This window comes from Alosa pseudoharengus, unplaced genomic scaffold (assembly GCF_046254945.1).
Source record: "Alosa pseudoharengus isolate Yale_2024_CS ecotype anadromous, Long Island Sound unplaced genomic scaffold, YU_APseudo_1.1 YU_APseudo_1.1_scf_14, whole genome shotgun sequence".
NCBI classification, from domain to species: Eukaryota; Metazoa; Chordata; class Actinopteri; order Clupeiformes; family Clupeidae; genus Alosa; species Alosa pseudoharengus.
The window spans coordinates 26,611,808-26,754,797 of record NW_027468609.1 but is presented as its reverse complement, the minus strand read 5'-3'; the positions used below and the strand labels follow the sequence as shown (position 1 = coordinate 26,754,797).

General features: G+C 41.4%; 8 protein-coding genes and 2 long non-coding RNA genes across 29 annotated transcripts in view; 9 read left to right on the top strand and 1 right to left on the bottom strand.

Moving 5' to 3' along the window:
- Positions 1-17,435, top strand: part of pam (peptidylglycine alpha-amidating monooxygenase) — a 57,897-nt gene extending 40,462 nt beyond the window's left edge. For 2 of the 3 annotated variants that reach the window (XM_076284413.1, XM_076284412.1), the window contains exons 15-26: positions 1,439-1,738; positions 5,029-5,158; positions 7,255-7,371; positions 7,519-7,591; positions 7,700-7,910; positions 8,144-8,347; positions 9,226-9,344; positions 11,495-11,594; positions 12,704-12,757; positions 14,255-14,641; positions 15,178-15,237; positions 16,470-17,435. In XM_076284413.1, coding sequence (XP_076140528.1) covers positions 1,439-1,738; positions 5,029-5,158; positions 7,255-7,371; positions 7,519-7,591; positions 7,700-7,910; positions 8,144-8,347; positions 9,226-9,344; positions 11,495-11,594; positions 12,704-12,757; positions 14,255-14,641; positions 15,178-15,237; positions 16,470-16,651 — 1,937 coding nt within the window. In that variant the 3' untranslated portion in view covers positions 16,652-17,435. The remainder of the gene's footprint in view (positions 1-1,438; positions 1,739-5,028; positions 5,159-7,254; positions 7,372-7,518; positions 7,592-7,699; positions 7,911-8,143; positions 8,348-9,225; positions 9,345-11,494; positions 11,595-12,703; positions 12,758-14,254; positions 14,642-15,177; positions 15,238-16,469) is intronic. The other variant, XM_076284414.1, reaches the window with a different exon arrangement.
- A 10,596-nt stretch (positions 17,436-28,031) lies between these two features.
- Positions 28,032-69,055, top strand: ppip5k2 (diphosphoinositol pentakisphosphate kinase 2). Of its 17 annotated transcripts, none has more exons than XM_076284397.1 (33): positions 28,032-28,421; positions 30,692-31,241; positions 32,175-32,370; positions 38,797-38,868; positions 39,687-39,777; positions 40,509-40,594; positions 43,966-44,120; positions 44,538-44,639; positions 45,722-45,883; positions 47,002-47,123; positions 47,344-47,445; positions 47,545-47,631; positions 47,890-47,965; positions 48,064-48,173; positions 48,259-48,344; positions 48,582-48,707; positions 49,118-49,239; positions 50,990-51,172; positions 51,768-51,921; positions 52,220-52,446; positions 52,670-52,797; positions 53,027-53,141; positions 53,270-53,377; positions 53,501-53,617; positions 53,894-54,064; positions 55,811-55,852; positions 56,001-56,174; positions 59,425-59,497; positions 60,931-61,050; positions 63,159-63,221; positions 66,625-66,768; positions 67,445-67,552; positions 67,793-69,055. In XM_076284397.1, the coding sequence occupies exons 2-33, from the start codon at positions 31,080-31,082 to the stop codon at positions 68,221-68,223; spliced, it is 4,215 nt and encodes a 1,404-aa protein (XP_076140512.1). In that variant the 5' UTR covers positions 28,032-28,421; positions 30,692-31,079; the 3' UTR covers positions 68,224-69,055. The 17 variants fall into 17 exon arrangements, with proteins under 17 accessions (XP_076140512.1, XP_076140511.1, XP_076140510.1 ...); XM_076284396.1 differs by having other exon boundaries at positions 40,509-40,624; positions 51,768-51,909; XM_076284395.1 differs by having other exon boundaries at positions 40,509-40,624; positions 53,273-53,377.
- A 537-nt stretch (positions 69,056-69,592) lies between these two features.
- macir (macrophage immunometabolism regulator) lies at positions 69,593-73,012 on the top strand. The gene is made up of 2 exons (XM_076284391.1): positions 69,593-69,731; positions 72,276-73,012. The coding sequence occupies exon 2, from the start codon at positions 72,289-72,291 to the stop codon at positions 72,988-72,990; it is 702 nt and encodes a 233-aa protein (XP_076140506.1). The 5' UTR covers positions 69,593-69,731; positions 72,276-72,288; the 3' UTR covers positions 72,991-73,012.
- Positions 73,013-81,309: 8,297 nt separating this feature from the next.
- LOC143123200 (lysozyme C-like) lies at positions 81,310-83,211 on the top strand. Its single transcript, XM_076284392.1, has 4 exons — positions 81,310-82,153; positions 82,391-82,549; positions 82,699-82,777; positions 83,090-83,211. Exons 1-4 carry the CDS (start codon positions 82,027-82,029, stop codon positions 83,154-83,156), a joined length of 432 nt encoding a protein of 143 aa, XP_076140507.1. The 5' UTR covers positions 81,310-82,026; the 3' UTR covers positions 83,157-83,211.
- Positions 83,212-85,363: 2,152 nt separating this feature from the next.
- Positions 85,364-86,964, top strand: LOC143123194 (lysozyme C II-like). The gene is made up of 4 exons (XM_076284389.1): positions 85,364-85,521; positions 85,771-85,932; positions 86,343-86,421; positions 86,800-86,964. Exons 1-4 carry the CDS (start codon positions 85,395-85,397, stop codon positions 86,864-86,866), a joined length of 435 nt encoding a protein of 144 aa, XP_076140504.1. The 5' UTR covers positions 85,364-85,394; the 3' UTR covers positions 86,867-86,964.
- A 2,743-nt stretch (positions 86,965-89,707) lies between these two features.
- LOC143123198 (lysozyme C II-like) lies at positions 89,708-91,575 on the top strand. The gene is made up of 4 exons (XM_076284390.1): positions 89,708-89,851; positions 90,186-90,350; positions 90,531-90,606; positions 91,033-91,575. Exons 1-4 carry the CDS (start codon positions 89,737-89,739, stop codon positions 91,094-91,096), a joined length of 420 nt encoding a protein of 139 aa, XP_076140505.1. The 5' UTR covers positions 89,708-89,736; the 3' UTR covers positions 91,097-91,575.
- A 3,715-nt stretch (positions 91,576-95,290) lies between these two features.
- Positions 95,291-99,095, bottom strand: LOC143122504 (uncharacterized). Its single transcript, XR_012986707.1, has 4 exons — positions 98,095-99,095; positions 97,395-97,517; positions 96,515-96,781; positions 95,291-96,021 (listed from the first exon to the last, which is right to left on the bottom strand). It is a non-coding gene; the product is annotated as an uncharacterized LOC143122504 (long non-coding RNA).
- A 3,474-nt stretch (positions 99,096-102,569) lies between these two features.
- LOC143122503 (uncharacterized) lies at positions 102,570-103,559 on the top strand. The gene is made up of 2 exons (XM_076283287.1): positions 102,570-102,856; positions 103,000-103,559. The coding sequence occupies exons 1-2, from the start codon at positions 102,608-102,610 to the stop codon at positions 103,459-103,461; spliced, it is 711 nt and encodes a 236-aa protein (XP_076139402.1). The 5' UTR covers positions 102,570-102,607; the 3' UTR covers positions 103,462-103,559.
- Positions 103,560-104,946: 1,387 nt separating this feature from the next.
- Positions 104,947-106,434, top strand: LOC143122502 (lysozyme C-like). The gene is made up of 4 exons (XM_076283285.1): positions 104,947-105,086; positions 105,362-105,545; positions 105,833-105,905; positions 106,085-106,434. The coding sequence occupies exons 1-4, from the start codon at positions 104,961-104,963 to the stop codon at positions 106,143-106,145; spliced, it is 444 nt and encodes a 147-aa protein (XP_076139400.1). The 5' UTR covers positions 104,947-104,960; the 3' UTR covers positions 106,146-106,434.
- A 16,772-nt stretch (positions 106,435-123,206) lies between these two features.
- Positions 123,207-126,068, top strand: LOC143122501 (uncharacterized). 2 transcript variants are annotated; one of them, XR_012986706.1, is made up of 3 exons: positions 123,207-123,566; positions 124,196-124,737; positions 125,676-126,068. It is a non-coding gene; the product is annotated as an uncharacterized LOC143122501 (long non-coding RNA). The 2 variants fall into 2 exon arrangements; XR_012986705.1 differs by having other exon boundaries at positions 124,196-124,741.
- Positions 126,069-142,990: the final 16,922 nt, after the last annotated feature.

Sequence of the window (142,990 nt, the reverse complement as noted above, 5' to 3'; positions counted from 1 at the left end):
GTTTGCCCCCCGTGGTCGCTGACGGATGGGTGCAATAAATAAGAAGTGGCTCCGAGCTCGTACATCACTCCGGAGGCGGGTCCAATGCAACCCGGTTGTTCCCCCACCACCCACACACCCATACGCTCACACACACACACACACATACATATACCCCCCCTCCAAAACACCCACCACCCACCACTGACGCATTTATCCCAAATCATTTTGCCTCAGTGCGGTCCGGTTTCCCGGCTGTGACGCCACAAAGTGGATGAAACCCGAGCTTGTTGCTTTATCGGCAGCGGGCCACGGTGCTGCTGTGTCCGTGATGCCGCTTATTATACTCCCAGATGCTGTATTAGCCTAATGGGCCTTCAGCTTAATCCATTAAAGCTGACAACCACGTGCACGGAGGTCTGTCCACTTGAGATGCGGCGCGGGTCGCTGTCTGAGGCAGAGGAGGTCTCTGGGATTTTTTAATGAAATGTGTCGGAGGCGAGAGCTGTGTGTTCTAATGAGGAGCTGACCTTTTCCCTGGCAAAGGAGCCGTCTTGTACAATGACACTGTGGCTTACTGTGGCGTTGCGGGTATGGGTGGGCTAAGAAAAATGGCAGTCCTAGAGCAGCCTTCCAAAATCAAAGGTCTTAGCCCTGAGATATGTCAGCAAAGCGTTGCATTGCGTCATTTATCTGATTCCCGGAAAAAGTAGCATGCTCGCGAGTTGATTGAAACCAGTTCGCTCACGTCAAATTTAGTTTTAAACACACATTTTAAATATATCATAGTAAACTGCTGCAAAAAGGCTCAAAAAGATTTTTAGCTCCATGTCAATGAAAGTCCCTGAATGAACTCCTCTTGTAATTGAATTGACCCTAATCTTTTAACTTATTTACTGGTCACTGGATAGGGCCTCAGTGATTAAGCTATTGGAATTGGTATACTGTATATTGTGAGCCAAACACAAGAAATGCCTTCTCCAAGAAATGCCTTTCTCTATCTGTGTATGTCCTCATGTCTTACAGCTATTTCTTTCCTCCTCTGTCCTTCTGTAGTAAATGTTAACACGCCTGTTTTATCTGCGCTGCACTGTTTGTGCAGTTGTCATTCTTTGACGCATTTCTTGTCTGTTAACTTACAGTCTAAATCGACAAATCAGTTAGCCTGATATGCAAATCTCTTCAATCCATGGTCCAAGCTAGATGGATGCTACTTTTATGGCTCTTAATTTGTCTTAGAGGCCCCATCATGTAGATCTCCTCAAGAAATCTGTAAAAGAATGACATAACTGCAGATAGTCTTAGGCACTGTTTTTCTCACTTCTCAGCTTAATTCACACCGCCCACTCCTGTTCTTGTTCTTTTCCTCTCTTCCTCTCTCTCTCTCTCTCTCTCTCTCTCTCTTTCTCTCTTTTCCTGCTATTGTTGTTGTTTTTTTCTCCTTCTTCTGTCCGTGCAGGTGACATCTATTCCCTTCTCTCCAAACTCTTAAGGGAGAGGGAGGACGTAGTCCACGTGCATAAGTATAACCCCAGCGAGGTCGAGCGTGCCCAGGCCGACCTCCTCGACAGCTTAATGCAAAAGAAAGACCTGCCCTGGGCCAGTGCCAGGATAGGCTACAACCAGAGAGGCAATCCTATTCTGGTGAGGGACAGAGTACACAAGTTCCACCAGTTAGAGTCCACTGTCAGGCCGGCCTCGGGCAGGATTATGCCAGTCTTGCGGCCCGCTACTGTCGTGGCCAAGGCTGATAAAACAGGTGGGTTCATGTTTTTTTAAAACCGTGGGAGGAGGGGAATGGAAGGGGAGGGCTGTGTGGTTGCACAGCATATCAGCACCATGTCGAAAGCCAAATCGAATGCTTTCTTCATTGTGTCCCAATCCATACAAGCTTTTTTTTTGTTGTTAAAGTCATCGAGGCCACACGCCGTTCCATCCCACTGTTATCATGGCGCTTCTGATGTCACTTGCGTTGTCACACAGCCGGGGCCACCTCAATCCACTGCACACTGGCGGAACGATGTATGCATGACAGCAGAGTGGACAGAGTATGATATATATTCCGGCTGATACAATCTAGATGCAGAATGAATTAGCTACTGTTGGATTGGAATGATAAATGAATTTAAACAAGATTGCTGCTTAAATGATGGACAATTGCAAACATGGTTCTTGGACCAGTGCACTTCCACAGCTTGTTAGCAACATTCAATGCTTGACTGGAATTGTAAATGCTCGTCTGGCTGACATTGGGGGAAACAATCCACTGACATGTCAGTCTCAGCGTGCATTCGTTTAGCATTTCACCTGAATGGAAATGAGACCGTTTTGAGTGAGCGCACTCGCTCTGAATCCGTGTTGTTCCGCAACAGTCGGCCTGGTGCTTTTGTCCTGGTATACCTGGTGCCTGTGTTTAACTTCACAGGATGTGAATGGGAAGCATCCTGTGTTTGACATCACAGGATGCTTCCCATTGGCTTGCCATGTTGACATGATTCAGAGATTCAATTACCGAGCTGAACAGACGAAGATAAATTAGATTTCATGCATTTTTCCCCTCCCGACCCCCTCCCTTATTGTAGTGAAAGGCCAGAATGAGGATCTCTCTTCCAGGCCTAATAATTGTTATTCCCCAGGAGATGTTTTCTCAGGAATTATTCATGGAAGCTTCTCTTCCGACTTTGTGGGAGTCTGGAGTCTTGCCCTTGAGTCTGTTTATGTACCGTTGGCAAGTCAGGTGACAGGAAATGGAGTGCCAGGAGTTGATTGCTGTAAAAAAAACCTCCCCTTCCTGGTGTCAGCTGGTAGGAAGTGGTTTCATATCTTTTTACAAGAAGGCATTAGTAGCTGCTTTTGTTGACATCTATCAGAAACACAGCAGTGGTACAGGTTGTTATCAGTACGTAGAGATTTAGACTGCTGGATATTGGTTTACAGTCCATTTCAGTTGCAAGTGCAATTGGCATTTCACATGATCAAGTACCATTTCAATATTGTATAGTGTTTCCCTGTCTTTCCTGTTAGTCTTTGTTAATCCATTTAAAATACTGGCATTATTGCATTGAACATAACTCATTTCCCTCATTTGGGTTTTATGGATTGCTCCACAGTTTTCGTTCCCAGACAAACAGCCAGCGTCTCTGTTAAATCAGTAAATAACTGCATTTTGATAGTCACTCATCATAAACATAAACCATTTTATTCACACTGCAGTTTTCCAGACATTACAGCTGCCCCCTCTCTTAGCCATGTATTCACTGGACACCAATATGTGCATTCTTGGAATTTCTTGGCATTGTTGTAGTCAGTGAGATTGAATGGAGACGATCGTTCATTTGGCCATTTTGTTGTCTGGACTTGGCTGACCGCAGCCTGTCCCACAGACCTCTGCTAATTAGGAAGACCAATATTTTAGGACTCAATTGCTGACTGCAAACATCAACTGCGGTTGAAAAGTAAATACTTTTTTTTTGTGCAGAAAGTGTTTGTGTGTACTGCTTCATTTTGCATGCATGTGATTTTCTACTTTGCATGATTCTTGCTTTGGCAAAGATTCAATCTTTTCTGATAAATAGATGCTGCTTTGCCCAATCGAATGGCCTCAATTTCTTAACCAGCACTCTTGAATGAAAGAACAGTCCCTCGATATTGAATCAACCCTTATAAATATTGCTAGGCATCATGCATGTGGTACATCAAGGAATGTCCTTGAGACGTGATACTTTAATTTGAAATCAGACAGCGCTTTTGCATAGAATATATTTTAAAAATATTGATACATTTCAGTGTCAGCAGACATTACAGAACATTAGCATTAGAAAGTGGAAAACTTACCAAATGAAAAAATTTCCAAACCACACGTTACTGAGGAGCAGATGTACAAAGGAAGTGTAATCAGCATCTTTGTCAGTCTTCAGAAAGGCATGCTGTGCCTTTCTGTTTTGGATGGAATTTGCTAAGCACTCACTTAATCAGGTAAACAGCACTCGTTTCCATGCTCCAATTTGCGGTGCCCACAACTGAACAGTATGGTATCACACAGCTATGAACATTAAAAAGAATGAAAAGTTCAACAGGCATGAAATAATACAATACATGATAATAAAATGTCGACAAACAGCAAGATAATTCAGGGCAGTAATTCTGCTCCACTTAAAAAATACTCAAGCTATTTGTGCAGCTAGGCTATGGAAGATGTAATAGGCATAGGGCAGACATAGCAAAGGCTTAAGAAAGTTGAATTGGATTTTTTTACCCAAAAACAAATGTGTGCTGTTCCGAAATACCTAATAATTCATTCTCAACACTTCTTCCACTTATCCCACTTTTTCCTTGACCTTCCCATAAATGCATATGCATGAGTAAGAAAAGTGCAGCTTGCCTGATAGCTCTCCAGTGGCCAACAAAATGCTCTTTCATTTATCTGTAGTCAGTTTGTTCATAACGATGCCATGTCTTAAGGTGCAAATAAAGCGTGGAACGGGCACTAATGCAACACCAACACCACAGATGCCCTCGATTTCGTACCATCACTGTCAGCTTATCACTCCAAAAACTTTGCAAAGATTCACGTGGCAAAGAACATGGAGGCTTAGTGTTGGGTTAATTGAACAAATCAGATTGCTCACATCCCATTACGGCGAGAAATGAGGCAGACAGAGTATAGCATGATGCTCTCTCGATTAAACTCTCTGGGCCTTCTGCTCAATCAATCTCATTTAACTTGCTTTCAGATCTTCTCCCAGTCAGGACAAGGTTATCTAACACACAAGGTTATTAAGCAAGTTACTTAAAAAATGTGATGCTCAGGCCGGGAAGAAGAGACAGGGCAGTAAATCTTTCGAATGGAAGGTTTCGAATGGAAACTTTTGCACTCTTTCTTTGTGCTTTACCATGTGTCATTCTCTCATCACCTCCAGACGTCTAACCTGTGTGGAGCATTGACATTTGATTTTCTTGTTGTTGTTGTTGATGTTGTTGTTGTTGTTGTTGTTGTTGTGGAGGCCTGTGACACTGAAGTACCTCTGCTGTGTTGTGCTCGCTCACCAGGGGCTCATCTGGAGGAGACGGCCGACTGGCCCGAGGCGCCGCTGCAGCTGGGCCAGGTGTCAGGCCTGGCCCTGGACTCCGACGGCAACCTGGTCATCTTCCACCGCGGCGACCACCGATGGGGGATGAAGTAAGTTCCCGCCATCGCGACAAGCTCTTCCACAAGCACTTCCTCAAGCTGTTCCTTTAGGACACCCCACCCCACCCCACCCTAATAGTCGAGGATTCTCTTCACCGTCTGTCCATTAATGGCTTGTGGCTCTGCAGTGCACAGATGGCATTAGGAAACATTATTTGCTTTGGCCTGATTTGCCACTAAAACATATTCGTTTTTTCTTTTCTTTTTTGCATTTCCCTTAAGGCACTATGTCTGGATTCATTGCTAGCTGATGCGATTTCTTCCCTCTTTTCTCCATTTCTTTTCTTTAAAAGCGGATTGTTTTGGGCGGGAATGATGCCGTATTTGTACTGGAGTCATTAAATGTGTTGGATGGAGCCCCTGTAGAAAAGCGCTACAGTTTCACCGTGTCATTAGGCTAGCAGTATGCACGGCTCCCATGCAAATCTGCTGAGCTCCCAGGGTGCTAGCATTAGCATAAATTGAACTCTATCTAGGGCAAGTCATGAAAGAGACTTTGGCTTTGACGATGGCTTTTTATGAGGACCTCATTATTTGCCAGGATGCCTTCCAGATTGAACGCTCCAGACTTCCATAATGCCTAGTCCCCTTTAATGATGGCTCTGCAAAATATAACCCTCCCCTTGGCCATGAGTGGCAATCAGGCTGCGACGGTCAGCAATCACACCTCTTTTGCAGCTGCCCAAATGGATGTGTATTACAGGTTTGTGTTTGAAAAAAAAAGAAATTTCACAGAGGAAATCAAGCAAGCAAAGACCTCCCACAGGAGATGATGAAACAGAATTGTGTGTCCAAATCATAACGCTGTTATTTCCAAGGGGATCGGTTCATTCACCAAAACACTCCCTGATTCTCGGAAGACTGCAGAATCACCTCTCCTTCACCAATTAAGCTGCGGTGAGCCAGTGACACAGGGACAGGAAGGCTCGAATTGGAAGGCATTGAGTCTATTATAGCAACAGCTCTGATACGGCACTCCTCTCATCTGCTCAGCGTAAGTCAAGTAGAAGTGCCAAATGACCAGGCCCTAATGGGGTTGCTCTGGATAGTCGGCCGGCGCCACATGGGGCCGGGGATCCAGGTCTGGTACGGATCTGGCGCGGAGTTGGATGCTTTCTGGGATGGATGAGCCAAAGCCATCCATTCACACTCGTATGGCTGTGCCAGGCCAATGGCGATTCGAGGTGACCTTGCCTCTGTGATCTCCCAGGTGAGAGAGTGAGAGTGAGAGAGAGAGAGAGAGAGAGAGAGAGAGAGAATTAATGATGAGGAGTCAGAGGAGGGCTGTCACCCCTGTTAATCCATTAGCTCTGTTCAGTTCCTCCAGACTCCAAAGGGCTATTGTATTCCCCCCTCAAATCTTGTTTTAATTCATCATCTAAATGGTGTTGCAAAGCTCAGACAGGGAAAAAAGTGAGATTAAACACCAGGCCTGCAAAACATAATGTTGCTTGATTGAACTTGACTGAAGAATATAACTACTGAAAAACGAGGAGTTTTAGCCAGTGTTTCCGGAATATTCTAGCACCAGTGTTTGTGGAACTGATGTTGTACACCAGGGTATTGCCCAGTGAAGTTTCCAATACAGAAACAACCCAGGGGGTCTTGATTTCCTATCTATTCTCTTTTCAGTGTTTTTGCCTGTGAGGGTGCTTGTTATGCACAGCCTATTGCGAGGGAAGTTCATTTGGAGGCCACAGGCACAGGAAAGTGATGGATCAAGGACTCTGTGTTTATGCATGAGGATGCAAATATGCCTCGGCCCACAAGATAGCCTAACAGCCAGGCTTGGCTGATGGGTTTCTTGGCTCCCTTCAAGTTGTATGATTGAAGAAAGGGGGAGTAGTGGAAGGCTGTTGGCTGTTGGCTGTTTTATACGACAAAATGTTCAGTTAGGTTAAATTACTTTTTTCATTAGTTATCGTGTTTTTTGCGTACAGTATAAACAAGGAATCAGTGGGTTTGCCTCTTTATCCATTTCACTTTTTATGGACAAAAGAGCACATTTAGGTCAAAGAACCCATTATGTGTGATGTTAATGAGAACAACTTTTTTTCTGTCTTTTTGTGTTTTTCTTTGATTTGCAGTTCCTTTGACTACCAAGGCAGATACCTGGAAAGATCACTGGGGCCTATCCGGCAGCCCACTATCTTGGTCGTGGATCCAGCCAAAGGCAAAGTGCTCAGGGCTTCAGGCAGCAACATGTGAGTAGTGAAAGCAGCACTTATTTTAATCTAAAAGCCTAGAGAAAGTACAGTAAGCTTGATGTGAAACAAGCTTTTAAGCATCTATTTTGCCTTCTTTTAAATTTGTAAATAATAGAGAAAGTGTGTATTTCATTCCATTCGCAGGTTTTATATGCCACACGGAATCACAACGGATAAGGATAACAACTACTGGGTCACCGATGTAGCACTTCACCAGGTAAACACATGATGCGTCATTTTTGGGAGCTCAGACACACATATTGGATTAGTCATCACAACAGTGTTGTCACCCACCCCTTCATTATCACCCCCTCTGTCTGTGCAGGTCATGAAATTAAGTGGTGATGGTCAAGACAAGCCACTGGTAGTCCTGGGTGAGGCCTTTGTACCAGGAAGTGACGAGCACCATTTCTGCAAGCCCACGGATGTGGCCGTGGATCCCGAATCGGGCAACATCTATGTGTCCGACGGTTACTGCAACCGGAGAATCCTGACGTTCTCTCCCGACGGGAAATATCTCAAACAGTGGGGAGCAGGTGAGAACACACACACACACACACACACACACACACACACACACACACACACACACACACACACACACACATACATTCTTGGCCATGATGATGGCGATTCCATTACAGATTTTTACGAAGCCATAATGGCAGCCACAATGTTGCACACTTTTATTGCCATTTCATTGCCGTGGCTTTACTCCAGAAGTGTCTAACATGCCTCTGGCTTGTCCTCTCTGTGTCCTCCGTTCCAGGGTACACTGACCGCAGAAAACGACTACCCTTCCAGATTCCACACAGTCTGGTGTTCCTGCCAGACAGACGGGAGCTCTGCGTAGCGGACAGGGAGAACGGGCGCGTCCAGTGCTTCCTGGCCGAGACGGGGGAGTTCATCAAAGAGATCAAGAAGGACGAGTTCGGGGGAGAGGTTTTTGCCGTGTCCTACTCACCAGAGCAAGGTGGGTGCCTATGGTGACTGGTGATACTAGCACTGTACTAATATGAAGCTGCATTTCACAGTAAACAGTAATACCAGTATCATGCTCAGTTAGGCCTGCTGTTGTTGTTGTTGTTGTTATTGTTGTTCTCGAGTAGCATTTTTATTAGCTTTTTTTCCCATTTCAGGTTTTGATCCATGAGAGCCTGTGTATTTCAGTATCATTTTTCATAAACATGCAATTTCTTCAGCCTATTCTCTGTTCAAACCAAGCAATATTATAAACAGTGACTGCAGCCGCCCCAGAAATGAAATAAATAGGATTTAATGAGCCTTTGCATGTTACCATTCCCATAACAGCACTTTAATCTGAAGGCCGAAAAATCATAGTATGCATATACCAGGCTATAATAACCAAAGATTGCACGACTGTGTGAAAGGCCTAGCGTACATCATGTAATTGGTCATTAATGACAAAATTAGCCAGCGGTGTGTAAATGAATAATCCCTTATTCTGCAGTGTGGCCGATTCCTCAACCCTGATTAGCCAAAACTCATTAAGATTAAGCCAGCCGGCGTTTTTCTCCGCCGCTCATCCGTGAACACATCAAAGGCACACTCAAGTGCACATCGCAGGCAAAGGGAATGATAATGTTGCACCATTCAGAGCTCATCTGCATATATGAGTTCAGCCCAAACCCTCACCAGCCTCGCCTTGTCATGGCCGCCCTTTTGAATGGAGCCATCGTGGCCTACCACTGTCTTTGATGATGAATGCGATAAGGGGCTCCGATCAATATTAATGCCGGTCCTGCAGACCGCTGCTCTGTAATGCTAATCCATTTCTCTCTCTCTCTCTCTCTCTTTCTCTCTCTCTCTCTCTCTTTCTCTCTCTCTCAGGTGGTCTGATCTATGCCGTGAATGGGGAGTCTCCTACCGGCGTATCGGCGCCTCTCAGGGGCTTCGTGGTGAATTATTCAACCAAGGAGATCCTGGACACCTTCAGCCCCGACTCACAGGTTGGTAATCTCTGTGTGTTTTGCCCTTCTTTCTTTCTTACTTCCTTTCCTTTTCCCTTTCCCTTTCCCTTGCTTCCCCTCAGGTTCTTTGTTTTAAAATGCAATACTAAGCTGAGGCGCCAGGGCCTTCCACCCAGAGAAGACCAGAGCTGGGGGAAGTCAAGCGGACGTCTGGAATAGAATTCGAGCCAGCGAAGGGGTACAGGCATTTTCTTTTTCTGCTTTTCCGTTCCGAACCTGTCAGGGTTTCTGAATCATCCCCTGCATCGTTATACAGTGTCTCCAGAGTAGAGTATGAGCTAGGCTGGGAGAACGAATGAGCACGCTTGCACTGAATCTAACACCGTCTGAAAGGAAAGGAAATGGAAAACTTGTTCTCCTCCGTTCTCCAAGCAGAATCTCCAATCTCGTCGCCATGGAGTCAGTGTGGTGCTTTCAGCGTGGAGGACGGGACCGCTGAACAGTCACGAGGAAAAATTCACATTCACATCCTGCAGGTGTTCAGTGGCGGCCAACAAAACGCTAGAGGTTAAATTGGCTTGACCCCCTTTAGCCGATGGCTGTGTGCTCTTATCCAGAGCTGGTCCTTGATGGCCTGCCTTATACCGCGCTACCCTGGCTGTCCAGTGCAATGCTCTCAGCTTATATTTATGTGGAGGAATCGAGAGTGATGTTTCGCAGTCTGGCACACTGTGCTTTCACAGCCATTTGAAAATGAAAGCCGGGGAGCTGCAGATGTTATGCTGTGTCCATCACTGTAACGCCGCGGTGTGGACTGTGACTCAGCTTTGTAGCGCATTGCTCGGTGGAACTGGTCCCCGTTTGATGGCGTCGCGCTGTGACTCAGTGATGTTCACTGCAGTGAAGCGTGGTTGGCAAGGGCTGTGGCCTCCTCATCAAATGACTCAAATTCTTATGATTTTTTTTTTTCAACCAATGCTATCTCTCGAGGTAATTAACAGAAAAAACGGCTGGTCCTGGTATTTCTTTCATGTCTTATGTTTTATTCTCACAGAGTCATTTACATCTACAGCATTTAGATGAAATGATTGAATATCAATAGCCATATCAGAGCAAGTCGACATTTGGGACTAAATCTCTTAATCTACCTTCTTCACTGACTAATCTAAATTAAATTTAAGTATCGCCTAGCAAATCTATTTCCTCAAATCTCGTTTGTTTGGTAGACCATGATTAAAAGTTGTTTGAGTAATTTTCATTGGCTCATTACCACAGTAATAGCCAGAGAAACCCAAACAGAATAGATTTGCTGTAGTATGCTCATGAACACAGGACTCCAGGCTGAACAGGCATCAATAACATTTCTATGTTCTCCAAACCCTGCATCGAAGCATTGATCGTCTTGTGTACTGCGCCAGTATACATCCGATAGGCTTTTAGATACGGGGCAGGTAATCTTTGAGGTGGTGGCAAAGTAGCCTGTAGCTTTTGTCACTTCGACCCCCCCCCCTTTCCCTGCCTCCCCCTAAAGAAACTCACCCTAATCACACACACACACACACACACACAAAAACACATCAATGGGACATTTGTCCCCACAAACCCCCTTACACCAAGGTTATCACTGGGCAGCAGACTAGAGGCCAGCTCAGAGGCCTGAGATTGATTTTCCTTGCCCTGATGTTCTTGGCTCCCTTCACTGATGCCACTTAAAATATTGAGTCACTCCTACTGAAAGCCCCTTGTTGCTTCTTTAATTTTTTTTTCTTTTCACTAGTTTTTTTCCCTTATTCCCTTATTATTATTTCCTCTTCCTTCTTAGCTGCCTGACGCAGTTGTCCATGATTTAGTAGCTCTCTCTCTAATCAGATGCCCCCAGGGGCTATTTCATCAGTGTGGCAATAAATTCATTATGTGACAGAGCTATTTTGGGTTGTTACTGCTACAAGGGCACAGCTCTGTTAACCACACTGCCAAGGATTCATTTTAGAATCTAATTATAATATTATATGAAGCTAAGTATTAATAACTTATGTTTCAGTCAGGGAATGTATTGCATACATGCTAAAGGAACTGGTCTGTTTTTAGGTGTACAATTTAGAAAATGTCTTGAACAAAAGACAATTGCATTTTTGTACTCCAGTGTAAGGTCATAGATTTTGTTTTGTTTTTCTTGTGTTCCATTGTAGAAGTTCAAGATGCCTCACGACATTGTGGTCAGCAAGGATGGAAGTGTTTTTGTTGCAGATGCAGACACCAACTCTGTGATCAAGTTCGTCCCTGGAGGAAGTGAGTTCAAATCAGAAAAAAATCCTGATTTTTTTTTTTTGCTCAGCATGGCCAGAGTGTTCGGTGCAGAGATGTTTACAAAGTGTTACATCTTCAAAGGCAACACGTCAGGGGAAAAGTTTATATAGCCAATTCATATGAGGGAAAAGTTGCAGTCTGTAGAGGGGAAAGTTTAACAAACCTTGTCAATGGTGAAGTAAGGGTTTTTGGAGCACTTCCTAGATGTCCTAAAATGATCTCATGGAATAGTAATTGCACAGCAGTATATATATATATATATATATATATATGTATATATATATATATATATATATATATATATATATATATGTATATGTATGTGTGTGTGTGTGTGTGTGTGTGTGTGTGTGTGTTTTTGTCATAACATGGTCCTCACAGAATAAAATTGCTTTATGCAAATAGTGGTATGGATTGCAATATGTCTTATGATATACTTCAGGAAGTTTATCATATAGTGTGGATCAATACAGTTGTTATTTAACACGGTATGCCAACCAATGACAGTCATTTACAATCACTGACATATTTATACTCATTAATTACCCAACACGTCAGTACGTCATGGCTGACTGCCATTGTAAATAACATATGAATACTGAACAGTGCTGATGTTGAGTAAAATAATAGAATTGCTGGTGCATCCAACTTTGTGTAAGTCCTGCAGTGTCGAGAGACATTCTGGTTTGTCCTGTCCTACATTGGTTAGTAGAGGTGAGCTAACACAGTCTGGAATGTACAGCTCCCTTTACAGTACTGTATATACAGTACCATATCAGTTGAATTTGTGCTCAAGCAGTTTTGAGGTCAATGACGAAGGACGTTTCATAGTCAAGAGTGTTACAGTGTAGCGGTTTTCAATGATCCTTGTACAATGAAGTACCTCTGAATATAAAGGCAAGATTTCAGGTGTAGGATGTGAAAGTCTGGGAAAAGGACAAAGAGGCTCGCACTGACTGCTTTTGTCTGATATCGTGCCAAGGTCTGATGTCAGATCAAGGTGTGCTCTGTTGGATATAATTAACAATTAAACTGTGACAGTGTTGTGCCAAAAAAACAAAACAATGATTAACTCTCTGTTTCACTCCCAGAAGCTGACCACCGGTCTGTGAAAAAAGGTGGAATTGAAGTTCAGGAAATTGAAGGTACAAACCTCTGCGTTGTACATTGTACATTTGCCTTGTATTTTTTCTCAGTAACACCAAAGGAGTTTTTTCAGCATTCCATGCTATCCAGTGAAATCTTCACCCACTTACATTATTCCTTATGCAGTGATCTGTTTGATATATTTACATGGTGAGTTGTCAGGTACACTGGAAAATCAGTTTTCTCCCTGTGATTAGGACCTCCTAAGCTATAATTGACACACACACACACACACACACACACACAAACACACATTCAAACACAAAGGCAAAAATGGGGTGAATTTAAGCTCAGTAAAGGAAATATCTTTGACAACACCATCTGGCACTGAAAACAACATCTACTAGTGTATACACCGAATGTGCAAGTCTTTAAAAAAAAAAAAAAAAACACACAAAAAAACCATACTGATGTTAAATGGTACGCCTTGTTTTTTCGCCTTGCAGTCTTCTGTAAAGGATATTCCTCCCCACTATTCAAACAATTTAGTGTGAATGTGATACTGTATATATATATATATATAAGTTGGTGTGAAAGCAATTTAAGCAGTCTTCCAGTGCAGATTAAAATGGGTAAAGAAAGACAAGCATGCAGTAACATAGAATAATAACAACACCTCCAACACCACCAACTGTGAATACAAAATCCCCCCCTGTGTTCCGCAGCAAAGCCAGTGAGGCTTAGCAGCGTTAGTTGGGCCTCCAGTTTTGAAACCCCGCTCAAACATGGGCTCAGCCGTCAAAGCAGCCTGCCTTAGTCAACGGCGAGTGGGTAATTAGTTTCAGCCAAAATCCCAAACTGAGTGACATGTAGTTGTCAGAAAAATGACTATTATAAGGTCTGAAATGCTTGAATGAGGAAAAAAAATTATCTCTGTGCATAAACAATTTATTTTCAGTTATTATGTTCTGATGTTTTTTGATCTGATATCTTTGGTGCTGTCATTTTTATTGTTGTCCTCTGCTTCTTATCTTCTTTTGTTATCTCCTCACCACTCCCTTCACCTCCTGTCACTTTTTCTCTTTCCTCCCCTGCTCACTTCTCCTCTCTCCCCTCCCCTCCTCACTTCTTCTCTCTTCTTCCTCTCTTCTCCCTGCTCACTTCTCACCCTCTTCTCACTTCTCCTCTCTTCTGTCCTCTCTTCCTCTCTCCCCCTCTCCTCACTCCTCCCCTGCTCACTTCTCCTCTCTTCCTCTCTCCCCCTCTCCTCACTTCTCCTCTCTCCCCCTCTCCTCACTTCTCTCTCTTCCTCTCCTCTCTTCCTCTCTCCCCCTCTCCTCACTTCTCCTCTCTCTTCCTCTCTCCCCCTCTCCTCACTTCTCTCTCTTCCTCTCTCCCCCTCTCCTCACTTCTCCTCTCTCTTCCTCTCTCCCCCTCTCCTCACTCCTCCCCTGCTCACTTCTCCTCTCTTCTCCTCTCTCTTCCTCTCCTCTCCTCCTCTCTCCCCCTCTCCTCACATCCTGCCCTGCCCTGTTCTGCCCCTCACCATCACTCAGAGACAGAAACCATTGTCCAGGCCCACCTGACGCCTCTCCATAAGCTGCCTCAGCAGCACGCCATCGTGGTGGCAGCTGTTCAGAAGCAGCAGCAACAGCAGCAGCAGGCTCTACCGCCCCGGCAGCAGCAGCCACACCTGGAACAGCAGCAGCAGCAACAGCAACAGCAGCATCAGTCTGCTCTAGCCCCAGAGCCTCAAAAGCAGCAGCAGCAGCAGCAGCAACAGCAGCAGCCCGAGCAGGAGCACGAGAAGGAGAAGAGCACGGTCCGGCAGGCTGCCCAGGGTGTCTCCCCGGCCGTCATCACCACACTGCTGCTCATCCCGCTGGTGGTCGTGCTCGCCGTGGGCGTTTTCATCCGCTGGAAGAAGAGCCGCATGTATGGAGGTACTGACACATCCAAACAAACCATGTGCATTTTTACATATATGCTTTACAACACATTTAATGTATTGTAGATAGATAGATAGATAGATACTTTATTGATCCCCAAGGGGAAATTCAAGAATATATTGTATAGTATAGATATATTGTATTATATTGTATAGTATAGAATATATTGTATAGTATAGATATATTATGGCAAAATATATTAGATTACATTGTCTTTAAATGAGCCAAAGATCAGGATGTCTTTAAATTCCACAGAATTATTTCTGTTTGAAAGATAAAACTGTGGATATGAACTGTGCAATCCTCCACATTACAAGTTGCCCTTCCAACTTGAGATGTCTGATAAGAACAGCTTCAGTTCTATTATCAGTAAAGATTAAATAAAGGCTGTCAAAGCTTGTTATTTTATGGCAGATTTAATATAAAAAAATATTGAGCTGAGAAAATTGCGGTATTGTAATGCTGCTCTATCAAACTATCAAGCATGTAAGTGTTGGGTTTTTCATGGGTCTTCTTCCCCTCTGCCCTAGATGACTATGAAGTAAAACTGGAACCAAACTCCTCAGGTGGAATCCTGGGAAAACTGAGAGGTAAGTGTCCCTAATTACGAATGCTTCCCGCTTCACTGAAAAGGTACACTATACATAAAGTAAAATGGAGGTTTGCAGGTGTGCTCCTGACAAGGCTGAGGGTTAGGAGAAATTATAGTGTTGCCCGCCCTCTAGTGTCCAAAACACACTTCTGCAGCCGTATCCCTCTGCCTCCCTGTACGGTTCCACCCATCCTAGCTGGGGCTTCACAGAGCAAAGCGTTTAACCCATTAAGGCGCATCAGCCCAGTGCTTGAGGCCATCTTGTCTGGAACGAGGCCACTATGTCGAAGTGATCTTCACTCTCACCATCTGGCCACACCAAATTGCCTGTAGCCTGGAGGCAGAGGCTACACTGACGCACGTCCAGACTTGTAGGAGAGGTCGTGACTCTTCCCAGTGACAGTCAAGCCAAGCCCTTTGTGTCATCCTTGGAGTGTTGGTCACTAAACTTGAATCTTTTATGTGATATTTGTGTGATATGCTGAGTCCTGTCTATTCATCTAGCATACCATCTGTGCGTTTCCAATTGCCTATGAAGCAATTTCAGTATAGAGAGGTAGTTGGAAGCCCTTTGCTTTCTATAAGAGGATAATTACAAGGTACTAATTCATGTAGTTGATTGGCGATAATGGATTCACTTTATTAAATTATGTAAATACTCCATAAAGACATAAAGCGTCTCTGTTGCCAGGGGTTGTGGACTATATATGAAGCAAGATGTAATGCACTACACTAAGATTAAAGTCCTTGCATTATGAATATTTGATTTTCACTAACCTCTTTGTTAATTTTTCAGTAGTTGTACATAAAGGCCATGTTTAGCATGCCATGTGGGAGGAGGTTATTATAAACCCATCAGTCCCTTGCCATACACACTCACATTAAGATGCACACATTTGAACTGAATGCACAAAACTGCCTGACAATAACTCAACCCAGGTAATATAGAGGTGTTGATTTTGATAGGTTAGTGCACCCACTAAGAGATGGAGTGCTTTTACAGTTGTCAAAAAGTTTCTTAAGTTCATGTCTAGCTTTAGGCTTGAATGTGTTATGTTAGGACCATTAATTAATAATAAAAAAGACACCAGACCATAAAATTTTATTTAAAAAAAACGTCACAATGATTACAGCAACACAGCTCTTGTCTTCTGTGTGTAACACTGCACCCAGAGGGTGTTAACTACTGTTCATAGTCATCTCACCTCTACCTGCCCCTCCATCTCACAGGTAAAGCTGCGGGCACCTTGAACCTGGGCAACTTCTTCGCCTCTCACAAAGGCTACACCCGGCAAGGCTTCGACCGCCTGAGCACCGAGGGCAGTGACCAGGAGAAGGACGACGAAGACGCCACAGACTCTGAGAACGAGGAGTATGCTGCCCCCCCACTGCCCCCCATCTCCTCCTCTTAGGGGACCCATACCCCCCCCTCCAGAGATTCCTGCTGACCTGCCCAACAAACGCTGCCCACCAGAGCAATCCTTCTGTCCAACAAACACCGTCAGGATGTACTTTAATCATATATGTAAAACTGTTCATATCGGCTGCCAACACATTTCTTATTTATTTGTGCAAACATTTCCCCTCCGTAGGAGCGTTTTCTGACTGCCACTTTAATTTATTAGATACGGGGACCAGATGTAGGTGTGAAGCACTGGTAGAGCTATGGATGTAGCTCTAGATGATTATTTTTAAATAGGATATATGGGATAATGACTAAAGACAGAGAAACTATTTAGAGTTTTATTTTTACTTTTTTTTTGCCATGACTGAATTATTATTGTTCATATACTTCCAAGTGATTTATCAACCAGATAGCATTTTTATAAGTTATCAGGTAATTGCTCCAGATGTTTGGTTGATGACTTTATCTGTACATGTGTGCCTTTTTGATTGTGTATTTTTTGCCTTTCCGCAGCACCTGTTATTACAAATGTGCCACATAATGAAAGCGCTGCTATTGTCATCTGTATTTTGATTTATGTTGTACCGCATTCAATGAAAGGCTAAAAAAAATTGAAGATTACTATTATTATGTATCTAAAGCTGTATTTACGACATTTTCCAAGCGGATGTATAAGATGTGTCTGATGTTTGTTGTGACACTGAAGTTTTATCGCAAGAATACTATTTTCAGTAACAATGTTATTTGTGTAATAAAGTGTCTGCAAAGCATCATCCACTTGTGAAATTTGACCTCAGTTGTATGGTGATGTTACTGAAGTGTGATAGTATATTTTTACTACCATATTTCTCTTAAGACTCAATCAGGACGATGCAAGATCAGGATCCAGGCTTTATTCTTTTCAATGAGGGGCCAGTGGCCCTCAAGGGAGAGAAGTACATGTTTGTTTCACCCCATCATGGATTTCACCAGATTCTCAGTATTCTCTGACTTCTCTGAAACAGTGTACTAACTTTATGTTACAAACAAAAGAAGGAGTGACCTCTAGGTCCAACCCAGTTTGAATATGCAATAGAAAGGGAGGATGGGGATTAGGCCTTCATCAGGTCTGGTCAGCTTCTATTGTCTTTTAATTAAAATTACCCCCTTTCCTGGGAAGTTCCTCAGAGGCCTGGACACATGTTGTTCTACAAACATTAACATTTCACACCTGGTGATAGGCAAAAGGCCTCTCAGGCTTTCATTGACTTCAAGGATAAACAAAGGATGCTTGCATACAGACCAAAGACACACACAGGGTACACATGGGTACAAAAATCACAGATGCCCATAAGAAGTACGCAGTATGTACATTTACAGAAATGAGGCTGATTCACAACAATTTCAAGTGTGTGTGTGCGTGTGCACGCGCATGTGTGTGTGTGTGTACTTGCAAGTGTGTGTTTTCATGAATATAATCTGATCCTGTAAGAAATATATAAAACCACATACAATGGCTACATTTTAAACGGCTTGATCCATTTACTTAACTGTAACTTTTTTATTTTTAACATGGAAAGTCTGAAGTTACACAAGACGGGGATATCTGATGAAATGTTAGACTAAATACCCAGATAGCAAGGTGACATTGATATGATGTTGATTTTCCATCCAAATCATCATTTTGGTTGAGATTGAAATCTCAATGGTAAATAGACATTGAATCAGCATTACAATCCTGACAAAAACCCGACAGTGCATGAATATCGATAAGAGAGATATTGAAACAACATTGGTTTATAGTTTATGTTGCCATAATCGATAGAGCATCGATACATAGTTCACTAAAAGATATTGAAAAGTCATGGATTTGTGGTTGACTGGGAAATCTTAACGTTGTGATTGAAAAGTAGTGGATTTATAGTTGACCGCGCGACGACGTTTGAACTGTCCAGGAGATCATTTTCAGCAACAGTTCAGTCAGACCAACGGGGGTGTTCAGCTCTCTGTCAAGTTCACTCCTCCTTAATGGTAAGCAAGCATTTATTTATCAAACGATAATGTTTTATTGTAAAAGTGTACTACATTAAATTCGGTCATGTTTACAGTCTATGTAGTGCTACATCGTACTGTCTGACTTACAAACTCATTCAAATGCTAGGCTAGCTAAATTTACTTGCTGTTGTCAAATTAATGTTTAGGCTAACTTACGTTATGGCAGTTTGGTTAGGTTAACGTTACTCGGCAGTCTGATTTATAATTAGGTCCTACCTTTGTTGTCAGTAAGTTACAGTTTATTATTCTCATGATAATAAAATATGAAGTAGTGCTAGGCCTACCGGTAATGTTAGCTTCTAGGCTACTGTCAAAATTATAGGCTGAAGATGTGCTGCTGGTTAACGTGGAGATTTAGCTAACATTTATGTAACTCCTGGTGATCATATTTTTGTGAGTTTAATAGGCTAACTTTAGCAATACTGATATAAGTTAACTTGAAGTCATATCTGACTAGACTGCTATCATTAACCGTTCATTGGGCAGCAAAATTGTTAGGACGAACAGAGCTGCCCGAATGGCTCGTGCTGCTAGCAAACACGGCATGTTCAATGAGCTCACCCAGCTGAATTATTTTAACACTATCTTCAGCCTGGCATTTTGACAGCAAACTCAACAAACATATAGAATATATATTCTATGATTATAAGTAGCCTTCAGTTTCAGTTGAACATATTATCTAACACTGTCTATCTCTTTTTCTTCTGTTTCTGTTAGGTGCCACTTCACTCTGCTACTGAATGGATGGCAGGGAAGCACAACACACGTGAATTTCTAAATGAAGAAGAGTTAATAAATGCACTTGATTTTCAAACTGATAAGTTGTCAATGGTTATTTATGCACGATTGTGTAGCCTAAACCAGCCATACTAGGCCTAGTCAAATTTATCCTGGCTGTATATAAAGCAGGATGTGAATTTCCCAATATTTTTCCAGATTAAAAGTGGTTTACTGAGGTTTAATATCAATTGAAATACCATTGAAATCGCATTGATCTTTAGTTTGGTTGTAATTTCAACATTGTTTCAATATTCATTTGAATTGAAATACCATTGAAATCCCGTTGATCTGTAGTTGGAATTTCAACATTGCTTCAATATTAATAGAGTGCAAAATGTTATAGGATCAATGTTGAAGTGCGACGTTGACTCAATGATTTTAACGTTGACAAAATAATGTTGATTTAACATAGATTCAATGAGTAATTGCTATCTGGGAAGGGACACCTAATTAGCCTGGGAATAGGCCTACATTCAAACCTTCGGCAAATTGTGGATTTGCTCTGCAGGTCCGTCTGGCCAAGAAGCCATTGAAGCCCATTCACAATGTCTAAAACACAGGCACGCAAATACAATAGCTAATCCGGCATGAAAGTGTATTTCTTTGGACCTGAGTACAACAACTGCATGTAAAACATGTGTTTACAAGTTTGAAACGATTTGGGAAGAGTTTAATGAACCAATTTAAGTTTAAATTCACTGCTAGTTACGCCCCTGCTGGAAGTTGTAAGTCAATTAACCTTTTCCAGACCCACTCCCAATTGTAGTCTAGTTGACAGAAAGGTGAACCCGGAAATGTTGAGGACACCAAAGTTTTATGATAGAAATATATAGTAAAGGTCCCCAGCATGCAGAAACTGCCGGATGCCAATTTGCATTTGTTGGGCAATTTGTGTAATTACGCTAATTAGCATAAATTAGCATAATTGCCTATATTGATCATATTATATATAGCTGCTTGGCCAAAACGGACAATGTAGTATGTTCTTAAGGGTTACTGAGATGCTGAGTCCATATCTGACATTTTCAAGATTCAAAATCAATATTTAAAGCTACCTTGTGTAAGAACTTCTCCCATCTAGCGGTGAAATTCTATATGACAACCAACTGAATATTACTTTCTAGCCCCTCCCATTCCGAGCGCATTTTAACTCCTACGGTGGCCGTTTCATGCCAAAGTTAACATTGCTTCCAGTACTACGACTTCGTCCGGTGTTCCTTACAGTTATAAGGTTACTTTAGAAAACAATTACACATTGCATTTAGTTATATAGCCAGTAAACATGTTGGGTATGACCTCTATGTAAAGTGAATAGCCTAGTTTTACGTTTTCATTATTTTGGTAGGCTACTATTTCATTGCTAGCATCAGCTATCAGGTTCCCAAACGAATGCATGCTAATGTTATAGTACAGTAGATTCAGTGCTATCGTTATTCTGTATGTGCGAGATTAATAGTGTAAAGGCAATGTTTACAGCGTAGCCTACTATTTTTCTCAGTGAGCAGAGTCAGAGATCAGTCGATGCAACGGAGGTGCAAGGGAAAGGTAAAGGAAGAGGGAAAGGTAAAGAAAAGCCAAGAGCCGGTAGCAGAGGATCGATGAGACCTCCTAGGCAAAGAAAAAGTAAGACTCCAAAAGATGACGAGGAGAGACTGGAAGAACTTCAAAGACAAAGGAGAGAAGCAACGGAGGTTTGTGTTTTTAATATATTTCTCTGAACAGTATCAATGTCAATGACACCGAAATTAGCTCGGAAGCTGCACCAGGCACGTTCGTTTGCGTTGCGTCTGCTGCAGAAAAAAAATAGACCATTCATCTAAAATTGATTTTACGCGTTGTGAACGGAACGCTTCAGTCACGCGCTTGGTGTAGCTTCCCTGCCTGTTTGTATCTCAATTGTTTGTAGCAATTTCTAGCTGTTGCCAGTCAACTGCATGATGAGAGTTGTCTCCCAGTGAAATCACGACACATAATTACGTTATGGTCTATAGAAAATGTTACACAACATTTTCACCTTTTCATTGTCCATACACATACATAGTATTCATCATTTTGTGTGAACACTTGAAAAATGACACAGAGTAGGCTACTATTACTACTACTCTGCTAACAATCTAACTTTGCTACCTAAACAAGCCTATCTGATCTTATTTCTTGTGTCTTATTTCTTCAGACTTGTGGATGGAATGAGCCTGCAAGAGCACAGGAACCTCACCACACAGTTGCTATAGTGAGGCAGCCAGGTCTGGTGTTTGATGCATCAGTGCAGACATGTCGTCCCCCCACCTGTGCCAGGGATGCCTTGGTGTAGTTGTACACACTGCAGAGACATGCCAATCGATCAGAAGAGAAAATGCTGTGGACAAAACCCTGCCACCTGTGTGAGCCTTCTGCCTCACTACACACAGCACTGCCTAGATGAAGGTTTTCTCCAGATTCACAGGCAGTACATCACAGACATCACAGCATTAGGCCATGTAAGAGAGCCAGGTGATGACAATAGAGTTCAGATATGCTACCTACAGACATTTCATTTTCTGGCAGCATGGGTCTCTAGGACAGGGTAATAGAAGAGTGATCCCAAGCTGTGTGTGTAGGATAAGGGATAAATTCCCTGACCCTCAGGGACATCTCTGGAATTTATTTCACCTTCCTATAATGTTGTAATGTTGTGTTATTGTAAATAGTTTTGTATTAGTGTTCTTGTACTGCCTGTTCCTTTTAAAACTGTATTTAATTTATTTTACACCGGTACATCGCTATATTTTGCTTTCATGAAAATAAAAACTTTTAGAATTGATAAGAGACTGTTCATGCTGTACCTCATACATTACATCCACAAACTTATAATTAAAAAAGGAGTTGTGGTAATTTACCATTTTGAAACACCAAATGACAGTAACATGGTCAACAATGTTATTTGCAATATATTTATTTACAGAAATTAACAAATTATGGTATTTACACATGAACCCTTCCTTTTTGTATGGTGCCTTTGAAGCAACATGGGCCATCATTCTAAATTTGCAGTCTCCTGGAAAGCTGATCCTGTGGAAGACATGCAGTGTCGTTAGACATACACGCCATTTTATATAGTTCAACATATTGTTACTAATCTGTATAGTGCTATTTTGCCTAGACTGAGTTACAGGCAAGGTTACAATGAAGGCATGCACGTGCATCACATAACAAGACCATTGAATTTCGTCCACATCCTCCTCCACGATGCTCATGTCATGTAGGCTTTGTAAAAAATATATATAAATGCTTATATCATGAAAATATACAATAGAGAATGTCATCGGGTATAGACATTATGAGCATTGATGGGTTACCTCTGTTCAAGGTTCTCAATTTCAGGGGCTTCTGCAATTGCGCCAAGATGCTCATCTGAAATGAATAAGCAGAGCGTTTCACAACATATAACAGTACATAAAATGGTAAACACCAAGATATTAAAAATATACTTTCAGTTATTATCAAACAACAATCACATAGAATCAACAATTGTTTTCATGCAGTGAAAAACGTTCAGACAATTTAGTAGGCTACGTCTACAATTAATAAGACTACAGGACAGGCCTCAGGATGTGAACGTCACCCTTGGAATTGGCTACACTAGCATTATCAGATTAGGATATAATATTTAGGCTACAAAGCAAAAGCAATGAAAAATAACTACAATTTAGTGCCCTTTGCCTGTGATCCGTCATAGCAGATTTATGTTACAATCCTTTTTCATCGACGCGAGGAAAAGTATCCCAGACGTCATTCTAGCGTTATGGACAACCATGCTATACTAAGCCAAGCAACTATAAAACTTCGAATTTACACCATAGACTGTATGTTTACACGAATAGGCCAAATTACCTGTCGAGGAGAAAGCAGGCAATTTCGGCGTCCCTTTTAAAATCCTTGCTCCTCACGAGCTCTTTCCATCTTAGAAAAGCCACTCCAATATTGACTTTGGTCTGTTGTTTTTCCGGTCGCGTTGGCGTTTTAATTCTCTTTTTCGCTTCCTTGGCGACTCCTTTTCATGTCCTCGAGAATAGTTGTAATCCTCCATTTTCAACAGACTTTCAAATCTGCCGGCAGTCGCGAGTAGACTGATCATGCAATGAGTGTTGCCTACAAGCGCGAAAGGCGGAGCTGAATTTCCAGGAATGTCCCTAGTTGGCGAATGTATTTCAAAGATGGAGGCGCAACATGGATTCAGCCATTTGCGCGACTCGCGCGTATGTATTTGGAATAGCAGATTCTACACTTACGAGAATACTTTGATTAGTAAGTGGAAATAATTACACATGAATGAGCACATATTTTTGAAAGAACAAATGGGTTTTTGCTAAGAATTAACTCAAAAAAGTACACAATGTAGCTTTAAACATGGTTTGGTCACGTTTTTACTCTCACTAAGCTGATTTTGCTGAGTTTTCAGGGCGATTTAGACGGATTTTTGGAGGATAAAAATGTTCAGTGTTAATAAGGAATAATTTGGATCCTCAAGTTATTTCTGAATTCCACAATCATTTTGTAAATAGCTATTCACTGGCCCTCTGCTGTAACTCACAATTGAGTAACAAAGGGAAGAACTAGCCTCTTAAACCCAAGCCTCTTCTGAAGAGAGCCCTTGTAAGGGGTACTAAAAAGCTTACAGAGGTCTTCAGTAGAAGCCGCGGGAGAAGACCAGCCGTCGCCTGGGCCTGGCTACGGGAGTGCTTGCCTGAAGAGGGTGTTGATGCAGTGGCCACGGCGGAGAAGGACTTCACGTGAGCGGGAGAGCGGCCTGAGGAAGCGGCCTTGGAAGATGAGGTGATGACGCCGGCCTGGGCGCCTGCCCCCGCAGGGCGGCTTTAGGCTGGAGTTGGCGGTGGCCCTGGCTGTGGAGCAGAGCAGAGTTGGAACAGCAAGGAGGTGGTGCCTTGAGGACGGACAGTTGGCGGAGCCGTTTGAGGCACGACGGTTGGGCAGCTTCGGCGGAATTCGGGCCCTCTGAAATACTGAACTGAACTCTAAGCCTTTGGGTGCGTGTGGGAGGCACCATGCTGTGCGGGCGCCTGTTCAAGTTGGCCTGTTCGCCTGCACTCGTTAGAAAAATAAGGGGGGGAAAAGTTTGTTGTGTGAAATCCGATGGCACGAGCCAGAGACAAGGTCTAGGCCTTGGCGCAACCGTGGCGGAGTGGAGCGGCCGGGATGCGATGGAGCTGGAGTCAGTGGCGTAAGTAGGTGCAGCAAGTGCAGTCGCACCAGGGCCCGTGACCTCCCGGGGCCCGTCGCTACCCCCGCAATGCAATTGCTGGAAAATTCTATTTCTGACTATCGGCGTGCCTTTGACCAGGCCAAGGCTACAGCGCAGACGCTCGCAAATAAATGGGGGGTTCAGAGTACATTTGAAAATGTTAGAGCACGGAGAGTGAAGCGTCACTTTGACGAACTATCGGAAGATGAGCGCTTAACCGATGCAGAGAGATACTTCAAAGTGCAGGTATATATTTAACTCTGGACATCACAATCAGTCAGCTCTCCCAAAGATTTGCAAGTATGCGGGAAACTTGTCATGTGTTTGAGTCTTTACGTCCTATGACCCTTCAACTCGCAGGTGATGATGAACTGCTTGAAAAGGCAAGACGTTTGTCAGACCATAGCAGGGACATTGCACCGACATTCCCAACACAACTCCTCTCAGGTCTTGCTTTAAAGCAGAGATTTCACAGAAGTCATCTATTTTTCCACTTGCCAAAATGCTGGTGGTAGATTATGACAGTGTAACATCCACATTCGGGGAAGTGTGTACTGCTCTCATGTTGTTTCTGACATCGGCTGTGACTGTGGCAACAGCTGAGCGATCTTTTCCCAAACTCAAACTTATTAAGACCTACCTAAGGAGCAGCATGGGGCAGGATAGGCTCAGTGGGTTAGCTATCCTGTCCATTGAAAATACGAGAGCCAGAGCATTAAATATTGGGAACATCGTTAACGATTTTGCACAACGAAAGGCTCGTAAGATGGCCTTCTTCTAATGGCCTAGTTCACGCATATTGGGGATTGTATGCATATGAATGCTTTTATTTGGTTTCTGCGCGGTTAAATAAGTTAGGCTACATTAAGTTTTGTTTCTGCTCAGTGTGAGTTTATAAGCAAGCAACCTAAGCTTGCAGTTTCAGCAGAGGATTGAATAGGCGCATTGAGCGCATTGAGTGTTCCCATAATTCCATGCGAGTTGATGTTAATGCAGTAATATTAGATTACCCTGGCCTGCAGGCCGTTAATAAAATTATTTTTAATGTTTTCACATGTAATGGATCCTATGTAGTCGTGTGTTACTACTATGTAGTCGCGTGTTACTACTACTAAACTACTTCGGTGCCTCAGGCCCTTTGCATAAACAATTGAAGTCACCCTTAATGTGTATTGCATGTATCAGAGTTAATTCATCCTGGGTCAAAGATTGTTGGTATGGGGCACGCGTAGCGCTCTCGTACCTGGGCCCATCATTGACTTGTTCTGCCACTGGCTGGAGTTGCCCCGACTGGCGAGACGACGGAACGGTGCGTCGGAGGTGCGGTGCCTGTTTCGGTGCTCAGTGCCGAGGAGTCTGTGGCAGTGGACGCTAGGCCCCGCCAGGTGTTGGAGGAACGTTGTGGTGGTGCACACTGCGAAAGTGCGACCTGAGGGCTTTCGCTGAAGGGAGCTGGGGACGAGCAGCGACGGCCAGGTGACGGCCAGTACGCCCGCGTTGGGCCACTGGTGGTTGTGGGTCCCCGGAGTGAATAGGGCTCTTGCGGTGTGTGCACCCGCCTGCTGTGTGGCAGTGTCATATACTTTGCTGGACTGAATGTGGGAACGCCCGCGCCGAGGACGGCAATGGCTTGTTGGGGGAGCTGTGTAACGTCAGTGTGCTGGACTGTGCTTGAGATTCCCACGATGTTTCACTCTGGGGATTCTGGGAGAACTTTGGGGTTGTTATTGTGTGTTCTTGTGCCTGTATGGTGTGGCTGCGTCCAACCCTATGTGTGTTAGGTGCGAGTGTTCTTGACTTCCCTATGTATGTACTATGTCCCTGCTCCCGACCTTTAATAAAGCTTTTGATTAGACAACGCTGTCTCATCAATCGTTAGGCCTACACTATTAAGTAGACTATTAAGCTAGCCAACTATGCTACTTTGTTTATATTTCCAGGCTTCAACCAGACAGCTGAATGTTGTAATATAGAAATAGGCCTAATATATCAATCTGCATAAAGTGTGCTGTCAAATATCAGACATTCAGTATTCAGGATATAAAATAATACAGATAGGCCTATATTACATTGTAATCCTCTGGTGTTCTAAGGTAGGCAATTGAAATGTCTAGCCCCCCCCCGCCCCCCCAAAAAAAAAGAAAAAAGAAAAATCGAGGTTTGTGTGTACAGCCCTACTGTATATCGCTACAGCCCTATCCTCCAAAAATCTGTCTAAATTGGACCAAAAAACTCTGCAAAATCAGCTTAACATACTAATTGTCCATTTTGGCCAAGCAGCTCTTATAATAGGTGATTATGCTAATATGCTATTTAGCTCAATTACACAAATTGCCCAACATATGCAAATTAGCATCCGGCAGTTTCTGCATGCTGGGAACCCATACTATAGGCTATTTCCATCATAAAACTTTGGTGTACTCAACATTTCCGGGTCCACAATGGGGCTCTATGGGCTGTCAACCGGACTATTGTACCAGACTACATGGTAAAACATTGCTGAAGTTTATATCACAAATATATCTAGTAGGGCAATTCCATGGAAAATTATGTTTTTTGTAACATCCATAACGCCAATAAAATGTGATGGTATGGTATGATGTGAATGATTACATGGAATTTGAGCATTTGCTATTTTTGGCTGAAGAATGTACATGAGAAAAAATGCACAAAAAATGAATGTTATCATTCACATCATACAAATGCCAAGGCATTTCACTGGCGTTATGGATGTGACAAAAAGTCAATTTTCCGTGGAATTGCCCGGTAGCAGTAGGAGCACTGTACTGTACTGTTGTTGGTGGCACACCTGTCTCATGCCATTTGCCTACTGTCCTACACCACTGTCTTATCACTTGTCTTCTGTCCATGCCACTCGCCTGTCGCATGTCTCTGTCCCATGCCACTTGCCCACTGTCCTGTGCCACTTGCCAAACATCATAACCTCACTGATGTCAGATTATTCACTTCTGATAGAAGCTGTTTGCATTACTTGAGGCTATACGAGTGGGATTGGGCTTGAAGCAGGCATTTGTTTCACTGTAAATAAGTGTGTGGACTATTAGCCTATGTGTGGATAATTAAGAGGATAGCCTAGGCCTACCGTGTGTTTTTACAGTATTTAGAGTTAGTATTTTAAGCTAAATAAACTTTTTCGCCTACTTTTACATCTTCCAAAATGTAAACTTTACATTCATTATGTAGGACATTTTTCTCATAGCCACACATTTCAGGTGGGACGTTTGAAAGGCTTGCTGAGCGATCCCACCCCCTAGTGACGAAATTTGTCATCACCGATGTTTCATTTGGCTGTTGCTGGTGTTTGTGATTTTTTTTTTTTTAATGCTGGGGGAAGAAACTGTTAGTGTACCAGGTTGTGAGGAAGAAAATAAGTTGATTGCAAGAAGAGTCTAAAATAAAACCTTCATTTGAATGTATTCGCATTTTAAACCTTAGCTTAAACTAAGTTCCTCGTAAGGATTTAAAACTCGGCAGTTTATCCACCACGAGAAAAGAAGATGCACCCCTCTGCCTAGCTACACAGCACGCACCGCTAGCATGCTTGCTTTCTTGGTCGTTTTACAGGATATGTGGTGCGTGCTAGCCAGATAGCCGTGTCTCAAGTTGATGTTAGCTGGCTGCAGAAAGCGATGCAAATTATCCCTGGACCGAACTTCTTTTAAGTTGAAATAATTTCGAATGACTCTTTTGTAAAATATGAAAGGTAAGACAAATTACAGTTATTTAAATGCTTGTTTATTTGGTTAAAGTTTCTAAGCACGTGCTTTGAACCGATATGTTAACAGTGAAGATTGCCATAGAGACGTTTGTCATTTAACAGTTAGCAGCTAGCTAACGTTAGTTCGACTGACTGACATGTTAGCTTGCTAGCAGCTAGTCATCGATAGAAGGGTCACAGTGGCGTGGTGGTGCTTGATATGAGATTGTTTAAACCGAGCATCGTAAACCTCCTGTTTCCAGCTTTCGTCAGGTAGCTAACGTTAGCTTTAACTGGGCATGCTAGCAGATATCACTGTCTAACCATCGTACAAGCCTGATAGTCCACCAAAATTAAACCAAACGCCAGGTCATCCTTCAGATAGAACTTGGCAAAGGCTGCTAGACCGCTAGCTCGCTAGGTTAACTCCGAGCCATATAAAGGCTCTGGGTTAACTAATACGTTAGCTATTGATTTGCTGATCTGTCTGTTGTGTTTTGGCTGTGGCTCCTAAATGATTCAAGTCAATATCTGTAACGTTAGCCATTCATCTATACAACTCAATTGTCTGCAGTGTTAGTTTGCTAGTTGTGGAAATGAAAACCTGGCTAACGTTAGATGTAAAATGTCCTATGTTGCTAAAATGTCAGTTGCTAGGTAGTGTTAACGTCATGTTCACGTCATTAGTTAGTGACATTAACGTTACATCAGAGACGGCTGATAAAGGATCTTTGGTTACATCCTTTCCTATCAATATCTGCAACAGATTATAACATTAATACGCATCCACATGCATGGGGGCAATGCATGGGGCATCCTCTATGAATTTACATAATTATAGTGTTTTCAGTCAGTTCTCTATCTGATGCCACAACGAGAGGTGTATGTGACTTCTGGCAGGTCACATGACTTTCAGTACATGTAATGCAAAGCAGCTTGTATCAAAAAGGCTTCTTTGGTCGGCAGTGTACTTGTACAGTGTTGTGGTGTAGAGACCAGACAAGGTGCCAGTGACAGATGTCATGACTGCGGGTTAGGTCGACCGTGGGCGGCCGCCCCCTGATGAGAATAAGGACGTCACTGTTTTGGCAAAACAGGAAAAGAGCACTTGGGGAATCCAAAACAGTATTGCACAGTACAGTGCTGCCAATTACATTCATGCCAAAGTGCACAGACGTGCATGCGTTCTGTTTGGGTAGTCACATCTAGAGTTCATATTTTTACTTGTCACGAGTGTTTGTTCCAGCTAACCAAATGTCTTCTAGTGTGATAGACTATGGTACAGAGGTGTTGGTGTGGCACCTTTTACCAGAATTCAGACTTACTTGCAAATAGCTGATTTGTGCACAAATGTTCAGTGTTACATTTAAAGACCCAATGTGTTTGTGCGAGCAACGACACTAGTGGTGTGTTTCTCAAGGCCAAAAATAGCAGAATGTGGTTACATAGACATACATCATGTAATTTGGGGCTGCCTAGTAATGCATTATGCATCATTGCTGCCAACTCCTCATTTACAGTAGGTCTGTTCAGTATGAAGACATCTTAATAATTACACTGTATTCTCCTGTTTACAGGAATAAAGCTAGCGATGTGAGCTCTCTCAGTATTCAGAAATCTGTATTCCTTCCTTTGCTGCAGTTTCTATTACACCGCCTGCTATGAGCTATGGGGGATTATCATGTCAGGATGGCTATGCTTGCAAATCACAAAGACAGACAAAAACCACTGCCACATCCAACATTAAAATAGTGCCAGTGAAGAATTGGAGCAACAGTTTGTAGGGCCTGTGAGAATGACATTCTGTCATGTTTTTTTTTTTATGGAGTGGAAAAGCATGAGGTGTAGTGGAATCTTGTTGCATAATAGAATGGTGTTTAGCAAGTTTCTAGGGATTTATTTTCTTATTGAATCACCCTCTAAATATGTATTTATTCTGCAGGGTCTTTGATGTTGTTTGTGTTACTTTGTAGCATACTGTTTCTTATGCAGCATTTTGATAGGATGCATTGACAACCTGTCTGAGGAAATTGATGTGCCCACTTATGAAGTGGATATTGTGGAATTGCTCCATATTCATTTCATTGATTCACCATTTCCTTTGTTCTTTGTCACTGAACACAGAACAAACCCAGGATTTTCCCCAAAGACATTATCTGGAAGTCATTTCTATGAAGTGAATCGCATTCATGTAATCTGCATCAGTTGCATAATCAGTGAAATAGGACCCAGAGTTCTGTTGTCAAACCCCATGTGTGTGTTTGTGTGTTTTACAGAGAACACCATGCTGATATCCGAAGACCAAGATGAGGGGAGAGAGGCCCGGCCTCACCCAACCTTGTAAGGTTGCCTGTCCCATGGATGCATAGCCAAATCAGGCCATTTCCTCCTGTGTCGGCTTAATCTGCCTCTCGCAGTAGACTGACTAGACCGAACAGAGACGGAGAGGGGGGGGGGGGCAAAGAGGCGGAGAAGAGGGATAGGAAGTGACAGACAGAGACGAAAACACAGAAGGACAGGAGGGTGGAGATTTAGTGAAGGTCTGGAGGCACTGGTGGGAGCTCTCAGCATTGGTCCAGTGGTGCAGAGCGGCTCTGGGCAGACGGGGTGCCCCAGTCCCCCCGCCCCACCGCACGCGCCCCTCTGTGGTGCCCCGGGGCGACCATGTCCGGAGGGGAGGCGGATGCCGACCACCCCCGCTTCTTTGTCGGTGCCGATGAGGGGGAGGGTGACGAGCTCCTGGACCCGGGCCGGGTGCTTGGCTACGACTGTTTGTACGAGAACGTGGAGGAAGAGGAGGAGGAGGACGATGAAGAGTATGACTCGGTAAGTTCCTAAGAAAACTCGTAGACGTTGCAGTACTGTATGCTTTTCCCTGTGCAGATTTGATGTACTTTTCTATCATTGTTTGGTCAATCTTGCTCTGCTGCTCTGTGAATGTACTGTTGGCACCATTTAGTAATTCTGGGGTATGTTCGTGTGAAATGAGACCTTTGTCACACTCCCAGTTAATTATTAAAATTTGACACAAGAGCTAAGCTAGGTTTAAACAGTGAGACAGGCCTGGTTGATACTAAATTGCAAGCAGCCAACTCACTTCGGTCAGTCAGCTCTGCAACAGCTGTGACCCTGGTAGACCTAAGGGCCTTTTTCCAAAGGCACTCTGAAGATCAGCTTTTGTGACATGCTTTTTATGTGAACGCAGTAGTTTGTGGAGCATTGCGCCGTATGCATTCTTTGCTTCCATATAAGCCCAGCTATTGCCCAACGCAGTCTAGTCATGGTAATTCACTAAAACGAGAGGTTTAGCCCCTGATATTTTCCATTGTCTTCAATGACTTCTATTTGTGTTCATAGCTAGTTAACTCAAGCCTGTATCATAGCCACCTAGGACATATGCGGCTCCCTATTCTAGGTGAGTCATACCAGGAGGGTGACGATGTTGACCCTGAAACTGTTGAGGGGTAAAATAGCATACTAACTGACAACTGACTAACTGAATAGTGACAACAAAAATGTGTTCATGTAATGGCTAGTAGAACCATTGAATCAAAGCTTGCCAGGTATGTCCAGCAGAGAGAGTTTGGCAAACGGCTTCAAGTTGATTGATTCCGTAGATTCTGTGCTGGAGCCTAAAAAACTAAACTTGTCACTAAACACACAAAAAAAAAATTTGAGGAGAGAAGTCCAATGTTCAATGTTGAATAAACATCTGTGTTTATTTACCCTCACTCTACCCCCACAATTCCCCCCTCAAAGCCCCCAGAGAGGCAGATTGTGGTGGGCATCTGTGCCATGGCCAAGAAGTCCAAGTCCAAGCCCATGAAGGAGATCCTGGAGCGCTTGTGCCTCTTCAAGTACATCACAGTGGTGACCTTTGAGGAGGAGGTCATCCTCAACGAGCCCGTGGAGAACTGGCCTCAGTGTGACTGCCTCATCTCCTTCCACTCCAAAGGTGATTTATACTGATACTCATTGAGGTCAGGGGTATAGCCAGTGGATGGGCTTGATGGGCCTCGGCCCACCCAAAAGATGCATTAATTAAATTATTTCATTTAATGTAACCTAATACGTTATTGATATCCAAAGGTAACTGATTGCTAGATTATGATAGACTGAGGCTGTGATTTATAAGAGGATCCTGTCCCAGGATCGCACAGTGTCACGAAAGGACATGAACCCTTATTCTAAACGTTGAATGTAGACGCGTGCATATGCCTTGTGTTCTCATATGCAAACTTTTGTTTGCATACTCTTTCACACATACCTTACATCATACATGGGCAACATACGGCCCGCGGGCCACATCCGGCCCGTGGGCTTTCCCTGACCGGCCCGCGTAAGGTCCGTGAAAGAACAACAGTCAAGACCCTAGCATATAGATAATGCATGCAAATCAATATCGTTGTTTTTATTTTGAAAGCGACTGCTATTTGTACGCCCATATGTGCGTGGATGCATAGCCTACGACGTAAACACCCTCACTGATGTGCTGGTGAATAGAATTTATGCTTCTGCGTCGACACAATGCAGTTGCCTTTACGTCGGCGTAAACCTTTCAAAGTTGTGTGTCTCTTATGTCGCTCACCACCGCAAAGGTTGTTAGAACGCACTCCTACTGCTGCTCGTTGGCGATACGAAGTGTTAATTTCAAAACGTTACTGGCAGATAGACACTTTACAATCGGATAACCCCGTAATTGTAACCAAAATATGTCTGAGTTTATTTGCAAAGCTTATGTTAGCGAACTAGTATGATGCTACTACCCAAAGGTTGCTTGAAGCAGCCGGCTCAACACACAGAGCGAGTTGACCAATCACAGTTATGTGCATAAAGTTAAAGCAAAAACATAGCCTACATTTTTAAAATAGTTTTCTTTGTGCATGTTGATTAACTAATGACAGCCTACTATTTTCGTAGTCTAATTCTGCATAGAGTTAATTTAATGATTGTAATGATTTAATGATGAAATATTGCTGAGTGTTGATGAAATGGTGGCACAGGCCTATCGGTTGTAGGCTACTGACTTCTTCACATTTTCATGACCTAGCCTAATTATATAGATATTGTAGTACTTCTTTTATATCAGTCTTTGAAAACTGAAAAAAAATGTCAATGTCAAAAAATCTTTTTCGAGAATGAGGATTAAATACTGGACATAGATTAAATATTGCTGTTTTTCCTTTGTCTCCCTCACATTTTCATCTGTTGTTACGACTAGTAAACAAAACCATATGATTTACTTAATGTTATACAAGACCAGAATAGAATTGAACAGAATTGAGTTCAGACTTGAGTTGGGTATTTTGGGTCCGGCCCTCCTCAACAGTCCCAGTTTGTCATGTGGCCCCTTGGGGAAATTAGTTGCCCACCCCTGCCTTACATGAACTCTCGCTTGTGCAAAACACACTCCCACAGACATGTGTACATTGACGTGCATGTGTGTGAGCACACACGCACACACTTCCTCTCGCATGAAAAGCCTCACTATGCGCTTTCACATTGCATCTCTTTCACAGCCTTGTGGCCTGACAAAGTTGCCTGCTCGCCTGTAAACAGCAGGAAATACCTGTGGAGAGTTTTTGTTTAAGTAAGGCCAATGCATTCCTGCTCCCATGCGCGTTATGAAAGTGAGACCAAATAACATGTCCCAACACCTTTCGCTGTCCAAACATATCAGGACGGGCTGTGAAATTGATTTGTTTTGCTTTTGTAAACGAGCTCAAACAAGTTGCAGTGGAAGTGAGTGGAAAATTAACAAAGATTGCGCAATACTGCCCAAAAGTAAGAAATCAGCCAAGAGGGATGAGGCTAGACTGAAGTTTATTTATGTGGGACCTGAATGTAGAGTTGGCATAGAAAAATGACATACCAGTAAACAGTTCCAATATGTGAATACTCTGCTATCGTTTTGATGTTTCGCTGGAGCGTAAGAGTACAGTTGAGCTGTTGAAAGGCAAATTGAGCAATTAGATGCAGCAGGTATAAAACATGTTTTGCGCATTTGCACTTTGAGTTATTTATGGCCAGAGTTAGACTCCGCTTAATGTAAACACATTTGATTCTCTTGGGGGGCAGTGAGGACCTTATTTTGTGGTCCGCTGCCAGTGGCAATGCTGCCTGTACAGTCGTTTGGCGAGGGGAGGTTGTTTATGGCGTGGCACCCACCCACCCCTCTACTGCCAGCTGCCTCCTCGTAATTGTAACAATTTGTCAAGGTCCGGTTAGGAAAGGGCAGATCTGCTGAGGAGGACTGACCGCTCATTTCCTCTCCCGCTTGAGCCAGAGAATGAGCCAGAGCCAGCATTGGAAATTTGTACCAGCCAAGATACAAGAGTTGGTAGATTTCAGACACAAAATAATGACTTACTATTGAGTGGCTGGTGAGTTTGCCACTAGAAAGTGTGTCGTTTTTAAGGAAGTTGTGTAGTTGTTGTGAGAACATGTTTAGCCCAATTGGTAAAAGCAAAGTATGGTTAAACCTAGCCTCTGCACACCTTTGAAGTCCATTATTTTTGCTGTTGGCAGAAGGATAGCATAAGCAGTGTTTCAAAATTTCTTGTATGTAGGCCAATGTTGACAGGTATGTCCACTACAGTACACAGCCATGTAGTTAGGGGTGATGGAAAGAATGGAGAGGGAGGGACGGGGTATAAAATTAACTTTTTTGTTTGCCAATGGCGGCCACAGCCACAAAACGATGTAATATGTTTAGATCTAAATCCATGTTGCTTCCCTGTCCTTGATCTTTTTTGTTCTGGGTTCAGTTTGAGATGCATAGGTTAATTAAGTCCCTCTTCTCTGATTTAGTGTTGCGGTTTCTTCCTCCAAACGCTTTGACATGCCTGCTGACTGCAGATAATACAAATCATAACGTCTTAAAAAATTGTAATTCATTTAATATCTGGTTTCTCCTGATCTGAACACTCAGTTGATGCCATATTCAAAACCTGTAACTTGCTGAACTTGCATAACCCTAACCCTAGGTAACAATTTCCCTAAAATACCAGAGGCTATTTATTACTTCAGTGACATTAAAACCAAACGTTGAGCTCTCCTGGATAAATGCATTAACCAAACAGAATTACGGTAATCGGATGACTAACGTTACCGTTAACTAACATCCTTGCTTGCTCTGACTAATCTATCACAGCTGTTTGCCACAGCAAAAAACAAAACGTTTGCAGCATCAGGTTTTGCTTGAAGCTAGCGACAGTAGACCGCGAGGGTCATAATTGCAAAGCATTGTCTACCACGTATGTGATATAGACAAAGTCTGTATAAACTCTCTGTTGCGGAATTGAAGGATTTAAGGTTTTTTACTCGCATTTGGCGAGTGTCTGGTGCCAATTTGAAACCCTGAAGAGTAAGAGAATGAAAGATGTGGCATAAACATGCAAGCTGACTAGAGGTTTTGTGATGTGATCACACCTGTTGATTTGAAGGTGCTTGCACACTGGCCAGACAAATGCAGACCAACTCTAACCAAGACCCAAAAATTGAACGAGTACCGTAAAACTTCAAATAATCGCCGAGTCCCTAAGAGACGCCTGTCTCTTTTAAACGCCTGGCGTGGCTACAGGTTTGGGTTAAAGGCCGGTCTCCAGTAGAGGCCTGGTCTGTTTTTTAGTTTCGGGTTGTATTTAATCTTCTAAATATTCTTCCCGTCAGATCGTCTGTTTAAAGATTCGCAATGACACGAAACCGTTAGAGAAAGGAGGCAGCAGTGTGAATTAGATGTTGCACGTCGTTACAAGCCGTCGCAAAGCATTCACATGTCTGGTCACAGTTGCAAGGTTTTAGAATGTTGCATGTAGGGCTGGGCGATATGGACCAAAACTGATATCCCGATATTTTTGGGCTGATTGGCGATATACGATATCGATACGATATTGATATTTCAAACAGAAAGAGCAAAGTGCTTCATATATTCACTCAACACAACAATTATGACAACACAGCCAGTTTTAATTATATTAATTTCAGACTGCTCTAACAGAGCTGTGCAAAAAAGTGTAAACAATAACATAGGCCTACAAAAGGCATAGGCTACAGTTGCTCTGATAAAGCTGTGCAAATAACAAAAGACCAAAAGTTGACCCTGACTGACAACGCAGGCCTACATTGTACTGCACAATGCAATAAGCTATTTTGGGCACAACAATATTGAAAAAAACTGCAGTTTTGTCACACAATGCAGGTTTTTTACCTGTAAGGATTTGATAGGGCCTAGATGACAAGCAAATGTAGACTATGATGGTCTAGACATGTTGCTATCAACAACAAAAATAGTTTTAAACAATTAGGCTACTTAAACAACGTAACTGAGTCACTCATCAAGAGTGTGATAGACGCTACCGTCGTTTTGTATGCGTTCATTTTTGCATGTTCCGGTTCGTAAGAAAAATCCCTATGCAAGATTGAATGGGGTTTCAGGAATCATAAAAAATGATGCCCTAACTGCTCGCGAGTCGCGTACATATCCTCTTAATAAAATCAGCGTTTAGGTTGTCTCCCTGAGGACTTTAGATCTGTTACTGTCGCTAAACGCAAGCATTCATCAGTGTATTTAAATTAGCTAGGCTATGTACCAAAAATGACATTTTACCGTGAGTCGAAGAGCTGTAGCTGCTAAACAGTGTTGTAACTTAAATCTGCGTGTACAAAACCGCTTGGAGCTCCAGTGGAATTTTGATTTCACAACGAGAATTATCGGTCTAGCCGTTGATGTGCCGACGGAATAGGCATCAGCACTAACCTCTCTGATCAAGGTAAACAAAATCTGACTCAGTGTCCGTCATGTTTGAAAGTTTGTAGTGCTGCGAGGGAGAACGTGCACACGCAAGGGGCGCAGTTGAGCAGAGCTGCGGCTATCTGAATGGTCTGAACACAGAAGAGCAAGTGGCTTTGATAAAATGGCCCATTATTTGACATAATACCGGTATTACGATATTGTCTCAACTACATATCGTTTTCAAAAATATATCGGTCGTAGTCGTAATACCGATATATCGCCCAGCCCTAGTTGCATGAAGTTGCTGCTCATCTCGTTCCGAATCTTGGGTGTGATTTGGGCTTAAGTGTGGCGCAGACTGCGCACGTTATGATTAGATGGCATTAAAAGACTGCGGTGGGGAAAAACTAGAGTTCCAAATTGTATAACTTTTTTTCCAATATGAACTATGCCTATATGTCCGACTTCGTCATCGTTCAATTCATCCCTTGTGTTTAAAATTTGCGGATAGGCCGATGGTAAGCTTGTTTTTATGCTGGCAACAAAACCAGAACGGTTCGCGAACGTTATTCTTTATTCTAAATGCCATGGCGATAAAGAGAAAGAAGTCAGAAAAGGAATTTACCTTAGACTAGGCTATATCAGAGCCCGTCTACGGACATTCTCTGGCTATATAACCTACTGAAATAGGTTAATGATGTAAAGTCAAGTGCGCTTCTATGGGACTGCTGTGTGCGCGCAGTTTTTATTGATGAGTCGGAGTGGCAAGTGCTGCGCATTGCAGTGGAATGTGGCTGCCCAGGGCATTATAAAACTTCTCACTCTTAGACCTACTCATACACGGCGGTGAAATGGCGTATTTAGCTGTCTAAATTCGAATCATATGCTGGGGGAGAAATCCATGATTATTTTGTTATTCAGCACCCCTGGTCAAAAATATGTTCCTGCGAGCCTGGAAGTAGGCTATGATTTGAATGTAGACTGTTGTCAAATTTGGCAAATACAAAACGGGAGAAACAATATCGTTCATGCTCTCATACTGTTTCATTCGTGCCGAAAAGGAGGGAGAATGAAACATTAAGCACGTTCCACTTTTGCATAAATAATTCCTGAACAGTTTTGGTCAGGGCTGATAATGCAACTGTATTTGACAAAGGACCGATATAGGCTATTTGCTAGTGACAAAATATGAGCTTTCAGTGTGATACGATCTCTTTGTAGATTACGTTTAATTAAAACGTGTTTCATCTGTTCTGGCTATCCTATGGATCTTACTGTATCTCACAATGAACAAAATCTCAACACTAAATGAATGATGATCCGTAATTGTCATCAGATAGCCTAGTCATATAGGTAGACAGACATAAGATGAAATAATTAATTCGATAATATTTTCCATCTTTGCAGAGGAAAAGTTTTGTGTAAAGGGAATTAAAGGCCTGTCTCATATAGACGCCTGTCTCTAATACTAGCCTGTGCAGTTTGGCGATTTGGGAAAATAAAAGCCCGGGCTATTATTTGGAGTTTTACGGTATGTGGCGCCAGTCTCTGTTGGTGTTTGCAGAGTGGAGTTTTTCCAAGTGCGACATTCCCAGTAACAAACATCTGTGTTTGTGGAACTGGTTGTTTTTCTGATTATTCTTAAAGATTACAACCAACTGCAGCCAACCTTGGAATGTTGGGGTTTGGTGGGCAGTAAGCACAAAAGATTGCATAAAAGTAAGTTTGTCTAATATTTGTTCGTCTTCAACTGCTTTTGTGTTGCAATGTGTCCATATGCTTGAGTGATTTAAAAAAAAAAAATGTTGTGATATTGTTTTGAGATGTAAAAGTTCTTTGCTCCAGACAGCTTTAAATGGTGTTGTTTTCCAAACTTAAAATGTGCTTTGTGCCTTATTTCAGTGACAAGTGAGTTGAATCTAATTTTCATCAAGTTTGCTTGAGAATGATTAAAAATATTTCCTCTAACGCTACTCGTTCCTCCTAAGTCTTATCCTCCTAACTCTTATCACTTGTCTGCCAGAGCACACTCTAGAAAAAGTAGTGTGCTCAGTGACAAGGGGATCTCAGAGTTTCTCAGATTATGATACCATCACATCATAAAACGCTTCCTTTGAAATCTGATGGCCTCTAGGCTCAGGAGAGACAAGTCATCTGTGCTGCCTGATACATCTTAATGAACAGAACACAGATCTAATAAACACCAAATGGGATGCGTTTCAGAGAATAATGATGAACCAACATAGGGAAGAAATAAAAGTACTTGGTCTGATTCTCATATCAGTTTGATAAGTGTGCTGGGGTGGTGGAACACTACCAGGGCAAAATGATTGCAAGCTAAATACGGTGATAGATTTGATGCACTTTTGTGTTTCATAGAATTATGGAATACAGTATCATGGGGAGCCCCATTAGTGTGTGTGTGTGTGTGTAAGGTTGTCTTGGTTAGGATATCATGTACTTTGGGCAGGTGGAATTTCACACTGATGTCTGATTGATGTAATCTCACTTGAGTGGGGGGTCTCTCTTTCTTGCAGGTTTCCCGCTGGATAAAGCAGTAGCCTATGAGAAACTCAGAAACCCGTTTGTCATCAATGACCTGGACCTGCAGTACTGTATCCAGGACAGGTGAGGAACATGCCTCGTCCTTGCTCCCCCCCCCCCCCCCCATTTTATTGGTGGAAGTATTTCATTAGGAAGTCCACTGATAAACATTGACAACTAAACTATTGACAATCTGCTACTTGTGATGGACAGGAAGTCATTTTTTACAAGGATGTCCTGCTTATTCGACTGCACATTTCAGTCGTAAGCAATGGCCATCGCTCACATTGACATCATTAAACATCGGTCACGGTCCCTTTATTAGATATTTGGTCTTTGACACCCTCAGATGCCCATTAATCAGATGTAATTGATGCATTAAAATCAGACACACAGACCAGACAGCATTGCTAGCTCTTGGGTGTACCCAGTAGGGTTTGATGTCTGTTTTTGGTCCTTGTTCACAGCTTGCATGCTAATACACACATAGTTGATTGTTGTGAGCTCCCTGTCCTCATATGGGAATTACACAGGCTGACATGTATGTGACACCCTGCCAACAGGACAGACTGTGTGACTCCTGCCATAAGTACCTTGATTAAATTACCCGCTCACATGATAGGGCGGCCATATGCGTATGTGTTTGTGGTTGTGTGTGTTTATGGGGTGCCAGATGCCTCTCTATGCCCTGTGAAGTGTGCTTATGATGACATCACTGAAGAGAAAATATCTGTCTGTGGGAACTGAAGTATCTTGACAGGGTGTTTGTGTGTGTTCTTTAAAAGTTGTATTTATCACTGATAATTTCTTTGTAGGAGAGAAGTGTATCGGATCTTGAAGGCAGAAGGAATCCAACTTCCACGTTTTGCAGTTCTAAACAGGGACCCCGCTCTACCAGAAGGTGTGTGGTGTGTGCGCATGCATGAAAATGGTAATCCTTGAATTTCCTGAAATTTACCAATTAGAGAAACCACTGATGATTGACATGTATATGTATAGGAAATGTGCACTGATTTCAGAGCAGTATTCAGAGAGGATGCAGCCTGACCCTGGCTGTGTATGTCAGGAAGCAAACAGATGCTGAGAATCACTTTACTCTCTAGAGAGCATGGCAGTCTCTTCCTTCTCTAACTCCCGTATCCATGGCAGCCACATTCAGTGGCCATGGCAACATCTGTTCCATTCCAGGCCTTCTGTAGGGTTAAGGATAGGGCTCGGCTTGCCAGATCTTATCCAGACAGATTGAGCCAAGCCTTCATCATACGGGCACAGTGATGCAACCTCTCTTTTTCTTTCTCTCTCTCTCTCTCTCTCTCTCTCTCTCTCTCTCTCTCTCTTTCTCTTTCTCTCTCCCTCCCTCTCCCTATCCATCTCTTTCTCTTTCCCCACCCCTTCAGACTCTCTTCTCTTCTGGGTCAATCTCTCCATCAATCTCTCTTGTTCTCTCTGCTGGCTTCTTACAGTCAATCTTTTTTCATCTCTTTCTCTCTGTCTCTCTCTGTATCCCTTGCTCATCTCTTTCCCCCGATTTCTACTAATGAAATGCTCACTGTTGTTCAACAGGTCACCTCTTGTCCGTCCACCATCTGTCCACTGGTAGATTGAGTTTTTTGTTTTTTTTTGTTTGTTAACCTCCACATCACTTTGTTTTTAAAGCCTCCCCTAAGAAGCTATAAGACCTAAGAGACTTAAATTCCACCCTGTGCACAAGTGGAAATTATTACTGAACCGAATGTTTAATTTTAATATGATTTTTGGAGCATGAAGCATCTATGTAATGAAATGCCTGTTGTGTAAATGGATTGCGTAATGTAAACATTGGCTAGGTCAAACACTGCTTGTACATTTATTGCTTTGCCAGTGAAAAATGTGAAGATACGGTTTGTTTGAGTTTGAAATTGAGATTGAGTGGAGCTTTTTGTAGACCTGCCATACACTTGCATCATGGATTGTAATTAGTCATTGCAGATATTTTTAGGTAACGTTATTTGCCTAAAATTTGCCTATTACACTCTTGACTGATTGCTGAAATTGTACTTTTTTAAAAAAAAGACTGGGGAGGAAAAACAGAGAGTGAACTTTCCCACAGTGGCAGGAGCAGCAGCAGTAGTTGTTTGGGCAAACACAGACCACAGCGGTGTTTGAAGTTGTGCATGTGGGCCAACATAAAAGAGCCTGTCAGTGCCCCACAGACATCAGAGGAGCGACAGACGGGGAGAAGTAGAATTATGGGATGTCTGAGCCAGGCTGTCCACCGCAACACTGCAGCCTCTATCTCACTTAATGCTTCTCTATTAATAGTGTTTCAAGCAGACACTATTATAAACCCAAGCAGACATGTACAAGGCCATTTATGACTTCTTTGTGACTCTTTCGGTTACTGCTCAAGGTGGGCATGACAATAAAAGGGGGCTTCTATGGGCCTCTGTCCTGTTTAGAGATTCAGGAGGTCGGCTTTGTTATTGAGAGCGACTTGGCATAGACCGCAGGCGTTGTTGTTTGGATAGGATCAGCCGCAGCCATGGTTGTGTTGACAGGAGACAATCATGACCTCGTTGGCAACTTGTACAACTGCTGCCCACTCTTTGATAGCTCTGACACTGGACTGTGTCTGGAATTCCAGAATGAGAGTTTGCGGTGTCCTTCACTGCACACTGCACAACAAAGGCCAAACAACAGCATAGGCCATACTTACTTACTTACTTACTTACTCATTTGGCTGATGCTTTTTATCCAAAGCATCTTGCATTTGTCAATTATTATTATGGGTCAGTGCCCCCAGAGCACCATGTGCCTTGCTCAAGGGCACAGCAGTGGAAGCCGACAATTGAACAACTTTTATGGCTACAGCTCCTGAGCTGGGCTACCATCGTCTACCACCGTCCATCTATTCAGTACGGTGGGTCACACAGCAGCACAAGCCAAAAAAGACCATAGTACACAGTACAGTAGCATAGGCTATAGGCCTAGAAGATGATTTAAGGAAGCTAACCGGTTCTGTCCTGCCGTCCTTAAATGTGTTGCCTGCACATCATGCAAATGTTTGGGGAAGTGGACATAACCACACAAACGGTGGAGGCTCTGTTCTGTTTTCTGTGTTTTGTCACATTGCCCTTTTCAAGTGTTAGAAGAAGAGTCCCCTACAAGTGTTTCGCTAACCGTGTCATACATGTTGAAGCCTTTGATGAGGTTCGTTCCCCCAGAAGTTGCTCTGAATGTGTAGTTTTTATTGGTGTCTTTCATTCTGAACCCTTGCTGTGCATATACGTGTCGCTTGCTCCTGCTATCGCTGCTGAACAGCTTAGGTTGAATGCCAGGGATAATACGAGATTAGGGGGCAAAACGCCTGAATATGAATCTCGTTTGTCAGCGGAAGAGATTTGAGAAAATTGTCTCTGTGTGTGAGAGAGTATGTTGGTGTTTGTGGTGGTGTGTGCCAGCAGTAATTTCTCTTCCCTGTTCTCTCTGTGTGCATCTCTTAATTGTGTCTACAGTTTAATTCTTTATAATCTGCAGCATTCTACAGCTCTGGAAATAGAGGAACACTCAACAAGCCAGCACTTTAGCGGAGACCCTCCCTACATTTCCACAGCTGCTCAAAGCTTCGACTGCAGACATCCTATTTAATTAGCCAGCCGGCTGACAAACAGGCCCAATGGAGATGACAATTAAAGGCTCCATTTTTGGATTTTCAGCTTGGCCTCAAACAACCTCCAGACTGTCCCCCTCTGTCCCCTGATAGCGTTTTTTCCTGGCGGCGTCCAAACTGGAACTGTAACGGGTTTGACCATGTGTGGAGGTTTATGAGGCTTATGTAAGCTCCTCTGCTTACCGCTGGTGTCGCTGCCAGCCGGTTTGATAGTGTGCTTGTGATGAGCCTGGTGTCTCTCGTGTGGGGCTTGGCAGTGACGAGGAGACGGTCATGGATCGGTACCCAGCCTGGGCTTTATGGCAGCTGGCTCACCACGGGGGGGGGGGGGGGGGAGCCCTTCTGAGAATGATAGAAACGGTTGAGGAATGTGGAGATTTTTGTATTGTATTTTTTTTTTTATTTGCACATATTGGGAATAGACAACTACACCACAAAATTATGTGAAACAACCTTCATATAATGAAGCATGATTAGTGCTTCAGACTATTCAACTGCAATCTGAGGAATCACTAAATACTTTACAACGAAAGAGCTACTCATTGCGAAAGACTGCATTTCCCTAAATATTTAAATGCAGTTCTGATGTGTGTGTGTGTGTATATGTCTGTCTGTGTTTGTAGAGTGTAACTTGGTGGAGGGAGAGGACCATGTGGAAGTGAACGGAGAGGTGTTTCAAAAGCCGTTTGTGGAGAAGCCAGTTAGCGCCGAGGACCACAACGTCTATATCTATTACCCCACGTCAGCAGGGGGTGGCAGCCAAAGACTATTCCGGAAGGTCAGTGTGGTGTTTTGTTTACACCTCTCTTCAAAATCCGATATTTGAACGTAAGTGGAAAAATAAGACACCAAAATTAAAATGTCAGATTCAAATTTGTCATGATGTGCATAAATCTGTAGAGAACATCCTATATAATGGTTGCAGTGATCGCATGAAGGATATGAGTTCACTCATAAGGTTGCTATCATTACCAGCATGTGCATCAACCAAAGTGTGCCCAAATATGAATGAATTTAATAATTAGCAGTTTTTTTTCCACTTATAGGCAAGGATATTGGACATTATCCCACAAGGCGTATTTACATTAGGCTTTTCTAATGTATATCAGCTGCCACAAGTATATGTGTAGAAATCCCTCACTTTGAGGATCAATGAGGCCGATCTTCTTTAGTCTCTTTGTTGTTTTTGCTGTAGATTGGCAGCAGAAGCAGCGTTTACTCTCCTGAGAGCAACGTGAGGAAAACCGGGTCCTACATCTACGAGGAGTTCATGCCAACGGACGGCACTGATGTGAAGGTACTCCACCCATTTTCCTCTTTGTCTCTCCTTCCATCTCTGTGAGGGACAGAGGGTCAACGACCCAGCCTGGATTGCCAGCCAAGTAGATTGCTGTCTCTGTGACTTTGGAATCCAATTATAGAAGCTAGAACACTGCTGGGGCACGATCCCGACGCTGTGACTGTAGTCGGATGTCAAACCTCAGCAGGGTGCTTTATTTTCCTGAAGTCATTTGCATGCTCATTTACATTTTGTTTTGTTTATAGGGCAGATGCTGGTCTTTGTCTAGAACAACTTATGGTGAAGGAAAGACGTGTATTTTGTCTCTGAGTGTACAGTTGTTCAGCTATATACACAAAAGCGACACATACTATCGTAATTTTTGTTTTTTCATTGCTTACTGTGCATTGTTAGTTACATATCATACTCACCTCTCTTGCTACAAACCATGGAGGTATAACTGGAGAGAGTGAGGACATACCGATTCATTTTAATGTAATCTTTAAAAATGGTCCGGAGGGAGCTCAGGTGCAAGTGGCTGCAATGCCCATTCTACATTCGGCTGCAGAGCCCATTCTACATTCGGCTGCAGAGCCCATTCTACATTCGGCTGCAGAGCCCATACTACATTAGGCTGCAGAGCCCATTCTACATTAGGCTGCAGAGCCCATACTATATTCAGCTGCAGAGCCCATACTACATTAGGCTGCAGAGCCCATTCTACATTAGGCTGCAGAGCCCATACTATATTCAGCTGCAGAGCCCATACTACATTAGGCTGCAGAGCCCATACTACATCAGCCAATCCATATGGATGACATCATTAATGAATAGTTATGTGGATTAAGGCCCATGTGGATCTGCAGGAAATTGCATGACAACATGGGCGACATAATTGGTGGCCATCAGTAATGTGGCACCTGATTGGCTTGTTTGTGAAAATGTGAGAGGAAGTGAGCACATGTTGGACCCTGTTTGTAAAGATGGTGGCAACCAGCTGTTATGCTAAATGGCTGAAGCTAACCTTACAAATCCTGCCCCCCTGCAACAAACCCATGCTACCATGATACCAACATGCTACCCCTATTCACTGGCTCCAGGTGTACACGGTGGGGCCAGACTATGCCCATGCGGAGGCCCGCAAATCGCCAGCGCTGGACGGAAAGGTGGAGCGGGACAGCGAGGGCAAAGAGGTCCGGTACCCAGTCATCCTGAACGCCAGAGAGAAACTCATCGCCTGGAAAGTCTGTCTCGCCTTCAAGGTGGGTCCGTAAAAAGGGGACCAAACACTTTTATGTGTGTCCTTGTTGCATGGCTGTCACTTGACATACAGATACTGAACTGAACAGAAAGACAGAGTGGACGTTGTCTCCATGGGGAATATCTACATTTAGCCTTTGATATTTTGGACATGAATATAGAAAAACAGCTCAGACCTCAGACCAGTACCTTCATTTTATGTGGAAACAGACTAAATTAGTATCTGATTCCACATACATCAGAAAGCGCTTTCAGATATAACCTCCGGAGTATATGCGGAGGTTTGTCAAACGGAGGTCCTACCCTTCGGATGATTCAGATATGATGCTAACCTGTGGACCTATGTGTGAACGACATACACGCACATTACAGAATCGCCGTGTGTGGCTGTCGAGTGAGGGGTGGGTGCTTGTAGAGTTCACAAGAGGCGAGATATGACGCAGAATTTATGCGGCTGCTGTCACAGCGGCTGTTTGTTTACAAAGTGTGGGCCTATGCATTATGTAGGCTAAAGAAGAAAAATCTATTGTGCGTAGGCTAATACTTGAAGTAGTCACGTAAGTGCGCACTTGAAAGTGACCTACAGTATTTGTATGTGTGCGTCGAATAAACACATTTTCAAGGCCATCATATACAACGTTTTTAAGCAACAAACAAAATACTAACATAACAGTGAAGTGGGTTTTTTTTTCATGATTTCACTAGGTGTGAATCTTAACCGCTTCGTTCAGACACAGCACATTTACATAATGTCCGGAGGAAATACTAGGGGGGGGAGTAGTAGAACAGCCGGCTAAGTTTTGACTTCCATATGACCGTTTATGTCGTTCAGATATACGGCCCCACCGTTTAACATCCGCCGAACCTCCGGTCTTACACGTATGTCTGAAAGCGCTTAGAGAGTGTAAAAGACTCAAATCAAAATCACTCCATTCTGCTCTGGACCTCAGCTGATTCAGGACCTCATCACCATTTGTTGTTGGGTATGACCACAATAGTCAACATACCTGTCAGTAGGAAGCCCTAGAGGCCTTTATGACCAGAGCTGCCCCTTTCCCTGGACAGTGTGGAATATGTGACTTGACACGGCTCAACCTTTCCACCTCTCTGCACCTGACAGCAAACTGTGTGTGGCTTTGATCTGCTGCGTGCCAACGGACAGTCATACGTCTGTGACGTGAACGGCTTCAGCTTTGTGAAGAATTCCATGAAGTACTACGATGACTGTGCAAAAATTCTGGGGTCTGTATTTCCACTTGTACATTATGTATTATCAACCATGGATTATGTCCATAGATGCTAGGTTGCATGTATTTGCAGTGTCATAAATGTATTATGTAATGTAAATATGTAATAAAGAATGTGGAGCTGTGCGGATGATATGACTTTGAAATTGTGTTCAATTTTAAATGTTCAAACCAGTGTAGCTGGCAGGACCTGATGTCTTCTTTTCTTTCTTCAGGAACATCGTCATGCGAGAGCTGGCTCCCCAGTTTCAGATCCCCTGGTCCATACCGCTGGAAGCTGAAGATATACCTATCGTCCCCACAACCTCAGGAACTATGTGTGTATTATATACCCTCTGGATGTCCATGTGGATCACACCAGATTTTGTTTGAATGTATAATTTTTATGTGATGGCTTACATTTGTTTTTTTTTCAGGATGGAGCTTAGGTGTGTCATTGCCGTGATTCGCCATGGCGATAGAACTCCCAAACAAAAAATGAAAATGGAGGTCAGACATCAAAGGTACTCCATTTTTTTTTCTACTAAATGTTATTGTGGCTTAATGTAATGAATTTATAAGGAGGAAATACTGTATAGCAGGTGAAGCTAGGAGCATTGAAATGCAAATGTGTTCTCATCATCGTAATGAGATATGTTTCCAGCTCCAATTTTGACAGTCATCGCCAGAGATTTGTGTCTTAGTTAAAGTCTGAACAGTAGCAGCCCAGCCTCATTCATTTTGTTTTATTGTGCTCTGGTGTATGTTTGTGTGTCTTGCAGATTTTTTGACCTCTTTGAAAAATGTGAAGGATATAAAAGTGGCAAGCTAAAATTAAAAAAGCCAAAGCAGCTACAGGTAGGACAACAAACGGTAAAGCACAAGAGTTAATAAGACAACATCGGTTTATTGATGACATGTCTATTCACTTGTTGCTCTTTTCTGTGTAATGACAGGAAGTATTGGACATTGCCCGGCAGCTATTGGTTGAACTAGGACAAAACAATGACTCTGAGATTGAAGAGAGCAAAGCAAAACTGGAGCAACTCAAAACAGTCCTCGAAATGTATGTAGAATGCTATTTTCAGTTTCAGGTGTTGATCACTGATTTACATCTCAGAGTCAGTATTGTTCAATTTGCTGTCCTCCAGGTATGGACATTTCTCTGGAATCAACCGAAAAGTCCAGTTGACATATCTCCCGCATGGCCGTCCAAAAACTTCCAGTGAAGAAGAAGGTATGAAAAACATTTCATGCGTCAAAATATTTATTGTTCTCGTTGTTGTAGTTCTTTTTGTCTGTATCTTCAAATGTAAACACATGGATCACAAAGTCACAAACACAAACAAACAGCACAGTGTGTTGTGCTTGAAACCACACCGTAGCTCTGGCCTCTTTGTGTTTGCTTCATGTATGACATGATAACAGTCTAGAAACGCCAACTTCAGCTGTGTGTGTGTGTGTTTGTTTACAGATGTGAAGAGAGATGACCCCTCCCTGCTGCTGGTGCTGAAGTGGGGGGGTGAGCTAACCCCAGCCGGCAGGGTTCAGGCTGAGGAGCTGGGTAGGGCCTTCAGGTGCATGTACCCCGGAGGGCAAGGTGAGTCCTACACACACACATACACATATATATATATATATATATATATATATATACACACACACACACACACACACACCCATACCCATACCCATACCCACACCCACACAGTTTAAAGTGACTGAGCTAAAAGACATGTGATGCACAATGCATAGAGTTAGAAATACAGACTCATGGAGCGTTCACAGCAGAATGAAAAGTTCATAACTGTTTAACTAAAGATTAACTCAGACATTTCCCCTTCATTTAGACCCCTTTAGAAAAAAAAAAACCATGACCTCAAATGGGGGTACTGATTCAAAATGTAACTATAGATGAATTGACCTCAGTGTTGATTACATCGTCACACTGCCATATACGGGTTGTTCTGCTCTGGTGACTGAGGCGGGCTGTGTCCTGTTTTTGGCCAGGTGACTATGCGGGCTTCCCTGGCTGCGGGCTGTTGCGCCTACACAGCACCTACAGGCACGACCTGAAGATCTACGCCTCCGACGAGGGGCGGGTACAGATGACTGCTGCAGCCTTCGCTAAGGTCAGTATGCAGAGCGACAAATCAAACAGCAGTGCTTAGGACAGACAGGTTCTGTCAAAATTCCATTATGAAACAACAATGTATGTTAATTTAGGCAGCAGGCTTACCTAAGGCCAGATGTTGCTTACCTAAGGCTAGAGTATACTGTACACTACTCACACAAAGTTAGGGATATCTGGCTTTCGGGTGAACTTTAATGTTTCAGTTCAGAAAGTACTGAAACATTATACTGTTGGACATGCGCATTCAAAAGTTTAAAGGTGGTCACATTAAGTTCACCTGTAAAGGTTATAGTGGATTTTAGGTTCATCCTGAAATTTCACTCAAAAGCTGAATATCCCTGACTTTTTGTGAATAGTGTACTGTAGATAGATAGATAGATAGATAGTAGTGCTGGGCGGTATGACCAAAAATGTATATCACGGTATTTTTCTAAATTCTTACGGTTTCACGGTATATGACGGTATTTTTTTTCCATGCATAATCAGATGTTCACAGCATTTTCTACAGGTTGAGGGAGGAATTGCTGCAGTACATTGACTAAGGATGGTCTATTTTACTGTCATGATGTAGAATAACTCCACACTAGTGGTAATGCAGTTTTGCATGGCCCCAGAAAATGATGCTGTTTACAAAAAGCCACTCATGATTCTAATGAAGAATCTAATCAGAATGCAAAGACAATTGCAGTCAAAATACATAACTGTACTGTGCAAATTTCACAAACATCTTGTAGCCTATACTTTTTTGAAAATTATACAATTTAAAATGAAACCTCTCTGCTAATATGCTTACTCTGTCAAATAGGCCTATCAGAAACATGCCTTATTGTTATTGTGTGGTTTACATGACGTTAGTGGTAGGCTAACGTTAACTTCATGTGAATGTGGATGTCATGTTAGCCTGCCATGAGCTTCGGTTCGGTTCGCTAGGCAAAACATTAACAAAAAAGTTCGTTTTGGTGCACATATGACAGTCAGGATCATTTCTAACTAGCCAGCTTGTATTGCTCAGTGCATGTTTATAACATACTTTACTTGCTACCTGGATAATTTCAGCGAATATTCTTAAGGTGAGATGAATGATAAGCTCATTAAACTTCACTGTGTTTGGTGGGTTGCTAACTAACGACATCACCTACTAGCCAGCTAGTTGCTGTTGAACAATCTCAATAGAATTTTCGTGACGGTAAATCCCTTTCGCAGTATCTCTTAACGTTTTTCCTTAACTAAAGAAACAATTAAAGGTATTCTGTGCAACACCCTTAAATAAACCCCTTATCTAAGGATAAATTAAGCCTTAAGGGTCATACTTCAGGGGAAAAACTTCAGGTGTTTTGTGTTTACCCTCACTATGGCACCATGCGTGCGTGTGAAAAAAGTCCCGTCTGAAACACGCGCTGTGCAGCGTTCCAAACGTTGTGTAATAAAATACACCGGTATGGCGGTATATTAAAAATTCATATCATAACGAAAATATACACCGGTATACGGTGTGAACCGGTATACCGCCCAGCACTAATAGATAGATAGATAGATAGATAGATACTTTATTGATCCCTTGGGGAAATTGAAGTTGTATGTTGATTGGCTTCAGCCCTTTAGGTTTTTTTTTCTTTGTAGGTTCTATCCCCTTCTCTGCTTTTTAGAAATGGACACTATTCCTTGGTGAAACCACCTCTTTCTTTCTCTCTTTCTTTCTTTCTTTCTTTCTCTCTCTCTCTCTCACTCCCTCTCTCCTAATGCTGCAGGGTCTGTTGGCGTTGGAGGGCGAGCTGACGCCCATCCTGGTGCAGATGGTGAAGAGTGCCAACATGAACGGCCTGCTGGACAGCGACAGTGACTCTCTGAGCAGCTGCCAGCAGCGTGTCAAAGCCCGGCTCCACGAGATCCTGCAGAAGGACCGCGACTTCACCGCCGAGGACTACGAGAAGGTCTGCTGATAGAAGAGAATAGAATAGAAAGACACGAATTGTCATTGTAAGCAGAGCAAACACGGAAAATAGAGGTGCAACTCCAATTAGTGTATGAAAAGTCCGAATTTAAAATATCATCCAGGGAGGGCAGGGAGCAGCCAATGATTTTCTTTTGATGGCTCTTCATCTCTTAATGTGAATAAGTCTATTCTGTAGTGCTAAGGTCTCCCTCTTCACTATAGCAGGGGTATTTTGTTGCAGCAGTGGAGCACTTGTTCTTTATACAAAAGCAATTCCCACTTCTACAGTTTTTATTTATTGTATCATATGTCTGCACTGTCAGAAACTATATTTTTTGATGGTTTCATAGCAAATATAAAAGTATGCTTTGGAGAAAAGAGATCTCATTTTGTCCTGTGTTTCTACCCTGTGAGTGCCCTATAAAGATGATGGAATAAACCTTTTTTGTTAAAGTGCCCTTTAAAGATGTTCTAGCTCTTCTGTTGTGACAGCTCAGAAATCAACCATTACTAGGCCACCCTACCCCACCCCACATTTTCTTTGTGTACTGTCTGGCTTCAAAAGCGGTGTTTTGTTTGTTATTTCCTATAAGCTTGCACCAACCGGCAGTACATCCTTGGTGAAGTCCATGCAGCTGATCAAAAACCCAGTGAAGACCTGTGATAAAGTCTACTCCCTCATCCAGAGTCTCACCCAGCAAATCAGACAGAGAATGGAGGACCCAATAGCTACTGGTAACAGAAACCGTACGATACATTTGTAAATATTACAATATTACTACTTCTACTCAGTGCAATTATTATTGGATTCCATTTAAGGCACCCTTCAAACATTCCCTTCAGCCTGATAGTAGTAAAAATGTAGGTCTTATTATGTTAGTGAACAGGCTTTTCTCTGAATATAATATTCTAAAAGAAACTTGGAAGCTTTGCAAAGTGCATTGTAGAAAGCATAATCAAATAAAAAAACAGTTAACAATTAAGGCTGATATAATTAGTGTTGATTACTCCTCCTGTTCTCTTCTCCCTCGCCCTCGCTAACTAGGAGACATCCAGCTGTATCACAGCGAGACACTGGAGCTGATGCTGCGGCGCTGGTCCAAACTGGAGAAGGACTTCAAGATGAAGAACGGCCGCTACAACATCAGCAAGATCCCCGACATCTACGACTGCATCAAATATGACGTGCAGCACAACAGCTCTCTCAAACTGGACAACACCATGGAGATTTATCGCCTGTCGAAAGCGCTAGCAGACATAGTCATACCACAGGCATGGCCAATTTGTGTACTTTAGTTGTAGAATAAGTGAAATATATAAATTACCTAATGTTATTTTTCTCTTTGTATGTTCCTCAAGCTCTGTTCTGGGTAGAAGCGCATAGCAGTGAAGCAGTAATAATGGGATTGGTCTTCAACGGATGAGTGAACTAGAGAAAAGCGCACAACTCTATGCTATTGATTTATCAACAAACAACTTTGTTCTTTTCCATTAGGAGTATGGCATCGTCCAACCAGAAAAGCTTGACATTGCCAAAGGTTATTGCACCCCGCTCGTCCGCAAAATCCGTTCTGACCTCCAAAGGACTCAAGACGATGACACAGTCAACAAGCTTCACCCGGTGTAAGAGAGAGACATTGCTATCATCAGACTAACACACCTATTGTAGTTTTTATTACTTAAGCATTTAGCTCATACTCTTGTCCAGAGAAATGTATAGAGACCAGTTTCAGGGACAGCCCCACTTGATTCATTTTGTAACATGACTGGTTAAGCTCTTTCGCCAGATGTGAAAGCAGTCGGAGCTCGGGTCGGTGAGTTAATCTCGTTTGTGGCCTCTCTCACCTCGCAGGTATTCCAGGGGAGTGATGTCACCAGAGCGTCATGTGCGGACCCGACTGTACTTCACCAGCGAGAGCCACGTGCACTCCCTACTCTCCATCCTTCGCTACGGGGCACTCTGTGATGTATGACACTTAAGAGTATACATGTCAATGTGTATTTTATCATGGGTTGTTTAGCAGTTTGTTTATTTTCATTCGTTGCATTTGTTTATTCTGGGGGGTTTTGCTCACTGTATTTGGCCATTGTCCAGGAGGCCAAGGACGACCAGTGGAAACGGGCCATGGAGTACCTCAAGGTCGTCAGTGAGCTCAACTACATGACCCAGATAGTCATCATGCTGTATGAGGATCCTAACAAGGTATCTATGGCACACTGTGCTTTTACCAGAGCCAGTATCTTTGTTTTTTGTTTTTTGTTTTTTTTAACCGCAGGCTAATAGTTACCATCTTAATTAATTTATTTATTGTTGTGATTTCCCCAGGACCCTTCATCAGAGGAGCGGTTTCACGTGGAGCTGCACTTCAGCCCTGGAGCCAAGGGCTGCGAGGAGGACAAGAATCTGCCTGCAGGGTTTGGCTATAGACCGGCATCACGGGAGGTGAGAACCATGGCCTGTGTTGACACGTTACATTTACATAGTCTTTAGCTGACGCTTTTATCCAAAGCGACTTACAAAAAGGGAAACTGTCAAGGTACCGCAATGTACTGCAAGATAACGCTCCACAAACCAAGCCATTGGTTTTGGCTAAAATGTCATTCCCAGACTCATTTTTTCACTGAAAGGGGAGATCATGTTAATTTATTTTCCCTTTTTTTCTAGCTGATTGTTGTGTAGATGGTGCAATTATACAACCATTTTGACATATCTCACCAGAACGAGGGTTCCAAGAAGAAGTCCCAGAACGACAGTGATGAGGAGTCCGGCCCAGTCAAACGTGACGAACCGGACCGAGCCCTCATGATGTTCCGACCCATGGTCTCAGACCCCATCTACATCCACAGGAAGTCTCCTTTGCCCCGGTCCAAAAAGATTGGCTCGGTGGAAGTAAGTGCTCAGCACCAGACATTAGTCATTCTTTTACAAAGTAATGAACTTAGCATTACAGGCGGAAATTGCCTATACGATTGTCTGGTGCTTCTAGCGGAAAGAGTTGTTTTCCCTGAAACTCACAAGTGACTTATTGGTCCAAGTATGCAATGAAGACTACATCAAATGGTACAGGTTTACCAAAAGTTAGCAATAGTTAATGCTGGGTGTAGATTTTTAGTGTATGGGTTTTTAAAAAAAAAAAAAATCAAAAATCAAATTAAACCAAATCGGTCAAAAAAAAAGACTGAAATGACAATTTTGACATTGATTGAATGTCGGGTCCATTATTTATGAATTCCTTCATGGTGTGATAATGGTATGGTAATTTAGATCGATGTAGAGCTTTTTGCCTTCTGCTCTTGCTGGGTTTTATGGTGTTGACAAAGAGACACTGGGTGGAATATGCACTGAAGCTGGAAGAAGTTGAAATTTCTTTCCACATTTTTAGTAACTAGCGTTTGTCATCACAGACGTCTTTTTGTTTTGCTGTTTAGCCTAAAAGTCCTAGACTACATAAATTGTCTGTTTTCAGCACCATAAAACCTCCTCTTTCTGTGAATTCTATTGTCAGTGATACAGCCCTGCTATCATACTGTTTCTTTTTGTACTGTGCATTTTGTGCACTTTGTTTAAGGAAGTCACATGTTAAGTGTTAGCAGTTCTAACCTAGCATCAGCATGATGGCAGGTGCTGAATCTTCTTTTTAATTTTGAATCAAAGAGACAGAATTTCATGCATGATTTCTTATAAAATCGTAATATTTTGGGTTCTTCGTTGTAAGACCAGTTCCCCTCATACCATTACGACGATCTACCAAACCCACATTCTATCTCTAACTTTCACCTCATGTCAGTAATTCACTAAAATCAAAAATGTTCATGTCACATATGGTATGTCTGCGAACATTTTAATATTGCCTCTTCAGATTTACGAGAATTATCTACAGTAGCCTGTTGTGCTAGATGTGCTGTATTAAGGAAATCCTAAAATAGTTGATTAAAACTGGAACAGAAGTTATACTTTTTATTTTTGTCTGTAAAGAAGATCCATGTAGTCCAAATATGCTTTCAATTCAAAACCTAGTTTTATTTTTAGGCTATTGATCTTTATTATTGGAGTGTGCAGTGTCTAAGAGATTATCCACACCTCTTCATGATTGCGTCATTATGTGCATTAAAACATTGTAACACTAAAATTTGACTCCACTAGAGCACAAGAATTAGACATTCCAATGTAGAATGTTTGTTTTAAATTAATGATGAAGTTTCTGTACAAAATGTCCCCAAGATGTTAGGTAGGCAAGGGCTGCTTGCATTTAGAGAATTGAGAATTGTTTTAGCATTAGAGCATATTGAAAATCCAGTCTGTGGCCTCTGAGTCAGTTAGACCTGCATGTGTTCATCACCAAACAGAGCCACTTAGTCGTTAAGATGTTATGGTAAAGGAGAAAAAATTTTAAAAATCTGCTGTCAGGAGAAAATCGGTGCATGCTCCAATTAACATGATCTGAAAACAGTTGAACTTGTTATCCTGAATTATTTTTCTTAGCTGATGCAACATAATGGACTATCCAGGACAGGTGTGAATAGTCTCTGCACAACCTGCATTATGACACTTGTGAATTGAATTTTAACAATGAGCATACATTTTCTTTTTTCACTTTGTTTTTGTTTGTTGTTTTCTTCTATTTTTTTGTCTTAGTCCCCATTGCAGCCAGACTTTAACAAGACCACCACTGGCAAAGTATGACCCCTTTCTGCTGTTCCAAACCCCACCCACCGTAGGGCTGTAGTGACCTTGTGAATGTTTGGATAGACACGAGTAGTGTAGCCCGACTGTTGTTTTTAATGTTGCATGACTGTGCTGTTTTTGCCCCCTCTCTCACCTCCAGGAAGAGAGCCCCCTGAGTGTGTCTAGCCCTGACTCCTATGGTACCTGGACACATTACACCTGTGGTGTTGGTACTGGGCGTCGAAGACGCAGATCAGGGGACCAAATAACTTCCTCCCCTGTCTCCCCTAAATCACTGGCTTTCACATCCAGTATTTTTGGCTCATGGCAACAGGTTTCTACCAATTTTTTTAATTCATTATTCACACATAAACTCGCTAACGCTTACTTTTGTTCATGCGCACCCAAGAAATTGGCCGCAGTCGACAAGGACACCTAAAAAAAAAAATGTCAGCAGATCAATTTAAAGAGGTTATTTTTTACCCCAGTTTTCTCAGCTTTCCACTTACCTAATCGCGAGTAGAAGGATCGAGGAAGTTTAGAAGTATAGAGGTTTTTAGGTTAGGTTTTCTTACACCCATGTTTTGCTTTTTTGCATGCATGTTTACTACAAGACTGTTTATGGTGCATGTTTCTCAGAAACTTAGACCTCTTTTAGGTCCTAAACAACCTTGCATTGTATACACTCTTATCTTTTTTGGATCATAAAACATTTTTGGTTTTAATATTTTAAGTTTTATAAGGTAAATAAAAACTTAGCCTATGAGATTGACAGTTGTTTTCAACCAAGGGAACCTGATCAATATTTGTTTGTTTGACCTTATTCCATCTTTTGTAGTCTTTATAGTAGTATATTTTGTTATTCTGTGTAGTAGCTGAAGGTAGTCTTTCTTGCTGTTCTCAAGCCTGACCTTGGTACTTTTTGGAATGCCCCCCCCCCCCTTCATCAGAGTGCAGAACATAATTGGTATGCATAGATGCCTGTTGGTTAAATGCTGTTATTACATGTAATTGTGTGTTATTGAGTATTGAGTTGGGCAAGCTGGAGTCCATTGAAGCCATATATTATGTTTGGTGTAGATATGCCATGCTATGCTATTTTTGGCATCTAGGCAATCACTATTTTATGTTTTCAACAATTGTCATGGGATCGAGCTAGTACAGGGAATGGAAGTTCATATTAAATGTGCAATGTACTAGGAAATGAACATTCATGCCTATTACAGTGTGCAAATGTGCAAGTTAGTGCGAGGAATGCCATTAAGTATATCAATAGCTCTGGGGGATTACTTTAGTATATTATACTATACTATACTGTTACTATCAGTATCAGTAGCTCTGAAACGGTGACCTGAGGGCAATAGCCCACTCCCTCTGGTGATGATGGTACTGGTAATCCAACATATGACACCGTGGTACAGTTATACATCTTAACATTTTTCTAATTTAGGGTCTTTATTCCATTAACTACTTGATTCAATTGCTTTTGCATAACCCCCCCCCCCCCCCCCAACTACAGTTTTACAGTGTAACTCTTACAGCATGGATCAGTTTTAATAAAACAGCCTTTAAGAGCTCTTAAGCCTTCCCTGCTTTCTGTCACCGAAGACTGTCCAAACCAGTCTCGACTAAATCATTTTCAGATCCATTTTAGTTGTGGTCTATTTTACAAATAAAAACTCGTTTTTGCTTTCCGGCATTTTCAGAATAATGAATTAACTTGCATACCCAATCAGTAAAAATATATTAAGTCCTATGTTTTGAGCTTCAGTGGCTGCGAAGTACATTCTCAGCATCTAGACCGGATAAGATTGATTTCAAACATACTCTGGGTGAAGGTAACTCTTTACATTTATCTGCTGAAAACACGTTAGATGTCCTTTGCAACTTGCACAATTTCAAAGTGGGAAAACAATAACAATAACAATCTAAGGCTATAGACCACCAACCTCCTTGAGTTTCGGTCAGTCTGATGGTATTGATTTAACCCTTTGTACTGATCTTTGGAACGTGTGTCTTGGGTGGATGTCTCTTGTCCTTCCAAAATTGCCTGGCCCCTTTGCCTCCCCTCGGAACCTGAATCCATCTCTGCTTAAGCACGTTACGTTTTGAAACACCCTGTTATCCCATGGGTCATGGCTTTGACCGGGTGAAATGTAGGCTAATGGTAAACTACATTTCTGAACCACTCACCTCAGCAGATAAAGTTTGCACTTACTAGTTGGCTGTTTGAAGCACTATAATATTAATGTAAACCTCTTTTCTCAACCTTGTTGATCTGATTGGTTGATGACCGATGTTCTACGTATATATTATATATAGCGTCTGCAAAATACCATAACCATATATGCCGGGGTCTTTATCAGTGAACTATAATTACAGTGGTTTTAACTTGCTGTATAGAGAGGATGGTGCACATTTGCAAAATCTATACTCAAATTCATGTTTATTAGAGCTGCTTGTCCATGCTGAGTGATGAATTGGTTGACAGATGGTCATACTGTAGATGGCCTTAAAATTGGCTTGCTGTTGATTTGGCTTCATTAATGCCTTGTTTTATCTGCACACAGCACTTCTGCCAAGACTGGGCACAAGTACTGACAGTCCTTTGTCAACCATATTGTCCTTCAGTCGAAACTTTCACTTGCACAAGCAACTTATTCCAAAGGGGGTTAGATTTTTGTGCACCACAGTTTTCCAGACTATTCTATTGCCATGTGAAAGAGGAGTAAGGCTTCTTTACCTCACCCTCTTTGAAACAGCGGGAGGGGTTCGGGGGGGATCTGAGGCCCTGGTGGATAGGTGTCCCCCCTGGTCCGCAGGTAAGCTCCTTGTGTCAGACGTGAGAGTGGGGTCATGGTGTCCTCATAATGTCCTGTCTTCATCATGTGACTCATGACCTTTGAACCCCCCGCCCGTCCCGTTCGTCCGTCTGCATTAGGACCCCACCCGGAGGTCCTCTCAAGACCTATTTACTCAGTAGGGGGCGCTACTCATTTCAAGTTTGTCTGAGGTTTTGAAATTCTTTTTGTTTGTTTGTTTTTGCACGAAATACTCATCTGGAAAAAAAGAGAACAGGAATACCCTCGTTTGGTTTCCCTCTCCCCTCTTTTTATATTTTATTATGATTATTGTATTAATATTTCTATGGTTTGTTCTTGAGGTGCAATATGAATTTGGTTCCAAGTTGTGTGGTCTTGAGTTTTGGATTTTCTTCTTTTTTTGTGAACCTCATTAACCTGCAAACGGTTGCCATGTCTGTTGCCATCTGCCTCACCCTGCATCCCTCCCTCACTCGCTGTGGTTGTCTCCCGTCTCAAAGGTTTCCCATACCCTCACATGGAATGGACTTCCTGTAGCCATTGGGGATGTCTGCATGACCTGTCTTCTCTGTTCAGATCCTGTCCCTTCCGTGTGCTGTCCTGGCCACTGACATGTTTCCGTGCTGCTTACTAACACCCTGTGCATTTAGAGAGAAAAGTCTTTGTTTGCTCTTATCTGTGTTGTGTTGTTTTTGTTTTGTGATCGTTTCTAACTATTGGGAGCATTTGTAATGTTTGTGTTATTCGTCTCTACCTTGGCAGGTGTTGGCAGAGAACAACAGCCATGCTAGGCCAGGCAGGCTTCATTCCGAGCATAAACTGACCACGGGCATAGGTAAGCTATTCACTGTGTGGTTATCACAGCATCTATTTGTGTTTATCCTTACCGTTTGATAAATAGAATGTAGTACAATGCATCAAATGAGATGATGACTTCTTTAGGTAACATCTATGAATAGGTGATAATCACTTGATCAGTTGAACACATATCATGTTAAAGTTGCTACAAGCAGGATTTGTTTGGGAATTTTTAAAATATTCAGTGGCTTCATCTTCTTTGTTAAGGGCAATGACAGAGCAGTGTTGCTCTGTCTGCTCCACTCTAGTCTTATGCCTGTGATCTCGACTCTGCTTCTTGCACCGTCATTGATCTTTCTGCACACACACTGCTTTCTTGACTTTGATCTTGTGTGGCACCAAATCACTAGCTACTAAAGATATGAACCTTCTTAGCCTGATTTTTAAAAAGCACATTGTAGATGCAAGATTTTTGCCACATGACTAACAGTGTGCGGACTCCTTTGATGTTGGTGATTATTGATACAGGACTGTTTCAATGCAGTTTTGGAAACTGTCCACTCTATTGTGGTTTAAATAACTTATCTCAAGCATAATTAAAAAAAAAACAAATAAAAAGTTACATTTTTGTGTTGCTATACATTTAACATACAGGAAACAGGATGGTTCATTTTATTATCATCTGTTAATTTTGTCTTTGTTTTTAATCATAGATACAGTCTATTGCTATTGTGTTCTAGAGTTTTACTGCTACAGTAATACATTTCCAGTAATATAGCTTGTTATACTTGTTACATTGCCAGTGCCCTTACTGAACAAAAACTGCAAATGTAAAACAATCACTCAAACATAATATGCCACACATATTTGTTGGATCATATTAAGGTTGCAAGAGTGTTTCTAAAGTAGTGTAGTAGTGACCTACCCTCAGATGCATTGTTATATTTCTGAAGGTGGTAGGGTTGATGACCGTCTGAGGGTCTTGACCACCTCTGCATTCTTTGTACAGATTATATGGCCTGCCTGGAAAGAAAGTATTTACTTTCCACAAAATAGGCTATGTCTCCAAAGATGGTGATGGTGCTACAATTTTTCCACATATTCCTTTGGGAAAATGTAATGTTTTTGCAGCCTGACACAAGCTCAACTTGAATATGCATCTTAATAATGGTGGTAAACTGGTCACCGTCACCATGCAGTGTTGCTGCAATTGGCTACTCTTAGGGGATAGTGGCTAGCCTTATTATGGGATATTAATGTTAACGTCATGTTGGCAGAGGCTAGTTTTATTATCTGATAGTGACATTACTGTCATACACTCTGAGGCTGCACTACCAGCTATCCTTTTGTGGCAAGAATCTAGAAATGCATGATGCATGCATTCAGTGGTGTGTGTGTGTATGCGTGTTGCGTGTCTCCTTGGAAAAACACACTGTTTGCTGTGTGTATCTCTTCTAACTCCCTCATCAGGGTCGCATTGTGCAGGCCTGTTTAGCACTATGGTGCTCGGGGGCTCCTCCAGCGCTCCTAACCTGCAAGATTATGCGCGCGCGCACCGTAAAAAGCTGACCTCCTCTGGCTTCTTAGATGGTATGTGCAGACTCGCACACACATCTTGTGATGAGATGAACCCTTACCCCTTACTTTTTTTTCAAAATCCTTTCTTTTTCTTTTTCTTTTTTTTAAATAAAGGAATCCTGGAATTCCATTCCTATGGGGGGAAAAAAACAAACAAAAACAAATTGGGTGTTGTCTTTGGTGATGGGTCATCATGGGCATAATCATCATCACGATCACTGGGGTTGATCCATTTTGTGTTATTTTGGGGAGAGCCAGCACTTAACCCACAAGAGCCCATGGATGTATTTTCTAAAATGAAAATTATGGGAAATAGAGGGGGTGGGGGTGGGGGGGCTTCTAAAGAAAATGTTCAAGGTACTGAATTCGTTTGTGACACCCACATCTCCATGGGCCCTTATAGGTTAAATCTGTACTGTTACATCATTAACAACATACGGAGGGCCATGTCCAAAAACACACATCCAGTGGAATAACTTATTTCACCACCTTATTAAAAATATACCAAACAAATCAGATTCAACTCATCAAACATTTTCCCAATACAAATCATTCTGTCTGTCTCATCATTCACTTTTTTGTTTGTTTGTTCTTTTTATAGTTTTTAAGCCATTCTATTGACTGATTCTAAACATCAGGGCAAAGTCCAGGAACATCTTAAGAGACATTGGAAAATCTTGAACAAAAAAAGTTGAATAGATAGTGCTCAAAAAATGTGGTCATGCCATTTGGCTCCCTGGTAGTGGTTTGATGGTTTGACACAAAAAAAAAATAGATTTGATAACAGGGAAAAGAAGATGAAAGAATACATTTAGGCAAAGCCTTGTCAAAAGTATCTAGCAGCGGTGTCCACAAGACTATATCAGTCAATACATAACTTTTTTAAGGGTTTTACCAGAGATACTTTTAGGCATTTTGAACATTACAGGCGTCGTTGAGGAACCTAGTTTTACTCCCTACAATTTTGTGTTCAGATTTCAGTATTTAATCTGACAGGAAGATCCCTTTAGTACTGTAACCTTTTTTGATGTAACGTGGCTTTGGTTTTGGTGCAAACTATTAGCCAGTATCTCACAACAGTGAAAGGTACAGGCAGGTGACTAAACAGCTTTAAGGTGCCTGTCACAATTGTTGTGACATCTATAAATAAAGCATTCTCCCTATTCTTGATTAAAAATTAAAACAAAACAGGGGCATTTTGTCAAGAATTACACATTATACCATCATATTAGTGTTTATGAAACCTAGTGACATTGATTATTTTCCCTGGCTCTATGATGGGCATTACAAATCAATTTACAATCCTTTGATTTGCCAAATCAGTCACCATGCAGTTAGCTTTGATCAAAATAGAAAAATGACCTTGAAACATTAAACCTTTGTATGGTTCTTACTGTATAGTTGTGGTGGTAGTTCAAGATGTATTCAACAGAACACCACACACTCATATCATAGTCATTTTTCAAAACCAGTGGTTTGGCAAAATATTTCATCATACCTAATAAAAAATATTGCCATATAATTTTTAAAGCTCAAGACTCAAGGTCTTCGAGGATAATTAGAACAGTATATCTTTTGTCATATTCTGATCCAGGATTCCTTGAATATTCATCTTCAAGAAATAGATTTTATGTATGTTTTATATGTAAAGATTGTGAAGTTACATGTCATGCTAAAGTGCAGGACAGTTCTGTCACAATTTAGGACGGGTTATGGCATGCAACTGTTGAACCTTAGAGACATTAGCTTGAGGTTGGATGTGGTTTGGAGGGGAATCTTATTTTTTTGACAGTGTCCCTTTGAGACTTGTGGTAGCACTTAACGTGTGTCCACTCTCCTTTCTTTCTTTTTTGTCTCCAACTGGGATGGAGTACATCCTACTACATGGTGTCTGATACCATTGCCTTCGGGAAAAGGGTTTATCTGCCATCTACGTTGCTCTGGCTGGCCAGACCCCCCAGCTAACTTACTAAAACGACTCTCCTCTCCTTTCCTCACCCCTCCTACCTGCATGCTGTTCTAACGCTTTAGTTCTTACTTTCTGCCCTCCCTTTTTATCTAACTCCCTTCTTTCTTTTAGATGTTGTACATTTTCAGGACCCTGTTTTTCTCTTTCTCAGAGGCCACGCGTGGTTCTGCCGTAAAAAGATTTTCTATCTCATTTGCGCGACACCCAACCAATGGTATGTTTGCTTTTGTTTAATTCTGTTGTGTTTTTTTCTCCTCCCCGTACCCCCTCTCATTTTCTTTTGTTTTGGTTCTGAGTAAGCAAAAGACCCCCCCCCCCCCTCCCCCTTTTTTCAGTTACTACCCTCTAACTCCCTGTCACCAGTCCAGAGCATTCTGTGATGGTGCCTGTGTTTTTAACAAACTCACTCATTGGCCGGCCTCTCAGTTCTTTGTGCCGCCCTCTTGAGTGTTCCTCTTACTCAGCTTAGCCAAGCTTCAACCCCACACGGATCACAGGAGGTTAGGATGTCCAAACAGCTGTCTGGTAAATCTGTGCCTCAGTGCTGAGTATACGTTCAGATGGGGTCCATCCAAATGTGAATGATTATTGAACCAGCCAAGTTTAGCAACCTTGCATTCAGTTTGTTCAAATATGGAATCTGTCTTGAAAGAAATAACAGATTACTGCCTAGGTGAGCTGAGTAATTCTATGTTGTTTTAATATAAATTGTTATTTCATATATATTATACTGCCATGGGTTTTATTTTTGTTTGTAAGAATTGAAAAAAAAATCATATCAACTTCACAACTTCTGGTGAAATGCTGAAAATACTGTCTTTAGCTCAGCCATTTGTTAAAAATATCCTATTTTTATTTTGTTTTGTTTTTTGCTTTTGTTTTTTTATCTGCTTTTCTAAATGGGTCTTCTAAAAGTGTTTCCCAGTATGTTCTGTGGTAAGTGTTAATTATGTTGAATTTACCCATTTGATCTCTCGTCTGAATGTTGTTTGGTGTTTTCTTTTCGGCTCAGGCTCCTTCTCTTCTGTTGTGTAGAGTTTGGCTTCCTTTATCTCTCACAGTTTTCAGCCCTAGACCTACTCACAGTACCCCTCTTTCCTCTTTTGTTCCTCTTTGTGTACCGTGTAGCTTTGTAACACCGTAGGTCATTGGCCCACCTACATGTAGGGATGTAACGATTACCGATATAATGGTAAACCGTGATAAAAATGTTGACGATAATAATTAAAATTAAAATAAAGTTTTCATCTAATTATATAATAATACCGTTAATAATAATAATTACCGTTTTCATTACCGTTTTCCCAGCTTCACCCGAGCCTGCTTTTGACATACAGTAGGCCTGGTACAATGGAACAAAACTGGTACCCTACTGATTCTGTTGTCTAATTGATGGTTTTAACTACGATTCGGATTAGGCTACACCTGATTTTAAAAGGCGGAACATTTTCACCACAAAATGTGCACTGTATCATGTAGCCACTCTGCTTCTTTTTATGTTCACGTCCACATTTAATCCATTCCACTCACGTTATCAGGAGAATACAGTAGCCTAAAGTTTTATTTTGAACGCTTACTTTGGTCTCACTCATTGCATCCAAATAACAGAAATAGCAAACTCCAAGTTATGGTAGGGTAAGTTAAGCTATAAGCACATAGCCAATTAAACATTAAGAAAAAAGTGAACGGGACACTTTTTGAAACTATTTCAGCTTGTGTAGGCCTATCAGTGCTTTCTGAACATATTGAACACACTTTTAGAAATACCGTGATAATACCGAAAACCGTGATCATTTTGGTCACTATAACCGTGAGGTTAAATTTTCTTACCGTTACATCCCTACCTACATGTAATGTATATTACACCTCCACACAACTTAGTAAGTAGCACTGGGAAATATCCCTTGTAGTCAGGTATTGGAACTTTGGAAGTATTGGAACTTTAATTGAAGTGACATTTGAGATGCATAGACATTATACATTCATTTGTGACTACCTACTGAAAATAAGAAACAGCAAGATTAAATATTGGAATCACATTTTGATTTTCTAAGGTTAATTCAATTAGTATTTACTTTTTAAGATTGGAAGTTTTTGTCCATTCTTTCATACTTGATAGGCTATGGGCACCAAACTATTCCTTAAAATTATGGTAAGGTGCATTGCTTACTGTAAGTGACTCCCATCGGCATAATTAGCCAGCCAGTATCCCTAGCCCTGTCCTAGTGTCCTCTGCCTTTTAGCATTGTGTAAGTTTAGACTTGAAAAGGAGTGTTGTTGTCAGTCTTTATGTTTAGTGTTTCCCACCTTCTGCCAATAGTCCTGTTACTACCTGGTGCACGTGAAGTTATTGGTACCTGGCAGGTCCAAGCCTTAGAATATGATTCCTTCAAAAAGTAGATTTACCAAAATATCATACTTATTTTTACAAGCTTTTTGAAGCAGAGATCCCTACAGCGCTATTGTACAATGCTAGAGTGGGCTCTTTAAGTCTAGACACTTAAAAACTAGCCTAACTGTACACATTTTTTCCACATTTATTTTTTACATCACCACTGTAATAATTGCATGTTACTTTTGGTTCTCTTGCCTAAGCCTCTAGTTATGAGGCTTACTAGCATTAGTACATCATAGTACATACTATACTAAAGTTACTGCACTATGCATAGAACAGTCATTGCTGAGATCAAGTGGGGTTAGTTGCAAGTATGAGACATTTTAATTTAGTACAGCTATTCGATGATGGACAGAGGGTTAAATACTGCTGAAAATATTGCTGACTCATAAGTCTTATCTTGATCAATTGGTTCTTTAAGCATTGATTTATTTGCTTGAAATAGTCTGCAACAGTGTTTAGCACAGACTCTAAGTCTACATTGAGGTTTTGTGGACTGAATCTATTCCATAATACAAATACAAGAATAGAATTCTCTGAATGTACAGTATAACGGTCACAGGAGGCATGTTAATTTTTTTTAGATATTTTTTGTTACCGCCGAAATTTGGTGCTTTTTACCGCCGTTTCGTTTGGTGCTAACTCCTTTGGTAAGGAGTTTCCAAACAGGATGTAGGACAGTGATCACACATCTCCACTGTAGCTGTACAATGCTGTTTTTCAACAATTGCAATCGTATCTAAAAACGTTTTTTAAACATGCCTTGTCAAAACGTCCTCTACGAGCTATTTCGGTGTTGCTCTTTTCAAATCAGTCCTCATAAGTTGATCTCACTCTTGATTTGGTGCAATCCCTATCATACCGCTTGGACCCTGTTCATCCAATAACAATGATATCCAAAGTAACAATTCTACTCAGGTAGGTAGAAATCCAGTTCTACTCCTCCTCTCCTCTTGGCTGAAACAGTGGCAGTAGATAAAGCTTCCAGTGAGGTGTAATTTCTGTGTAACTCACCCGTCACCATTGCCCCACCTCAAACCCGGGTTTGATGGTGATTTAGTGTTTCTCTGTCCATCCTCACAGATAATGGAGTATCATGTTTCTATGTCGCCCAACTTCATTTAAAACACACTACTCATTTGTATAGACTGTTATACTCATAGATGGATTATAGTCTCATGGCAGTTCATACGAACCTAACCTGGGTTTTTCTCTCCCTTAGGGTTTGAGCTGTATTCCATGGTTCCCTCGATCTGCCCACTGGAGACCCTTCATAACTCACTCTCCTGGAAGCAAGTGGACGACTTCCTGGCGTCAATTGCAAATGCTCAAGATTCCTTTTTGGACATCTCGGCCTCCTCCCCAGGTACAGACCTAGCACACTTGAGCTTCTACATCCCTGTAACGGAGGTGGGCATGAGATGGCTTCCAGAGTTATTGCTGTTTGTTGGGTAAAATCCCAACCTAGCATGTGACAGTCTGTTCTCCAACATTGTCAGAAAAGGCCTATCTTATACAGTATACAACACACAATACTAATATACTTTATTATACAACAATTAGGTCAATTAGGTTAGGAACTATTTATTAATATCTGATTGGACAAGAGGCATTACAGAGTGGGGATATCCCAGGACATCCCCACTCGGATTCTCGAGTAATATGCTGCGTTTCTTGGCAACAGGAGATGCCAAGACTAAATTTGGAACTATTTTTTAGGGTGTGAGATGAATGAACAAAAAAAAAAAAAAATTGGTGTGTTTAAACTCAATTAGTTGGTAGTAGAACTGTTGTATAAAAGTTCTCGTTGGCACTTGTGATTGTGGGGTTGGTAATGGCTATAGGACCCACAGCTGTGATTACCAGCTGCACATGGCCTCTGAACCACAGCCATGGGTATATCCTTACCAACCCCACTCTCACTTGTGCCATGTTGCTTAAATATACAGTTGAAGTAGTTTTGTCATACAGATATAGAAATATCATTTGCTTTTGCAAATGCTGAAAATTTGTCCTTGTCTGGTCTTGTCATGCTCCTTTAGCTGTTCCAGCAAAGAAGGCTCCGCTGAATACTTACACTCCAGCCAAGATTTTACCATGTCCATTCACCCAGTCATTAGCAAAGCAGGCCTCTGAAAGGGCAGCTTCAGGTACATTATACAATTCTATAGAATCATTCTCAGTATGGTATATTATTTTTCAAAATGAAATTCCAACAGAACCATTTCGAATGTTGTAAAACATTGCAAATAGAGTTACAAAAGTAAGACATATAGCAGCAATGTGACAGGTGTGTGTGTGTGTGTGTGTGTGTGTGTGTGTGTGTGTGTGTGTGTGTGTGTGTGTGTGTGTGTGTGTGTGTGTGTGTGTGTGTGTGTGTGTGCTCACAGTGACCGAGGGCACTCCAAGCCGACGGGCTACGTCTAGCCTGGCTGACCCTAGGGGGACAAGCAAGGCATCAAAGGAGAGCTCTCCCCTTTGCACATCAACGCCCAGCAAAACGGAGCCTGCGAGAGTTAGCCATAACCAGCAAGGCCCCAGTGCCATCCAAGCCCTAGCACAGTCTGCAGCCTGTCCAAAAGCAGCCACTGCAACACCGGCAAAACCACAGGAGGATGGAGAACTGAAGGCAGCTACGTCTACCTTGGAAAGCAGTGGTGGGACCATACAAGAGACTTTATCTCACGAGGGCTCAGGAGACAAGACCAAGAGAAAAGTTACCGATGGCAGGGTCTCTGATGTTGAGGTGCACACTGAGCCAGTGGTACCCAGCACCCCAAACGATCACAGTCCATCTCAGACTTTAAGCAAGGGTCAATAAGCAAATCAACTAGTCTTGGTTTGGGACTTGAATTTACGAGTTACACAAACTGAATGTGCCATAAAGGTGCAAATCGTCCTATGAGTTCTTTCCCTGTAAGAATCCTAATGTCCGATTTAGTGTAGAAAAGATTACACCTATCACTTGAACTTTTAAGATTAGCACATTTTAAGAGGTTACAAATCCACAGTACAAGGATGCCATATTGAGGTTCACAGAACGTAGCTGTGTTGTGTATTGTGGAACAGACACAGAAAGCCATCATTTTCTTGTCAGGCTGTTCATATCCTTGTGTTGCTGTTGTTACTGTCTAGCTTTTTTGTATATTTGAATGTAAAAGCAGTTGTTGATAAAAAAAAAAAAAAAAAGTGTAAGAAGAGTCCTTTGTCAGGAATGGTTACTGTCTTTGAATATGCTGCAGCCAATGTTTCCTTGTGGAAAATTCCAGAATGGAGCTAAATAAAATGGATGAGGTTTCTCATTCAGAGATCACATTATTATTTTGGTCCAAAGTGTAAAAGGGCCGTGTAAAGGGTCAGTTAAAATGTACTCACAAACTGACACACACACACACACACCTTTTCACCAAAACACAATCACCCAAACACCTAAATGTTTTTTGATATATGTTTTAGCCATACTGATGAACTTGCACTTTGATATCTGAACCATTGAACTGGAAGTGAGAGTCTGCCTTACAGAATGTGATGATTGTCCTTTAACATCATGCTTTATTCCATTGCAACCAAACATAATGTTGTGTATATAATGGAAATAAATTTTGTTGGAAGTCCCTTGCAGGGGTATTCAGTCAACCAATCTATTGCTTTCATCATTAAGGTTGAACGTTTTATTTCTTGGCAATTTTGTTTAATTTTTCATATTCTATTAAAAATAAAATAACCATAACAAAAGCCTAGAGCCATGAAATCCGAAGGATCCAAGACAAAAGGTATTGAGGTTTGAATTATAATCTAAAATTGATGTTAGGAGTCTGTATGGATCATAAGGAGTTTATGAAAGTCCCTCCAACACAAATACAATACAATTAAATGCAATATTTAGAAACCTGGAATAATTATTGTAGTTCTTTGAAGCCATTGACTGTCACCAGAAGTGTCACACACACAAATTCAAGTTTCTTTAAAGTAGCCAACTGAGTAGAGCAGGTTACATGTAAGTAACAAGGTAAATTTCACCCTAAGAATCAATATGTAGGCTATTGTGTGGTTTCAGTATAAACAATAGGGCGGGGTCAGTATGGTTCAGACCTTAAATTAGCTTAGACTAAAATTAGATTAAAAACGATTGTTTGTGAGTAAATTAACCCTTATCTAACATCGATACTCACTACAGCTGAGGTCATGCCCAGATTACTGTATCACGTGACTCCTATCGGAAGCGTCGGCTGGCTGCTGCTGGTTACTACTATAGCTGTATTACATTGACAGATAATTTGGATCAGACAAGCAGAGGCGTGAGCGCAGTGTGGCGTTGCCGTCGAACAGGTCTGTTTTCTCTCTTATTAATTTATTAATGTAATGATGTTGTGTTCATGTGTTGTTTATATGTTATTAAGCTGTTATCCTTCATATCTGTCGGCAGGTTGTTAAGAGTAACGTTAACCTAGCTGAAGCATAACGTTATTCTGGGGATTCGTTGTAATGGTGGGCAAGTGAATATTTCACACCTTAGTGATGGTTTAACTTGGAAACCAAATTATGTACGCCTAAAAGGAACAGACTGGCACTATTAAAAGAGTTAGTCTACCACTAACCATTTTGCAAAGCATATTTTGAAAGGCCCAGTCCGTTTTCAGCGTTTTTCCATCAGCTAGCTAGGTCTACATGGACGAAGCCTGCAAGCACCAGGGAAAAAAACAGGATAGAACTGGCTTCTCATCACAATGGAGATGAGATGTTGGCTAGCCATTAGCATGCTAATGTTGTGACATATTAGATATTTTCCTAACTCTCTGATAACGTCTGTACGTTGGTCATATTATCAATGGAGTTGTATTCCCATTGTAGTATTTCAGTCGGATTAGCGTTAGGCTAACTGCCCGATGCGCTGTGCTCCCTGTGCTGATGACAGGAGACGATGACAGGTGTTTTCGGCAGAGCGCAGAACATGTATCAGGAAATGAAATTACATTTTCATTCCGTCTGCTCAGTTCAGCAAATTCGTTCAGCCATTTGTTTTGAGTCCAAGGATAGCTAACTCTTTGCTTGCAGGTGATTTAGCTTCACCTACAAGCTCTTGGAATTTAATAACGGTTTATGTTGGTAATTGTATCAAAGACTAAACATCAAGGCAGTCTGTGTGAGTAATTTTAAATGGTTTGATTTTGGGTTGTCATGCTGTAGGCCTCAGACTCCGACAAATGCATGTCCATGTCCATACAACCTTTCCTATACAACCTTAACCTTTCCAACCTTTTACTATGAAAGAAATATCTGAGGTGCGAAGGCAAATAAAGTGATGAGAAGAAAAATGCCAGGCCCCGGCCTATTCAAAGCTAGCCTGTATCACTGGGTGGAAATCATTTCAGAAATCTCTGCCATTATAATGTTACAGTTGGCTAGGTATGACTTCAGACACCAGTGACACACTGCTTAGTTTACATGCAGATTGTCACATGGGTGGGGATAGTCTTATCAGAAGCTTCCGTAAACAAGCAGGCTATTGGACCATTACAAAGGCAATGAACCTTAATATAGCTTGTGTAGTCTGAAGCCTGAGCTATTCCTGAGCTACACTAGATTGCATGGAAATAATTCTGTCCTTTAGTTAGAATTAGGCCTTATTTCCTTCAAATGTTAGGGTAATTGATCTTAGATGAGTCACAGACATATCTCTGGTTAGGATGCCAGAAGTGTCTTACTCCATTTATGTCTTTTAGCTTGTCAGAAATGGCCAAATGGGAAGCTTCATGAAGCAAGCATGCATGTTCATTTGAACTTTGTTGTTTGATCCTTTCTGCGTTTGCCTTTTTTAATCTTTTCTATTTTGCGTCTTGGCTCTTGCCCTGTACTACATGGGTCAGATCCACAGAATCTGACCCATATCTCTATAGCCCTTCTGGTGTTTTTATCATGATCTCATGTGTGTGTTGCCCCAACTGCTGTTTTTTTCCCCCAGTGTCTTGCTTTTGGCCGTCCTGCACCCGACCATATGGCCATGTTATTGTGGAGATGGCATGTGTTGTGGTGGGGACCAGGGTTTATCTCTAGTTATGGCCGAGATGAGATGAGTGCACAGAGATAGAAGGGATGAGATTGAGGCCTCGGCCATTAGAAAATGAACAGTGTGTGTTGAGTTGGCGTTAATGTGGTCTTATCTGGAAAAGTGTGTGTGTGTGTGTGTGTGTGTGTGTGTGTGTGTGTGTGTGTGTGTGTGTGTGTGTGTGTGTGTGTGTGTGTGTGTGTGTGTGTGTGTGTGTGTGTGTGTGTGTGTGTGTGTGTGTGTGTGTGTGTGTGTGTGTGTGTGTGCGTGCGTGCGTGCGTGCGTGCGTGCGTGCGTGCGTGCGTGCGTGCGTCTGTGTGTCGCTGTGTTGGTATTTGCATAGAAGATACAGCTGAGGCCTGTGGAGGTAAAAAGGTGGATTTATCTAGGCTGTTAATCTCACAGTGCTGGACTGGGAGGATGGGTGATGTAATGAGGTGATGGTCTCACTTAACCCTTGTATGATGCTTTCCATATGTGTCTGTCAAACCATCTGAGTATCTGTGAAACCTACAGTAGGCCTAGATCTCAAATGGTTTAACTAACTGCTTGTGGTAACTGATGTTGTCTGCTTTGCTCTCCCTCCTCTCCACCTTTCTGTCTTTTTCTCCTCTACCTTATTCTCTCACTTCTACTCTAAACTCTAACTATTCTCTCATCTGTTTTTCTGTTTCGTATACTTGAGTACTCTCCATCTCTCTTTTTCTTCACCCACCTCTCTTTCTTTCTTTCTTTCTTTCTTTCTTTCTTTCTTTCTTTCTTTCTTTCTTTCTTTCTTTCTTTCTTTCTTTCTGTCTCTCTCTGGGTCCCTGTCTGTGTCTTTCCAGCACCAGCCAGGTCATGTCTTTAAAGATGGAGATGGATGTCAGTGGCGTGTCCAGGGCACCCATATCTGTTCTACCTGCTGCTGCGGCGGAGGTGAAGGCCACACTGAAGCCCGAGGCGGAGCGTCCGCGCTGCTCCAGCACCCCCTGCTCACCCATCAAAAGTACTGTCTCAGGATACCAGATCCTGCAAATGAACTCCAACTACCTGGTGGGCTTTACCACCGGCGAGGAGCTACTCAAGCTGGCCCACAAGTGGTCAGGCGGTGCCGATGCCGGACCGGACAGGCCCGCTGCCTTAGGCTCCACCTCTCCAGAGGCCTTGCCGGCGAGCCCTCTGAGGCGGCCCCTGGATGTGGGCCTGCACCGGGCCTCGCGCATCTACAAAGCCAAGAGCCGCTACTACCAGCCGTACGACATCCCCGCCGTCAACGGCCGCCGGCGGAGACGCATGCCCAGCTCAGGGGACAGCTACCTCAGGCCGGCCTGCGGCTCCGGGGTCGGGTCGGGCGCGGCGGGCAAGCCCAGCAGGGCCCTGCACGGGCCCCTGCCTCTGTGCCTGCTGAAGGGGAAGAGGGCGCAGTCCAAGTCCCTGGACTACCTCAACCTGGACAAGATGAACCTGAGGGAGCCGGCCGCGGACACCGAGGTGCTGCAGTATCAGCTCCAGCACCTCACCCTGCGCGGAGAGCGCGTCTTCACCCGCAACAAGACATGAAGGAGCTGGAACGGTGGACAAGGAGAGGATGGTGGAGGGGGGGGGGGGGGGGGTTTGGGGGGCGAGTGGGGAACGCCCATGGAGACGGCCTGAACAAAACAGTTCCTTGGAGGGAGCTGGTCGCCCCTTTCACAGCTCTTTGTGTTGCTTCTCTCCTGTCCCAGGCGATTTGAGACTCCTTGGTCCCTGCCATTACATTATGCACTGTTTCCAACTGGAGGGGTCGACCACTGCGGAACTCACTCGACCCACTCTGTCAGTACGTCGGTCTGTGAAACGATTCAAACAGGAATCTCAACTATCAAATCTTAAATTATAAAAAAGAGGGTTATTTATCCAGATGGGTGGGGTAAATAGAAACAAACAAACAAAAATGTGGAGGTTAGCAATAAATGGTATGCTTCAAAACTGCTACTGTTGTATGTGTGCGTATGCGTGCTCCAGTCTACTATAGCCAATCTTTTTCGAAGTTGTCATTTGGTTTTGGTTGCATTAAGATAGCCACTGTTGCAGAGCTGTGTGTGTATGTGTGTGTGCGTACTCTGTCACACTGCACACACTTGCTTAGACACTGAGAAGTCCTCAACTCCTCAGCCACCATCTTTGAGGGGGACCCCATATAGCGCGCCTGTTCTGTTAAGTATTAGCCCTCTTTTAGCATTTTTAGCGTTAGCACCGTCGTAACAATCTCAGTGTGTGAGCTTACCTCTTCTGTAAACTTATCTGGCACGTTGTGTGTGACGTGGCGCTGTTTTTATATACTTACTACACACGACTGTTACACAATCGTTGGGAAGATGGGAGGGGGGGGGTTATTTAAAATGTTGAAGCGGATTTGTGCAGGGGAGGCTTATCTTTAGAAAACCCTGAGGTGAGATTAGCTCCTCCCTCACTCACACACAGCATTAATCTCCCTCTCAGCATTCCTTCAAGAAGAGCCATCCAGCTGGATGATGTTGGGATTATTTATTCCAATGTCTCTATAAGAGTCTGTGATCGTCCTCATCACTTTGCGTTTCGTCTGTTTAATATGTTCCGTTCCTCGTCATAGGATTACAAAAAATGCAAACCTTTGAACGTTTTAAACTCTGTATTTCTCTCATGATCTCTCTCTCTCTTGCTATATGTTGAGACACTGTATGTTTGTGCGTTGCCACGGAAACCAAAGGATGAGCTAAGGGTGCCCTGGGAAAAACTTGATGTAATTTTGTTATTGTTTTGTTTATTTCAACTGCTTAGGACACTAGACAATCATTAAGCAGGGTTTCTACCCTACTTGAAGTATGGAGACAGTTTTCCTGGTAGTACATTAGTTCAGGTAATAATCCAAATTTACTGAGCCAATAATAAAAAAAAAATACTACTTTTCTCAGCAAACCTTCTTTCCATTGACCTGCCTTTGTTTGAAATTCATTTTCATGTTTAGTTGGAAATGCCATGTCCTTATTTGGTTCGAAAGAAAAACTGTTTTTGGTACACAATGTTTTAAAACAGTCCAGCATTGTGTTTTACCTTTTTAATAATGGTTTTGTGGTTCAGATAAGAATTTGCTAAGCTAAGGATAACATTTGATATCCATCACTGGTTATACAGTGTTTCAGACCATTTTAAATGAAAGACACTGTTATGTGAAATAGATGCTGATAGCACCTAAGCCCCTTTCAGTTGGTTGATATTGTACATCTTGGTAGGCCCTCAAAGGGACCTTTTGGGTGTCTTTTGGTATTAGTAGTGCAGCTGAATGTCTACTTTAATGTAAGTTTTGTGTACTTTAACTGGAAATGCTCTCTGGGGGAAAATAAGACTGTTGTCATTGGATAGCTTTGCAGTAATTTACTTTGCAGGTTATCAGTTAAAAAAATGGTGTGCATTATATTGCAGTGGATTTGTCAATATTATACTCTACAGCAATTACCCGGTAGTAATAGCATCATTTTGAAATATCATGTTGAATATTGCCACTCAGGACAAAGTCTGATTTAGTAGTATGTAAGTTATATCACTTTGTGATTTGATCAATGACCTTCATCAAATATAAGTAATCACACAACTGACCAATGAGTTTGCCAATAAGAGACAAGTATACAATATTCAGAATTAGGGAAAGTAGGTATATCAATATAAGGTTTTCTGTTACTTGTAACAAACATTAAGTTCTACAGACATGGGTGAAACTGACTTCTGCATGATGAGTTCAAAGGCATTAGAAACTTGTATTACAGGTTGTAGTGCCTTCTATGAGGAACTAACTTTGACCTGATCTTGATAGGTTAATGTGATATTTTTTTTTTTTTTTTTTGACTGTTTAGTTGTAATTTATTTAGAACATAGGTTGTATGGTACACATTAGGCCTCATAAATCCAGTGTAGCATAGTTTGACTGCTTTTTTGAGCCTTCAGTTTTTTCCCCCACTCTGTCTCTATGCCCTGCAACGCATTTCTGTGTCTGACGTTTACTGACCTTACACTTGACATCATTAATAAAACACAAACTTCAAACTGACTGGTTGATTGTTTTATAAGATCTTTTAAGAAATGGTAGAAATTGTGATTAGAGCTGCAACTAACAATTATTTTCGTTATAGATTAATTATTTGTTCAAATGCATTTTCTCCACACGCCAAAAAAGATTTAGTTTACAGTCAGAGGTAAAGCAGAAGTAAAGTAAAGCAGAAAATCTAATAGAAGGTGGTGTGGTGGCTACATCGATGATCTGAGATTAGTTACTGTAGGGAGGGGCCCTCTTCCATGACCCTGGAGGCCTCTGATCTGTTTGGTAAGTGAGATTGAGAGTGTTTTGACGTTTATGTTAACAAATTTCTGTTCACTAGAAGTATTTTTCGGTAGACACATAGCTCAGATACTTCTCAGGCATTGGGACTGTGGGATGATACACTGAGTCAAATAATGAAATAAGTTTTGAGATGATATAAATCTATCCTACATATACAGTGATGGCCAAAAGTGTTGGCACCCATGCTAAAGTTGACTGAAAAGAGGAATATAAAATCATCTTTTGGAAATTGATCTTAATAAGTATTGACACCTATAGAGACAGGCAGATTTTTCATGGATCCAGAATACTGTGCATCCTGATAAAGTTACCTTGGCCTTTGGAATTAAAATAGCCCCACATCATCACATACCCTTCACCATACCTACAGATGGGCATGGGTGTTATTTCAGTTAGCCTATTAGCTGGTTTGATGCTCATTGAGCTCAATGCAAATCAAACCAGCTGTAATTATGAGATAGGCTAATTATCTCGTAAGAGATAATTATTTCATAATTAGGCTACGAGATATAGTTATCTCATATGGTGATATTTTTTGACTCAAGCAGAGAATGTCTAATAAAGGGAGAACCGCCACTCTCGGGAAACATCCGGTTTCTGAACTGGTTGCAGTTCCTTTTCTGGTTCCACATGAGGGCGCTCACGAATAAGAGCAGAATGAATGGAGGTCTATGGAGCTGTACCCCTCAAATCCACTTTTCTCAGGATATAATTTTTTGCCCAGAAATTTGAATGTTGCATGCGAAAGAGGGGACAGAGAAAATACACACCGCTGAGTAGGCTATTATATTTTTTGAGTCACTTATTTGTTCTAAAAAGCCTTTCAAATGCGTCAATGACGTCATTCATTAGCAGAAAGCTAATGCCAACCTTTAAGAAATCGAAAGGACGTAAGTAGGCTACTCGTTCATTCAACTTTTGACCTATAATCCATAGTGAGCTTGCAGAAACCACAATCAAATCTTCGATTTTTCAATGACAAACAAAGAGACAAATTTAGCCGTCTAGCTCCATATACCCCTGTTGTTTTTGCACTTATTCATGATCGCCCCTAGCGGAACTGCAACAGATTGCAGGTACAATGGCGTTAATAGGGAGTGATCCGGCACGTAAACGGGCTCTGACTCAAGTGAATGGAATGAGCTTCCGTATAAAAGATACCCTGGAAATCCAGAGTTCTCCCGAGAGCATAATCGGAATTGTCTCTGCGATACACTCCGGCCAAGAGCAATGATGCACGTTACTTAAGTTTTACCCCAACATTCCTGGAAACCAGCTAAACTGATGAAGACAGCGCTGCAACGCTGGAGGACAGTAAACATGGTCTTATCCAATTGCGTGCAGTGAGATTTTTAAATGCATGCTTGTTGCCGCCCCTAGAGTTGGGCCATTACATTGTTCTTTGCCAGAATCTTAATCTTTCTAGATGATCAGGGTCTGGATTTTCCAGGCTATATAAAAGATAGGCCTATGTTAAAAATATTGGTAGGCTACTACTGTAGCCACTCCCCCACAGCAAAGCGCAGGATCAGAGACAGAGGGTATGGGCACAGCACGGGTCAAGATTAGGCTTGGGTATCGAATATCGAGTATTGGTTGGAACCGGGACTATCTTTGCGATTTTCCCGGAATCGTTCAAAAGTTTAAATTTCGATTCCTAGTTTCGATTCCCAGTCCACCGACCTGAAGAAGAAACGGCTGAACACCAACGAAGAAGTCCATAGTTCATAGAATTAAAATTCATGGAGAAGGTCAGACTATTTCATTCAGAAAGCAGGGTTCCCGTGTATCCTTAAATAGTCTTAAATACAACTGAATTTTCGAGAAGTATTAAATGTGCATATGGGACAGCCAGCGAGTGCAAGAGAGCGAGTGATGTCTCAATCCAGTTTCGTGTATTTAAGTGTAGTGGTTGCAGTGTAGTGGTTGCAGAGTGAAGATGTTTTTCACGGGTGTGGTTAAAGGTGTGAAAACGGTAATAATACAGTAGGCCTATGTACAAAATAATATGCCTGACGTTTTCGTGGTGTAGCTGAGGCCAGAGAGATATACAGGTAGCCTACGTGGAATGAGGAAGCCTACGGTAGAATGAGCGGGAGAAAGAGCGATAGGCTGGCCATACGTTCGAATTTAGACCAGACATATGGATTTTAAAAGCCCTGTCCGGCGTTCGGCGCAGCCTCAAGCCGGACGCTCATTTGTTCTCCTTTTTGGAGTTGCGCTTGGCATCTAAAATCGTTGCTCGGACGCAGCATCGTTTAACAAACTATGGACGCGAAGACTGCTGGTCAAATGATGTGCAGTGCTTCGCAATCAGGAGGAAATACTGTATATGTTAAGTTGATCTGTTTGCATCTTTCCAGCGTGTGTTGCTGGCCTAGCCTAGGGAAGAAAATATCTGTCTACGTTATAATAGCCTACCTGTAATATCTGTCAGCAGCTTGCTTGCCAGCGTTTCCCAGTAGGCTAGGCCTACTTCGCAAAAGTTGTGAACTATAACCGCATATTTTTTGAATGTCGGCGACTGGCTACATAAAAAAAAAACGTGCGTTCATAATACGTGCGTGCTTGAGATGAAACCAGCAGTTTTCAGCAGGATCATGCGAGGAGGACCTGTCTCTTAATTCATTTAAAACAAGTCAATGGTTTTACAATGTTTCAGTCAAGCTTTGGTTGGTTTAGATACAACTGGTATGCAAAATGTAAAGCAGTGGATTAACTTTAATTTGCTGTGCTGCATATTGGACAATAGATGCAAATAGTAAATTGTATAGGCTTATTAAAATATGTAAATAGCTTAGTCTAACTTTGAAAAAAATATTGAAGGGAATCCAGTCCAGTGCACATGCCTTTGGCAAGTAGCCTAGGCTACTTCAGACACAGGTGAAGAACAGTCAGCCTCAGCAGTAAGCAAAACCAAATATGTAGGCTACAGCCAGCTTCAAAAGCAAGCAGCCCAGACCCTAAAATTGGGCATTTATACTGTAGCTTTGAAGGTAATTCACACACAATTATTTTTCTTTCGGCCAAAATATATTTGGTAACTTCTGTAGACATCCAAAATGGGGTGGGGGTTAAAATTAGTAGGAAAAAAAAACGATTGCATAAACAGTCATATATATCTTTTTGCCGTGGTATAGTCTTAAGTTTCATTTAGATGTCTTGAAAAGGTCTTAAAAGTCTTTAAATTTGCACTTGGAAAATGTGCAGATACCCTGAGAAAGACCGTTGGTTAGCTAGCTCATTTAAAATATCTTAAACTTTTTTTTTACCCTGCCTCTTAAAAAAATCGGAATCGAGAATCGTTAGGAACCGGAATCGAAATAAGAAATCGGAATTGGAATCGGAATCGTTCAAATTCAAACGATACCCAACCCTAGTCAAGATGCAAGATGTTTGGATGATTATGTCTGACATCAACAATAAAGATTCCCTGTAGCCTATGCAGTGTGCTTGTATAAAATGATTCCGTGGATTTTTCAATAACACGCCAACAAACACGGGTAGCCTATGCAGTGGCTATTCAAAATTACGTAAAAACGATGTGTAATAAACTGACACTTCGAATAGCCCAGGCTACTTTGGACTGTCTTTATGACAATTCCGACTGTAAGGTCCAAAATTGAAACTAGCGAATTTCAGGATGTTTCAGAATGTCACACATGCAAGCATGATTAGCTAGCCTGAGGAGCCAGACCCACATCAAGATGTAGGGTCTGGGAATTTACCATAGGCACTGCTCAATCCAAGGGGCGGGATAAACGGTTGTCTTTCAAATTTCGTCTGCACGCAATAGACCTCTCCAGAATATATCCCGCCTCCTAGCTTCCGTATCCATCCAACTTCCGGGCGTGGATTGTCTATGGGAAATAACATGGCGTTTTGAAAGATTGTACCTGTCAAACTCTGTAGGTGACAAAGTAGAAAAAGCTGCTGGGCAGATTGGCCTACACTCTTCTGCCATCTAGTTTCCACTGGATTTTTTGATTTTCGGTGCCGTTTAAGTAGTATAGTCTATAGTATACTACTTAAACGGCACCGACAATCAAAAAATCCAGTGGAAACTATATGGCAGAAGTGTGTAGGCCAATCTGCCCACCAGCTTTTTCAACTTCGCTACCTACAGATGTTTTACCGGTATGATATTTCGAAACGCCATGTTATTTCTCATAGACAATCCACGCCCGGAAGTTGGATGGATACGGAAGTTACGGAGGCGGGACTTATTCTGGAGAGGTCAATAGGATAGAGACTATTTCACATATGCAAATTTCATATGATGATGCCACAAAATGGTTTGTCCTTCTGTCATCAAGTTATTCAATAGGCCAGACATATAGTCTTCACGGAAAACTTAATGGCTTATGTAATTTTGATGAGCTACAGACAAGGAGTGCAGACAGAGCGTGATGTCACCAGCTACCAGATACTGTTTTCACATTGTTGCAAATTTCATATGATCATTCCAAAAAAGTGTTTTCTACTCATCAAGTTATTCAATAGGCTAAACATAGGCTACTGTATAGCCTTGACTCAAAACAGCTGTTATTTTGATCTGTAAAAAATGTCACATGCAGCCATGTGCTCACTGCACTCTGCTCACTGCACATGGCCCCTCAATATAATATCAGTATTCATTATTGAATGCCTAGCTGGAATTATGTGTTTCCCTATTATCCTATTTTTGAAGCAGGCCTACCAGTGGGCATGTAATTGGGCTACAGTTTTTTTTACAGGAATAGCATGCTTGAACGGGCACTGCACTAGTGTGTAAAATGGCAAGGTATAGCAATAGTGTCTGACCCATCCGACTATGATCATCTCTGGACATCTAAGTCCTTCACTGCCTTTTTTGCCATCTAGTGGGCACATGTGGAAGAGGACCTTGTTGCATCTGCCCTTATGTTTGGGTAACATTACATTATACTACCACAGAGGGGCGCTAAGGTAACATTTGTAATTAATACCCTACCACAAAGCCCTATGCATGTCATGCAGTTTGTACACCAGGGCCCTGTCCTACCTGCCATAATTTTACCCTTTTGTCCAAAGGAAAATGTATCTATTTGATCAGTAGATAGCTTGATCGACTTTTGGGGAAGAGGCTTTGCACTTTTTCCCAAAGAAATAAATGATCGGCACTAATTAATGATTGTAGCAACACCATATCTGGCTAATTCCACAGGAATTTTTTATTGCATTTTTAGCTGACTAGGCTTTATTATTGCATTATAGTATATTTAAAAGTAATTTACTTTTTTACATTTATATATTTTTTGTTTCAAATGCTTTGATACATTTAAGCAAAATGGTGTACTGTATGTAAGGTCAAGTGGCAGAGGATTGCATATCAAAACCTAGTTTTGTGCAGACGGATCCAACTACCTCTTTTGAGTTTCAGTTCCTTGTCAGACTTTCCCTGATTTCACTAACGTACACAAACACTGTCTTCAAAACAGTGTTGTCAACAAAGAGCACTTTCATCACATCAGTTATGAAAGAGTATTACTTCTGTAGTGTAGAAATGCTTCTGCTATGATCAGGTGTTGTTTTGACTTTGTTTCATTAGAGTTGATAACTTTCATACTGGTGTTGCAGTTAGCCACATTTGTTTTGTGTGGGGAATGGGGATAGTTATTAGGTTTTTGTTTGAAGGTTTGAAGTAATTTATAATTCACATCAGCATTTTGCAATTTATTATCATTAACCCTTATCGGTTAGTTGTGATCGGAAGTCTAGGATAATTTATCACCAGAAACAGTTTTGTACATTGGATTGTGCAAGACCTTGGACTTGCCCTTGGACTGTAAACATACATCCCTCTCAAACTCCTGTTTACAGAGCATGAAGCTCTTGAAGGACTCGGTAATACTTGGCAACAACTGGCTGGATTGTTGAACAATGGCCACAGGAGATTGTTAAGTGACCAAGTTATTTTCCTTCCCGCTTTTTTAAGTGTGGCATGGGCATGCTCTCTGCCCCTCAACTCCAGTAAATGCTCCCTTATCAAAATATTCCAGAGCTAGCACAAAAAACGCTGAGTATCTCTAAATATAAACTTATCATGTTGACTCTGATTGTGTTCAACAGAAGTATAAGCCTGACTGGACTAACTTCTTATCTAAAGATCTAAAGACACACATACAACATTCAGTCAGTATTATACTGACATATATAAAAGGGGTAGCCTACCTCAGATCACGGTCAAGTGTTTCTTCTTCAAAAAAGACACCCAGAGCATCATGCGAGCTGTTGTGCTTCTCCTCTTGGTGGCCTCGGCCTGCGCTGAGGTGTATGACCGTTGTGAGCTGGCCAGGATACTCAAGGCTAATGGAATGGATGGCTACTGGGGAATTAGTCTTGCCAACTGTAAATAGTTGTTTTTGGACACTGGGATACTGGTGTTGTTCTGAAAACGGGCTTTCCATTCTTGCTCAAGTGACCTTAAATCTCAATATGATGTAAATGTTTAACCCTTGATCGTCAAGCTTTCATTCATCTTATAGATTGTTCAGAAGCTTTAATGTCTTTTTAGCTCTATTCAATGCAGAAAGCTGCATTTTGGTGTAAGATATCTGCAGTTTAAGTGTCAAGAGGTTTTCCCAGGGATGTGCCTTGCCGAATGGGAGTCTCACTACAATACTGATGCCATTCACCACGACTCGGACGGATCAACTGACTACGGAATCTTCCAGATCAACAGCCGCTGGTGGTGCAACGATGGTCACTCAGTAACCTCAAATGCCTGTGGAATCAGCTGCTCAGGTTAGTGAGGACTCAAAGAGAGATTATGATATTGTGGAACTGATGTTTGCATTCTTTCTGCTCAGATTAATGCTCAGGGTTAAAATAAATTTCTTTCATTGATAATTAATAAATATGTTGTTCATTCAGTCATTTGTTTATTTGTACAGAGCTGCTGAACCCCAATCTGAGTGTGGCCATTGAGTGTGCCAAGCGTGTCGTGAGAGACCCCAATGGCATCAGTGCCTGGTAAGAGCCAAACCTGGGGGGGGGGGGAACAACCTACAATTTACAAATCGAGGGAATAACAAGCATTTGTTGCTTGATCCAATGGCTTTTGATTCCTAATGGATCATGTTAGTTTGTACTGTACATGTATAGCCTAATTTCATCATATCATGGATAGTTTGAAATATTCTGAATATTTGGTTTAAAAATATAGCAAAGCTTATATAATTATCTTTTTTCCCCATTTCCTAAAATCTGTCTACATTTTAATCATTAGTTTATTATAATTTGTGTGGAGTTTATTTTGATGTGTTGTTTTCCCTTCTCTTGCAGGGTGGCCTGGCGTACTCACTGTCAGGGACAGGACTTGAGCTCCTATGTTGCTGGCTGTGGGGTCTGATCAGCACCTTGTTATTGGAAAATGTTCACATGTTCATTAGAGCCAATAAAAGATTCTGCGTGTGAACCACACTGCATTGTTGTACTTTGTAATACTACACTTTGGTGAAAGAGGAACTGACATTGAAGCAACACTATCCAAAGTCCTATTCTTAAAGGTTCTGCATTGTCACATCCCATAATTAAGCCACATGATCATCATTGCTTTTGGCCAGAATTTCCCCATCTTCGCCATAGCATACAAGTGACCGTGTCCCTTTTCTAAGTTTGACATAAAGTTCATGCATATGAAAACTAATCCTGTTGTCATGCGACTAGATGTTGGCAGAGTGGTAGTGAGATGGAAACTGTGAGTGAAATTAATAAAGTTTACAAGAGCTTTTCATTCACTGTTACCAGTGTTCTAAGAACAAAAGCCCAGATGTGAACACTCTTCACAGATTCTACCCCCCCAAAAAAACTATAAAACAATTGTTTAGAATCCTTTCGACTTTCATATTAAGTGCCCTGACCTGATGCTAAAGTGCTAAAGTCAAAAGGATTCATATTAATGGTTTAAGGCATTGCCAAAATAGTTCTAGAGCGTGATGAACAGTCCTTTAAGTCTTTCATTGTAGTTTAAGATGCAGATATTTTCTTCTCATATAGGAGGTTCATTTCTGTTTTTTAGACAAACTCATGTTGAGTTTTTGGTTACATTCACAACACATGCTTCTCTGCTTCTCACTCTTTGTCTCTCTCTCTCTCTCTCTCTCTCATTATAGGGTGACTTGGTGTAAGCGCTGCAAGGATAAAGATCTCAGATCTTACCTCAAAGACTGTTAAATGTACAAAGTTCACATCATAACCCATGCAAAACTCCATGCAAAACATGTTTGTCTATTGCTTTATATACTCACTAGATTTCTTCTTTCTGGAGGTAATTAAAGGTCTTGTTATCCTGATGTTTACTATACAAGGATGATACTTGTGATGTCTGTGTGATGAGTAGGCTACTTCACAAGTAGTTCAACTGAGAAGAATGGGTGAATTTGGATGCACTCTCTTTCTTGCCGTGCGCTGTCACTTTCTCCACTGCGTGGATGAAGACTAAATTAATTTGCGTTGTGAATACTAAGCTTATTTTGACAGGCCATAGACTAAATACAAATCACTATTAGTCAGACGCAAAGCAGAATATTGAAAGAAGGGGGCACCAATGCCACCGTGGCCTGTAAACCTCTGATTTTCAAAGGGGCATCACGGCCAACGCAAGGGGCAACGACAGCCGTGGCCGTGAAATTCCTACCCTGTTCACACATAAATTCAGCTCAACAGGAGTCCACCATATGAACTCGACCAGACACTGGTCCATCATGACTAAGCACTGAAGTCAGTCTCAGCTCAGTTTAAATACTTAATGAATCAAGTGACCATCAGGTGCATCCACTCATTGAATCACAGGTAGGCCTAAATTGAGAAGCTCAGGCAAAAGGTGTTTGAGAATAATGTCTCCATCTAGTGGTGACTATCAGGAACTGTGCAAAGTTCGGACAGTTTATCTCTTCTCCATCCTTGATGTTCCACATATTCTGACACAAGCATACATATGATATGAAGCGGAAATATAGATTATTCATGCAACTTACATTGTTACACTGTGGGGTCTGAGCAGCACCTTGTTGAATGTTCTCATGTTCATTAGAGCCAATAAAAGATTCTGCGTGTGAACAACACTCCATAATTGTACTCTGTACTACCCTTTAGTGAAAGAGGAACTGACATTGAAGCAACACTATCCAAAGTCCTATTCTTAATAAATATAATATAAAGGTTCTGCATTGTGACATCCCATAATTAAGCTTTTTTTTAAAGCCATAACTGCGCTTATCCAGAATTTACCAACTTCACCATTTTTTAAGTTTGATGTGAAGTTCATGTACAGGAAGACTACTCATGTTGTCATGTGAGTAAAAGTTGGCAGAGTGGTAGTGAAATGCAAACTGTGTATGAAATGAATAAAGTTTACAAGAGCTTTTCATTTACTGTAATCAGTGCTCTATTCTGTCATTTTCACAAGTATTTGAATATGTATGTATGTTTATTTGCCCACAGTTAAATTGGTGGAGGAGCATTGCATAACATCAAAAGAGGAAATGAAAATCACATTGCTTTACCCAAGTCCAATATCCTCTTTTTGCTGTACAAATAGCAGCCTCAGTTTGCCACTCCAGCACAGACCGACCCCTCTGACTGCAACATGCGAGCTGTTGTGCTTCTCCTGCTGGTGGCTGTAGCCAGCGCCAAAGTGTATGACCACTGTGAGCTGGCCAGGACTCTTAAGGCTGCTGGAATGGATGGCTACCGTGGAGTTAGCTTAGCTGACTGTGAGTAGTTGTTCCTGAGTCATCTGTATTGGGTTGCTAAGATTACTATAGACATCAATGGATGAATTACTTTAAATGTTACATATACTGTATATTAAATGTTGTCATGGAAAGTAAGTTAAGACATTTTTGTAAAAAAAATTTGTAAAATTTCACAGAAAGTCACAAACAGGAGCATTTTTGCCTTAGAAATTTCTAATGCATCACATTGAACTTCTGGAACATTCTAAAATCTCCATCTGCACCCAGGGGTCTGTCTGTCCAAATGGGAATCAAGCTACAACACCCAGGCAACCAACCCCAACACAGACGGCTCCACCGACTACGGCATCTTTCAGATCAACAGCAAGTGGTGGTGCAATGACAGGAAAACCCCCAGGGCAAAGAATGCCTGCAACATCAACTGTGGTGGTCAGCTACTCTTGAATAATAGACATCACCTCAAACCAGTTCCTCAGTAGATTGTGTGATTTACAATCAGTAAAAACATGCACGGAATATCCGCACACTAGCTCCCCCTTTTTCTTGTTTGTTAGAATTAAATCAGTTCATCAAAGTAGCTTACTGTGCATCATGTGTGCTGTCCATGCGAGGAGCTCTGCCTGTGAAAATGTTTGAGGGGAGAACCCTTGGTGTGGGGTTCTGCAGTGGCTGTGCAGAAAACGGAGAGATTCTTCTACACCCTTTTGTTAAAAAGTCAATATTTCATAATATTTATACTTTTGTGGAGTAAGAGAGTCTACTGTGTTGTATCTATTTTATTACTCTATATTAGTCTATGCTTTGTGATCGCTTCCTGAAGTTCCTGATCTTGTTTCCAGCTCTGCTGACTGATGACATCCAGACAGCCATCACATGTGCCAAGCGTGTGGTCAGAGACCCTAATGGAATCCGTGCCTGGTAAGAACGAGTGTCCAGACAAGAACACTCTTTACAAGTTCTTCTCACTATGACTATAACTGCATAGAACCCTTTCGATTTTTATTTTTTAACTTTAGCATCAGGTCAAGGTTAGCCCTATCCCTAACCTAAAGTTTTATAACAGTTATCATTGGCCAAAATAGTTCCAGAGTGTGATGAACAGTCCTCTAAGTCCTTTGTTGTGGTTTAAAGCTTTGTGGATAAGTTATAACATTTGTTTTTATAGGAGACTTTGAATGGCTCATCGTCATCTATTAGGAATTATTGGGTTTTTTTTAGACAAAGGGGACTGCGTCATGTTGAGTTTTTGGTTACATTCACAACACACGCTTCTTGTTTTTGTCTCTCTCTTTACAGGGTGGCTTGGCGAAATCACTGCCAGGGTCAAGATCTCACCCCCTACCTTGCAGGCTGTAAATTATAGTGCAAAGTTCACATCACATTACATCACATTACAGTACATTCCAATAATGTTTGCCTATTGCTTTATATACTGAAAGAAATTAAAGGTTTTGAATTCTCCTTGCTGTCCTGATGTTTATATGAAAAGATCCCTCTTCAGTAACCATGGGATGTTTCCATGATCTAAGTTCATCTTGCTGCTGGTATAGTTGCTGTAAAGTTAGCCTGGCTGATTGAAAGTAGTTAGGCTACTACTAGCTAGGCCAAATTACACAACAATATGCTCTACACAGAAATGGAGAGTAGAAAGATTTACAAATGTTTGTGGTAAATGTGGTCAAATAGATTTAATGAATCTGCTGTGGTCATGATTGCTCATTAAACCCAGTAAAAGATGCATTGTACTGTTGCACATATATTTATCTAATAGAGTTAATCTATCTATATAGCTCACTATCTTAAAAAAAAAAAACAACTCTGGCACAACATTTTCAATTTCAAGATCATCCCCACATCATAGGCCTATGATATTAGGCAATGTATCTCTTCTCCATGCTTGATGTTCTACATATTCTGACACAAGCAAAAAAATAAAGTGGAAATATAATGATTATTCACATTACATTGTTTATCAAAGTATTTGCTCAGTTTTAGCACTTTGCTCCATTTTATGACTAAGAAGTCGGATGATCTATTAGTGATTACATAACATATATTGACAACTGATTGACTGAGTCAAACCAGTAATCTGACTTTTCAGTTTCCAAATGTCTTTCGAGTTCCTTCCAGAACACTAAAAATGAAACAGAAAATTATATTGAGCTTATGTAGGCCTATGGAATGTATACATGCATGAGTTCAAAACACCTACTGCAGGCTATAGCCTCTATAATAATGAGTACAAATGTGAGACAGAAATAATGTCCATATCATTCATTTGCTGACAGCTCAAGGATGCAGTCATGTGAATTTAGAGAACAACTACAACATTCTGAATCCTTTTTGCTTTCAGTAGGTTAAAAGAAAACACAGATGAAACATATTGAGTGATTCTCAGATGAAAAGTTATCAGAGTCAGGTTTCAGGAAAACAGCTATTTCTGTTAACTGGTACAACAAGCAAATTCATTTGTTATATATAGTAGGCTGAAATAGTTGTTTTCTGAAAGCTAGTTCTAGTGAAAGCTATAGGACAACACGTGGGTTTATTTTAGCCTACACGAGTGAACTAGCTTTCAGCAACTATTTCGTAGCCTATTATATCACAAATACGTTTGCTTATTGTACCAGTTAACAGAAATAGCTGTTTTCCTGAAACCTGACTCTGATAACTTTTTATCTGAGACCTTTTAGTCTGACTCGGCTTGTCCTGAGACCTGACTCCTTTTCATCTGATGTCAGAGACATGACTGTGTAATTCCGTAAACTTGACAGCAGTTTTCCTGAGACCTGATGCCTTTTCACCTGATGTCTGACAGCTGAGGATGTCCTAATATGTACACCGACAGAGTTCTCTTGAGACTGTTGATCCTCACCCGGTGGCCAGAACGAGGCTAGAGGGTACATTTGCCATCACACCTCCAGTCTAGCAGATGGTGGTAATGCACTCTGTATGCAAACTGGCAAAAAATCACAGAAGAAGAAGGTTACTTCACTCTGGCAGGCCAGTGAACCCATGGATATTAGAAAGCTAGATACCGCATTGACTGTCGAGTTCTATTAGGTGGCATCGTAAACGTACCCTAATATTGTTCAAATGACTGAATAAAACAACATTTATCCTGCAGAGGAGTTGCTTATATCTCGTGACAGTGTGTCGCTGTGCTCCATACGTGTCTCTCGCCTCTCCCCTAATCTTTTTTAACCGTCATTACCAATTTGCACATGATGGTGAATAACTACTCATCATGAGAGTATTTCGTAATATCTTTATTCTAATTATGTTTCCCATTGTAATCGTGCAATTTGTAATGCTTTGCATGGACGTGCGCTGGTGTGCGTTCATAAATGATAGAAGGATGGTGTGTGCACCTGCCAATATGACTGTTGACATGCGCTCTTAAAATAGCATATGAACAACTCGCCATTGGCTTCTGACCAGGTTTAAGTGGTGTATGACAGCGATTTTTAGACAACGTGCCAGGCCCCTCCCTAGGTTGTTAATTGCCACATCCCTGGGCGCAATGTTTAAAAAATAAACGTGCAAAATACCAAATTAAACTTTCCGTGGGTGAAAAATGAGTTTTACGCCATGCGCTGGTGCCCAAAATACAGCCCTTAGTCTCTAAATCCACAGCATGTGCATTTTGCCGTGTCAGGTTATTGTCAAAACTCATACAACAGATGTTCCACTAACCTGTTTCTGTCAACTATTACAAGAGGAGGGAGTGAAAGTACCTAGTCTAATATACGTTTACTTTTACAGGTCTTATAGGATGCATTAGGCACTGTCTGTTCGTCAGACTACCATGATATGAAACCACTTAAAATCAGTACAACCCCAGCTTCAGCAGAAAACCAGATTTTGTCCGACGTGGCTCACAAAATAAGGTGGATATACTGTGTAAAGGCACAACAAGGGCGCAGATAATTTGACAGACAATAATCCGGGGGATCTTTCTGAGGGCCCCCTGTCAGTGCTGGGCCCTTAGAATCGTCCTAAACCCCCCCCCCCCCCCCCCAACAACTCATTATCATTGGTGTGCAACTTCATCAACTATCTTTCAGTTTCAAAATGAAACTGGATCATTTGACAGAAACAAAATACTGTATGACACACCAGGTCAAAAGTTCAGCCATGAAGAACTCAAAATGAAAGTTACCCTTGAGTATAAATATCCTCTTCTGCTCTCTCTCAGATATAGACCAAACCAACTCCTCCTCTGACATCAACATGCGAGCTGTTGTGCTTCTCCTGCTGGTGACTGTAGCCAGCGCCAAGGTGTTTGAAAGATGTGAGCTGGCTAGGAAACTGAAGTCTGCCGGAATGGGTGGCAGCCTCTCTGACTGTGAGTAGCTATACTTTAATTATGGGGCTTATCGATTTGGGGGTTATGTAAACATGCTACTTTTTTCAGCTTACATCCCTGCTAGTCCAGTCTGTGTTTTTGTAGATATGTTTTTATAGACTGATCAAAGAGGAGTTTTTGTCTTTGCTTTCCCATAGCATTTGTGTGTGTGCCCTGACACCTCTGGTAGAATGTACAGTATGTCAGCATCTTGTTGACTAGCAGGAAATGAGAGAAACGAAACCTGTGTATGTGGCTTGCCCATGCCCCTGTCTCAGGACAAATCCCATGTTCTGAGCTACTACAACATGTTCCAATCTTATGTTGTATCCAGGGGTTTGCTTAGCCAAATGGGAGTCTGACTACAACACGCAGGCAATCAACCGTCACAATACAGACGGCTCCACTGACTATGGCATCTTCCAGATCAACAACAACTATTGGTGCAAAGACCCCAACTTTAAATCGAAGGCAAATGGCTGTGGAATCTCCTGCTCAGGTAAGTTGCACTACTGAATATTAAGCATTACATACAACTTTAAACACAAACTAATACCTTACAGAATGAAATATTATTATTGTCATATTTTTTGTTTCTATATTGCGTTTTTTCAGTCAGTTACTGTATGTTGTATGTAATGGTGCTCTATGATTTAAATTTAGTCTTCTTCTTGTTTAGCCCTACTGTCTGATAATATCCAGCCATCTATCAATTGTGCCAAGCGCATTGCTAGCGAGCAAGGAATGTCGGCCTGGTAAGAATGAATTAAAGCACTCTTCTAAGTACAGTATAAAAACTGTTTATAGACAAAGACTGAGCACTGTACAAATAAACGAACATGCCCTGTGTGTGCATTTTAGCAATAGGATGTATACAAACAATGTTTTACGTTTTTCCACACACAATATTGGTTTAGAAAAGTACGCACTAGCCTATAATAGATAGGTAAGTTAAGAAAAAGTTGATAATATAGATGGCTTCATTTCTGTTCAGTGGCAAATATTTTTACATCTTAATTGGGGCAAATTGTTCTAACAATACATAAAAATAAATATGTATGCAAATATGTAAAACTGTGTAGCGGGGAATCCCTTTTCACAAAGTCTGCAGAAGTCTGCAGAAAAGTTGCTCAAGTCCCCTCATTACTTTTTTCTGTTTATTTGTATTTTCTCTCTTTCAGGGTGGCCTGGGTTAAACACTGCCAGGGAGACACACGTAGCTACATTGCTGGCTGTGGGGTTTAATGAGTGCCAGTTAACATTACTTAGATGAGCTCAGGTCCATTAAACTCAATAAAGTATATGTGGAATCACCTCACTTTTGCTTAGCACTGTTTTTTTTCGCTTATCTTTAAGAAAAATGTTTATTCATCATTCCATTATAAGCATCATAGCTGCTTTAGGTGAAATTTTCCCTAAAATGGACAGGAAAGTTTGTATGTCTTGAGTGTTTTCGTAAGAGACATAACATAAGCAATCCGTGCATGAAGATTTCCGTTGTCATAATGATTGATTGATTAATTGATGGACTAAATGACCAACAAACAACTAATTGCAGTATTTCAATCCAGTCATACCTTCATATTTTCTATTTTTCTTTCTATCTCTATGCTGCTATGCCTATGCATTTTATTCATTCTAACCAGGCATGCATTCCACTTTAAGCTGCAGTGTGGTGCTCTGTAACAATGTGTTTGTGCTATAAAAACTGCATCATTGAAGTATATTGCTGCATTGTCATTTTTTACTGGGGGGTGCAAATCACAAATGAGTGGTTATGGGCTAGGTTGATGCGGGCCCTTAAGACCAACACAAAAATGGTCATTATGGGTGCTATGTGGTCATAATAATAAGAACAAATAGATGTGAGACAACAGAAATAATGTCCATCATTCATTTGCTGACAGCTCAAGGATGCAGTCATGTGAATTTAGAGAACAATTAGAACATTCTGAATCCTTTTTGGTCTTTTAGGTTAAAAGAAAACACAGATGAAACATACAACACTGAACAAAAGCTTTTCAGTTTAAATTTTCATCTTCCGTTCATTCTGTTTACAGTACATATAACTAAGTGCAGTCTCAATAGGCCAACTTGAATATTCTTCAACTGATGTTACTTTCAAAATGTTGTCAATCCTTCACTCAATAGTAATATTTGATATATGTTTACTTGTACATGGCTAGGATGCATCAGGCATATATGCAGATATAACCATTTAAAATCAATACAACCTAACTTCAGCCGGAAATAGAAAAACAGATTTTGGAATACCGAAGTGTTGTGCTGTTGGCTCACGAATAAGGTGGATAGGCTGCGTAAAGGCCATGACGTAGCCTACTTCATTGGTATTTTTATTTTCTTTCAGAGCTGTCTTGCAGCAGGTGGTGGGGTAATGATTGTTGGTTTGCATGAACTCATCTAAGTGATTGTTGGTTTGCATGAACTCATCTAACTGATTTATTCTATTTTTGCATATTTGTCACACTTAAATGTTTCAGATCATCCAAATAATTTTAATATAAGACAAAGGCAATGCAAGGAAACTGAAAAAAATGCAGCTTTTAAATAATCATTTCATTTATTGAAGGTAATGAGTTACTGTATTCAAAAGCTATATCACCCATGTGAAAAAGTAATTGCCCCCCTAAACCTATAATAACTTCTTGAGCCACCCTTGGCGGCAACAACAGCAATCAAACGTTTCAAACAAGTTGCTGCAGAGAACTTTCGGTCCTCTCTTCATTGCAGAAATAGTTTTAATTCTGTCACATTGGAGGGGTTTTGAGCATGAACTGCCTGTTTAAGGTCATGCCACCAAGGCATCTCAATCGGATTTAAGTCAGGACTTTGATTTGCATGTCAGGTTACCGTTACACACTTGGAAAAACTATGTTTCACAAGTTACTTGTACTCATTCCAAATTAATTGTGACTGTCTTTTTTCATGATTTAGGCTATGTCAGCCATTTTCCAACCATGAACAATTCATTGGGCGGTGATAGCGTAGTAGAGCGGACGGTGGTGGCTAAAGGAGAAATCCGGCCGATCTTTACATGGATCTTGATTGTGAGTAGGCTACTGTCCATAGGAAAAATAACGACCAAAATCGGTGCTACCAGACTGGAGTAGCTGCAGCTAATGGCCAGTACTCCCATTGACCTACAAAAACATGCCTTTTTTCCTCTTAAAAAATAGCCTAGAAATCTAGACGCACCCTAGAATTACATTTGCTGCCAGGGCTAGTCTAGCAACTCTCCGTTGGCTTGTGAGCTCGAAAAATTAAACTTCTATCAGGCCAATCAAATCGTGTAGAGTCGTTAGGCGGGCTTAACATAATGATTGATGGCAGAGTTGCAACGGTTTGGCTTGAATTCCCTGCTACTTGAAAACAAATAAGATGGATGTTGCTGCTGGCGAACAGTGTGACACGAGTTAAGCTTTTATTAAGTTGGCAAAAGTTTGAACTAGCCAACTAGCTCCGCTGGTGGGAAACGCATGGGACTCAGCGCTGTCCTATTGCGTGCAGAGGGAATTTGAAAGACAACCGATTATCCCGCCCCTCCGACTGAGCACTGCGAACGGTAAGTGCCCAGACCCTATTTTAATGTGGGTCTGGCTCGTCAGGCTAAAAGACTCAACATGTCATTAAAAAGTCTGTAGGCTACAATATATATGAACAGAGTCCTTACATAACAAAACAAGACATTTTCTAGTCATTGGCTGTGAAGAAACCGTTTGAATTCAATGTTCTAGGGGAACACAGTCAGAAAAGTTGTGGGTTAAATATCTGGCTTCCACTGTTGTGCGCTTGAGCAGGGCACTTAACCCCGAGTTGCTCCAGAGACAATGGCCCTTGTAATATAATTGATATATGTAAGTCGCTTTGGATAAAATCATCTGCTAAGTGAATAAATGTCATGATCTTAAAAGATTTGCACTTTGTTCCCTTTTTAGGACTTGGAAAGTAAAACATAGCTGATTGTTGATTAAACTGACAGCTGACTGTGGTGTACAATTTATGTAATTAATTACCTTATCTTTTAGTTTCAAAATGTCTATTGATGTATGGCACACTGCTTAGCAAGAAAGAAACTAACAACGTACATAACAAGCAATAAAATAGATTGACCAAAGAAGTGACCATAAACAGTTCAAACCAAAAGTGTCATGTGTTTCCGTTATAGCCAGCAACAGGCATACATGTCAACCACTTTATCAAGAAAAGCTGTTGAAATATATTTTACATTTTATGCAAACTTTGAGAAAGCTGAAATGTGTCTCACCCAGCAAGCCACACAATTGCTGTGTTGAAATTGACACAAAATGTATTGTCCCTGAGCACACTCAGTAGTGTCATTTTTAACACACCACTTTTGCCCTTCTACATAATACCACATGTAGAAGAGGAGAAATACAGTTTAAGGAGAATAACAATTTAGCTAACTTTACTGCAATGTTTTGCAAATCTTCACAATACTGTTTCATTCCCATAAATAAATGTTAAATAAGTATCAAGTGTCAGGTAATGCAATACTTTAATACAATACTTGCAATACTTTTTTTGCACCCTGGCAATACTTTGCAAGGAAACACAAGGGAAATGTCAAACACAAAAAATGTAAAATAGGACCAAGGAAGAAAACATAATACCTGATACTGTCATACCTGACACTTGATACATTAACATTTGTTTATGTTTCCTTCATTTATTTATCAGATTATACGGTAGCACTTTATAATAACCATCCGTTATAAATGGTTAATTGATGCTTTATTTTGCAACTATAATAAAATATTTAATCACTTAATAATCATAACTTAATCATTTGTAGATAACAATTAATGATTACTAAATACATAACTTACAAATACTTTATTATCAGCTTATGAAAAAATAAACAATTTATTTATATATAACATACTAAAAAATATCCGTTTAGTGATAGCTTGATTTCAATTTATTTTATATTAATAAGCTACATTATTATTGCAAATATCGTATTATTAATAATGATATATTGAGTTATTGTTAATGATTATAATGTTGATTGTAGGCCTTTACATAGCCATATACACAACGCCTATGCATATTACATAGGTTGATTAACTATTGAACTATAAATGATGTTCTATTGATTAACAGTTAGTTAGAAAACAATTACAATATTTGTTTTTCAGATGGCTATGATAAAGTTGGGTCGTAGTCTTTTATTTGGTAGTAAATCATTTGTAAACTATCTAAAAATGTACTTTTTATAATTAATTGATGGGAAATGATTGCATCAAACCTTTTTTTTTAATGGCTATTATGAAGTTGCATCTTAGTCTTTTATATGTTAATAAACAATTTGTAAATTATCTAAAAATGCTGTATTACAAACTGATGGGATATACCTGGAGCAAACAATGTATAAACACATTGAAGTTGTAACTGGTGTTCATAGTTCTGTACTTAACTTATGACTTTGCCGATTAAAGTCAAATATTGTTAAATGACAATAGTGATAATGAAAACAATAACACTTTACATACACTGCAATTACAGATGCTTAACACATTGTAAAGCATTGTCACACATCACAATTGGCTTTAATATCAAGAAATATTTATTGAAATCAAAACTTCTGATCCATCAGAGCAGGGCAATAAGCAAATAAAAATCAAACAAAAAACATAATAACTTAAAAGGCTATCAATCCTCCATTGCAACACCACAGCATAAACAAAACAGGGTGGTGGGGCGAGGGGCACTTACTTCTGCTGCCTCTTCAGACAATCAGACAGTAAACATGAACACAACATGAATGAACACTGCTTAAACATAAGAGGGTTGTTGGCGGGGGGCTTACTTCGGCTCCCTCTTAATGTAGGGTATGAGATTGCCCTCATTTTTGAGTTTTGCTATCTCAGCTCTGACCTGTGTATCATTCTCAATAAGGTCTTCACATTTACTTAGAAAATCAGAAATTTTTCCTCTTTTGTTGTAGCCTGCCAAAAGCTCCTCAATTTTTTCTGGTGAAGCTATAGCCAACTCTGGGATAGCTGCTTTTGATCGAACGGTCAGCTCTGTAACACCAGCAATGGTACACGCTTCCCCAAGTTTTTTTCCACGGTTGTAAGCCCGCAGAACCTTCTTGTACCTCGCAACGATGTCTTTTGGACTGGAAGCTGCATCAGTAAGAAATAAAACAAATAGAGATTAACTGGACTGTGAGATGAGACAAAATATTGTTGACATTAACATGCATCACCCATAACTTGACCATGCCTAAGCTGGTTAAGAGTATTTTGGGTATTGGATATTTCAAAGTGGTAATATGGTGGCAGCATGGAGGAGAGTGTCTCCAGGACGCTGGTTTCACTGTTAAGCCTTCATGAGGTGTCGTGGGCCTAACTTAACGAAACATCGGTGAATGAGGGTGCCCACTTGATAACCCCAATGACATGCCACATACTATATACTGCTGTTGGATGGGCCATTTGTCTTGTGTTTGTGACCATTTGTTGGTGGATTTGTGGGTAGCGTGCTTTTTAAAGTTAATTTTGAGTAGGGGCTTCTGAATGTGTTTTTACCTTGGATTTTGGCACAAGGGATTTTAACTTTAATCCTGTGTATTAATGTAATTGTTTTTGTAAACAGGAGCCCTCCCTTATGACTCACCTCTTTGTCCACATTCAGGTTTTGCGGACTTCTGTTCCTTCTTGTGCTTTTTGCGATGCCTTGCTTTTGCCGACTTCTTTTCCTTCCGATGCCTTTTGTCTTTCCTTGTATGCTTTTTTTTGTAACGCCTTTTCTTATGACTTTCATCGTCTGATGACAATGAAGAATTGGAGGAGGAAGAGGAAGATGAATTACTGGTGGAAGAGGACTCAGATGATGACTCAGATGAAGTGGTGTGGTCAGAAGTTGTGGTATGGCATATCTTGTCTGAAAAGAAACAATAAGGAAAGGGGACGGGAAAGTTTAATCAAGTGAAGTTTAAGTGAGAAGCTTCAGTACTCACATACATTTTGTCAGGTACAAAGGTGTATGTGTGTCCATCCTCAAGACCAACATGGTGACAACATGAAAAAAAAGTTATACTTGATATTTGATATTATCGAGTCTTCAAAGGGCTCTACTGTGTAAGGGTTAATGTATAGAATGCCAGCCATTATCGAAAAAATAAGCCCCGACAGAGCGACCCGGACCCCACTTATTATACGGCTACCTACCAACATAAGAGAAGACACTTCACCTGATGGGTCTTTAAATGTATTTTTTACTGTTTTCATTGGCAAATGACGAGAAACAAACTTCACCAAACTCACTGAACTTGAATACAACATTCTTTAGAACGCAGCTGAACAACTGTCTGTAGTGAATCAGTGGCAAAAAGGCCACTATCCTTGACAGCGGTCAATTATGCTTAGCATAAAGAATTGACAGCCGAACGTGAATGGAGCGTTCTACTTACACTGTGAAGAGCCCTATATTAAAATGTTTTAATCCAAGTGGTGTGTGTTGTTAAGTGTCATATTGAGATAAAGTATTGACTTACCAGCCCCTTGTTTGCGAAGAGAGTCCAATTCCTTTTTCAGCTTCTTGTTCTTCCTTATCAGGACACCCTCTCTCTCCTTAGCTTTAAGGAGGAGCTCTGATACTGTTGGAGACATAGAGTTTTCTGAAAGACAAAGCAAGGAAGAAAAAAAAAAAATAGGTAGAGCATGCTATGTTTCTGTTTTAAAAGCACATCAATACTACATTCATGGTTTGCTCTACATTTGTTCACCATGCAGTATGCTGTTTTTCACCAAAATACAGGCAGTATAACCACAATTAATGACAATAATAAACATAATAGGCTATTTCAATATTTTGACACACTACACATAATACAATTAGTAGTCAGTTCTGCCCTTTGATGGCCTATAGGCTTCAACAACTGTGAATGTTTACAGTGTAGGCTACATATGCTAAAAAGCATTTCTTAAATGTTTGCCTCTCGAAAACTATCTGCATCCCTCGGAGTGCTGCTCTAAAAATGTGTGTTAACAACCTGTGTGTAGCTGCTAAGCTGCTCCAAGACATCCTACAAGCTTTCACTCGCTAGCTACACCAGATGTGATAAGATAGCCATGCACATTTGACAAGTTGTTATAAACTTTAGGGGGGGAAAGCTAACGCTAGAAACTATTGTTAAGACAGTAAGTTGGATGCATTAATAACAGGCTAATAAGAATGAAAGTTAAGAAACTTACCGGCGGTTTGAGTTGAGTTTAGCACTATCTGGCTGGAACTCCCTTCGTGTCCATCAACCCCATCGTCATCGTCGATTAGGGGTTACAGGCGATTTCTTTTCACCATCTAGTTTCCTGATCTTCCCTGACCTTGTAAAATGTCTACTTTTTCTTTTTGCCATTTCGTGTCTAAGATAAATGGCAATGAAATGTAATGCTATGCTTATTTTCTTCTTTTAATTCCACGTTACTTCGAGATCTTGTCACTAGCCACTTGGTAACATAACGAAAAAAGAAAGATTAGCTACCCTCAGCCGGAGTTTCCTGAATTCATTGACTTCAGAATAAGAGTTTAAAATCCCTCTCTTTGGGCTTGAAACTTGCCATGTTGATTTATAATTTGTAAATTGTATACTTTATAGCATGTTATTGAAAACCAACAATGGTAAATGGAGGCTGATAACATTGTGGCAAAACAGTATCATCAGTCAATGCTTATATTTGTATAATGACGTTTCCCCCCACCCTATTGCTGCTGGCTTCACAGCTACCAATGCACTTCTGGCGCGTATTTTTTGGCGCAAACTGGAACACAGTAGTATTTCCTTATGGAATCAAGATGCCTGGTTTAGCAAGGGAGCTGCGGCAACTAATTGAAGGAAGAAGTAAAAATAATTTAAAGAAGCTTATAAAATGGTTGCAGAGGAGAAGACTGATAAAAAAAAAAGATGAAATGCAACTTTTGCCACCATACAATGAAAATTGAACAGAAGGGTGTGGATAAATGTGAATGGTAAGTTGTCTTTTTATCCATAGGCTATATTTATCACAGATAGATAGCTACATCTTGAATGAAAACCACTTATATTTTCTATATACTTAGGCTACTGGCATTTTTTTTCTCATTTTATATTTTGTAGGCTACCAGGCTATGTAGGCATATCGGCCTAGGCTAGAAGACTCATTTCTAATTATCTGAAAAGCCTATACGATTTATATTTATGGGGGAAACATGTATAAGCCTAGGATACTATGAATTGAGATAAAACGAATAACTAACTCTAAGAGAATTTTTTAAGCCTTAGGGGAAGGCCCAGGAGAAATTTTTTGGCCTGGGGGGAGGGCCGAGGAAAATTATTTTTTCCTGATCCATGATATTTTTTTCCCCTGATCAATGATCCGTTTTCGATATTTTAAAAGGTTTGTAGGCCAAAACATGATTCACGTCTCTTTGACAGAGTGGGCGAGTCCAAAAAGTCGCAACCCTACCTGAATCTCCCACAACTCGTAAGCTTGCAGGGCCCACTTCCCCGAAAGCATCTTAAGCCTAAGAGCGTCGTAAAGTCCCTCTTACGAACGTCTTAAGATTTGCCGACTGTTTCCCGAAACCATCGTAGCTTAAGAGCGTCGTGAAAACACTCGTAGATCTACGAGTGCTCCAGAGTACTCGTTACCGGCTAAGAGCGTCTTAACAGTACTTCTCACTGAGGTCACCAACAGGACATACAGAGGAATTACAACTTAGAATACATAATCCAACTTACGTTCCCATTCTTTATTGTGTTTACCTGTGATGAATCAGATTTTAGCGTGCAAAATAGCCTACATTTAATGGTCATACTAATGTGATGAAAAGCGGACAAAAATGCAATCAAGTTATGAAACGAGACGTTGCCAGAATAGTTTGACATTATCTTTGCTAAGTGAATATTTTATTAGGCCTATGAGGTAAAAAGCAGAGAAAGCAACATGTGGTTTAGTCTGCCTACTGCATCAAAATCTAAGCCTACACATTTCCTCTCTTTCTTACTCGACTTCTTTCTTATCTTCAAACGTGTTCTTAAGTGATATCGCGAAAAATTATTGCATGGTGCAACAATCTAATCTTAAATTAATTACAATTATTTATGTCTCTGTGTGGTACACAACCTAATTGGGATGCTTACATGCAGATGTCAAAGTGTTTCTATTGGTGTGAATTAATGTGTAGATCCGAAGTTTAAATGGTAGGCCTATAGCTGTGACGTGCAGTCACCTGACATCACCGTCAAATCAGAGGATATTTCAGAACTATTAACGTGGACAGCTCCCCTTAAGAGCATCTTAAGAGCAGTGCACGCGCGTTCACGCTACGAGCATGTTCGGGAAACAGTCGGAAAAACCAAACGAACGATCGTAAGATGAATCGTAGAAAACCCTCTTAAGAGCGTGTCTCCGTCGTTATCGGGGAAGTGGTCGGTCACCCGCGGTTGAGTCATAAACCAAATGATATTCGGGTCGTTTGCGGGCGGGTCAGTTAAAATTAATTAAATATATATTTTCTACAAATAGGCCTACTTAAAATATCACGAGAAGGCTAGCATCAATACAGTAAAGCATCAATACAGTAAGTCAACAGTAAAGAAGCTGAAGACGCGAGTTAAAATAATAAAGACACCCCTTCAGGAAAAGCGATATAGGCTATGGTCAGGACTTTTACAGGCTTTTCCCAAATCACGGAAGAAACGTCGATGCAGCGGTATAGTAGCAGATAATCAGGCAAGTCTTATTTAAATAAACTCCTGGTGCACTTACAAACTTTCTAATGCCTCGTTATTGGACTAAAGGTCGTAGTTGTACTACTGCAGAAGTTTCGTACCATTCAGGGCATTATTAGTGGGGTAATTTACGAGATAAAAGTTGGTTCCATCACGACTGCAGAACGTCATTAGTTTTTGATAGCGCTACTCGACCAGGGTTCGACCAAGGGAAAAAAGGTTCTGGGAGGGTGTTTGGCTCGGGGTCATGGTGCAAAGGACCCTAGGGTGAAATTACTCCGAACCATCGCTTTAAAGAAGATGACAGTAGTAGGCCTACAAGTTATGGTGGGCAGCCTGCAGGAATAAATCTTATGACACAGACTACACAGCCATATCTACCGGTATAGGTTCGCGCATGCATACAAGTTACCTTAGTTCGTCGTGTTTGTGACTTTAAACAGTGGATGTGCTTTAGTAAAGCGTTGTGCTTCATTCAGCATTTTAAACCAGTTCTTACGCTAACGTTTTGACCAGCAATATCTCTCTTGCCTACCTTGCCTCCCCATTTCTATTTTCGAAAGAAGTATGTCCATGGCCAAATCTTATCCTAGTGTTCTAATCCTTGGTGGTTGCGTGCGTGCTTGCGCTCTTATTCTCATTCTCTCTCCTGCGCAAACATTATGTCCTGCATGCCTGCGTGTAGTTCTACTGCATAAAGTTTCGCAAATAAATTAGTTTGTTTTACAGAAATGGACTACTGCATGCAGGCTATAACCAAAAGCACACATTCTGTAAATAAGCGGGTCGGATCGCGGGTCGGGTATAATTTTGTCCTAATTAATATTCGCGGCCCGAGTTGCGGTCGGGTTGATTAAAATATCGGGCGACCGCGGGCCGCTTGTGACCAAACCCGCGCAACACTGTTTTGTAGCCCCGTGTGTGTGTATGTGTGCTTATGACATTTGCTGGCCGTTTTAACCTTGTAAACTTCATTTTTCGACCAGTTTTATTTGATTCACGTAGGGGGGAGGGCCTAGGAGAATTTTTGTGAGCCGGGGGGAGGCCCCTGGAAAAAAAAATTTGACCAGGGGAGAGGGCCAGGCAGAACATTTTTAACCCGATCTTCTGGCGACCGGCCCTCCCCCCCCGCTAAATATCGTACAGTCCCTTACACATGTTGAATAGGCACAAAAGCTATCGCCGTCGGCACCTGGCAGCCAACGTTGGGTTGGTGTGTAGCGCCCTTAAACATTGGAAGCTCGAGTACACTGCTCTGAAGACTTTTTGGGCCATCGGTCGTTTTGTGAAAAAGGCCTAGACAAGTAGGCTAAATTATAAATTCAGGTGTAAAAAGTTACCATGAATCATTATGTTTAATCATTCAGAGCGTACCATTTGCCAAGGTGAAGTGAAATGTGATCACATATCTAAAAAAAAAATAAAGTAGGCTATTCTTAGATTTTTCCTGTGGGAAAATAACATGGGGATTTTGAATTATCGCATCTTTTAAACTCTCGCGGGGATGAAAAAGTCTGAAATGCAGACGTTTTCCTGAACACACTTTTGTCCTCTGCCTTCGAGTGGATACTGTGATCTCCGGTACGTGAAGGCGGCACACTTAGATTATTGCTACCCCAGAGCTAACTTGCAATGCAACTTGCCATAGGTAGTTAGCTTCAATTAACACCCTGATCTATTTATATGGGCAAAGATGGCCGTTTTGGTTCTTTTTTGTAGGCAAACTTCAGAGGTCTATTGAGTCTGCCTGTCTGTCTATCAATAATCTATCTGTACTAGATATTTCCATCTAGTTACCTGCACTCTCTTCCATATCTACCCGACTATCATCTATCCATGTACCTATGTCTATTCATCCACCCACATCTGTCTATGTCTTCACTTTCTCCCCTTTTCACTCTTTCTGTTTGTCTTACTTCTCTCTCATTCTACCTTCCTCTTTCTCTCCTTGATGCATATTTCATGTGTCCTAATTAGGTGTCTGCTCACTGTTTATTATGCAATTTTTCACCATTACTATAATATTGTGTATTATCAGGTTTGCACAAGGCCTACGGTTAAGACAAGTTGACATGATAACCGATGACATTGCCGCAAGTTCAGCAACACTGACAAGAATGGCCAAACTTTTGAGAAATGTTTGTGTTGAGGCTGTGGAACGAATGCTAAGGAAGAGAGGACAGAGGCTGGGAGGTCGAAGAGAGTTTGTGGCGATAGATGAAAGCCACTTCAGGCACAAAAGAAAAGTAAATGCAAACACAATACACATAATGTATTTTTCTTCTTTTTGTTATTCCTCATCATCTTCCTCTTTCTCCTATTTTTATTACCAAAGAGTAAAATAATGCTTAAACATAATTTGTAATATCCATGTGTGCTTTTTTGACAGTATGGACGTGGCCGGATAACAGGTGGCTGGAAAAGAAAAAAGTGGGTGTTTGGGATGCTCGGTGTGAAGCACTCAAGACGTCGACCTATTCTACGTTTAGTGCCAAAAAGGACAAGACAAGAGCTGGTACCTCTCATCGTCCACCATATTAGAAGAGGGACTTCAGTTTTAAGTGACGAATGGCGAGCCTACCGCCAGGTACTGCCTGCACTGGGGTATGATCATTACACAGTGAACCACAGTCAAGCATTCGTCAATGCAGATACAGGTTGCCACACTCAGCACATCGAGAGGGCTTGGCGGAGTTATAAGGAGATCATCTCAAGATGCAGGGGGAATCGGACAGAGGACTTGTTAACAGATCACCTTACACTAATTGAGTGGAATGAATGGCTAGCCAAAAAACATTGCAATGGCCCACTGGGTCGCCTACTCCATGACATTGCCAAGAAATATAAATAGAAGTTGTTTTGATGTGATGTTTTCCATTATCAAATTTGTTTTGTCAACTTTCATAACTTACCATTTTGGTGAAACTTCAAATAAACATTATGTTCATAGATGGTTTGCACTCCAGTTATTGATTATGAGATTGACATTTTTAGATAATTTACAAATTGTTTATTAACATATAAAAGATTAAGATGCAACTTCATAATAGCCATTAAAAAAAAGGTTTGATGCAATAATTTCCCATCAATTAATTATAAAATGTACATTTTTAGATAGTTTACAAATGATTTACTACCAAATAAAAGACTACGACCCAACTTTATCATAGCCATCTGAAAAACAAATTTGTAATTGTTTTTCTAACTAACTGTTAATCAATAGAACATCATTTATAGTTCAATAGTTAATCAACCTATGTAATATCCATAGGCGTTGTGTATATGGCTATGTGAAGGCCTACGATCAACATTATAATCATTAACAATAACTCAATATATCATTATTAATAATATGATATTTGCAATAATAATGTAGCTTATTAATATAAAATAAATTGAAATCAAGCTATCACTAAACTGATATTTTTTAGTATGTTATATATAAATAAATTGTTTATTTTTTCATAAGCTGATAATAAAGTATTTGTAAGTTATGTATTTAGTAATCATTGATTGTTATCTACAAATGATTAAGTTATGATTATTAAGTGATTAAATATTTTATTATAGTTGCAAAATAAAGCATCAATTAACCATTTATAACGGATGGTTATTATAAAGTGCTACCGATTATACCATATTTACTGTATGAATATGTGCAGTGCACTATACTTCATAAGGCTACTCTACTATTAAAGGGAAACTTGGCAGGATTTTTCCCCTCTGCTGGAGAAATTGTGCATTATGCTATTTCAAACTGTGGAAAAAGGTAAAGATAAAGCACATGGATTTGTTTACAAGCTAGCAAAACGGTTAGCATAAGTTCGGCAGACAATGTGGATGTTACAAGGTAAGGAACACGATTTAAAACGAGTTTCTTGTTTCTCAGTTCTCTTTCCGGGATGGTAGTCTCAATGTTCCAAGGTTGGTTTTCTGCCTGGGGACGCTAGGGGCAGCGGGAAAAGTCACCATTTTCACCGGAACAGGTCATTTAACCATCCAAATGATTTCTAAACGGGTTTATTACGTTGAAATAGTTGCGAAGTTCCCCTTTAACATTGACCTGTTAACTTTAGCACTTTCTCATTTGCACTTGGTTGGATGTGACTGCATTTAGTTTGAAGTAGCCTACAGTAGGCTACTTGTAATACATCTAGTCTTATCTTATTGTTTACTGCAATCAGCATCTTTCAGTTTTCAAATGTATGTTGGTCATGTGGCCACCACACAAAAATAGAAGCGAAACAGAAAATGGGGTGACCATAAAGAATTCAGAGTGAAAGTTATACCAAGAGTATATATGTATACCCTCTTCTGCTCTCTTAGACATAGATGAACTCCTACTGCAACATGAGAGCTGTTGTGCTTCTTCTGCTGGTGGCTTTTGCCAGCGCTAGAAAGTATGAGAAAAGAGAGATAGCTGGAATTCTGAGGAGGGCTGAAATGGATGGCTACCAGGGAGTTAGTCTCGCTGCTGTGAGTATTCTATTGAGTTATCCATGGGTGGTAAAAGTGAATGTAATTATTTCAAGTTGACTTCTGCTCTCATACACAGTGTTATTTTTCTTACATAATTAGTATCTTGTGTAGTTTTCATCTTTTTTTGTTTGTACATGGTTTTGCATGAAATTTGAATAGAAACATTTTCTTTTTAATAAAGTCAGGTGTTCTTGTTGTGAACAGCAGGAAGAAACAGTTTGGCTGATCTAGAAGTGCTTTACAGACAAAAAAAATACTTAAACATTCAACAGTCTTCACATTTTTTTCCAGGGATGTGCCTGATTGAACATGAGTCCCAGTACGAATCTGAGGCAAAAGGTCCTAAAAACGACGACGGCTCCACTGACTATGGCATCTTCCAGATCAACAACAACTTTTGGTGCAAAGACCCCAACTTTGATGGGAGGGCAAATGGCTGTGGGGTCTCCTGCTCAGGTGAGTTGTGCTGTTGAAGGCTAAGCGTTAAATAAAACTACCGAAATCAGAACATTGTTATGCTGAACATTTTGATATGTTCAGCGTAATAATGCATATTTTCATGCTTTTGTGCGAAGGTGAAGGCTTTCCATGGAACAATTAAACTGTTATTGGATTCAATAATATTGTATGTAATGTACTTACTTTGATGTGGGTGGTAGAAGAAACAATAGGTGCAACTATGTCATTGCAAAATCGAATCTGTTATATCACTTTGTTCTTTTAATTCATCCTCTTATTTTTAGAGCTGGTGAGAGACATCAACAAATCTATCAACTGTGCCAAGAAAGTTGTTAAACAGCAAGGAATCGGTGCCTGGTAAGACTTAGTTGAAGCAGTATTAATACGATTTAAAGAGGTGTTGGTAATAAATAAGAATAAAAAACTCAACAGCTTTACTTAACAGTTTATTTGAAATGTATTTTATTACTCATCCATGTCACCCATTGCTCCTTTGAACCACATTGATTATTTTTCTTTTTCTTTTTGACATACAGGATGGCCTGGGTTAGCCACTGCAAGGGTAAAGACCTGAGCCCCTATGTTCTGGGAATTTAATCAGTGGCACATTGTTTTGCTTGATGCTATATGATTTAATGTCTATTAAACTGATTAAAGATGTGACATGATAGACACTAAAGCGTCTTTTCATGGCCGTTAGAACAAATATTTACAGTAATTACCTTGTGCAATGTCAACGTGAGTTGTTTGTGAACTAAACTGACAAAGACCACCACCAAAGTATTCATTTTCACTAAACTCTTGAGTAATTCTTTATTAGAAGATTTTGTTTATGCTTTTTATTATGATCATTATTTGTGAAAATAAATGTTTCTTTGAAACTTTATCTCTGTGTTCCCATTGCCTTACTGCTTGGTCACTCACAGTGTGACTACTGTCACTAACATGGACAGTAATAGCACATGCTCATTACTGCTTCAGGCATTGTTTTGGGGGTTTTGAAGAAGTCTAGGGTTTCCATCTCTTCTCTGTGTTTGATGTTGATGATGTCTTGCTTATAACAAATTACTCACAGCATGTCACATTGTAGGTCTCAGTTTTAGCATGTCCCCTGAAACAAATGTTACTGTCAGTAACTTTGAAAGTAACAGACAGAATAAAACTCAGTAGTGTTATTCTGTCTGTTATTCTGTCTGTTATTCAGTCTGTTACTGTTATTGTTATTCTGTGTGTTATTCTGTCTGTTACTTTCAAAATTAAATTGAAGTATTCAAAAAAAGGAAAATATATATATTGAGCAGATTAAAACAGATTGTCAGTGGTCTTTACAGGGGACCATAAACAGTCACAGCAATGATTTGATATAGACTGAGGAATTTGTTGGTTTTTATTCATAGAGAACATGTCATGAATGTGGACGGGGTGGGTATGGGACACCACTGTTGAGCAGGGATGGATTACTGCACGGGCCTACCGGGCCCAGGCCCAGGGGCCCAAGGGGTCAGGGGGCCCTGTAGCCCAAGCCTTTGCATGGAATCATTGCCTCAATATCAACAAATCAGGATGTAGGCTATGAATCTGATTGAATTTAGTATTGGCCATCCCCAAAATGCACCAGAATACAGGAAATCACATCAAACAAATAAAAAATGTTCTGGGGGAGGACCCCCAAACCCCCCTTCCACATATACGACAATAAGTGGGGGGCCCTTAATACATCAGGGCCCAGGGGCCCGAAAGTTCATAATCCACCCATGCTGTTGAGCCCTCTGCAGATATCTTGGGCCTAATTCAACGAAACACATGAAGGAAGGTGCCTGCTTAATGACCCCAGTGAAATGCTCACAAAGGCACTGTCGTTGATGCTTTTTGCCCACAAAGATTGTTTTGTTGGTGATTTTTTTTAATTTTTTATTTTTATTTTAAACAGGCATGGTTGTTGATTAACCACTGTGGGAAATCCCCTACCTAGCACATGGAATATAACACCTCTCCTGTGTATATCTGAAATAGAGGACAGATTATTCACAGCAGGGAACTACAGTATGCTCACTATCACATGATACCAATATACAAATATGTATGATATCCTTATTACATAGTATCAACAGGGTAAGTAGCCTAAAGATGATTATCTTATGTGAAGTTCACATCTCTATTCTTTGTTTAATGTTGCACATGTTCTGATATAAACAATTATATTTTGACCAAGTCCTTGATACATACATGCATACATACTGTACAGTACATACACGTACATTTCACAGTCTTGGTGTAGTCTCTCTTTTTGCTCCTTTTTAGGACTAAGGCAGTGTTTTCAATGCTGGTGATTATCAATGGCGGTCAGTTGAATTAGTCTTTCAGTTTCAAAATGAAACTGGAACATTCACAAACTCTTTGCTCTTTGTCAGTTTTAGAAATGCACCTTTTAGTTTCAAAATGAAACTGGAACATTGATTTAACATACACAGGTAGCCTACCCGTTCCCCTCTTTGTTCTGAAGTAAATAAACTAGCTTATTCTGACAATTTCATAAATGTATCTTTCAGTTTCAAAATTAAACTGGAACATGTGACAGAAACAAATGGATAAAGGTCAATCAAAGGTCCATGAAGACTGCAAAATGAAAGTTGCCCCCTCTTTCCCCCTGAAGAGTAGTAGCCTATAAATAGTTTCTTCTGCTCACTCACTTATAGGCCAACTCCTCTGACAGTAACATGCAAGCTGTTGTATGTCTTCTCTGTTGCTGGCTGTAGCTTGCATTAAAGACTTTAGCCATAAGAAGCCAGAGCCAGGGTTATGAGGAATGCTGGCATTGATGGCTGTGGGGGTGTGACCCTTGTGTGCTCTCACAAAGAGCCCAACCTCTTACATATTAAATCTATGTGTTTTAGTAGTCTTCAGGTTTTTCTTCATATTGATGGTGTTTGACATGCTATATGTTTTGCGTGAAATTTATTTATTTATTGAATACAAATTTGTGATGTTTTTATCCAATCACTGGCATGTTCACATCTGGTTAGGAAAAGCAAGGAATTAGACAATTTGGCTGATCTAGAAGTGCTTTATTGGCCTCATTTCCCTCCGTCTGTCCGTTCGTCCATCAAGACAAAATGCCTTGCTCTAGTATTTGAGCAGTATTTCCCATTTTTTCAGGAATGTGCTTAATCGAACATGAGTCCAGCAACAAAGCAAACGTGAAACACAAGAACAAAGATGACAACTCGCTATGGTATTCAACAGTCTTCACATTTTTTTTCAGAGAAGTGTTTGATGAGTCCAACTAAGACTGGGGCGATCAACAGCAAAAACTCAGATCAGTCCACTCACAGTCCACTGGGATATTCAGTCCACTCACTATGGCCTCTTTCAGATAAAAAAAAAACTGGTGGTGCAACGTTGGAGAATTTAGAAGGAGGGGAAATGGCTGTGGCATCTCCTGCTTACAGTAGTTGAGTTGGGCTACTGAAGGTTGAGCTCTACCAACATTATAATTTAATGTCCAACACTGGGATATTCAGGAAAATAATGTCCATAAGGACACCCTTAGTAAATTGAGGATATTTAAATACTTTTTTTGTGTAGGTGAGACATGTGGATGTGCATTTTAAACAGTCTTCTGAAAAAATATTTTAAATAATTTGTCTCTGGATTCATCATTACAGTAATACAGGAGGGTATGTTGTCAATATTTTTGTTGTGGGTAGTTAAAGAAAGAGGCACAGCTATCCAATTGGGGGAAAACATATTGGGTCTGATCTGTTATATTACTCTGTGTTAGTTCATGCTTTAAGATATGTTCTTAGTTACCAGTGAGGTTTGTCCGTCTGTCTGTCCATCTGTTTGTGTGCAAAATTACATAGAATCTACTGGCCCGATATCTATTTAGCATAATAGAAAGGTGTAGCACTGCAAAAACAGACTCATAACACTTTGGAGCAAATCTGACTTAAATCATACCCACAACATTTTAAAACACATATTTATATATATTTTTAATATAAACTAAATTACATACTGGTATGAAAATCATTAAGAGATGTTGATCATGAATCGACCCACTGCTCTTTTGAACCAGATTTTTTTTTTTTTACAGAAAGGCCTGGCTTAGGCATTCTGACATGAGGCACTGTGTTAACCATGTTGCTTGATGCTACAATGACGTCATGTCTATCAAACTCAATAAAACATGTGACATATTAAACACTGTAAAGTGTCTTTTCCTGTGCTATGTCAACTTGAGAGTTCTGACAAACACCACTTATTATGTAACAACCATAGTGTAAGAAACACACTAGTTTAGAACAGTGTTTCTCAAACTTTTTCAGACCAAGGACCACTTAACCAATAAAAAAAACCTCACGGACCACAGCTAAAAAAAAAGAAGAGTAGACGTACTTCAACAGTATATTATAATAGGCCTACTCACCTTGCTTATTGTGTCAGAGGATTCATATGATTTAAACTGGCGTAGCTTACATAGGCATGTTGCAGAACTGTTTGAATTTACATACAAGTTGGTTCAATATTGCAAACAACTCATGTATATTATATTTTGCCACGTCTGCTAGCGGACCACTTGGGATAGCTTGCGGACCACTAGTGGTCCCCGGACCACACTTTGAGAAACACTGGTTTAGAAGAATTCCCAGGGGGTCCATCTCTTCTCTGTGTTTGATGTGCACATATTCCAACATAAACATGTCCATGCTTATAATGAATTACTCATAACATGGCAGGTCTAGTTCAGTTTTAACACTTTGTCCCCTGTTGAAATAACATACCTTAGTGTTGGTGAGATATGGTTATTATGGTTATGGTCTTTTGCCTATGCAACTCCTAAAATGAGATATAAGATAGCTAATTGTCAGATTCAAATCAACCTTGTTGTTTGTTCCGGCTTTGCCTTGTCGTGAGGCGTCACACCTTTTCCTCCCTCTACTCTGCCTTTACGGTGTCTCTGTCCACTATTGTTGCTGTTTGTCATGTCTGTTGTATTTCGACCTGCAGGAGGAGCTGGAGGGTTCAGTGGTCTGTTGTTAATGAGGGGCGTGGCTCCGTGTCATTGGACTCCGGAATAAAGCATGTGTCCTGTGGCCTCATTCGCTCTCTCTGTCCTGCTCTGGCTTGACGTTGCTATAAGAGCTGGCTGCGGCTATTCCAGTTGCCTTTGCATTATGTACTACACATACACATTGCTGACACGCATGACACTTTATTTGATCTTTTGTTGCTTCGCACTTACTGACTTATGTAAATATTTGTAAATAAATGTAAGCTTATTATTTAAACGTTACCCGACGGTGTCAGTCTCCCTATGTCCTTACCCTTTGAGCCAAGGTGTTTGTGATTTTCAAAATGAACAAATGCAACAAAAGATGCCCCCCCCCCCCTTGGTAAATCTCAGCAAAAAAGAGAATAGGTGACTGTTGAAACCATATTATGTGACAAGGAAAAGGATCTCTCATCTGCACTGGAGATGTGCACACATTTAGATTGATAGGCCTACAGTTAAGTGATAAGGAAAAGGAAACTTGGGTAACTTCACAAAAACAGGCCAAGGCCAAAAAATAGCAAAGTAGCATTTATCAAATAGTTTGTGGATGATTGTTAATGATTGCCCATTATTACTAAATAGTCTTGTTAAAGTAACATCATTCAAAAACAAAGAACTCCTCTTACTTTAGTTGCATTACTTCAGCTACAGTATACTACAACATGTTGATGATGACAAATCTGTTGTTTTAATGTGAATCATTTTTCTTCAATGCTCATTTTAAAGATAAAGCTATTTGTAATTTTTTTGATTCTTGATCTATCCTTAAGGTGTCTTACAGTGTATATAATTGCTTTATAAGCACTTCATTTTTGAATCATGAATAGTATCAATACTTAGTATCAATTATTATTAACAATCATTAACAAACTATTAGCCAGGTGATGGCAACTTTGCTATTTATTGTGGCTTGTCATTATCAAGTGTTACTCACACATGGATACATTCCTGATGCCAATACAAGGATACAAGGATACAAGGAAGTTTATTGTCACATGCATATAGTTACTGGAAGTAAGAAATGCAGTGAAATTAAGTATGGTGTCAGCCTATTTGTGCATTTATGGGGGGGTAAAAAGTGCAGTAGAAGAGGGGTTTAGTAGATTAAGTGGCAAGGGCTGCATAAGAAAGGTGGGGGAGGATTGCGATTGGGGGGGGGGGGGGGCACCAACAAGGAGCACCCAAGAGCAACAGGGGCAAGGAAAAACTCCCTTACCAAGGAAGAAACCTTGGGCATATCCACGGCTCAAGGGGCTAACCCAACTGCCAAGGGTCTTGGTGTGTGTGTTGGGGGGATGACAAGGGAGATGGGATAGTGTGCTGTGTATGTGGGGAGAGGGCAGTGTGCAATATGTGTGTTGGAGAAGCTTCCTCATGAGACAATGTGCTGTGTATTGGGGGGCGGGGGCAGTGTGCTGTAAGTATGTTGGGGATGTGTGTTGGAGAAGCTTCCTGATGAAATAATGTGCTGTGTATGTAGGGGAGAGGGGGGGGGGGCAGTGTACTGCAAGTATGATGTATGTGAGTGATGACAGTGAAGATGTGTGTGTGGGCGGGAGGGGAGTGAAGCAGTGACTGTGTGTGTGTGTGTGTAGTGTGTGTGTGGGTAGGTGGGGGTAGTATGCTGTAAGTATGTAGAGGATGTGTGTTGGAGAAGATCCTGAAGACAATGTGCTGTGTATGTGGGGGGGCGGGGGCAGTGTGCTGTAAGTATGTTGGGGATGTGTGTTGGAGAAGCTTCCTGATGAAATAATGTGCTGTGTATGTAGGGGAGATAGGGCAATATAGTGAATGCACAGAGAAAAGCAAGTTGATGAAGGTCTTTACTACATAGCAGTCACAAGCTATGCACAATAATAAAAAATCATTTAATACAAACAGTAAATATTGTACTGTATATTGTTATTACACATGAAAGAGCATCGCAAAACTTACAAAAATTTGGTGCAAATTAGGTCATTATTGCAATGTCGGAAGAACACTTAAAAACAATACAAATAATGCATCTTTACATTGAGCATGCCTGCCATTATTTTGAGCTGTAGCAACTAAATTACATCTACAGTACCAAAAAGTCAAGAACGAGCAATAGTATAGAGTTTTTCACATTTCTTTAAAACTGGGGAAATACTTGTAGCCTTTTCAAACTTACCTAACAGAAAAAGTTAATTTAATTAAAAGAAAATATATGTACATTTAGTGCAAACAAACAGATCCTAGATCATACTGGCAGACATGTTTTAGATAACCAGTGTCTGTGTTTTTCTAGGAACTTACTGACTGATTAAGTCACAGTCTGGAGACTACTGTAAACATAGACGAGACTTATGTAGGAAACAAATACTAAAACGAGAAATCCCCCTTCCCTTCACTTGTCTGTGTACTCTGTGCCAAACAACAATCAGTGCTCTTTTCAGACCCATATTCTGGGGTCGTTTGGGATGATGTACTGTAAATGAAACTAAAAGGAATTCTAAATGGCATTACTTCTGTGATGACACCCCATCCACATTGAGTCCATGTATCAACAGGGTGGTCACTAGACAGATATACTATTACAGTACATCTGGCTCTATCCAAGACACTAGTGTTTTCAAAATGTTTCTGAATGGAAACATACAATGAAATCAGCATTAAAAAAAGAGTTCATAGTAAAATGATGTTGATGAAGTTGGTTAGAAATGGCCTCCAGGGGTGCTCACATGGGGTGCACACATGGGTTGCTCACATGCGGGTCTCCTCCGGGGGTTTGCTCATGTAGTCCTGAATGGCCCGGTGCAGGGGTACCCATTTGCTGATGGTGGCTCTGAGGGCCAAGATCCATCTGTGGCAAATGAAGCAAAATTATCATATTTCAGTGAATGGGAGTAGGCTTTGCATGTGTGTGTGTGTGTGTTTTGTGTGTGTGTGTGTGTGTGTGGGTGTGTGTGTTTGTGTGTGTGTGTGTGAGAAAGTGTATGTGTGTGTGTGTGTGTGTGTGTGTGCGTGTGTGTGTGTGTGTGCAGTCTTTGCTGTATTTGATTTGTACACATGCTTTGTCCAGTTTGTATTCAGAGTATATGTTCAAGTCAGGGATTTGAAAAAAGAACATGTACATGTCCAATTAACAACTAATATCAAGAGCTGTTTGGGGGACACAGTTTGGGGGAAACTCGTACACAGTTTTGTTCTGACAAGTAAACAAACAGTAAACATAAAAAAGTGCAATATGCAAGACCCACATGAAATCTCTGAAAGAGAATGGGTCCTTCAACCTATGTTTATTATTTTATTTGTTTATTTTACAGAAAGGGACTAGATTATTCTTTTATTCTGATAGTTTACATCAATGGTGTGACAAATCTTAAGGTTAAAGTACACATACTCCATGTCTAATATTATTAGCACAACACAATTATGGCACAACAGAAATGACACAAATAACTCTCTCCAAACATTTTGATCATCCCTTACCGCTTGTTTTCGGTGGGGTTTTCTGCACAGAGGTGGAAAGTTTTAAACTCTTCTGATGGAGGCCTCAGTTCAATGGTGGAGCGTTTCGATCCCATTGGTTGTTCTTTGACACTGTACCCATGAAGGTAAATCCCCCCTGAAAAAAAGTCACAAAGGTGATCCCAAAAATTAATTTGACAGGAGTGGGTGTGTTGATGATGCACAATGCACATCTTATCAAAAGATGTATTGACAACAATGCAGCAAATTGATGAAGCATATTACTATACAATACAAACTAAAAGAAACTCAACAAAAGAAGATTCATTGTTATATTTATACATACACTTATGCCTACACATAGTGAAAGATTCAACTTTATCTGACAGACAAATAAACCTCTCACCTAAGGCGTTTGTGGATCGAATGCTGGCGTAAAGATAGAGGCAGCCATCTTTGAGGATGCAGTAGTTCTGCATCCACACGTCCTTGGTGCGGTCCAGCTGGTGGAGCAGCCCCAGGCACTCGGGAGTCTTGACGGCCAGAGGGGGCAGGCTTGAGTTGTGCCGTGTCACGTCCACCCACACGTGGTTCTGAAGCACATGAATCAGCGCCCAGATAGTCAACGGACAGTCAAGGGGGGAGGGGGGAGGGACAGGACGGTCAGTGTCAGCTACCAAGTGAACAGATTTTGTTTTGGGCTGGCGTCAGGCTTGCAGACGTTGTTTGTACTGTGTCAGCCTAACATTGACCCCCAGACAGTGTTTGTTTGTTTAGATGCCCTGAGGGGCTCAGAGATCATTATTTACAGTAGTAGAGATTTGGAAGAAAATATTTGTTTTGATGGAATTTCAGTTAAAAATTCCTCAATGGAAAAGGAAACCTCTTTTTATCAACCTCAATAATTTTCTAATGGACAGTTACAGTAAACAATTGCATTAACAGTACATTTTGCAGACTGATGCTAACATCTGTGCTTACCTGAGGTAGAGGTTGAACTGCTTGAGACATGGCCTCTAACCATCTACAGAAAAACATAATGGTGTAAAAAACATCATCAGCATTTAAACAGATACATCTGTACATCTTACAGCATTTTACATCTGATAGGAGGGGAGAATACTGAATATGTTCGCATGATATGTGTGTGTGTGTGTGTGTGTGTGTGTGTGCGTGTGTGTGTGTGTGTGTGTGTGCGTTTGTGTGTGTGTATGTGTGTGTGTGTGTGTGTGTGTGTGTGTATGTGTGTGTGTGTGTGTATGTGTGTGTGTGCGTGTGTGTGTTATGTATGTGTGTGTCAATTGCTCACTTGCAAATTGTGTGTTATTAATACCTAGATGACATACTTATATGACATAGGATGTTTGAGGTGCAGCGCACAGTGTGTGATCAATGATAAATCATACATTCTCCTTCCACAGCTCGCAACTCATTACCTTTTCATCTCTTGGTTTGATGTGGCACAAAAGTAATAAACCCTCCCAGCCGACACAGGGGAGCATTTAAACACAAAAGGTTTGCCAAGACTGGAGTCGGCTTCCACCTCCGCACCTTCCAGCTTCATCTTTGACAACGCTTGGCTTTTCCCCTCATCCTGCGCAGAGAAATGGAGGCATTACAGAAGATCTGTTCCAGTCATGTTTTATACAATTCTTTATATATGTACTAATGAAGTGATTCATTATGTTGAGGCACTGAAATTATTTAAAAAATATTATATAGTATACAAATACAAAATGATATTGCTGCATTAAATAAATGGTATATGATACTAATACAGAATGAAATGTTGCAAATTTCATTTTACAATAATTACAACTTTACAATGACCATATTGCCTTTACTGTTTGGATGTGAAGCAAATTGTACCCTTTTGTGTTTGTAGTAGTAGAGACAGCAATCGTGCCGTAGCACAAACCACCTCCTCCTCCAGCCTTTGATCAGGCTGGACTGGGTGCGTTTGTGCAAGTACCCCCGACAGGCCGGCCTTGGGGTGTTCGGAGAGCGACTGATGTCTGACCCAATGACCATGGTCAGCAGATCTGGACCTGTAAAGCGACCCAATCATTTTTGTGATCATCTTGGATATCACAGATTTATAACATATTTAGATTATGTGATGTGTGCTGTAACATGGGCTTTGTCACAAAGCAATAACATTTATCTGTTTATATCATATTTGTGAGCAGGTTAATCCTTTAAAACAGGTACCAAGATTAGGTCTATGAATGGTCATTGTAGGCTACCTTGTCGAGCCAAGTCTGCTGCCTCAGAATGTGGAACACTGGTGACATCTGTTCCATTCACGGCCAACACATAATCACCAACAAGAAGCCCCGCCTCCTCTGCTGCACCATCTGTGACCATAGTGAGGATGGCACACAGAAATCAACACCAAGAAAGTCTAGTGTACTTTTTATTCTTTATACTTGGCTCTACATTTGAAGCTAGCTGTCAATTTCTCCCACTGTTTCCATTGAATTATGGAATATTGTCCAGGTGTATACAGTATTAATAGGTAGTACATGAGTGAGGATTCAAGCACATTGCTGAGAGCTGATTGGCCAACCATCAACTGTCTACAGGATCCTTCTGGGGGCATCGGGTCAGGTAAGCTTATTTGGCTAAGTGTGTCACAATAATTACTGTCCTAAATAAGACTACATGAAAAGGTGCTGGAACTCACTTGTGTCAACTTCAGTGACAACGATTGGCTTCGAGAATTGGATTCTGAACCCCCATGGGTACTCTCCAAATCCTTTAGTGATCTTTACTGTCCTCTCACGAACTAAAAAGTGGAGAAAAAAAGCAAAAAGCAAAATAATTTTAAATAAATATCTTGAATTTGTGAGGAGCAAAATGAAAGATTGGGATTAACACAATAAATAGGAAATGACATCATCAGGAGGAAGAGGTTGTCCTACTGGTGACGGGCCTTGGCCGCTTGCTCAGGCAGCGCGGGCTCTCGCTGGGACTGACATCATCCCCGCGATAAATCCATGACGCACAGTGGAACGTCTCTGTATAGAAGCCTCTGTCCTCCATGTCCCGCATCGACATGTCCACTGATCGAGTTTCCTCTGAGAACATTGTGTCTTTAAGGGACAATAAGATCAAATATATTTTCAGACAATTTAGCTGACATCCAGTGACTAATGCACAATTAATTCAACATTGCATCATAAGTGTATGTTAATGCAAAACTATAATTCAAATGATGGCAAAGGCTACCAGTCATATAATAATCCATCTTTTAAAACTGTATATTTAAATATAACATTATTTTAACATGTCCAAATTACCTTGCATTCTTCTGACTCTTGCAGTGCGAGAGGTGACATACCTGACTCGTCCGTGATATTGCTGGTGATAGAGCTTCCTCCAGCTGAGCTTCTCTGTCTGCTTTCCTTAAAGAGCTTACGCCTCCTGGCCCAGTGATCAGGAGCCTCCTCAGGATCCTTGTGAGACAGATCTGCCGGCAGTTTCAGCAGCTCCTTGACTTCCGAGGAGACTGAGAAAGAAGCAAAATTTGTTTATAATCTGACAGCATCAAAGTCACTTTATAACCTGACAGAATCATAGTCAGTTTATAATCTGACAGCATCAAAGTCAGAACATAATCTAGTAGCGTCAAAATCACTTTAAAATCAAAGTCAATTTATAATCTGATAGCATTAACACCACTTTATAATCTGACAGCATCAAACTTAATTTATAATCTGATAGCATCAAAACCACTTTATAATCTGACAGTATCATAGTCAAATTATAATCAACATCAAATTAAGTTTATAATCTGACAGCAGTCAATGCTGCACATACTATATCGATGTGCACTAAAAACTGGTTCCAAGAAAGTGATAAGATTATTTACTTTTCGATGAGCTGTGCCTTCTCACAGTATCCGATGGTTGCATCATAGTTCTTCGCGGGGTGTGAAAGCTCCGTTTATTTTGGGATTTGGCCTGGCTGCGTTTCTCTACCTGCTTATCTGTTGCTGCCTCCTCCTTTGTCTCAATCTCTTGCGAGGTGTTGGCCGACCGCAGCGAGTGATTGGAGTCACTCTGCAGGTCGGCCACCTCACAGGGAATCGGGGAGGAAGACTGGATGGAAATGCTTGACTCCGACACCAGAGCTTTCTGAGGTGTCAGTCGGCCCTCTTGTGTCGTCTCCCCAGCGCCATCCTCTTCCATCTGTTCTGCGTCCTGTATCGGAAGAAGACAAGGGGTCTCGCACACCAGCTCTCTGTGTTTCCTCTCTGAAGTTATGGAGTCTATGGAGTGGCTGTGCAGAATTCTCTGCTCACTGCCCACCATCATAACAGTTGTGACGGAGCCCTTCCTCGACTTAGGCTGAATGTCACCAGCAGACTCCTTGCGCTGTGTCCAAGGTTTTGGATCAGACATGGACTCTTCCATGTAGGGTTCCGGATCTTCGGGCTCCTTTGTTTGTTCTACGCTGTAGCCGCTGTAGATGTTGCTGTCCCCTGAAGATCCGGGTGAGGGAGGGGTGATATGGATGAAAGGGTCTTTGGACAAGACAGACCTGATCGGGGAGAGATCTTCTATGGTGCTCTCTATATCGATGATGTCCTCATCAAAACCACTTTCTGCAACCTCACTGTGCTCCTGGGGGCACCCTACGACACTCTCTGGATTAGCTTCCTCCACAACAGACAGTTCCTGTTCCCCCCTCTCGCACTCCATGGCATCTCTGTCTGAGCCAAAGAATGAGTTTCCTGTTCCAAGACCACAGGCATAGTGATTAGGAGAGAATACGTTGTGGGTGCGAACAGGACTCGAGCTAAAGTTGCTGCTACCCTTGGAAGACTTGCGACTCTCAGAAAAGAAGGAATAAAATGGGTCGTCCTCTGGGTAGAACCTTCCGGACAGTTCTGTTTGGCGCGGAAGAGACTGCATGAAAAATGGAGAGAGCGCATCAGAGGAGAACGAGTCCCTGCTCATGGGCATGTCCTTGTGGTCATTGGATTCATCCACCACGGCAGGGAATGTCTTTCGCCGTTTCATTGGCTTGTTCAGGTAACCTGCAGGCGGGCTGCTGTTCTCCAGGATGGCGATGCTGTTGTTGCGCATGCACCCCTTCTGCTTGTGCCTGTAAATGAAGTTCTTGGTGAAACTCGTCCGGCTCACTGGGGCGTTGGGCCACCCATAAAGCTCTTCTGTGTCCAACTCGGACTCGGGTTCGAAAGAGGTTGAATGAGACATGTCATAGCTCCTGCCCCCATCTACAGACGTGTGGCATGTAGATTCCCGCTTGGAGCTCGAAGCTCCAAACGTCATTGCTGAGGAACTTTCTCCCTGGTCGTAGACGTCATCGGAAGCGCTGCTGATGCGGCACAATGCAACATCCTCGGTGAGGTCATACACATCATCCTTGCACTCTTTGTCAGCGAATTCTATCGGGGGTGGTACATCCAGCTCTGTTTCACTGGTGAAACTGTTGGCCAGAGGCAACTTATTCGGCAAAGGCCAAATATCGGACAGCGCTGAGCGGCTGGAGGAACCGTCGACAAGTGAGAAATCGGTGTCGTTGTGACTACAATGCCCATACCCATAGCAGTGGTCTTGGCAACAGCTTTTGTAACAGTCCATGTCCTCGCTGTAACACATGGTTGGCACTGAATTTCTCGATGTGTCCGCATCTTCCTTGCTCATCTCAACCACACTAAACTCACAACTCATGTTCTCAAATGGTTTCCCAATTTTGCTATCATTTATGGTCCTCTGGCTCCATGGATAGGCAAAGGTAAAGCTCTCATTGCTAGGGATATGACAGCCAAACTGCTGGGTCTCAGAAGAGTCTTCTGTGTCCTTTGCCCTCTGACTTTGAAGGATAAATGTAGTCTTGTAATCGGAATCGTCCAACTGCAAAACCTCCCTGATTTCGATCTTCATGTTGGCATGAATGCCTTTCAGCTTGGTGGTGGTGACAGCGATTGTGCTGTTCCCTGATCCCACAGCACCTGAGCCATGGGATCTCTGAAAGACAATCTGGGATGTGTTCTGCTCCAAATTATCAATGGTAACGGAAGTGGTTATTCGGACCCCTTGATCTTGCTGTGAGGTTGTGTCACCTGACAAGATGTTTGCCTGGCTTCTTGTGTTTCCATTTAAACATCCAACAGTACTGTCCCGTCTGAATCTCTTCTCACTGCAGGCAGTCTCTGTGTCTTCCTCCTTCTCCTCTTCGGCATCTGATTTGCTGAAAGAGTTTTCCTTATGTAGGGAGTCCGTCTCCCCCTTTTCCGCATGCTCGCCCCTCAGCTCCACATCATCAATGGGACTTTTAGTATGCTTCTGAAAGTTATATACGGATATGGTCTCTACAGGGAGAACAAGAACAAATGTTGAAATATCAGTTACGATCATCTCTCTTTTGCTGTTAAAAATGTCTGTTTCATCAGTGTTGATGTTTTTTTATCAGACTAGTTATTCATTTAGCAGATGCTGCTATCCAAACAACATTGTCTTTATAAGTGTATGGAGTCCCTGCAAATCAAAAATATGACCTACTGTATGTGCTGTCAACACTTTTTACCACCTATTAATCAAATATATTGGTAAATCTCATATGAATGAATATGCTCAGCTATGTAGGCTACAAAATCCCACCCTCCTTTTCTCAGAGTTATTAACTGAAGATGCTGTCTTTTGTTGTAAGACATAGTCCAGTAGACAGGAAGAGGTGTTTGAACCATGGGAATCAAAGCTATCATCTTAGTGTTTGACTAGTATTATTTATTACTATAGAATATTGGTATGCCTTCTTAGCTTCTCATCAGTGATCCCACATGCAAGCAAGACAAACCCTCCTTCCTCACAGTTATTCAAGAGTTGTCTTTTGTTTCAAGATCGCATCGTGAAGCACCATAATGACCATGCTGAAGTGTATCCTAATCCCTCTATCTGAGGGTCCACGCTCTGGCAGTACACCAGGAGCATGGCTGGCACATGCCTTGCAGCAGGCTGGGCGGTTTAGTTAGTAGATTAGCCTTAATGCAAGCCTCGTGTGTCACGGGCTGGAGACAGCAGACAGACACTCACGCTTGCTTCCGCTCGAGCTCTTCCTGCGGCTGTTCCTCCTGCGACGCCTGCTCATTCTCGCCTATATCTGGTCACACAGCAGACCCGGCGCTAGAGAGAAAACAGGACAGATTGGTCAGGACAGTGGTACAAACGTTATCCATTTGGATTGCTGTATTTTATTTAGATAATGTTACTAGTGTCATAAGTTTAGAGCTGCTGTGCCACCCAGTGTTTTTGGATCCTTGTGCTGAATTAAAAAATAAGTGATCTCTATCAGTTTCTGAGTTAAATATAACTGGTTTTCAGGATAGTGGATTTTTTGTGTGACTGTACAAAAAGCTGAATAAATTGCTCTTTACTCTCTTTAATTGATTTGTCCAAAACAGAATAGTCCATGAGCCTTCTATTTTGAAAATATCCCATTAAAATGTAAGAAATGTCAAATGTATTATATATGGAATAGATGTCTCATGTAAATTAATAAAGAGCATTTCTGATGGTTTACTGAGATGATATACTATTAAGACTTGTGCCCTTGTCCCCTTCCTACCTACAGTAGCCTTAGCTAAAGCATGACACGTGGCTCTGGTCATCCTCCCTCCTGTTGACCGCATTACAATTAAAAACCACAGCTAAACTCATGAGACCTAGTCTGACAAAGCCCTTTCCTAATTGCCCTCACTGTTAAAATGACACATCAGTTTTACATGCTAATGACAAATCAGTTTTACATGTTTATATTTCTGGCCCACCCTCCCACCTCTGTTGTTAACACTCATAGTAGCAATATTCCCCACACAGGATTGAATTCATTTGAATTAAATGTATGACAACTGGCATTTTGATAAATACATTGATGGCAATGCTAACTTGGTAGGCTATACAAATATTTGATTAAATTGATGTACTAACACTAAAACTTTTTCTACATATTTTTTAAAAGGCCCCCAAACGCAAATGCACTAAAATGTTATTACAATATTGACAGTAAACAGAATTATATCCCTGCAATTGTACAACAGAATATTGTACAAACATGCTTTGTAGGTTTACTGGTGGCTGGCGTGTAAACAATGAGCTATTTGCCATTAGCTGGTATGTTTAATTACAACACCTTTGTCATGTTCATAACAACAATATACTGTAGAATATATATACTGTATATAGATATATAATATAGATACAAATTAGAACAGAAATATTTACCTCCACTATTGCACATAAGGATAACACATTCTCAGAAGGTCTTTCAACATCCAGGAGCAGCATGGTGCTACTTGCCCAAACAAGCAATTACAAATATATTCTAAAAGAACATCACCACTTACCCATTGATGGAGTTTTTTGAACACTAGTCATCCACTTTTCAGACAAAGGCCATTTTGCTGCATGCACGCAACATGTCAACTCCTACACAAGGTGTTTGAAGACATGCAGGTATGCCCTCCACACTGTTCCACTTCTTACTGTTTCTATTTCTACTCCTAAAGCTCCGAAGCAGCTTAACACCCTTTAATCTTATGAGGCCCTTGTGATGCTGCGTCCATCAGGTGCAGGTTGCGTTGTCGTGGTGCGTAGTGAAGCATTAAACATACACCAGGTTGCAATCTCACATGCAAATTCATTTAGCCAGAAACTTATGAATTAATATGAAGAGTTTGGTTCCAAAACGCTATATCTCCATTTTTAAAAACATAAAAAAAGTCAATGTCATTTAATTGTGTATTTCAAGTAATATCAATAAAATTGCAATTGTGTTGTTTTGATTGAGTCAAAGATAAATCAAAAAACAATACCCAATTATAGTTCTACTGAAATTACATGGAAAACAAAATGTAAAAAAATATTTTATGAAAATTCCAGTAGAGGCAGGCAGATTTTTATTTTTAAAGGCCAGTTATTTCATGGATCCAGGATACTATGTATCCTGATAAAGTTCCCTTGGCTTTTGGAATAAAAATACCCCCACATCATCACATAGCCTTCACCATACTGTACCTAGAGATTGGCATGGGGTACCGTCCATAAGATCATCTCTCATGCAAATCAAACCAGCTATTAGGCTAACTGAAATAAAACCATGTCAATCTCTCTTTTGAATATGACTGTCAACTCATTCCAACACTGTAAAACCGAACAGTACAAGTAAAACAATGTTTTTGATTTGTAAACACTCAAAAATGAAAAAAAGTTAATAGTACTCTAATCGTCTGTGTTACTTGAACAAATTTGAACTTTTAAGTTGACAGCACTCATCCGCTTTAAGTAATTTGAAAAAATAGAGAGCGTGGGAAACTTCGCAAATTGTAGCAAATTTGTAGGCGGATCTTCTGCCATACGTGGACCTTGTGTACAGCACCAACGCCGAGTGACAAGCGACGCCGGCAACGGTCGACCACCAGATGACAAGAGACGAGAACAAGAGCAGTGAAAATAGACAACGAGAGAGGAGACGACGAGAAGAGAGAAAAACCGCAATTAAACGTAAGTGGAAAAGTGAGGTGCATGTTGACCCTAAAGCACGTCCTTTATCATATTGTTTAAAAACCCGAATGTTTGAAAATATTGTCTTAGGCTACGTGACGTAACTTTATCCGGTTAGAACTAGCTAGCACTAGCAGCTAAGAATTTGGCTGCTGAATGCCAGCACTTGCTGGATCAGCCAGCGATCTAACTCAATTTGCCAATGTGAGTACTAAAAATATGAACTAATTAACCCCCGTTAGCACTATTTAACACAATAGCTTGGAAGTGCAAGCTTTGTGGTGCACTGCTTGATAACAGGGCACAGGTCCTGCAACATTATCGTTTACAGCATGTTAGCAATGTTTCCTCCATTAACGTTAGTCCACTGTCATGTTACTGACTGTCTGCACATTTAAGTCAGTAGCCTAAATTCATTTGACATGGTCACACACAGTTCATGCTCAGTCAGAATGTGTATTATTCGCATGTCAGCTGTGTAGTTGAAAACAACCATTTAATGTGCAAACTGTTCTCGGCCATTTAAGGATGCATTTAAAGTGGCATTTAAAGCGACATCATGAGATGGTGGATTGTCCTAATAGAGATTGTCAGTATGTTCAAATGTGTATTCGTCCTTCAATTCACAGATTCAGAAGTTGATGCAAACAACATTGGCATTGAGAAGGAAGGAGATCATATCAGACGTCCTTCCCCGCAGACATAGCCTATTGGTTCGGTGGTGGCCTGCAATCATGTTGGAATCCCAGGTAAGCATTTCTTTTGTACAAATACTTGGAATAGATTCATTTCATGTGTGGTTCTGACCAAATGTGTTTTAAATCTTTACACTTACCCCCCTATTTTGAGTTTTTGCTCGAAATTGCACACCGCCTACTAACAATGGCCCTGTTTCCACATACTAAGAGTGCTTGACCCCCTTTGAAAGCAGAGGTCTTGTAGATTACAACTCCTCCATGGACTTAAGATAAAAAGAATGCTTTGGTTTCAGAAGCTGTACTATCAAAGAAAGGTAATCCTATTGAATTGCATTTTGTAGTTATTAACTGGCTTGACTCCATGTTTTCTCATGCTGGGATCCTCAGATGTAAATATCCGACGTGCTGTGGCGCTCCGTGGCCTTCCTTTCTACCTCCATGAGGATGATGCCACTTTTCTAAAGACATTGGATGTAAGTAAGTATGTTTTCTATTGACATGACAGTTAAAGCGTAACTGTGGCATTAAGCGATCCATGGCCTGTTGTTTCGAGGTCAACGCATGCTATTAGAATGAAAAACAATGAGAAAATTGAGTATACAACATAAAGCAAATACTGGTCCAGCAGCTTAAATGGGTGGTTCAGGATTTTGGACATAGGACCTAATTTCCAAGTTAGCAAGTGTGTTATCAGTGGAGACCGTTTTTAACACGTTTCACCCAGTCCTCGTCTATTCAGGCGTTATATTTATTTGCCTCGGTGTACTATGGAGTGGGTAAGACTGTTTTTAGTGGCAGGCTTACACATACTGTTGACTCGCGCCAGCCTAGCACCTGCGAACTCTGCAACTAGAAGGACTGGATGAAACGTGTTGAAAACGGTCTCCAACTTGTGTTTTTATCTTGGATCTTGGCACAAGGGATTATAACACCTAATCCTGTGTATTAATGTAATATCACACTTGGTAACTTGGAAATGAGGTCCTATGTCCAAAATCCTGAACCACCCCTTTAAACTAACCTAACAAGGCATTTGAACTGAACTGAAACTAAAGCCAAATTCCCTGGTAGGTTATCAATAGCTGCTGGGCCACTACTCAGTCTATGTTGCACCAATTTTTTTAATTCTTTTAATTTTATTTTTACGAACAGCCGTGACCTCGAACAACAGGGCTATGTGTCGAATAACGCTGGAGTTACATTTCAAACTTTTGTTTTTCTGTTTGTTTTTTCACCAAGAAACTCCAGGGAAGTTACTTAGTATTATTTCAAGTAATTATTTCAATAATGCAACTGCCCTGGAAAAGTTTGAAGATAAAATGTTAAACTTAATATGACATGGTATCACTTGACATGTAATGCCTATTAGATATTCAATTAACACACAATTGTTCTTTGTTCATTTCTTCAGGTCTCTCAATCGGAGTTCCCAGATATTGAGGACCTTACTGTTGAACTCATTCTGATCAGCACGAACAGTGCAAATGCATCCCTCTGCCCAAAGAAGACTCCTGTTGTTTTGGATTGAAATGATTGTTGAATTTCCTAGCATTGGTCAGGCATTTGTCATAAAGTATCTATCTATCTATCTATCTATCTATCTATCTATCTAGATAGATAGTATCTATCTATCTATCTATCTATCTATCTGTCTATCGATCTATCTATCTATCTATCCAGTCTTTATGCCCTTGATCTAAACTGTGTTTATTTGAATTTAGCCTCCACTACAGCCCTGTTCTGAACTCCAACCTGTATTTGTTTCCATGGTTTACATGAAAATAAAAGATTAAGAAGAATTTCACTGGCCTTTGTCAACCTTTTTAATAATTTTCTTTCAAGTCCTTAGTTGGAACTAATCAAAATTGACAAGTTTGTTCAACTTTCTGGAAATTAAAACTTTTAAGTTTTAAATTTAATTTAAAGAATTGGTTGAAGCAAAATGAAATATTTCAGGCTGACATCAATAAATCCAATTAAGCTATCTAAGCTTAATTTTATTAATTACCGTGAACTCATGTAGTTGATGTTTCTTTAACTTAAAAAAACCTTGTTGAACACACTCAAAATTTGCTAGTGAAGACTAATTAAAAAAGGTAAGTTTCTTTGACTTAGCAAAACCGAGTTACTATTACTTAAATTTTTTTGTGTAATCGGTTTCACCAATTTTTTTGAGTTCAATTAACTTGTCGGGTTTTACAGTGAATGTCACTCAGCAACCGCAGGATGACATCAGAAAAATGCACTATATATTTATTTATATATATATATATATATATATATATATATATATATATATATATATCGTGTGTGAGAGAGATAGTGTGTGAGAGAGAGTATAATTCTATAACCATTTCAATAAGGTAACAGTTTGATTACTGTGATAAGGTATGTGTATGAGCTAATGGTTCTCTTTGAGGTAACTCATCATGAAGAAACATCATAATGAACAAGGGCTTTGGAGTGAATGGATCTTGATTGTGAGGCAGCATTAATGGCTTGATTCAATCAATTTTAATAGGATTGCTCTACAAAGTCTGCCGTTGATACCATTACACCCAAATAGACACCCACGCACATACATGCAAGCCTGACAGACAGACAGACAGACAGATAGATAGGTGCAAGACACGTGTGTGGGCCGCACAAACAGGCACATGCACAGACGCCTACACAAGCACACACACACACACACACACACACACACACATATATATCATACTGCTTTGAATTTAGTCAACATGTGGTCTGCACATATTTTCATGACAGTGCATCCGTAAGTAATATGATGTCAAGTACCTTGTTAAGAGACAATATCATAAAAAATAATAATAATTCTAGTTTGTTAAGGTTAATTAATTTTTTAACTGGTTACATGTTAAACTGAGATGTTATAAAAGATCATTTGAATCTTAATGGGCAGGCAACTGACCATTAGGCAGTATGAAGATTATATCTCACAGTGCAATCCCAGCCTCATCCCATCCCACACAATAACACCTTGCCTTGACCTGGTTGCTAGCAATGGATGCTGGGTCAAACACGTGAATTGTGACATTTTCTCTGACTGTCCAGCAGGGGGCGAGACACATCCGAACAAGCCCATGCCCAACCAGCTGCACGTCATGAGGATGCAAGTCACCACCATTTAACCACAGCACTGTCTGCTATGCTCCACCAGAGAGCAACCACTCCCAACTCCAGACCAGCCACGTCCTCCACCATCAAAAAGGCTTGACTCTTCTCTGCCACATCATGGCTTTCATTTCACAGAAGAACTGGAATAAATCTTATCTGACTACAGCCGACCGTCCATTTATCACAGCACTTAACATTTAACATCGCTAATGGTCAGGTTAGACTGAATTGTTTTAACATGCATGTTAGAGATGTCATTATCAGTGGAGTGTATACAGTGGGATAGTGGTCACGGAGGAAACAGCTAACAAACCACCCCCGCCTCTTTCTTTTTTTTTTTATCTGCTCTCTGCAGCCGGGGCAACCCTCTTGTCTGGGTATGGTCAGTATAAATAGCAGCGGGGGCCATTTGTTCAGTGGACAAGCAGGAACACAAATAATTCATGACAAACCCCCATCTCCCCCCCCCCAATCCCCTTCATGTTTGCTCAGACCAGATCTTTTGTGGGATGAAAACCTTCAGAGATGGTCGGTGGCTAATGGACATGACCCACATAAGCGGGCGGAGGCTGCCCTCCTGAGAGCGGAGGCCGAGTGCCGGAGGTGGGAGTGGGCGTGTGAGGGTGGATGGCGGAGGAGGAGTAGCTGAGAGACCTGCAGACCTGTCCCATCTGGATCAGTGCCATGTCTGAGTCACCCCAAGCCCTCGGAGGAAAAAACCCTCTCCCGCTGGTGAGGTGAGATAGAGAGATAGATAGATAGATAGATAGATAGATAGATAGATAGATACTTTATTGATCCCAGGGGAAATTCAAGGTCTCAGTAGCATACAGACAACACACACACATTCACTAACAGCAGAAAAAGTAAGAACAGTAAGAAAAAGTATATAATATATATTTTTAAAAAAACACAACTAAGCAATAAGGACAGTAGAAGATAAAGAATATACTAAAATACAAATTATACTAACTAACACTTAATCTAAATCAATTCTAAAAAAAGTATCCACATAGTGGTGATTAATCAATCACGATGCGCTTGCAATGACTGAGGCAGGGACTGAGCCTGTGATTCTCTGTGCATAGTAAGGTAAGGTAAGGTGCTCTGTGTGAGTGTCATGGTGATAGTGCAAATGAGTAAGTCCAACAGTGCAACAGTGCAAGAATAAAGTCTATATATATCTATATATATATAACTATTTTAAGAAAAGGTATAAGTGTGGCCACAGTTCGACTGTGGCATGGAGGGAGGGGTTATGCATATATGCTAATGTGCTAATATAGCACACAAACAGTGAGGCAGAAAGACAGTGGTAAAAAGTGGCTAGTGGACAGACAGTATCCAAACATGGAGGGGGTGAAGAGGCAGACAGACTATGCAGAGAAGTCTATCTCTCCTCTTCCCTTAAGTGAAGCATTGAACAGTTCAATGGCCCTGGGGACAAATGACTTGAGAGGAGGGGATGGAAGGGTAGTCAAGAACCAAGAGTCAAGATGGCAGAGAGAGAGAGAGAGAGAGAGTATAGTTAATAGAGAGAAAAACAGAGGCTAGCATTGATAGAGAGCATTAGAGAGAGAGAGAGAGACTGAGTGTGTGAGGGAGGGTGAGAGAGAAAGAGAATGAGTGAATGTGGCAGAGATATGGATGTTATTGTTGAATAGAATATCATTCTTATTCAAGAGCACTCTGACCTGATACTATGTCATTTTAGCAATTTCAGCCAGTAGTTTAGTTGTGTGTATGGGCTATGTATGGGTTAAACAAAAAAGATACAAAACAAATTTTTGAATTTTTTTGAAGACAAAAGCTTTATGCATTCATGCATGAGCTGAGTTAAGTGAGACTTCGACCTTTCTGCAGTTGCAATCAAGCTGAATCTAAAACACTACTGAATTGCTATGTTGCTGTCTTGCTGCATCCTCCAATAGACTCGCTTTTTTCCTCTCCATAATACTGGCCCTGGTCATCCCTTGAATTTCAATGTCGATGAAATATGGTTTACCTGAGGTGAACTCTATCCGAGGGGAATGGAGAGGGTGTGAAAAAAATAACTCATTTGTGATGGGGGGGGAAAACTGGCGGTGACAGGATTCTCTCTTTTTTCCACTTCACTGCCGCGCTGTGTGCGGACTGACAAATGAGTACACCGGATAGATGTCACGTCATGTCCTTTGCCTCCGTCACGGCCACATCACTCCCTGATTGGCGATGGGGTTGCAGAAAATTCCCAGCAACATTCCCAGTCATTAAACCCCCAGTGCAAACACATCATTCAGAAACCAAACAGATCTAGGTCATTACTGTTCCTGGAGACGGCAGAGATGGCACAAACACTTTGTTAGTAGAAGATGTACTGTAGTCTTAAAGGGTTGGTAGAGGAGGTAAAAGCACACACAGGGTATTGGTAAATGCATGCTCCATGTGTTACATAATATGGGAAAACAACTCACTGTGTGTTAGTGTAACAGCAAAGCAGTTGCGTAACAAACCACTCCTTGTCCCATCACACTCAAATTTCTCAGTTTTGTTTACCTCTTGTCCATATGCCACGTCCTTAACCATCGATTTTTACATTGTGCATAGTTAAACACATGAGCCTCCTAAACACTTTCCGATGATTAAAAAGGGCCATTTATATTTCAGACCACTCATTTCATCATGCATGAGTCATGCCTGAATCAACAGAATTTGCATTAAGCCTCATCCGACCTCATTTAGCTTACAGGTTCTGTTCACAGATTATGTAAAATCACATGTATGTTTAGTAAGCCTAATGGACTGGTGCCCGTGTGCTTTTGCCATCTGCAAACAGTTTGTTTAATTTTATATGATTCCATAAAAATAAATGGCAGTCATGGTGGGTATTCACAGTGATAAAGAAAATGGCCTCGGCCGAAGAGAGAAATTGAAAGCCTTCAAGAGTTGATGTTGGTTGCTTCTGCCTCTTGACGTGCTGCTGGAGGGCAGAAGAAAGGGACGTCTGGCTGGACCCATTAATGGCTCCAAATCCAACACTTTCGTCCTGCGTCTTGCCCGTTTTATGCAAAACAACAGGTGTTGAAGAGACATGGAATTAGCCAATTACCATTTGAAACCATCTGGAGAGCTCTGATGTTATGTAATCATGCCTTGTGCTGAAGCTCTACCGTGTGTGGCCAGGGGTTATGTCATTAGACCTAAAAAGACTGGAGAGCGTGGACATGTCATTAGACCTGGGTTATGTCGTGGACATGTCATTAGAGCGTGGGTTATGTCATTAGACCTAAAAAGACTGGAAAGCGTGGACATCCTGCCTATGTTAGGGTCAGCGGGAGGTGTTTCTATCTGAAGATGGATACACTTCACATGCATTGTCAACACCCCACCCGACCCCACCCCCTCCTCCCTCTCTCCTTTGAGCACATATAAGTAATAAAATCAGGAAAGGTCAAAGACAACCCATAATCCTGCCAAGCTCTTAGGTTCAGACTCCCATTCACACGTTATCACTTATCTAACAAGGCAACAGCCATGAAAGCTTGTATAATGCGCACAGATGACTGGTTTGCTCGGTGGGTGGATTTGACCATATGCTATTCAAACATTATTGAGTGAAAAACACAACAGTTCAAAGACCAGTGGCTGGCCATGCTGACTTGACAAGCACTGTGATAAATCATGCTTTTGTAGATCATGCCATAGGTCATAGGATTGATAGGCCTATGGAGTTAATCAAGGAACGCAAAGCAATATAACAGTGACTAAAGTAGAACAATTACATTTTTTCTCCTATATTGCATATACTGTACAACAGGATACAATGTAGTTTACACAAAAAAAATTGTTGTTTAACATTAACCTAAGATGGTAGTACATTTATGATAAAGTTCTTTAAGTGGTAAGGCCCGTTTCACACCGGGTCCGTGGTGCGAACATCGCGTGTCTGTTGCGTGTCGGCTGCGTGGCGTTTTCTATGTCTTTGCTTACCAGAAGCGTGGGTGATGATGTGGCTCTGCGGCGGCCTCTGCCAATTAAACGTCTCTTTTTCTCAAGTCTTTTATCAAGTCTTTTATTTTCTTCACTGTTTGAATGGAAACGCTTCCAACAAGCTTGCGTGTGGCGTGAAAAATAGGCGTGAGTCCTCCTAGCATGCACACGATTTCGGTGCGGCTCGAGCCTCGCCTGAGACGTGAGTGTCACGCAGGCGGTGTGCAAGGTCTAACATGTTAACATGGGAGCTGAAATAAAAACGGACACGCCACGCAGCTGACACGCTTAGCCACGCACCCGGTGTGAAACGGGCCTAAGACATTCCACAAAACTTTTCACTGCAACTGATACAAACTGTGTCAAAGGATTTGAAGAAACCTGGTGAAGAAAACGTGCCACTGTGCAAAACTAAGCTATGTGCTTTTAATATTTTGACAGTGTTCATCTTTCCCTCGCCCACCACGCTTGGCGTTCTCCGCATTACTGTCCATTAGCATCGCTCATCTCAGATCACCACACAGCTGCCAGCTGATTCTGAGACATTTGACTCTAAATGATGCCATTAGCTACGCCTTTATCAGTTGGGATTAGCTGCACTAACTCTCCCTGATGGCACTCGGAGGTGGAGGCGTTTGAGGCGGGGGGATCCATGGAGACTCACTTGGTGTGCGCGTGGGCTACTCCACACAACTCATTTCAGCATCTTATTGGAAAATGGAGCTTGGGATAATAAACTTATTTCACTAGCTTTCTTGGTATTGTTTTCTGGAGGTGAAATCCATTATTTTTTTGTGTGTGCGCGCCATCCACTGTTGTGGTGCTGCAAGCAATTACTTTTATTGACAGGCTAACAAATCTAATCCAATAGATGACGTTGGTTGACTATTTCTGTTGGAATTCTGTGGCTTGATGCATCCCTCTAGCAGAATGTGGAGATATTTAATTTCTATACATGCAGGGTCGGATTAGGGCCCATGAGGCCCTAGGGCACATGAAGTTTGGGGCCCAATCCTTTCCCCAGGGAGTTTGATAATTTTTCGCAAATACCGTTTTCACAGTTTCGGAAGTATGGAAAGACAGAAAGATATATTGTTTGTATATCAAAAAACACCATCTGATTTTGTATAGTTTAGCCATTTTTCAATAATTTTTCACATTCATATCAGTGATGGAGACAGGTAACCTGGCCTACCCGCCAAGTGAGATACTACTCTGGCTCTTCTCAATGTGTTTACCTTTCTGCTATAGCCCTCTACAATCTTTGGTTTAAACATTCCATTTTTTCAATCCATTTCAATGTCCATGATTTGCAACGATGGAGAAACAAGTTTTCCAAAAACAAAAATAAAGCTCACTATATGAAATCATTACAACTGTAACATTACAAGAGGGAGATCAATTCCCTAATATTACATATTAATAGGCTGCAAGCTTTACATTCCCCTTATCTTCCTACCGTACCCTTTCCACACAGACGACCTGTTATCTAGGTTGTGTGCCACCTGACGTTCCCTGTGTCGTTTGAACTGCAATCCATACATTAGGCTATTGCATCCTGGTAAAAATCAATAGTTGTCACGGCACATTATTAGATGGAGGAAGAATAGTGGGGTTGGACCGTAGATGGCATATATCTGCATTATAGCAGCCACAGGGAACACAATGTCCTCAGAGTATACTTTGTCTATGCTCCTACTTGGCATTTGCTTAACAGTACCTTCTGTGCATAGAAGCCGAATTTGATCCCCCCCCCCCCCCCCCTACAGAGCAAAAAGCTATGGCAATTGTACACCAATTTATAGGCCTACAGTAAACAGATATTTATTGTATATCAATGTACAGAAAATCATACACCATCGAATAACACAGACTGTCCTTCAGTGCCACATATAGGCTATTCGGCCTACAATGAATGAAGTCTGCATGGACCATGATATTCTGTAAAACAATAGAAAAAACAGATTGTGTTTGTCACATATTTTAGAGTCCAGTAATTTCTCTTACACCAGTGGTTCTCAAAGTGTGGGGCGGGCCCCACTAGTGGGGAATAGAGACATGACAGGTGGGGCGTGATGAACAGGAGGAAATTAGTTTTTTTTTGTAATGTGCCTATCTTTAATAATGCCTTTCTTTTTTGACATGGAAGATCATAGATAGATTCAAACCAAAATGGCCACAAACAAACATAGGAGTCATAAACAGGCTGACATGTGAATTAAAATAACATCTGATCCAGTGGACTGAAATGGGAAATGTAATGTGGAAACAAAATGCAAAAATAATATTTTAACATTACCATTTTGCTAGGGCTTGAAAATTCCCCACCTCCAATGTGGGGAGTGGTCAAAAAAGTTTGAGAACCACTGAACACCACAGAACACTTCAAAGGTTGAGGCTTAATATGAAGTGCAGGCATCTGGTTTTCCATAAAAGACAGTTCGCAATTCTAACAATTCTGGCAAAAGGTTGTTGATGTCTGAGGTCAACAGCCAATCAAATTACAATGATTTGGTGGGAACCGTATAGCACAGCAATAATGTTGGCATCCCATGATGCCACATTTGGGTCTAGTGCCCAGGGGGGACCCAGGCTTGAATCGGTTATTGATGCGGTTATTTCGCAAGCCTATCTCTCTCGCACTCATTTCCTGTATGATCTTCCCTTATCCTGTCAATACATATTGCACCCCTTCTTTCTGTGTTCCTGAAGTAATGTGTCGATTGGCTGGAATAGTGTATGGCTCGCTCCAAGACACTTTGTTTTCCCACTTTGTTTAGAGGACCTTGATGATCAATTTGTTAAATTTGACAAGCTATAGTGGATGAGAACTGGCTTTAGTTTTGCTTGTGTGGCTGTGTGCTGTGGTCTCTCTACCAGTGTTCACCTGTAGCGAATCTGTGGCAGCATGACACATTTATCCAGGATGTGTCGGAAGTTCCACCAACGTCATATAACCCACAAACACAATACAAATGCAGACCTGACAAGGTGACATCCCAGATCAAGAGTGAAATATGCAAGGCGAAGAACAAAAGGGGGCTTCCTGCCAGAATCCTGAGCAACAATTGAATCGGCTATGGTAAGACATACTACGATATACTGTATGTAAGGGAAAACGGCCGCGGAGGTGTCCTGTTATACGGAATTAATGGACGAGGGCGAGGCCTTCTCTCCGGCTGATAATTTATAATAATGGGCTTTTTAGCCGTAATTTGAAAGGACAGTGAAGAGTTTACAGAAAATGAGTGGTATAGAGAGGTGGTGATTGGGTTCGGGAAATGAATGACCTCAGGTCAGTCTCAGACCAGGGTCTTTGTCTACCGCTACCTCCGAGCTATGGCACCCCCATATACTTAGTTCAAAAGCGTTTCTGCACACTTCTTTTGGGACAGGTGCATCGGAAAAGGTAAGGTCACCAGTAATGCTTGTTGACTGTCCTTTACGCATGCAAATACTTTATCATACTTCACACAACGTTTCGGTCACCTGAGGAAGGTCTGTGTGACCGAAACGTTGTGTGAAGTATAATAAAGTATTTGCATGCGTAAAGTACAGTGTGCAGGATTTCTTCAACACGCACCCCCATATACTTCAACACTGAAACATGCTCAGTGAATAGGGGGTGCATACTGAAAGGGGATTTAGCAGTATTGCCATCACTTTTAGAGCTGTCTGAAAAGAAAATCACTCACCTTCTCACACAGTGAGCATAGTTCTTACAGTTTTTAACATGGCATCACTCAGTATTAAAAATGTGTGTGTGAATTTATCTAAGTGTGCCAGTGTACAGGATGCGTGCAAGTGATTTTATCTGCCACACACGGGATATTGCTGATAGCCACCAGCATTATATTTTTCAGGCAGTCTGTAGTTTCTCTGCCCTAGCATTCAGTCAGCGAGAGTGGGATGTGAGTAATGAGGTGATTTGAGAGCCATCGGTACTGTCAGGGATTACGGTCATTCTCAGCGTTCGTAATCAAATGGTGTGTGAGGCCTGAGGTGTGTGCAGAATATGAGATATGGGCACAGCATTTAATTCTGGATTCCTTTGCATAGCACGGTGTGTGTGGGCCCTCCTTCAAGGAGGATGCAAGCTTCATTTGCATTCATTTCTGTGGAAATGAACTCCCCCCTCCACACACACACACACAGACACAGACACAGACACACACACACACACACACACAGGCACAGACACACACAGACACAGACACACACACACACGCGCACACACACACACACACACACTCATACAGTGCTTCCCGTTGAGGGCTGCATTAATTCAGTTCCACCATTCTACCTCCTACGACTCCCTTGGAGTCTGTGAAGAAGGATGTGTGTGATTTACTGAGTAGAAAGGCAAAAGTGCGAAAAGGCAAAAGTTCTCACAAACTCAAAATCTGGGTGTGGCAGGGTTATGAAACTGTGGCTAATATTACCAACCTATTCATTCATCCTCATCAAAACAGGAAGTGTACCCCCGAACGATCTAAGCCACACCACAGCACCTGCAGATATATGTGTGTGTGTGTGTGTGTGCTCTTTCCCATTTCATTTCAACTTTATCGCCTTTGTTGCCCCATTCTCTGGCACATGGCTCTTTTTGGCAGAAAAACCCATGAACAGGTGGTGCAGCACCTGTTCTGTGCCCTGCTAGCTGAAATTACAATGCAGATAGATGATATTTGAAGGTGAAAAGTGCACCGACATACAACTTCCCCAATGAACGGCATTCAAAATGGGGGACAGTCACTCCATTCCCGGCTTTTAGTGTGTGACTGAGATAGCTCGCCTGATGGTAACGCTCTACAAAGCAGTGCGATCCTCCGCATGAGCGAACCCCCCACGTCCAATTATAGCCTTGCTCCAGAGCCCCAGAGACCTTAAAAAGAGAGAGAGAAAAAATTAAACGCAAAGCTGAGCGGGACACACGGCACTGCCATGGCAGGGGAAACCTCGGCTGGGAGTGTGGCAGCAGGCGACAGGAGGGGAAGAACGTAGGCCAGAAATGACCCATGCTTGACCAGGACAACTGAGGTAAGTCCCCCGCCATTCACTCCACAGGCTCTCTCTGTCTCTTTGCCTCTCTCTCTCTCTCTCTCTCTCTCTCTAATTGGCATGTCCGACGGTATTAAAACCACTCACTCCAGTGTGGCTCAAGGTTGCATCGCAGCAGAGATTAAATGGCCTTGTCAGGGAAGATAGGCTGCTGACATCGAAGCAGTGGGAGATCTGATGGCTGACCGAGCTGTCCTTTCCCCCCTGTCCACACAAATAGGTCAAATCATTTCATCAAAAGTGTGCACCTGGCTAGTTTTAAACCACTATATGTGTCTGCAGTCTGTGCTAGATAGCAATTTATATGGAGATGTGGCGGTGGATGTGTCCTTGCAAGTAGGTTAGGAGATCTGGCGTGTTTCCAGGCGTGCTGTCTGGGGTGAGAGATGTTTCAGTGGTGGTGGAGGGGGGTTGGAGCTGCTGGGTGTAGAGCAGGGTGGTGCAGGTGCATCTCTCTCTGGCCTGCGGCGTGGCACCGCTGTGCGCTCTCTCCCGCTCCCGGGGAGAGAGAAGGGGAGGGGAGCGCTACGCCTCCCTCCCATCCGACATTTGTTCACGCTGGGGTATGAAAGAGTCAGCCATCCAGCCAGTCACCTCCTGCAGAGCAGCACTCACTCTCTCTCTCTCTCTTTCTCTCTCTCTCTCGCTAACTATCTCCTCCTCTGTGTGTCAGTCACTTTCCTCACTCTCTCTCTCTATCTCCCTATCTCTCTCTCAATCTTATCATCCTCTGAGTCAGTCTCTTTCATTCTCTGTCTGCCTTTCCTTGTCTCTGTCTTTGTGCCGCTGTTGGACAAGCACTCTTTCCTTCTCTCTCTCTCTCTATCCCTCTCTCCCTATCTTGTCCTTGTCAGTCTCTCCTAACTACTATTTTGTCTTTCTTTCCACAACCTCTTCTTCCAGGTTTGTCATTAATTTTCCTCTTCCCACTACCTCTCTAGGTGGTCTGCCAGTAGGAGGGCATTATCAGTCTCTCGGCGGGATCCTGTGTCACTGGAGGGTGTGTGTGTCTGTGTGTGTGTGTTTGAGAGAGAGAGAGAGAGAGAGAGAGAGAGATGTGTGGGTGTGTGTGTGCGCATGCGTGTGTGTGGATTGTGTATGTATGCGTGTGTGTGGGTTGTGTATGTATGCGTGTGTGTGGGTTGTGTATGCATGCGTGTGTGTGGGTTGTGTATGTATGCGTGTGTGTGGTGTGTGTATGTGTGTGTGTGAGTGTGTGTGCTGTCCGCAGATGCGATAGCGAGCACCAGTGGGGGGGCCTTCACTTCCTGTCTGTGTGGAGCCGCTTTCGCTTTCGCTGTGAAACTCGAGCCCGTGCTAACGTCAGCCACACAGCCAGCCAGCCCAGGGCCTGTTTCATCCCCGCTCTTAGATAATAGGAGGTTGAAACGCATAGGAGTGCACATCTGTCGGCCAGGCAGCCATGGCCTACTGGTTAGCGCTTTGGACTTGTAACCGGAGGGTTGCCGGTTTGAACCCCGACCTGTAGGCACGGGTGAAGTGCCCTTGAGCAAGGCACCTAACCCCTCACTGCTCCCCGAGCGCCACTGTTCTCAGGCAGCTCACTGTGTGCTGCTGAGTGTGTTTCACTAATTCACGGATTGGGATAAATGCAGAGACCAAATTTATACATATACATATACTATACACTTACAAAGATGCTAGGTCCACATGTAACTGTGTCCAATTGTTTTGATTGCTAATCTGTTTGATATTTGAAAGCTCTTTGTCAGAGATATGCATAGTCATGCAGACTGATGCATAGTCAATCTTTGTATCAGCATGCTTCGATACACTTGTTTGTGTATGAACTGTAGAGATAGCAAGGGAGCTCTGTTTACCAGGAACTGATCAAATTAACTGTTTTTTGGTTACCGTTTTAGTTCCGCTTGGCTGTGGCTGAGAAGGAATAAGTGGGTTACAACTAACCACTAGCTATTTGTCAACATGGGGATTTCCAGAGTAGTGACAAGCAGCAGTGGGCTAGTTGAGAAAGAGGAGAGACAGTTGAACAATCAATATAATAATCAGAATCAGTTTCACTGACCAACACACAAGACATTTGGTTCTTTACCAAGATAGATCATTCACACGGGTTACAGCAACATGTGCTTACATATAAAATGTAAAGTGAAGACTAAAATGCACTCAGAATTGTTGCTCATTGCTTTCAAGTTATTCCTGTCCATCTCTCATTCCTCTTAGATCTCGAAAATAAATCTGTTTAGTTGTTTCAAATTTGAATAGTATTAGAGGTATTCACTTGTGTTGTTGTGCATACACAAACTCAAGGTTGGGCAATCTATTAACTGAAAGCCACAGAGCGTTGAAGATTTAGCCGCTGTCCTGAGTTTCATTACCAGACTAATTAAATAAATTGATCGATGGAGGTTAAAGTTTCAGAATCTGCTTATAAGGTCTATTATTTGCTACTTCATTAGCACTTCATAGAAAGGTAGTTTCACAAATCTCCAATCAAAGACACTTTGGCAATTATGAAAATGCATATTAATGTTGAACAACACACAGTCACTTATGCAGTGGTAGATCTGAAAATCTTTAATGGTACCTTCTATGATTCTGGCTAAAGTTTGTTCATATTTGTAGCGCAACAGCCAATTACATTTTTTTAAAAAGCATATCGGATTTGAATCGACTGTAAAGCATGAAGACCTTCGCACGCACATGACCACAGTAGAGTATAGGCTTTGTTTGAAGTCTCAAGTCTGAACATCTTGCTGGAACCATGTGTGTTTGTAATATGTGGAAAATATTAGTCAGTCAACAAGCAGAACAGCATGCGTGTGGAACTGACAACATGAAACAGCAGTGGCCCCCTTGGCAGCCATCGGCCAATGGATCATTTGGAGGGCCGTCAGCTTTCACGCCATTGACATTCTGGGTGCAGCAGACCATGAACTCTCCTGTGAATAAGGCAACTGTGACAGCTCACCATAAAACACGCACACAGGCTAACAAAGCCCCTCACAAACATGCGCAAAGAGGAAAGCTGCATCATCCTAAAGGATACGATTAAATAGTGCAGAAAAAAAACACATACATGTACATACTAGCTTGCACACATGCTCAAATACACGGATACATTGGTCACACACACACTCACACGCACGCAGACACACACACACACACACACATACACATTCATACAGTATACAATATATACAACAGAGAGAGGGGAAACCACACTGATTCTACAATTGAATCTACAACACTTTTAATATTTCATTTGCTGAACTATCAGTGATTATTTTAAACTGAAGAAAATATTTTCATGACTATCATGGTTGGAGGGTGTCAGAATCTAAACATCTTTGAAAGACAAGAGAAAGGACAAAAATGAATGGGCCATGTCTCTATCTAGACAGAAAAATAGCACACAAGTTGAGCTATAAAGGGGACCGAATAATTGTCCTAATTTTTGGATTCTTCCAATTTTGGAATAGTAATGCGATTTTGTGTAACTAATTGCCTATTAATATTATTATTAGCATGGGTGTAAACCAGTGAATGAATAGAGAATTGCAATGGGGAGCGACAATTCAGAACTGATTAATCTTACTGGCAAGAAACATCCGGAAAGCAACCCACTATATATATATATATATATATATATATATATATATATATATAAAGCTGCTGGCTACTCTGTTAGTAACCACAATGCTGTATATACAGGAAATACACTAATAACCTCAGGTCAAATATACAGTCGATCTCCATCGAGGCTGAAAATATATGGTGTCTGATATTGATTGTGTGTGAGGAATATAAAGTGTGCAGGCTGGGGTGTGCAGCAAAACACAGATGCCAGAATCTGACTGGAAAAGGATGGTCATCAGTCAAGCAACGAGGCTGATAGTTATTATGACCGCCGCGCAGCGAAGCGGCGGTCATATAGGTTTAGTCAGATTTTTTTTTTTTTTTTTTTTTCGCATGCCCAAATTTCCGTCAATGAGTCCCGGGACACTGAAAGACCGGGGTACACGAAACTTGGTGAGCATGTAACCCCACATGGATAGCATGGAACCATCGTTTTTTGTTTTGATCTGTAGCCCCCCCGCTGGACTGGACCCCCCGAAAGGAGGGTAGGGCAGACACAGTTTTCTGTGAATATCTCGAAAACCGTAGGGTTTAGGAGGACCATTTTTTTTTGGTATGTTGATCTCAAGAGGCCATGTCAACCCATTCAATAACCACTCGTTTTATGTATAGCGCCACCTAGTTAAACACAAAAAAGTAAAAATGAGGTGTTGTAATCGCAGGTATCTGTGACCTAACATAGTCAAAACTGCACGAAATTGGAAGTGTAGGATCATTATGACACCCTCTGAATGCACGCCAAGTTTCGTGGAATTCCGTTCATGGGGGGCCACACAATAAATTAATTTATGTTACTATACACCAACTGGCCTGTAGGTGGCCGGAGACAGTTTTCTGTGAATATCTCGAGAACCGTAGGGCCTAGGAGGTCCACCATTTTTATGTATATTGGTCTTAAGGGGGCATGTCAACCCATCCCATTACCACTTATTTCATGTATAGCGCCACCTAGTTAAAAATTAAAAAGCAAAAAATTAGGTGTTTTCATCACAATATCTCTGGCTGACAAGGTCAAAACTGCACAAAATGAAAAGTGTAGGATCATTATCACACCCTCCGAATGCATGCCAAGTTTTGTGTACTTTCGTTCATGGGGGGCCTTACAATAAAATAATTTATGTGTACATTTAGTGACGTACACCAACAAGGATTCCCGGGACACTGAAAGACCGGGGTACACAAAACTTGGTGGGCTTGTACCCCCACATGGATAACATGGAACCATCATTTTTCGTTTTGATCTGTAGCCCCCCCGCTGGACTGGACCCCCCAAAAGGAGGGTAGGGCAGACACAGTTCTCTGTGAATATCTTGAGAACTATAGGGCCTAGGATGACCATTTTTTTCCGTATGTTCGCCTCCAGGGGTCATGTTAACCCATTTCATGTGCACACATGTGCACAAACAGATACACACACACACACACATACATTCACAGTAATCATACGTATGACACATACTCACACAGTAGACATATACGCTTGCATGCACAGGCACATACACAGGCACACACACAAGCACACACACACACACACACACACACACACACACACACACACACATAACATAAACATAACACAAACAATCAAGAATTTCTCAGAATTATGAATAGGCAAGATGGAGGTGGGGTTGTATAAAATGAATTTTACATGTGAAATCTATGAACTAATAATGTTTTGGTACTTGTTGTCTAGCAGATACCAGTGAGAATTGAGTGTGGATAATGCAATTTAGTGAGACAGTTAGAATCATATAGGCCTTTCAGCGTGATTTCTTTTTGTGGAAAAAATGTGCTGGACTGGGCGGCGGTCATATTTTGTACCGCTCTGCGGTACATCTAGTTGCACATAATATGTTCCCATCACGGCGTGCTATATGGGCTATAACTGTCAGATGAAAAATGCTGTTGTCACCAATATCAGGTTATTACCGTAATGACTTTGGAAGGGGGGAGAAGGGAAGAAGACTTGTTTTTTCTCCTCCTCCTCCTCTTCTTCTTCTTCTTGTTCTTCATCATCCTCTTCTTCACTCAGCCGTCTAATATAAATATATCTCTCTGTAAGCATTCCTCACTAGGATCACCAGAGGAATGGACTGTGGCTCTAAAAACGTCCATGTGAATCAATAGTGGCTGATGATGTTGCTTGCCTGCACTAACCCACCAGGGCTGGCCCTGGCCAAATGGGAGCCCCATTCACGAGGATGTGCATTCACTTAAAAAGCAAAGGGATGATAGACACAGTCCTGCTTGCCTTTGGGATCTACATTACACTGTTACGTAATTGACAAGAAATGGAGTTCGGGAACATCAAATAGAGACTGAGTCTAGAGAATGGTGGTGGTGGTGGTGGTGTGTGTGTGTGTGTGGTGGGGGGGTGTCTGCGATGTGTTCACTGCCACATCGCAGTCTCAAATCACAGCTGCCAACATGATCAGGTTGTGACTTTACAGAATCGAGAGTCCCCTCATGGGGGAAAAATATAGCAGGCTGCAGATTTTGGAGTGACCACACTGAATTCATTCAAGCACCCCCACCCTCACCATCCGCCTTCTTCCTTGCTTGACCCGCATTGCATAACTGAGATAAAACGTCATCCATGGGGTGGGAGGCAAATTAACTTGAACCTTTTGTCCCCGCTCACCTCACATCTCAGGTTAATGTCGCAAATGAGAGATTAAAAGGCAGCGAAGGGCAGCCGTGGCCAGACCCATGAATCATCAGCATGAACGTTAATGCTAAAAATGAATAGCCGGGACGACATCTAAACCCCATCATGAGGTTAACCAGGGCGATCCGCCTTGGCTCCCCTGGATAGGAACACGACTACAATGAACCCTCGCACTAAACAGAAACAGACAGAGAGAAAGAGAGAGATAGAGGGAGTGAGAGAGAGAGAAGAGGCTCTTGCACACAGCGGTCATTGAGCCATCAGGGCTA

What these genes read in the sequence shown, in the direction of transcription:
- ppip5k2 (XM_076284394.1), top strand. Translation starts at nt 31,080, where the DNA reads ATGTCCGGAGGGGAGGCGGATGCCGACCACCCCCGCTTCTTTGTCGGT. An exon ending in ATGGAGGTCAGACATCAAAG is followed by an intron (nt 47,632 to 47,889) that starts GTACTCCATTTT and finishes TGTGTCTTGCAG; the next exon opens with ATTTTTTGACCTCTTTGAAA. An exon ending in AAAAGCCAAAGCAGCTACAG is followed by an intron (nt 47,966 to 48,063) that starts GTAGGACAACAA and finishes GTGTAATGACAG; the next exon opens with GAAGTATTGGACATTGCCCG.
- macir (XM_076284391.1), top strand. Translation starts at nt 72,289, where the DNA reads ATGTCTTTAAAGATGGAGATGGATGTCAGTGGCGTGTCCAGGGCACCC.
- LOC143123200 (XM_076284392.1), top strand. Translation starts at nt 82,027, where the DNA reads ATGCGAGCTGTTGTGCTTCTCCTCTTGGTGGCCTCGGCCTGCGCTGAG. An exon ending in GGGAATTAGTCTTGCCAACT is followed by an intron (nt 82,154 to 82,390) that starts GTAAATAGTTGT and finishes AGGTTTTCCCAG; the next exon opens with GGATGTGCCTTGCCGAATGG. An exon ending in CTGTGGAATCAGCTGCTCAG is followed by an intron (nt 82,550 to 82,698) that starts GTTAGTGAGGAC and finishes TTATTTGTACAG; the next exon opens with AGCTGCTGAACCCCAATCTG.
- LOC143123194 (XM_076284389.1), top strand. Translation starts at nt 85,395, where the DNA reads ATGCGAGCTGTTGTGCTTCTCCTGCTGGTGGCTGTAGCCAGCGCCAAA. An exon ending in CTGCAACATCAACTGTGGTG is followed by an intron (nt 85,933 to 86,342) that starts GTCAGCTACTCT and finishes TCTTGTTTCCAG; the next exon opens with CTCTGCTGACTGATGACATC. An exon ending in CCTAATGGAATCCGTGCCTG is followed by an intron (nt 86,422 to 86,799) that starts GTAAGAACGAGT and finishes CTCTCTTTACAG; the next exon opens with GGTGGCTTGGCGAAATCACT.
- LOC143123198 (XM_076284390.1), top strand. Translation starts at nt 89,737, where the DNA reads ATGCGAGCTGTTGTGCTTCTCCTGCTGGTGACTGTAGCCAGCGCCAAG. An exon ending in CTGTGGAATCTCCTGCTCAG is followed by an intron (nt 90,351 to 90,530) that starts GTAAGTTGCACT and finishes CTTCTTGTTTAG; the next exon opens with CCCTACTGTCTGATAATATC. An exon ending in GAGCAAGGAATGTCGGCCTG is followed by an intron (nt 90,607 to 91,032) that starts GTAAGAATGAAT and finishes TCTCTCTTTCAG; the next exon opens with GGTGGCCTGGGTTAAACACT.
- LOC143122503 (XM_076283287.1), top strand. Translation starts at nt 102,608, where the DNA reads ATGCAATTTTTCACCATTACTATAATATTGTGTATTATCAGGTTTGCA. An exon ending in ACTTCAGGCACAAAAGAAAA is followed by an intron (nt 102,857 to 102,999) that starts GTAAATGCAAAC and finishes CTTTTTTGACAG; the next exon opens with TATGGACGTGGCCGGATAAC.
- LOC143122502 (XM_076283285.1), top strand. Translation starts at nt 104,961, where the DNA reads ATGAGAGCTGTTGTGCTTCTTCTGCTGGTGGCTTTTGCCAGCGCTAGA. An exon ending in AGGGAGTTAGTCTCGCTGCT is followed by an intron (nt 105,087 to 105,361) that starts GTGAGTATTCTA and finishes AACATTCAACAG; the next exon opens with TCTTCACATTTTTTTCCAGG. An exon ending in CTGTGGGGTCTCCTGCTCAG is followed by an intron (nt 105,546 to 105,832) that starts GTGAGTTGTGCT and finishes TCTTATTTTTAG; the next exon opens with AGCTGGTGAGAGACATCAAC.